The 144,179-nt window shown below is 42.3% G+C and overlaps 3 protein-coding genes across 9 annotated transcripts in view; 2 read left to right on the top strand and 1 right to left on the bottom strand.

The window, feature by feature from the left end:
- The window catches only part of LOC105434368 (uncharacterized), a 30,070-nt gene extending 22,320 nt beyond the window's left edge, over nucleotides 1-7,750 (top strand). For all 6 annotated transcript variants that reach the window (XM_089071422.1, XM_089071409.1, XM_089071413.1 and 3 more), the window contains 5 exons: nucleotides 369-555; nucleotides 1,129-1,394; nucleotides 1,822-2,320; nucleotides 3,057-3,191; nucleotides 3,311-7,750. In XM_089071422.1, coding sequence (XP_088927548.1) covers nucleotides 369-555; nucleotides 1,129-1,394; nucleotides 1,822-2,320; nucleotides 3,057-3,191; nucleotides 3,311-3,720 — 1,497 coding nt within the window. In that variant the 3' untranslated portion in view covers nucleotides 3,721-7,750. The remainder of the gene's footprint in view (nucleotides 1-368; nucleotides 556-1,128; nucleotides 1,395-1,821; nucleotides 2,321-3,056; nucleotides 3,192-3,310) is intronic.
- Nucleotides 7,751-11,298: 3,548 nt separating this feature from the next.
- Nucleotides 11,299-19,289, top strand: LOC105434367 (uncharacterized). The gene is made up of 7 exons (XM_011650078.2): nucleotides 11,299-11,563; nucleotides 12,366-14,734; nucleotides 14,813-14,899; nucleotides 14,982-15,063; nucleotides 15,164-17,529; nucleotides 18,257-18,316; nucleotides 19,023-19,289. The coding sequence occupies exons 1-5, from the start codon at nucleotides 11,509-11,511 to the stop codon at nucleotides 15,247-15,249; spliced, it is 2,679 nt and encodes an 892-aa protein (XP_011648380.2). The 5' UTR covers nucleotides 11,299-11,508; the 3' UTR covers nucleotides 15,250-17,529; nucleotides 18,257-18,316; nucleotides 19,023-19,289.
- Nucleotides 19,290-41,594: 22,305 nt separating this feature from the next.
- Nucleotides 41,595-117,458, bottom strand: LOC105434365 (LIM domain only protein 3). 2 transcript variants are annotated; one of them, XM_089071508.1, is made up of 6 exons: nucleotides 116,912-117,458; nucleotides 75,134-75,230; nucleotides 74,562-74,699; nucleotides 73,785-73,910; nucleotides 50,773-50,929; nucleotides 41,595-41,859 (listed from the first exon to the last, which is right to left on the bottom strand). In XM_089071508.1, the coding sequence occupies exons 2-6, from the start codon at nucleotides 75,220-75,222 to the stop codon at nucleotides 41,698-41,700; spliced, it is 672 nt and encodes a 223-aa protein (XP_088927634.1). In that variant the 5' UTR covers nucleotides 75,223-75,230; nucleotides 116,912-117,458; the 3' UTR covers nucleotides 41,595-41,697. The 2 variants fall into 2 exon arrangements, with proteins under 2 accessions (XP_088927634.1, XP_088927638.1); XM_089071512.1 differs by lacking the exon at nucleotides 116,912-117,458 and adding an exon at nucleotides 114,802-114,820.
- Nucleotides 117,459-144,179: the final 26,721 nt, after the last annotated feature.

Here is a 144,179-nt window from a genome sequence, read left to right as displayed (position 1 = left end):
TTGATTAAGTTTTTATGTTTGATTTCTTTTTCCTTCTCTCCTTTTCCTCCTTTCCTCTCCCTCCCTCCTCAGCATTGCTTACATACTGTGTGTCTCTAGGACACACACACACACACACACACACACACACACACACACACACACACACACACACACACACACACACACAAAATTTTATATATATATATATTATTAATTAATTGTATTAAATGAAAAAAAAATTTAAATATAACATACTATACATATATGTTGTATGTATGTATATTTTTTCTTTGCATTATTAAAATTATTCTTTCTTTAACATTGCCGCTTATATAATCAATAAGAGAAAGATTGTAATAATATAAAATATTCTTTGTATACCGCAGACACTAAGGAAAAAAGAACGAGAATACGAACATGAAATGGAGAGACTTGCGAGAGAAAAAATTGCAGCTCAACAAAGATTGCAAACATTGAAAAAAGAACTTAACGCAACTTGGGATCCTATTGACATCAATTCTCTTTTGCTGGAGCAAAACTCCGGAACGGATGCCATGACAACAATAAAAACTGGTGAAATATATTTATGATAATAAATAAAAATCTTGCAGAAATTTAGCAAGGTGCAGTTTTGAAAGATGATTTTACTTATATTTTTTTGCTATTTATTGTCCATTCCATTTAGAGAAATAATTTTATTATGTCGAGAAAACTATTTTTTAATCCCATAAATATGAAATAGAAGAATTTTGCGCTAGTAAAGCTCTTTTGTTTTACAAGAAAATGTATTATTATCTTTTGAAGTATAAGAAAATTTGTTTATTTTGCCAACTGCTTTATCTAATGTAAATCTTTTATTTTTCGCAATAAGAATTTTGTGGATGGAAGATTAATCGATTTGATATCAATTTGATTATTTATTTTAGAAGAAGATATCTCTTTAAGAAGAAGAATAGAATCTGAGTATAGCTTTGAATGGACTGTGTTACAAGTTCAGTAATTATAACGATAGACGGTTTGCGATATAAACATTTATCTTGAATTTATATTTATATTAAGAAACGAAGAAAAATTATTCGACGCTAAGACTCTGTCTACCGATTAATGCCATCTATGATCTTACATAAATTTTTTAATAAATTGCAGAAAATACAGAAGTTGACATTACTGGACTTCCGCGGGGTGGCACGAGGTATAGCAGCACGAGCAGTCTGAATAGTACGACGACAGCCAGTCCCCCGCAAATATTACAGTCCACTAGCACGACTTCCAATATTCATAATCAAGCCGCAACTGCGGGTGTTGTTTGTCAAACGCAAGATCTAAATCTTGCACGAAGTTCTAGGGAGAGTCCACCCGCCAATTCGATTGTTGGAACGGCATCTGCACCCAGCATTTCTACCCCAACGCAGGTAACGCTGCTCTCTCTCTCTCTCTCTCTCTCTCTCTAACTAAACGGAACGAACTAGACGGAAGTTACTTCCGCATCGTATCCAAGACAAGATCACAAGACAAGTATTGTGATTTTGCAATAAATCGATGCCAAAACAAACAACACATTTGCAGAGCTGTTTACTGATTACTTATTACTGGAAACAGCTTTGAAAATGTGTGATATGCTTTTACTAATATAGTTGCTTTGTTTCTTTTTTATAGAAAACATTGTTTATATTGAGATTTTAAATCGACATGAAATCTCATTGCAAATGTTTTTTTAAAATCTTTTTGAAACAATTTTTTAATTTATGTACAATCTGATACTATGCATTATATTTTACTATCTTCGAATTCTACGAATAGTACGCACATCTTTGAGATAGAGTGATGATTTCGTTTTAGGAGAAGGTTACTACATCACCCACCGCCAGTATAGTACAACAGCCGCATCAGTTGCACCTGCCGATCAGTGCCCAGATGCTGAATACGAGTCAAGGTCTCGCGACTATCGTACCAGCCTTGCAGCACATCGGGCCGAGTCTTAGAGTGATTCCGGGTGATACGCGACAGCTGTTAGTCGCCCACACTACCGGCAATAATGAATCTAGACCTTTGACACTGGCGGTACAAAATTCCTCGGATCAATCCAGAGCACCGTTGATTGCTGTACAATCAAACACTGGGAACGAGCCAAGGCCCGTGGCACTGGTCGTTCACTCGTCCACCGCCAACGACAACAGAGTTACATTTGTACACTCTAATCTGTCTAACAATGATAGGCCATTGGCTCTAGCTGTGCAATCATCTGCAAGTGATGTTAGACCCGTCACATTTGTGCATTCTGGAAATGAGGGTCGATCCTTGGTTCTTGCCACGCATTCACCTGCGCTAAATGTATCGAGTGAGTAATATCTGGACTTTTTATAAACAGATTCAATCTGGACAATCTGATCTTATAAACACACACACACACACACACACACACACACACACACACACACACACACACTTTTCTCAGGCGTATGACTCAAAGATCATAGAATAATTATTACTTTAAAACTTGTAAGACAGAACAAGTAAGCGAGATTTTATGATACTTTTCTGAAACATATGACTCAAAAATCTTACAAAATGACCTTTATTTTAAAAAAACCCGTAAAAAGTAGAATATAAAGAATTCATATACACTATGCTTTTGAATATATGCTTCAAATATTTCATTATATGTGATGATTTTTTTTATTTTAGAACATCTATCAGACACAGATAGGAGATGAATATGACGAATTCATATATATATATATATATATATACGATATTTTTCTCGGACTCAAATATTTCAGGATAATGTTTATAAATATATAAAATTTATATAAAATTTATGCGAAACACATATAGGATATAAGTAAAACACGTACAATATTCTTCTCTCTCTTGTATGATTTAAAAATTTCATAGTATAATTTTTATTTTAAAATATCTATGAAACATAGGATATGAACAAGAGTTTACACACTTTTTGGATTTAAAGAGTTCACTTTCTCGGATCTTGTAGAATGTTTGTATAAAAATTTCTACAATTTACAAATAAAAACAAGTTTTTAGATTTCCCAAATAAAAAAGCTTTATTATTGTAGATGCTCAGACAAGAATAAGAACAGGAGATGCGCAGAATACACATAAGATCAGTGGCGTAACGCTCGTCGGAGGTAATGGCTCGGAATTGGCAAGACTTCCTGGTGGAGCAGAACTGAATATACTTCCAGCAAATGGTGTGTACGACAACACAACATGTATTAAAATCTGTAGCTATTCGCATTTGAAATGTTTGGTTTCATTGCATGTTGCACAATATAGCCAAAAATTTAATACGTTCATTTTGTAATTACAGGATTAACCTTAAGTCATGGAGTCTCGCTTCAACCTGCCACGGGCAAACCAGCTCCGACAATGATGCAAAACTCTCCGTCCACAGAGGGTATAGCTCACATTGTCAGTCAACACGCGCCTCTTTCCGGTCTAACACCGATCGTCACGCCAATGACTGTTGTCTCTCAAGGTAACCAGGTGACTGCTCACATTCTAGCACCATCGAGCCTTGCAGGAAAAATGATCACCACTCCGATTCTCAAGTCCGTGGGACAAATGCCGCTTGTAAATGCTCAGTATCTTAACACTACAACTTTAGTGAAACCGGTCGTCGTAGTGAGCTCACCGTCGACGTCAACAGTATCTTCAACAACAGCCGCAACGGCGGTTTCTAGTACACAACCTTCATCCACTTCGAATTCAACCGTCTGACAAAATCAAGGAAAAGCAAAATTAATCTGATCGCACTGGAATATCATAATATGGATTGCCGACGTTTTGAGTAAATCTCTACATTTACCTAAAATAAATCTATCTTTTGTTATCTAGGTATTGTTGAGATTGCTTAGAAGATATGTTAGTGATGAACTAATAAGAATGAGCAATTTAAAACTTGAAACATTTTACGAGACAGTAAATATTATGAGAAAATTTATGCGAAAAAGGAATTTGGCTATTATGCTATTTCTAACATCTCATCAAAGTGATTTTGCATTTTGAAATATCATTTTATTGTATCCCGTAAGAACTGATATTCGACATATAAACTCTTTCGAAGAGTGAATCGACTGAAAAAGTGTGAGAAAAAGTCCTTGCTCAACACATGCGATATATTGTACACGGTACCTTGATTTTATTAAGAAAGATAGTTTATGACGTAAATTAAATATAAAGTTTAAACGGTTAATTTATGACAATAGTCCCGAGTGTCAAAAATGAGAAAGCTTTCATATATTAATATGCTGACAAATTAATGTTTTTAAAACTTTTAAGGCTTCAGTTCCTTATTTTGTAATTTTTAACGTATGTATGCGTTAAAAATTTTTGCGCAGACAAAATGTATCACAAAATAGCGTTATCATGTATTGATGATAACAAAATTATCGTTACAAGTTACAGAATAAGGGAACTGGTCTCGTATGCTTCTGTATTTGGATCATTGTTTCGTCATATTCCCAATCGAGAATTCTTTCGTTATGCTTATACTTTGACAAAATACTTTTTTTTTTAAGTGTTTTATGTTACTTTGTGAGTCCTAAATATCTATAAAATCTATGAAATGACAATCTTTGACTTGCAGTAGAACAAATTTTACTTTTTGCATAACTTTTAAATTGCTTGACTGTATTTTGTGAGATAGAGATTGAAAAATTTCATCGTACTTTATTGCAACTGAAAAAAGTATCACGAAGAAAAAAATGATAATGACGATATATTTAGAGTGATATTAAATTAAAATCTTATAAAGACTCATAAGTCTCGTAAAATAATACAAAAGGATTTGAATTTAATCATCTGGCGATCGAAAGTTGGAAGATTGAAAGTTATAATGAGTTTTGTGTCTTAATATTTACCTAACGGCTGTGGAGAACGGATATCGAGCTCTATATGGAGGTCTGTCTGTTTAATTTCGACAATTCAATCGCAAGATGTATTAAATTGATAACAAATATAATATAGATTTGTAATAATACATATTAAGTATTTATTCCTCTGTATTTATTATATGTTTACTTGCGAATATATTATATATATATATATATATATATATATATATACAAATCGCTATCGCGCTTTTTACGAACGCATAATTGTAATGCGCCACGAATGTTAATTTTCATCGGATTTCACTTTACTCGGATTTTGACATACGGAGGGATTTAAAATATTTGCATTTTAAGTCACCGTCATCATTGTGATCCGTCTTATAAATATGTGCGTTATAATGTTTCGAGCTTTTATACAAATATTCATTTCCGTAATGCAATTCTCGCATAATAACCGAAAATGATTCGGTAGAATAGAAGAGAATGATAATGCTCACAGCTGTCTAGGAAAATAGAATGATTGCACGCATTTGTCCAACTTTTTGCACTATCATTTTTTCATTATGTATGAGGATTATCTGATAAATAAGATATAGATTAAAATTACATCGAAATTGTTATCTTCATTGTATTTTTCTGATCTTTTTACATAAAAGTTTCAATGTAATTCTAATCTATACCTTGTTTATTAGATAATTCTTGCATATTTGTTTGCTCCTGTAAAAATTATATTGTATACTTCTGTTTGGTATTCTAACAGTGGAACTGTTAACAGTGGTATTTTAGCAGTGGTACTGTTAGCAGTATCTATGAAAATATTGACATTAGAAGTACATATTTCATCACTACATGAAACCACAATGGGACAATTGATGTTCTATTACATGTTTACAAACTTTTTAAAACATTTTTATATGACTCAAGGCGTAATGGTTTCCCTTTTTTTTTTCCTGCATGCATACTTATTGATGGTTTCTAATGAATAGTCGAGTCTTTGTAAATTTAACTACTATCTCTTACATATCTTTCATATTTCATACATAAGAACTTGTTTTATATTTAAATTATTTAATCATAAATTGATTTAATTCGAACTAAGATGTAAATGCGTGTCTTAGCGGGCTACAAAATTGCATAAATCTATGTTAATAGCATTGTTCGACAGCTAATGCGTATAGACATTTTACTAACAGAGAAACTCGCTATAAAAAAAATTCTTCAGTTCTAGATTATAGCTTAATTTGTTTGTATAATTAATTTGTTTATATTATGTAAAGAGATTTCTCTTTTTTTTTTTTCGAATTTTTTCGTTATTCTATGCACAGAATCTTCTGGATCTGTATTTAATCCCGATGCTGTTGACTGGCTTAATGAAAAGGGAGAATTTCATCAATTTAACATGTTTAATAAAATTAATCATCCATCGTCATGCTATGTGCTTCTTAGTATTCAGGTTACAACGAGAAAATTCAGTTTGCAATAAAATGATGAGAAGTCGAGCATATACTCGGATCGAGGTACTAGTTTTGTTGAATTTTTTTTCGATGCAGACGAAATCTCAAGTCGTGCAATGGATGTAAACGATTGCCACATACCCTGACATACACGAAAAGCGCATAACTGTGAGCAGGACTGGGATCGGGAAAAAGTAGACAAGGAAATGTGATCGAATATCGCCTCCGCGATATTTTGCATCAGTCTAATCGCGAATAAAATCTCTGTCGGTAATTATTTAAGCGATATAATAGCCTCATGTAAATAATCTCGTTAGCGAAAATGAATAACCAAACGGGTCGAAACGATTTCGCGACGGAAAGAAATTAAAGATAATATAGCACTGAGCACTAAGCGAAATGAATAATATGAACAATGTGATATAAATGATAAATAAAAGATTAATTAGCACAGTAGTGTTTAAGGAAAAAAAAAAAATCAACTATTAAATCGTTTACGGTGTAGATAGATGCTGGTAACTATTATTTACTAATATCCTAAAAAAAAAAAAAAGAGAGAGAGAATGTCAAAAAATTGAATTGTACATAGAAAATATAAGAAAGAGAGGAAAGGAGAAAGAGGCGGAAAGAAAGAAAGAGACAGAGAAATATGTGTGAAAGAGGAGGTGTATTGTAAGATATTGTATAAATATATATTGAATATACTGAGAAAGGTAGAAACGGATACAACGTGATGGACTGTGCCGGATGTAACATTTTGTCGGTGATAAAGATATTACCGACATTGCGTATATCCGTATGATAGACTCTATAAAAAAAAAAAAAACTGTATTTGAACGGCGACGAATGTGGAATAAGTATGTATGAGACCGCGTGTTGGGAATGCCTGAGAGAAGTATGTAGCAAAAATGTTATTATTGTTGTAGTCTATATCAAATTTTGTTATATGCCTCGACTAGCATGCGCAAAGCGATAATACATCTTACGGCGCGGTTTGTTGTGCGTAAGAAGTAGGTAACGAAAAGGAAATGCATGTGTGGTGTCCTGTGTGTGTGTGTGTGTGTGAAATATTGAGTATGTATTTGCATGCGCGTGCGTGTGCGAGGAAGAAAAGGAAGGAGAGAGAAACAAAAAGAAGAGAATGTGAAAGAGTGACGGCAAAGTGTCGCTGAAGAGATTCGATCTCTCTGCGCACACGATACTTCTTGTTAAAAAAAAAAAAAAAAAAAAAAAAAAAAGTCAAGTGCGATGAAATTCAGTACAGTCTATTATAATAAAGATTAAACTGTGAGTGTGACAGTTGCCCATTTCTCCTTGCAGTTGTCTAGTATATCCACGCCGATTCTCGGGATTCTCAGCTCGATATTCGCGCCAGAGAACGACTGCTGTTTGTTTTGCGCCTTGTGAATTCTTTTGAATGGACGACAGTTTTTTTTTTATTAAAAAAAGTTGATTCAAAAACGAACCTTTGTTCTTGAAGTACCACGCTGCTTTTATTTTGTATTAATTTTTTTCTTTTTCGAAACTTTTGTTTTTTCGAAGCTTAATTTTTGAATTATGAAATAAAAAAAGGAAATAGTTACTCGTTGTGAATTCTTTAGCAAAGCTAAAAATCGGAGCTGTAAGAAGAAAGTGATAGAAGCGTGAACGAAACTTCTAAGATTATTGCTATGTAGAAAAATGAAAGCAGGATCGATTAATTATAGAATTATTGAAAACTTATTGAAACGATTACTATTTAAAAATTTTTAATTATTGATATTTAATCGATTGACGATTAAAGTCGATTCCTTCACTGTTAAAGTCTCACTATTTGCGTTTTTTTGCGTGCCATCTGATTATGAATAAGCCTTGTTTCTTCTTATATCAAATGCGTAATGTGCAAACTATTTCCTTTTACAATTCAAAAATTACTCTTCGGACAAATTTGGAAAAAGAAATATCATTTCATCAAAATCAAATCAAAAATATATTTCAAAGATTTTATTTTACGTTTAGTCTGAATCATTCTGTATAATTCAAAAGTTATACGAGTTTATTTATACAAGCAAATCGTAAATGCACGTTAAAAAAAATTATGTTAAAAAAAATGTTATGAAAACTAAATATCTTAACATATGTAGATTCTGAGAATGTTTGCTGGATAGAAGTCATTTATTCCTATACACATTCGAGATATATAGGGTGATGCAAATTCACTGTCCGGCGCGAGAGATATCATTCGCTAACAGTGAGTTTGCCGCCCCCCTGCTTACCCTCTGTACTCATTTCATAATTAATTAAATAATCCATTTCTTCTTATAATTTAAAAACTAAGCTTTGGACAAAATTTTGGTAAAAAAAATCGTCTTAGAATTAAGTCAGGAATGTGTCATTTTACAAACAAATGGTTGTTCTAAATCACCCTATATATTATAAAAACTAATGAAAATGTAAATATTGAATACGGTTTCAATACATACATATTACAAAAAAATTAAATTAATATTTTTTTTGTAAGTAATACAGAAAAAATTAATACAGAATGTAACTCGAGATGAAAGGCATATACATAATTTATTTCTGCGATATACTCCGAATACATCTTCAGAATCTGATATGTTACGTCGGATATAGAAAATTTTTTTTTTTTTTAAATAATTGGAAACAAGCTTTTATCATTTTACGAGCTAAGTAGCCTGATAAATATACTCTTTGAAAACTATGGTATCACGACATAAAAGATGTACTTTTGAAATCGAGTCGAGAATAACGAGCCTGGCTACTGTGCGCTTTTACCACGCGTACGAGATAAATAGCTCGAAAGATTTCAGAGGGTGAAATTTTAGTAGTCGTAGCGATCTATTTCTCAAATCGGGGAAGAACAATCGCGTAAAATCTGTCGCGAAGAGCCAATTTTTCCACCCGATTTTGCGACCGCGACTGCACATATGTATGTGTGCGATCGCGTTTAAGCTGTTTGTCGCCAGTCGAGCAAACAAATCATCCACGAAAGCAGATCAGTGTTGAGTGTGAAAATCAAAATTAGATCTGCCTTTTCTAACTGCTAGTGTTTAGATTAAAAGCACGTTCAGATGCGACGTCAGATGCAAACGCTCGATCGCGTCGTCTCGTTTTCGATTCTTCGCGAAAATATTTTCTTTAACAAATTATAAAGTCACTCGAAATTGGATAATATATATAATTTCAGAATTTCAGAAAGTATTTTTAAATTTCTAAAGTCACTTTGCTGTAAGATGCAACGGAAACTTTTTTCGATTTTGTTTTTATTTATGACTTTATCTTCTGATTTTATTCGACGAGACTAACCTGACGAAACTATGTATTTTTTTTTTTTTGCATATTTTAAGATAATTTGCATATCGTGATTTTACATTTGTTATGTAAATTATTTTGGTTATATACTTCTTATTGGCTTATCAAATCATTCGGCACATTCGAGTAACGTGCGATAGTGCGTTTCGCCGTGCACTGCAGCTGGAACTGCGGATTTCTAGAATTAAAACTATTTAGCTCTTATCCGATTCGTACATATGTAAGATCGACTTTGAGATCTATCTCGTCATCATTGAAAATCATCTCGTGAAATTGATCGGCGCCTCTTTCCCTTGTTGTGGCTGACTTGACACACAAATAAATTGATGAATAGTTTAACTGTTGTTTCCTTATTCACAAATCCATAAATTGCGCTTAAAGGTGATCTCGTGAACACGTGACGTGTCAGCCGCGGTGCGTAAAAATACACGAGGCAACGCACATTCAAGGCTGCAACACACAATAGTTTAACTGCGAAATATTCCAACAATATTACATAGAAAAATTTAATTTTCGAAACGAAACGCTACAACACAAAATATTAAGTAATATCAGTCATTACATTTTAAGTATCTTCTACATGAGCTTTGCCGTTTCATTCAGAGTGGACGCTTACGCGCTGTAAATATTGTTCTATCTTCCTTTGACGTATGTTTTATAATAAAGATAGAATGATAAGCGTCCAAAGCCTTAATACGCCTTAATACATTCGTTACAATTTATTTAAAATAAATATATATCTTATAAATTTTATCTATTACAATAACAGATTGTTACGATAAACTAACTATACGTATTACAAAACGATACGTAAATTTAAAAAAGAATTTAAAATATGGCAAAAATGTTTAAGTGAAGAAAGGAATTTTAAGAGAACTCACGCTCAACGTCAAAAATGTTTGAATTAGATAATGGATTACATTCAATTGAAACACGTTGCCTTTAAATATATACGAATCCGACAAACTCATAATTTCGCGAGCTATCAACATTTCTTTCTTTTTCACGTTTTTTTTTTTTTTTTTTTTACAAAATGAACCTAAAGAAAATTTATTTCATGTATATATTTCAGGCGGCGAAAATGGCTCATATTTATTGATCAGCGCTTATCTTTTTGAAGCGTAATGATAATTTATGTCTTTTTGCAAATGATAATTTGTCCAACAGATATTGTCTTGATATATCGAAAAGCTGCGTGCCCTTTATTGTTATAATATATTTACATAAAATATATTTTATTTGGCATTTATGCACTTTCATATCTAATCTGTTATTATATTTCTTTATATATTAATATTATTTCAATATTAAATTATATTGGATAAAACGTGCAAAAGGAAAGAAAAAGTGCATTCCCATATAAAAAAACTTTCTCTTATTTTACATAAATTTAATTTACAAATAAATAAAATATTAAATTTATTTAATGATTCATATTGTAATTGTTTTGTTAATTTAAAATATTTTAATTTAAAAAAATGATAACATGATTCTAATTTGATATAAATAATTTTTAAGTTATATAAGCATATTCTTAATTCATTTATTGCAGCATCTGAATGCGATTTTATCGGCAGTGAAAAATGGATGTAGCTAAGCAGTTGCAAATTCAAAAATGATTGTACTGGCGGTAGTGTGCTGGAGCTGTGTCATGGGGGGGGGAGGGGGATTCTATGAAAAAAATCAAGATAACCGCTTTCAAGTTTCTCTCTAGTTTAGTATAGGTCTATAGATACACAATTATGTTATCACGTGATCGATTATGTTGGTACACCTGACTGTTCGAAAGGTTTAGCGTAAGTTTATGCGGTCCGTTGTGGGTGTTACGTTTCTGCATGGTTCTGTGAATTTCTGAAAGATTTTTCCTAAGAAATTCCTCCTATTATCACTATTGCGCGACAAAAATGAGTGCCCGACGAAGACATGCCAATGATTTCACAGATGCTCTGACAAGTTTTCGTAAGTATGGCGATGTTTTCCTAGTAAACATCAATTAACAACAAACATATCTAATATATTTCACTAATAACTGTTATATACAACATATATTACACTCATATTATTGAGTGGAAGATGATGTGATATCCCAATTAGTTCCTATTTATTGATCTCACCATCAGCATTTACGAGAGAAATATATTATTTTTTTTTTGTATACATATAATGTATATCTTATATTCAAATTCTAATTATATTGCCAATACTGAAAATATATAGTATTTATCACAAGTATTATAGATTTTCAGATAATTGGTCAAAATTGTCATAACATAATCATTATTATATTTATGTACATATATATATATATATATATATATATATATATATATATATACAAATATATACAAATGTATACACATGTGCTTATATTATTTCAAAGATTTGTTTTCTGTTGCTGAACTAGTGTACACTTTTAAAATAAAATAAATATATATTTGAAGTTTATAAAAAAAACAAAAGAAAACAAGAAAGAAAATTAAATTCTTCTTTTCATGGATATTTTCAAATTATATGGTATAGTTTATGAATTATTTTCATTTCATAAATCATCATTAATAACAATGTTTTGTTAACATCACAGACTTTATCGAAGTGAGAAAGAAAATTTTAGTATAGTCCAGTGCATTAATAAAAACAGGATAAAAGAAAAACTTATAATCTTGTTGCAAAAACTTAATTTTAATATGTAATAATGTATAATTCTTTAAATTTTATGCTTGGATTTGAATATATAATTTAAGTTAAATATATATGTTTATAGGTCAAATAAATGACGAAGAATCAAGTCAGACCACATCTCGGACAATTTCAGAAGATGATTTACTTTCTACAAGAAGTAAATTATATGAAAATGATAAAGATACAAAAAGTAAGAAAACTCGCGCTGGTTCTATTATCCTAGCAGGTAATCTGACCAATCAACAATGTATTTCATCATCTGATTCATACAACACTTCTGAAAAAGATACATGCAGTAACAGACAGCCTTTGCTAAAAGATATATCGGTTGTGTCAGAAGAATCATCATATCGGACAATAAAAGCTGACTTAAACAAACGTATAAATTTGTTTGATAATGAATATCTGGATAGAGAATGCAGCAGTATTGAAGAACAATCTAATCTTCATACAACAGTGCCTAAAACTACAGACAGTAAAAATATTAAATTCTGTCATTTAAATAAAAACAAGGCTGTGAGACAATGCGATTCAATTAATAATCGTCGGCGGTCTATGTCAGAGAGTTCATTGGAAAAAACTTCATGTGATAAAAAACTTGGAAAATCTAAGAGCTATGGTACACTTAACACGATGCTAAAGAGGGATACTAATTATAATATCAAAGCCAACCAGATTTTACCACATTCTACCAAGATGACACCTAAAGTAAGTCACCATGAAAAAGTTGAAATGATTGTTCTTTCATTTAATGCATTATCGTTGTCAAAACCTTCGATTTTACCAAATAAGAAGGATGATTGCCATTATATAAAAGATCAGAAGCATGATTCTACCAGTGAAGAAAGTTTAAAAGAAGACCTTGATCCTTCTGAATTGAAAACATTCCTACATTGGCTGGCAGATAAAAAACCATTAAAAGAAGCACATAAGCCACAAACGCCTTTTTTGAGACGTTTGTCTACAAATTATTACAATTCACCCAAAGCTTTTACAGAGGGATTGCTAACAATAATCGAAGAATCGGTTATAAATAATGATTCCCGTGCATCCTTGCAATGTTCTGAAATTAGTTCATATAAATTCAATGAGGAACTTAAAAAAATGTGCAAATTAATAGAGGATGAGACTATTCCTGAATGGCCACAGTCTCCTAATATATTGACACCAACGTGTACAAGAAGAAAAAGTCAGGAATCTAAATCTGATCCCTTATGTAAGTTTCATACTTTATCTCCTGGTCTATATTCAACGCCCACTTTTTCTAGACGAAATAGTAAAGACTCTAAGAAAATCTACCGACGAATGTCGAAGAATATAAAAAAATCATTGCATGATAGCACAAGTACATTTGAATCCTTGGAAGCATATTGCGAAAAATTATATCCTAATGAATACAAAGCTACTTTACAAGATAAATCTCAATCTCCTTTAAAGAAGAATATGGATAATATTTTGCGTGCATGTGACAATCAAATGGCCTCTTTGGATGATTCCGTTAACATTAATGAGCAAATTGAGAAAGCTCGGACATGTTTCTCAAATCCAGATGAATATAATAATACACCCGAAGCGCAACACGATTTATTTTCAGGCGAAAAATATGATAGAATAAATTCAAAAAGATTATCTGATGTATTTAAACAGCGAACAAAATATAGTAAGGATAAAATGTTTGAATTAGATGATCTTGAAAATACACTTATGTATGAAATTGCAAAGAAAAGACAAAGATGTCTTGATACAGCAAGAATAATGATGGATATTGATTCGGAATCGACAGAAACACAAGAAACACAAGAAACTTATCCGAACATTGAGTACACTAGTAAGTTACCGTTTACAAATGATGATAAATTCTTAAAAACTCTCATGTACTTAAAGAAGTATCAAAATTCTTTGGAAAAGTACAAACCTTTGCTCAATCAATTCCATCAAATAAAATCGTGCAGTCCTCGTATGCCTTATAATAAGAAAAATATTCGAACCACGTTGATATCCGACGAAAATTTAGGTGCACATGCACTATCAACTTTATCAGGTGATAAACGAATATTACGAACACCAAAGTTTTCGAGAAAGAAAATTGCAACTCCTTCGTCAACAAAACATTCTATTAATAAACCAGTTGTTTCAAAGCCACGGCTATTTGTAACTCCTGGAAAATCACCTGTTAACAAAGGTTGTAAGCCAAAGCGCACATACTTCCCTGACATGCCAGAAACGAAGCAAAACAAACCTGAAGTTAATTCGCACGCACAAAGCATTTATCGACAAATAGGAAATTATGATCACGTAATATCGCCAATTGCATTGTACATAAAGGGCATAGATTCTCCAATAAAAAATCTAAAGCCTAAAACAAATGAAATACCACTAACACCGAAGAAAAAGCGATTTTTGCGATCACCCAGTCCAAAGTTTCAATTATCTCCGAAACGTCCAAGAGATGTAAGCGGTATTAATAGAAATATATTTTATAAAATCTCGCAATACATTGGTAATCAATTTTGTTTTGTATTATTACAGAAGCTGATTGGAATGGCAGTAAAAAATAAAAATATTGCCGATAACAACTGTACACATTCAAAAGTGCATTATAAACTCCCATCACATGTATGCATCACAGTATATGTTTGAATTTTTGGTTTGATAATACTAAAACAACGTATTTGTAACAGTCTAACAATTTTTTCAGATAAAGAAAATAGGAAATCGAAAAGTAGGAAATCGCATAAACGGATGCTCTACGAAAGATAAGGTTGCGATACAACATGAAGGTAAAGATTGCATTTCAAAAAATAATTTTAGAAAACTCAGAGAACTCAGTATTCAAGGACAAATAATACACAATTTAAATTCTGTATTAAATTATTTCAGGTCTTACGAAATCAGTTCAAATGGATTACTTGAAACCAACTGAAACTTATTACGGTTCTGCAGAAGAATTTGTGTACACTGAATAGATAAGTCATAAAATAGTTATTCTCATGTACAAAAAAGTTATTAGTTAATATTTTTATGTTTAATGTGATATTTTAATTTGATAACTAGATAACAACGGTGCTGTATTACAAAGAAAGAAAAAGAGAATTAAATCTATAAACTATATTTTTATATATAAATTATATCTGTAGAATATAAATTTATAATCTGTAATATTGAATTTCTTACATAAAAAAATATAGATTATCATACAGGATAAAAGTTGTAAATAAATTAAGAATTAAATAACTCGTTTCGATCCATATTTTTTCACATGTTTCACAAAAACTTTCACATAAATTGACAATATAGTTTATGATTTTATCAGAAATAATACAAATTAATAATTCAAATTGTAATTGAATATATAATTTTGATAGATAATTCTGTCAGATGCTCGTATGTACCGATTATTTTCTTATTATTTTATCCTCATTACACAATATATCAAAACAGATACGAAAAAAATAATTCACATTCATATTTATATATAGAATGAGATTTATTTGGCGCTGATGATGAATTTTTTTCTAAATGAAATTCTGACTCGTATTAAAATTAATTAAAAATATTCGGATAACCATCGAATTAAGTAATCACACGCAATCTTTTTAAATACATTTTAAAAAATGTCTTCGAACTATAAACAATTTCAAAAGAATTGGTTAAGTAAATATTAATTATCGATTAACTTCATATGAGTAAAGCTCTGTCCATCAAATATTTTCAGATATCATTTAGCAAAATAAGTGTAAAAGTTCATCAGATACTCATTGATTATATCATTAATTAATTATAAAGTACAACTTTAATTATACATATATCTATAAATAAATATGAATTTAATTATAAAATTTAAATTCGATCATACATATGTATGTTTATGAATAAATGTGAATTATTTTTTTCGTATCTGTTTTGATATATCGTGTAATGATAGGATAAAATAATAAGAAAATAATCGGTATATACGAGCATCTGACAGAATTATTTCATGCTTACAGTGAAAAAACACAGAGCGCTTTTAATGAGCGCTTTTTAAGTAATGAGAGTTACTTTGAGCAAAAATAGTTTTACGAGGAACATCGTAAAATCTGTAAAAGAACGACGTAAATATGGCAAAAAGGTAGAAGTGTCTCGAAGAATGCGCAGCAATTTCAGTCTCTGCGTGGTTTTCAGAATCTAGAATATTGTGAGAAGGTTCTCTCTCCCTCTCTTGTTATCGATACAGTGCAGCAATACTGCGTCGTTTCTTGTAATTGGTCTCGTATGGGTAACCAGACAGAGCTGTCGATCTTGAGTCGATAACACCTTCGAGATCTGTGCCAATATCACGGGCAAATGAATTTTTAATTATGTTATTAGGAAGGAGGGCACTACGTTTTATGTGAGGCCACCACGTATTGTTAACGTGATTTGAGTGTCCTTGTTATGTCAGACTTGATCAAAATTTTTTTGGTCTTATATAACGTTTCGCTTCCTGATACATATACAATAGACACAGGTCAAGTACCGAGAAAGTGTATAATGTACTTGTAAATATCGTTCCTTAAACATTTAAGTGATCTCACATGAGTAATTTTTTTATTCGCGAATAATTTTTCTAATTCTAATATTATAAAATTTAATTTATCAATGAAAAGTAATATGCGACATTTCATAAATATGTTAGATCATTACATTCTTTAGAAATAATATGATAAGATGATCTATTTGATCTGTTGTCACGGTCTTTTTAAATCTATACGTGTAAAGCTACTATCGATCCGATATGGTTCCAACAATTTCCAAGTTTTTCTGATTAGCGATTTAACCGACGAAGACAAGAATGAATATTTGACATTGTGAAATTGTGAAATTTAAATTTGTTGTTTGAACTTTGATTATGCGCGCATTGATTCGAATCGCATGTCTACAGGAGAAATAGCAACCGCTGACCGAGCGAGAATGTGACACGCCGTCTTCTGCGTCAGCCTGACCGACAACCTGTTAAAACCTGAAAAACTCGTGCTGCTCACGGAGTGCTCACACGGCCCTGAGGAATTGCGCATGGCACGCAAGTTGACGATTGCACACGCCGCGCGTTGCGCCCGTCAAGTCCGCCCGGAACCAAACCCAGCCTTGGTGGGGAACGATCGATAAATTCGAAGTCACAACGTTCTACCGGCGAGTAAGCATTCCGCTGTGTTATCCGAGAGTTCGACCGTACGAGCGACAAGCCAAAGCCAAGATGCCGGGACCAGGATGCGACAAGTGCAAGGGTGAGCACGCTCATGAATGCCTAATGGACATTAATAGAGAATTTGATATGACGTTTCCTCAATTGTCACTGGTGATCCGTGGAGGAAACTATCACCGTACGGTGTAATATATAAATCAGAAAACAAGATCTGTAAGAAGATGTCACGCGATTGATTTTTAATTATCATTAATTATCATTAATTCGGCGGTGGTCAAAGTACGATTGATTAGTTATTAAAATACGTAAATACAATTCGTCAAATAAATTATTTAAGACTCTTGAGATTTAAATTCATAAGTAAAGGCCAATAAGAGCCAGAAGATTATTAGATGCGCAATATAATTTTTTTTGTGAATTTAAGATATTTCAACTCAAATTAGCTGCTGATTTGTCAGTCTTGAAACGTAGTTCTAAATTAAAGCTGAAATTTTACTATTTTACAGTTATTAATATATCAATTTAATTTATTACTAATGCTAAAATAAGTATCTTGAAAACCTTATAGAATTTATTACAAAAAATATCATCTAAACTAAAATGTATCAAATTCACAAGAAAAATATTACACTGTACATCGTTAACAATGCTGATTTTTATTTATGTCTTTCTTGGTTGATTTTTTTCCTGATATATATGCATAATTCTTAAGTAATTCATAGCTTGTAATATACATCAATAGTATTTTATTTTAATCTTTAAATTTTTAAATCCGTAATATATAACGTAAATCTTTAAATTTGTTATAGATAAATGCCAGGATTGCAAGTGTGGCGACAACTGCTCGTGTTGTGAGTCCGGATGCAAGGGTAATGTTTATATTAAAAATTAACAATGCATGTCCGCTTCTCCGATTGCACAATTCGCTGCTTGCTCGTTACGTCTCTAACGAGTTATTATTATTTTTAATTATAACCGGTTGCGAGGTGTCTAACTAGCTTTCACAATACCGTGTCGAAAATATTTCTCTCTCCAAACGGAAAGCATCGACGGACAAGAATGCGCTCCGACTAGTAACTGTATTATTTTTTGTTTTCCATCGCGGACAATGACCGAGTAATGCTGGCCAACACCAGCATTTGTTGTGTCGCTTAGCGTCGTGCATCGCAATTCCGCAAGGCTTACAGCGCGATTTCGTTGCATGATGCAATTGCGCGTAATACGTTATTCGAAGCCTCTACATCAGGCTCTCGATTATTTCAATCATGTAATGAAATGACTCATGCTTTTCCGAAACGCCACCGTTTCTTTCTCACCATTTATTTTCATAATTTTTTTAATATACAATGTGGTATAAAATTTAAAATTGTAAAACAATTCCTACTTTTACTATTGCAACATGCAAGTAGAATAATATTAAGAATAATATTAATATAAGTAGAATAATATCGTTTTTTTTTAAACAATTTATTTTGTAAACTTTATATGAACTTATTTGATTCCATTTTTTTAATAGAAAAATTGAAATTGATTATGATAATAAATATACTGATAAGTATATCTATTTTTTTACAGATCAGTGTAGCTGCAAGTCGGGTGGAAATTGCACATGCAAACCTTGCACCTGTTAATTCATAACCATGTCAAGGACAATCTACGTTGCAAGCTATAATACATTCCTAATATGCCAGAGTAAATCCAATATATAGGCAAAATTCGAAATATATGATTGACAATGTAAAACCCTACGCTTACAATTAGTAAAAGTTAGAGATGCAACGCGAAGCTTTCGTTTTTCTGTTAAATAATTAATAAATTAATAAAATTCATAAACTTTAAGTATATATTGATTTTTATTGGTATGTTAAAACATTTATACCCCATCCTTTTATACAACAATAATAAGATTAATTTTTTTAATATAGAAAGTAAGAATCAATTTTACACGAATATTTGTTCAAATTTTAATAGAAAATTTAATAACTTTTAATAAAATTTAATTAACCTTTTGATAATTTTAAATTGATTTTTAAAGAGATACTTAATGATTTTAAGTTTAAAATTGAAAAAATTGTCATAACTTTAATCTTGATGATCCTTTTTAGTGATAACTCTATTTAATGATAACGAGATAATGCTTATCACGCTATATTTTATTGATATTTACAGTTCGAAAAATTTAATCGAATATGATTCGCTTCGAAGATTACGGATATATTCCAACTGTGTTATTCTTGTAATCTTTAAATGATTCATAATAAAATAAAGCATATGAAAATCGATTTTGACATATGGATACATACAATATAATATTATTTATCTTTTCAATTCATGCGCATTTTATTTTTATGTTAAATAATTCCTACAAAATTCCCACTATTTCGATTCTTAAATAAATATTTGTAAATATTATTTGTATTATATAATCACTTGCAATCGGTGAATTATTACAATTAATTCGCTATTTCCATTACTTCTATCGAAACATTCTTGAATGCTATTTCTTTGTTAAAGGTACTATTTAAACTTCAAACGATTTTATATCTAATTTCTCTCGTCATATTCGCTTCACCCGCCTTTTTCGCCCGCCAAAAGTTGATTATGCACGCCACCTCGAAGTACACCTCGATAGAACAAAGACCCGATCGTCGCGACGTGATTGGTTCTCGCAATTTGAAATTTTAAGAATCGCAATGTCCCGCGCATTTAGTTCTAGAATTGCGTTGATTCGATGTAGACTCACATCCGAGTTACTCCAAAATTTCTCGCGATCATTATCGTTTAAGAGTGAATCTCGCGTGTGAATATCATGCGTACATGTGAAATGCAGTGCTTGTGAATGTGTGAAGTGCTAAGCTTGTGAAATATTCAGTGCTCCATCGACAATTTACCTCTGTGGCCGGCAAATTACCATTCTTCGCTTTGGATATTGTCTTGAATATTATATCTTCAATCTTGGATATTTTTCCCCCGAAACACAACCAGGAATGTGTGCAATGTGTGCGAAATCAACACCAGGTATTTGTTTATTTCGATACTTTGTAACTGAATCACGGATTAGTATCGGTGCGATTTCGCTGAATTTTCGAAAAAAATATCGTACATTATGTTGTTTCATTTATTTATAGGTAATTGTAATGATTTGATAAATGATTTTGAGTCTAAAATTTTCAAATGTTCGTTTTCGATGAAAATTCGCTGTGGAATACAGTTTTTTAACGATAAGGCGAGAGATTCATCGAGTGTACTCCGCACGACTGTAGCGTCATTTGCTATATATGCAGTGGCGTTACGATTCGTCGCATTGCGCATCGCGCGGCAGTTTCGTCGGGTGAACTTCGTGCGATCACGGATCTACACGAAGCGACAGTGCACCGATGCTAACCTGATTTGCACGATGGCAAATAACATCTTATGGTAACATCAGCCGACGGTTCACTATTTAATCGTGTCGGTAAGCTGCAAAGCAGCGTCCGCCTCGATGGTAAATTTTGTGATTCGGTTGGTATCCAATCAATCGCGATATTAACATACGCGAGGGCGTGTCGGTCTGCAAACGCGCATTTTGGATGCATCCATAGCATCGATTCGCGATCAAATATAAATCATTTAAAGAATTTTGTTCCACACTTCAGGAATATTTCGGATAAATAAAATAAACGAGAAGCGTTTATTTGTTTCATCGTATTTTTTACAACTTTTAAACGCGCAAGGTAGAACGACATAATAATAATAATAATAACAATGTAATAATAATAGTGTAATAATAATAATAATAATAATGTAATGATATTGATAATTAGAGAGAGATAGATAATTATTGATAATATTATAATTGATATGATGTGTCAGATTTTTTACTTTGCATTTTATTATTTTGCATTTTGATAATACACATTTAGTTTCTATTTTCCGTTTTTAATTCGGGCATGCAAAGCAAATATCGTAAGTCTGTCAAAGCGCAATTATTATAACGCAATGACGTATTCAATTCGTAGCGAATAAACTAAATGAGCAATTAGTCATACGTGTATAATGAGTCATGAATAAAGTGGGGTAGATATTTTCACTTCTATTTATCGAAGTGAATGCTTTATGCAATATGAATTATCATTATTAAATTGAACTTTTGCACTTAAAAAGATATAAAAATAATGATCATCTAACGAAAACCTTTAATTTTCTTTTCTCAGTGAAACGGTTGATAAATTAATAGAATTCCTGAATAATAATTTTATGATCGGGGTAAAACGTTCAATATTGAAATTTAGGAGCTTTACGGAAAGATATAGCATTTAATCAAATGTCGAGCGAGGAAAATGATTTTACAGGACAGGTTGTTTGACAGGAAATATAGCAGGAAATGTTCATCAAACGTCTCTATTTTTCTCTGAAAATCAAATCGCGCTGCAGCGAGATTATTTCAGATAATGCGATTTCTGTGTGTGATTCTTGTGAATTTTTAAAAGCACCGGAAAGTAATGCGATTATTTTTGAAGAATCAGAATTAATGCCAATTGCGAATTTATTTCGGATTTATATCAGTTGTTTGTTTTGCAATACCGTGATTATTATTACTCTTTATTACCTGTCAAATGTTATAACCGGCCATACGGAACACAACAGATCAATTAATAATTTAATCTTTACATATAAACTGTTGGGTTACGCGGCTGTTGTATATATTTTGGATTATTGCCCGATAACGGATCGAATAATTTTTGCTGCAATATAAATACGCATCGCATTACTTTATACACGGAATGTGTCCCGTATCATATATACTTTAACAATATTAGGAATCAAATCAGTAATAATGGTGATTGTATCGATATCGGAATATCAATACCTTTTGTGTAATAAACGATGGGAAATAAAATTTTTGCGAATATCAAGTTTCAAGGGTATTCAATACATCGAGACAATATTTAAACATATACTGACATACAGTATGTGACACAACATTTATTTTCAATTCAACTCCTCCAACGATTGTTAATTTAACAGAATTTTTACTTCGAGCTGAATTGTTGAAATACTCAGAGTTAAAAATTCAGGATATCGTGAAAACCGTCGGTTGGTGATTTTTAATTTCAAGCAAAGACAGTTCGTCTTCGAGTTTAATTTAATTATTTATCACTCGGTCAATATTTATAGTCAGCCCCCGATAAAGTGGGTCGGTTAGATAAAATGAGAAGTCGATAGTCATACGAGAGCGGCATACGAGTCACCGGTGCGCCTTTAATTGATAACCCGATTAATTATGCATTCGGACCTGGAGCGCAACACCACTTGGCCAGGTCAAACAAGGGTGGCAAGCCGTCCGGAATGCGGCATGCAAAGTGCAGCTTGCGTGTGAAACGGTTGTGACCTGACGTACCTTTCGCTAAAAGCGCTTAAATTTATAATCGTCCGTCCGTTATCGGTCGGCCGTTTCGTTTAAGCAACGAATTTAAGAGTACCATCCGAAAGAGGTTTCGTTTACGCGGTGTTACGTTAAAATATCGATTGCCTCGCGATAATTGCAAATTTTCGTTTTCGGGTCTTCTTTAGCAATAAGCTGCTATTCGTAAAGGGGCAGTTTTGAGGTATCTCAAAAATTTGGCCACATTTGAAAATAATTTTAACATCCAAATTGGTTTGCGCATATTTAAAAATTTTTGCAGTATTATTTTGTAGTATTAGAAAGGTATTTAGGATATTTAATTGAGATAGCTATACCTAATAGATTCTATATATAGTTCATTCGAAGTCACTTTACTCTCTATCTTCTTACGGCACTGGAAATATTATCAGAAAAAGGACGAACGACGATGATTAAAATGAAACTTGAAAAGCGAAGTCCATTCGGGTGTTGTGCGATACTACAATAGGAAGAGAAGTTATAACTGTTTATTTCGTTTGCGTGTGGAAAAGAGAAAGACAGAGAGAGACGAAAAGAGAAAGAGAGAGACATAATGTGCGGAAAATTTGTAAAGAAATTCGACGGGCATCGAGGGAGCGACAACTTCTCACAACATCGCTTCAAGAGAGTCGTTAACGACACCCCGTGCGGCTTTAAGAACTAATATTTTCATCATTGTTAGCTTTTATGACGTACCGGGGACGCGACTCGTACGACTTCATTTCGGGAGAAAACGATGTGACCGTCGGAATTCTTGCTGGAAGTTAGTTTTTAGTGCACACGTAAAATAAAAATCTAATAACTAAGAATCAATTTTGACAAAATAAGAATCGAAATCTTAGTTTAGGAAAGGATATAATATTGAAATATTCCATAATTAAATTCATAGTACTGGCTTTTATCTCTCTCACTTTATTAAGGCTGCTGAAATTTAAAATCTCCAGAGAGCCTTAATAATTTATTTTCCGTGCTTATAATAAATTCGCGTGTATCAGGGCGATTTACGTCACGTGGAGCTCAATGCAGGAAGCTCGTGGGCGAGATTGTTAGCGCCAAGGATGCGACTCGGCATTGTGTAGCCGAGTCTTAAGTGTTGGTTTATTGTTACTCGTACCCGGGTGGGCAGACTACCCTTACATATTTAAGACGGCCCATTAGCGTCTAGTGGCGCTTACGCTCGCGAAATGTCGCGGCGAGATTCGTCGCGTGTGCACGATTTTGCCTCCAGCCGCAGATTTCGACGCGCGGAATGGATTGCGGAATGTATTCGGCATAATCGCCGCGCCGCGCCGACGGCCAAGCAGCAAACGCGGATGATTGATGATTATCCTTCGATCTAATCAATCAATTCAACTTCGCCGGATGTGCGGACAATATGACGCTCGTTAATCGATCGAAGTGAAAGGGAGTAAAACTAATAATACGCTTTCTCTACCCGGCTAGCGCCGGTCTTTCTTTCTCTCGGCCACTACAAAATTTGGCGATCGAAGCGAGTAATTGGAGATCGGGATTTTAAACGAAAATTAAATCGAAAAAGGAACCTTAATCGCCCGGCCGGCCGGCTTTGTGTATGAGTAAATCTCACGTGTCTTACAAACCGAGATCGTAAGAGAGCAGCAAGGCAAATGGCAGCGGCCGCAATCTTAGCGGCCGAAAACGCGCAGTAGGCGGACTCATTAAACTTTTCGTCGTTTCGTCCTTCGGAGAATCGTGTCGGGAGCAATGGCTCCCACGGGAACAGCAGTGTGGCGCGATTATATCGACCGCTTCGCTTCGGAGGAGAGGGAAGGATTATACGGCGTAAAGAAGAAGGGTTAAAACGCATACCTCTCTCTCTCTCTCTCTCTCTCTCTCTCTCTCTCTCTCTCTCTCTCGTCGAAGAGAGAATTCGAATGCGAGGGAGGACTGGCGAGAGGAAGGATCCACCAAGGAGAAAACGAGAGAGGATCATCTCATCCAACTCCCTCGTCTTCTTCTCCTCCTCCTCCTCCTCCTCCTCCTCCTCCTCCTCCTCCTCCTCCTCCTCCTCCTCCTCCTCCTCGCCAAGCTCCATCCCGTTTGTTGCCTTTGTCGCGGCCGTCCGCCGGGCCCAATCGCACGAAATTAATGTCTCACCATTATTAGCAGAAGTTAGCCGACTGCGAAGAAGTTGCCACGCCACGGGTGTACTTTCGGACGATGGCGAGGGGGGCAGGGGGATAAAAATAGAGAGTCGAGTGGAGTTATAACTTTTGGCCTCAGATCGCGCGTTCGCTCCTGTCGCGCCATGTTTCTTCGTTAATGCAATTGCCTGTCGGCGAGAGGTCCTCGGATTAGATGACAGACGAGACTCGCATCTTTTCCTCGACGTGTTTTGCCCGATCCTCTTAAAGCCGTATCGTGCCGTGTCGTGAAAGAGAACGAAAAGAAAAATGCGGAAACGTTTTGAAATTATGTAGAGTATCCTTGAGCAATCCTCCTATGGAACTTCAAGAATATCGTAGAGCTACCGTTGTAGCCGAAATATTCTTTTTTGAGCTATCAACTTTTTGTGAAAAAAAAAAAAAAAAATCTTCGGTACGTGATAGAGCTTTAACGTTTCGTCGTGGTGGGAGATAAGCGACGATGTCATATATATATATATCAATTCCAAGACGAAAGTGCTTACACGACATAACGATGAACATCCCCTAACGCGATGTAATGTTCTCGTAGACGGAAAAATAACTGTGCGAGTGTCATAATTAAAGCGCGACGCTGGAAAACGTCTCGCTCACCCCTTCGCGCTGGATAATAGACCGAGAACCAGTCGTTATCATAAATTCTTAATCCGAATCGGCGGTAAAACTGAAAGTTAACCAAGTTCGGTACCATTAGCCGTAACAATGCCCGCAGTAAGTTCTTACGGTAACGATGCTGTAACGACGGTTTCCGGAGCGTGGCAATTTCTCGCGATAAAGTCACCGATGGGACCTACAAGAATTAAACTCGCCCGAAGGGGTAGATCGGGGTGACGGTGCAGCAAGCGTCAAATAGGCATTAAATTTTAAAGTCCGCCGTATCGCGGCAGTCTCTCGTTCAATTGCCTCCGATGGAGAACCAAGCTTATCAATAAATCGCGAAACATGCCATTTTTATTTTATATATTTTATTTATATTAAAAATTTTTAAGTCACGAACATTGTAGGACATTTTCAATTTACAATTTATCCACAAAGAAATAAAAAAATACTCATTCATTTTGATTAGATATATATATATATCAATTGGACATATAATTAAGAATCATTTTGTAATAACCAAGGAGATTTCTGTCATATGAACGTGAAATATATCGCTTCATGAAATAACCGTGGATCGCTCGCGAGAGTCCGAATTGAAGCGGATTACTCCCCCCCCTCCCCTCCCCCCTCGCGGTGGAAATTAGTCAAAACTAACAAAGGCCTCGGCGACCCGCGCGCGCGGCATTCGGCGTCCGCAATTGCGGCTGAATCGCGATCGCGCAATTCCGCAAACGGGGCGATTCGAGCCTTCGGACAAAAGATGTAATAATTCCGACCCTGTTTTCTACCGCGCTGCCTCCACCGCCGTCATCCACCCCGCGACGTTTCCCCGGCCCTCGCGAGAAACCCTTTGTTTGCAAGACAAACAAGAATCGTTTGCTCGCAAGAGTCAGCGGTGGTGAAGGACCGATTCTCTCCCTCCCTCCCTCCCTCCCTTCCTCTCTCTCTCTCTCTCTCCCTCTCTCTTTCTCTCGAAGAAGGACGGAATTTTAATTACGGAAATATTACCCGAGGCCGCGGATATAATTGCATTAACAGATTTCGGAGTAAGGAATCGACGGACGCAATGAAGAATTTCGACGGACGCGACGAAATGTTATTCCAAATTTCTATATTACACACTTGATCAAAATATTTTTTATGACAAAACAATATTTTTTTTACGGTCTGTGCAGGTCGAGTATGCAAGCGAAAAATATCGGCGCGCTCGTGACGAATGATTTCGCCGTCTGTTTTTAATACATGAACGATGCGAAATGTCGTCGATAAGCCAGTTGAACGATATCGTAAACATTTTAATTAAAGCTGGCGAAGGATATTTAATTTCGAATAATTAATGGTCGTCCGTCGAAATTCATGCGTCCCCGACAAAAGCCATCGCCCTCTCGATTACTCTTGATTTTCATTACACGAGTCAACAGCCACGAGGCTGACGGCTATTAAGCGCCCTTTTTTTCCATCCCCCGCTGCTCCGAAACGAACTTATGGATTCTCGGCGAGCGCCAGAGATTTAACCACGGCTCGCGACACATTTTGTCCTGTCGCTTTTGTGAAGATCTTATTTGAGTATTTCATTAAACCGCGAAACAATGTGCTTTGTAGTAAAAGAATCTTTGTGGTCGAATGTCGTTTCGATATATCACGCGTGAGCTATTATATTACATATAAGTACTATTGCTTAAGTTAATTTCATGAAGCATTCATAACCGATAAATGAAAAGGCAACGTATTTACGTATTTATTGAACTTGTCCTTTTGAAATTTACACATTTCGCAGTTTTCGCGATAAATATAAATTGTTTGGTCACACACGCGGCGCCGTTCGGTTTCGTATTGTAATTTATTTGATATTCGTAATTTTCCCTTTGAAAGGATTAATTAGAAAATTAACCTGTTATTTCTAAAAGATATTCGTGAAACGGCTCGTGCCCACCGGTGGCGCGGAGACTTATGTGAAAAGTCACGCAAGTATGTGCGATTCACGCACGACGGCTTGGCCGAAACGATTACGTACAACGATATTACGACATTACGTCCTCGATTCTTTTACCGTATTTATGCAGCCGTGAAACCCGATCTCGCGGACGGGTCGCGCGACTGGCTGAAAGATGAACAGAAGAGCGAGATGACGGAGGATGAGGAGGTGCGGGGGTGCGTTTTTCGAACCCGCGCGCCAATTTTCTTTGAACAACAGCCGCGTCTCTCGCTCGCGCGCAGACAATGCGCAAACGGATTCAATAAAACCGCAACAATAAGGGTGAAAACTGCGAGGCTGGGAACGCGAGGAAAAGGGACAGAAGGTCCGGAACGGCGGGAGGAGGGCGGGAGGGAAGGGAGGGCGGGAAGGGGCTACGGCAGCGAGAGTTGTACCGGCGCGAGAATGGGAAAGTCGAGGGTAATTTGAATGAAGAGACAAGAGACAATGCGTGGGCGAAGCGCCCAGAACAGAACGCCGGGGCGGAGAGGAAGTATTCTAGTGGTTAGGAGGCAGGAGGAGAAATTCAGGGCAGGGAGGGCAGGATGAGAGGAGAGGATGGGTGAAAACAACCGCGGAATCAAATTAGACACAGTGGCGGAGTAGGGCGGAAGGGAGAGAAGAGGAACGGCGGCAGGGCGCGGGATTGGCGAGCCAAAGGGAGAGAGAGCGGTACGGCGGGGTAATTATATTTACAAGTGGCAGTTCTCGAAAACAAAGGACCTCAAGATTGCTCGATTCATTCAAGAACTCCCGCGGAAGAATCGTTCTCCGTTACTCCCTTTCCTCCCCTCGGGAGGAAACTCATCGACTCGAGTAGCCTCGAGTCTGTCTAATGTCACACGAAGAGAGCGAGCGACGAACGATCCGATAAATTTCTCTAGGATGGCAAAAATCCGAGAATAAAAAAAGACATAAAATTGCGGAAGTTTTTCAGTCATATCTCGCATTCTGATGTTATTTCAAGCTATGCAATATGAGAGTAACGTTCTGTCGAGTATCTACTGTCATCATTTATGCGAATATTTAAGATAACTGTCATACAGACGTGTCAGATATCGAAAATTTCGGAATTAAGTTCGCGATTGGATTAGTAAATGAGATTTAGGCATGATTTCTTAACGCTATGTGAATTTCAACTTCAAATTTCTAAGCTAATTTGCGTGAAAGATTGGCATTATTGACTCGACTCCAAATCGAATAACAGAGCTAAGATTAATCTTCGTTACATCACGTTTCGACGAACTTCCACCCTAACGTTCGCATTATTACACTGGGTTGTTTCCCCGAGATTTACTCCTTTTCATCTCTTACTTTACTAAATATCTCGAAAGAAAAAATTATGTTAGGTATCTTACAATACATACTTATATATAAAAAAGTATTTCATTATTTTAACATTTTTAATATTTTTTTTAAAAAGCATACCTAAGTTTTGTGAAATGATACGCTAAATTAATATCTATTTTTAATATCGCTATCATTCAATATGCATAAAAAGTAGGCCGGGTTAACATTCTATTCGATTGTCTTTTTATATAAGTTCTCTTCATATCGTTAAATTGAACTTTTCACATAAAAGACATGTATAACAGTTCCATTGTTGTGCATAAAAGTGCTTCCTCTTGCGAATATAACAAGTTCGCCCTTTTTCTCTTATTCTTTCTTTCTCCAGCGTTGGTTAAATAATTTATTTCCGAATGTGTTCCGAGTTACGAACCGCGGTAGAAAAAGTTCTCATTTCTTAGGGCGACAGGAACGAGGACAGGTAACGAGTTCTTCTCACCCCGTGATTTTTCAAAGGCTTCCCCGTCTTTTTCGCGACGAAGCCTTTGAACTTACCCGAGCGCCTTTCGCGACGCGGTCGAGATTCTTTCCCTTACGGGAAAGACCATAAAGCAATTAAATGGTATTTGTTCGCCTAGTTCCGCCGAGATTACTTCAACCTCGCGAGTTAATCAAATTACCTTCTATAAAAACACCACGATCATTCAAAAACAGTTTTTTTTTCTCGATACTCGCACTTTTCTATGAAAATGTAGCTTTTAGCCCCGTCTTTTTTTTCGCACGAAAATCATAGCGATGAGTTTCCCGTGCTTTGCTTTGAGAAATTGTTGTAGTACTTTTAACTCCGAATCTTGAAAAATTCGAGGCTTAACTTTTGCTTTCATCGCGTGAAATTGAAATATTTCAAATATCGCCACGTGAAAGAAAAAACCTGGCTAATTTTCCAATCCAGTATCCAATTTTTCTTGGTATTTTTCTATTTACGTCACACACGAAAGTCTTTTTTATCTATTCTATTTCAGAATGCATCGATATTAATTTCGCGTATCATTATCGTCGTTCATCGCGGGACGCGGTCTCTAGTTGAAATTCCGTCGATTTTCTCGGCGTCCTTTTTAAATCCACCCCTTTCAGTTACGTACACGAGCACGAGGACAGTCGCAGGAAAATTGTTTGTCCGACTGACGACATTTCCCTCTCGCCCTCACCCACCCTCGCGCAAGATAGACGACCCTTTTCACATATTTTCATATGTGTATGTCCCGCGCCCCGCGCGGAACAAAGCAAAATGAAAAGATAGTTCGGATGCTTTGACTTCCGCTTACGTATGCATACTTTCGCTCACGTGTATCGTTGTTACGTTATTCGCCTCTCCATAGCCGGCGAACAATAAGTATCGACTGAGAGAGACGCACGAATGACCACCCCCCCCTTTTCTGCCCGGAAACTGTACAAAAGCAACGAGAATCCTTACTGAAATCTGATAAATAAATTCCTCGAACGTACGTCGCGTCAAGGCTATTTCTCATCGATACGTTTTCTTATGTGCGCACATAACGTTGACGTTTGCGTATAAATCCCGCCGCTGCGCGGGGTAAATTTTATTGGCATTTTTGCGGCAAAATTTATTTAACGGTTCCCATATCAATTACTAATGGCCGGGAAACGTGCGAATTAATTAACGACTGATGCCTAAGTCGTGGGCAGCCCGGTCGTTATCGGTCGTGCGACAAAACGGGGCGCGAACGAATAAAAGGGCTTTGCCGCGACGCGGAAACGCGGAAAAGCGACGAGAGCTCGGACATTTGACGCAAACGGGCGCCCCGTCACCCGCCCCCCACCGCCCCCGCTCCCGCCCCCGCCCTTCGCCGGCGACGCGACGCGACGCGACGCGACGCGGCGTTATGGAATTTTTGCGGAACGGCTTTTTTTAATTGATGCAATACAAACCAGCCGCCGGTGCCGCCTGGCGCGCTCGTAAAACTTTTCGTCGCCTTTCGCGTGCGTTACGCGCGATTTCGAAGCTCCGGTGCCTTTTCCCGGCCCCCGTCGCCCCCGCTCTTTCCTTCGCCATCATCGCGGAAAAACGCTCGGCGAGGGCACTCCTGGGACACATCAAGCTTCCTAGGAACTGTTCCGCCGAATTATGCCGGTCCTTAGGCGAGTAACCCTAAGCGCGCTCGTAATCTCGCTCGCGGGAAATCTCACGCGGAAACGGAAACGACGATATCGCTTTCTGCCGATGTATCTAGATTGCCGTGAAAATTGATCGGACATTCGATTTTCACTCGTTACATTTACTTTCGCTTTGTTTATTATCTATCTATTTATATATTTGCTTATTTGTTAACTCCAAAATCGAAATTTTCCTTCTATTTTTAGTTTCAATTAAGACCTTTACCTCGATTTCTTGATAGTGAGATTGATCTCTTTTAATATCAATTATTCTACAGTTCTTATTTAGAATCACAAAATTCTATTGAAAATAGCCGAGGCTTCCTTTTTTATATGTCACAGTAGTAGTAAATTGTTCGTTTAGATGCGAAGTAAAAATTTAATTTATGAAATGAACTTTTATCATAACTCTTTAACACTCATAAACTTTAAAATTAATTGTAAATCAAAATTGGGAATAAAATTTCGATTGCATTTGCATTATTCACGGGTTACGAAAAAAAAAATTGTCTATTTCTTTAAATGACGTTTAAATGACGTTTATCGTTCGCAAATAAAAAGTTTCTTACTACAGTAGATATAGATTTCGTATATTTCGGCTTTAAGAAATGTACGTATAAAAGTGCGTTTCCCGATTGCAAAAACGCGATAGCAATGCGGATTTTCCGGCATTAACGAAAAGCGGTGCCCCGCAACCGAGTTCCGTTCATCCCTTCCCCCTTCGCTCGCTCTTGGCATAATGAAAAGCTTAGCAGTTGGTTTAACTTGGCTGAGGATTAAGTTTACCTCGTTTCAAGGGTGCCAGAGCAGCATGGAATTTCTACCTCTTATTTTTCCACCTCCTCACCCCGGCGCTGGAAAAGAGCGCGCGGTAGGTATTTCTTAATTAGCAGCAAGTATCTCGTCCGACGGAAGTTGCCTTATTAATTAATATTACAGAAGAGAGACACGATGGGGGCAGAGAGGCAAAGAGAGAGAGAGAGAGAGAGAGAGAGAGAGAGAGAGAGAGAGAGAGAGAGAGAGAGAGAGAGAGAGAGAGAGAGAGAAAGAGAAGAAAGAAGAATGGGATGAGGGTGACGGATATGAGAGTAAGAATATTTTCTGTGAAACGCGACTTTCGCTTATATGATTACTCGGTCAAGATAACCACAGATTATTCGTTAAATTAAAAAAAAAAAGGAACTAACACTGAAGCGTGTATAATAGTGGAATGCTATGAATAATCATGGAATTCTCCATGCGACACACGGGCAGAGATTAAATCTTATACTATGTAAATCGTAACTGAGACTTAAATATAACTTGAAAAGTCGCGTGTCGTCGTTGACGAGTACGGGGAGATATGCTAATCCCCCGTTTAAATTTAAATCTGAAAAATGCTAAGAAAATTACAAAGTGATGTTAACCTAAATAAGTTGGTTTTACCTTTTCACTGCTTTAATTAATAATGGTGAATATTTCAAGACAAATTTACTTATTTGAAAAGACTCATTTCGTAACATTTTACGCATATTTTTCGATATTTTTATGTCTGATATTGCACACGTGGGGGATACTGTCTTGTCATTTACACATCGTTCGGAAGCAATCGAGTCTATCCACCGAGTCACTTTTGCCACATTGTTTCGGTTACTCGCTTAATACTCGGCCGTTAACGAGCTTGCAAAGATAAACTCGCGTCTCGAGAAGTGTCATTAAGGAAAGGGTCGAATATGCCCTGTAGTATCGCGGGGGCAGAACCCGCTCCGAAGGAGCAGTAAAACTCGACGGAGAAAAGGGCAGGCTGGCGGGGGAGAAGAGGGCAACTAAATAATACGGCCTCTCGGAGCGGACATTCGAGAAGTTAACGTCGCGTCGCGAAAACGAGAGCACGTGAAAAAAGTAAAGAGAGGAAAGAAAGAGCGGCCGGTGTCGCGCGAGACGTTTTAATAAACCGAGTTGGCCAATCAAAGTGGAAGTTAAGGAGCTTTCTTGTTTTTTAACGGCCGTTTTACGCCCGCTTAAATCACGTGCCGCTGCCGCTGCTCAACTCGCGAAACGATGGGGCGGAAAGCGCGAGGGATGCCTTGCACGGAGCAAGAAAGGAAACTCGGAATTCAGAAAGGCGTGGAGAGATTTTTACGAGTGAATGGCGATGAGAGGGAAGGAAAAATGTACGGAGTGAATGCACGGATGAAGATATATCGCTGAAGACTAGACTCGCTATTCTGGAATAAGCTATATAGATCATCTTATAGAGATCGTGTAGAGTTAACTTTTTCACATGTGTTGTCACATGTGAAAAAGAGCGTGTAAAAATAGGAAGAATATAAAAAACGATAAAAATTATAAAATGTGGGTGATATTTATATATTCGGAAATAATTAAGCATGGGAATGCGTAAAATTTTCATTATCGGTCTGAATTGTTGTTATCATTATTTTTTTTTTTTTTATATATGCGATAATTAAATCGTCATTAGGATATCGATATTTCATACGGCACTTGACTTGGTCTGATTCGCGAAATCGGAAATCGTGGGTTACTTTGTGGGGTTGCATCGACGGCGGACAGGTGGTTATTTTAACGCTCGATAAGCGCAAACGGATGCGCACATAGAGATGCAGTTATTGGCACTTTAAGCGTAGACTTTTCATTCACGGGTCTCTATAGGCTCGCGCGCGGCGCACCGCAAACTATACTATTTTTTCATTCAGTCAGTTAGATGAATGATCTCACGTTGCGAGAGTGCACAGAAGTTCGTGCCAGGGCGTATCTGCGCTTTGTTAACGTGGGAACAGAGCCAACAATACGTGTTACCGCGATCACATGCGAAATTGTAACAACGCATTGCTATCGCGTTACAAGCAGATGTAACGATTAGATGTTTCTATTAAGGAAAATGGAATAAAGTGTGGAAATTTCTAAGTTCCTGCACTATGTCATCTAACAGACAATCGCATTATTTAATTTACTTTGCGAATTAATTCGTAATTAAATGTATTATATGTTATTCTAGCTTGTACAACCAGTTGATGGTTTCTCGAATACTATTTAAGTAATAAAATTTTATTTTTTTTATGTTTAATAATATATCTGATATAATAAATCGTGCGCGCGCGCGCATAAATATTAGACAATATTTCAATATTCTGCTGTTATGAATTATTTCTTGAAGATGCTTATTCTCGATCGTATTTTATGGATATTTTTAAACGCGTTGAATAATTATTTAATTAAACTTTAGATTTCTTATTGATTTGATTAACATTTTCATAGAGGAAAGAAAAAAAATGACAGCATAGAGTAATTGAGTTTGATAGTGAGTTTCGTAATAGGAAAATATCGGGCATTTATTTTAATAGTATGTGTACTTCACAAATTTACTGTGAATGCAATTCTGAATCTTGATTATATATTCTTGGACAGAGACTCATTGCGTTTTAATTATCCGTTAATTTGATTTTATTGATCTCGATTCATGGTAAAATTGCCGATTCTATTCTCGAATTTTCATCAACGAACCGCCACAGATTGAATCAGATCGATTCGACTCGAATAGTATAGCGATTTATTCAACTGATAAATATGTAATTAATCTGATTGATTTAACAGTGTAGATTTAGTGTAGATTTAGTTTTAGCTCGCAATTATTTTTCAAAACGTGTATCGCGAATGAGTGCCACAATTTATGTGAGTGCCACAAAAAGCAGCGATAAAATCTAAGAGGAGGAGGAGGTCTAGGAGACATCAGATATCAGCGGAGAAACGCAGAAGTAAATATCTTATTACTTATTTGTTATTTTATTTTATTCAGCTTATTTATACAAAAGATAGATTTTTATTTAAAAAGTCCTATAGAGGATTATATTTGAAAAATATAATCTTGCTGTTGCGCATCGTATCGGTGAGTCTTGAATTTTTTTGAATTTTAAATTAAGGAAATGGATCTATGAAAATTGTTTAAATAAATAAGATGTGTAATGTTTATTTGGCTGATATTATATATATATATATATAAAATATCTCTTAAATCCATTACTTTAAAATAGATATAAATAAATTAGGCTAGAATAAATTAGGACCGTACTTTAATATTAAAGTACGGTCAATCATATTTATCAATTTATTACGTATATGAAAATATATATGCTCACACAGAATTTGCAAAAGACCTTATTATCGGTATATTAATTATTGACATATTTCAGTGTATTATTATACAACAGAATTCTAAGTTTAATTGCAAGGTGTCAATCGGTTCAAATTTATCTTAAATCCGATATGAAATACGTCGCAGACAAAAATGACAAAAAAAAGTGATAAAAATAAAAGTAGAATGAGAATTAGATATGTGGGAAAGTGTAAATGAACAGTGGAACAAATTTAATAGAGATCTTAACTCTGAGATTCTCAAGCTCGAACTGACTCCTACACACTCGTCACTCGCTCGCTTATCAAAAAAGAAAAAAAAAAAACAAAAGATGCACATCTATCGCCTTACAGCAACTAGTAATAATAAGTAGACGAAACAAATACACACACACAGAAATACTCATTCTCACAGATACGTTATATATTTTAATTAATTTATCTAATATAAAGATGCACTAATTATAATTAATTGTTTTTATTCTCGTGGTATGTCAGTTTAATCCTTAATTTTTGATAGTTCATCTATTCATATTTATTATATTCATTCGAAAATGAAAAGAAAAGTATTTGAAATTCATAAATCTTTATGGCGTCCTCAAATCGGATACTATCTTTAAACTAATTATATAAAATTAATTATCTCTCGGATATTCCTGTATTTCGACCTCTGTCTTTTAATAATTATCTCATAAGTGCAATGAAATCAATGAGATCAATAATGTTATCTCGTCTCTTCTTATCGCGCATGATTAGAGACCCAAAGAGACAAATTTTTATATTAGCGATTTCGACTTAGAGCTCGAGCCAAACAACACTCTTATTTACGTATGATTGCACATCGTATATTCCAGCTGCGGCAAAAAAATGCGAAAACTTCTGCATCTGTACGGCCTTCATTTTTATTCGCCTCGCTCTTTTTACTACACTCGAATGCGACGCGACGCGACGCGACAACGCACGGCTACCGCTTTCCGACCGTGCCGGAACGGGACACGCGCTTTCCCATCGGCGGCCGGATATTATTTCAGTCGGCGCATATTTCCGCAAATGAATTTTATGAAAACAGTTTTTGCTCTTTTAATTAATCGCTCCTCCGTCGCCGGACGGTCCGCGGCTCGCCATTTCTCTTCGCGCGGGCGACGGCGGCGGCGGGCGGACCTCGCGAGAAGCAGCCGGGGCGGCTTTTTTAGTAATAATATTGTTTCAGAGACCGCACACTCGCGGAAAAGTGCTACGCGAGTCTCGTCCCTCTCCGAGTTTCCCCGCGCGATACATGATCTGCGTGATTTACGCAAACCTACCCGCGACGTTACGCCGTCACGGCGTTTCCTTTCCTTTTTTTTTTTTTTTTTTTTCCGCGACGACGAAAGGGCGCCTGGAAAAATGGTTAGCGAGCAGATAATGACGCTCGTTTCCCCAAGTTGCACGTAGCTGCGGGAAGTTTTGCGATTCGACGGGTAATTTGCTCGTAGTTTAAACACGGAGGATAGTCCGAACGAAGGAAATAACGATTCCGCGTAACGAGAAGAAAGAACGCGATTCGATGCGCACTTCCGGCGAGTAAACAGATAATCAAGCGCTTGTCAAACGTTTCTTTCACGTGACGTAGGTGAGGATTTTAAAATAATATTATAATTTTTATATATCGATATAGAATTTTAAAAGTGTAATAATATACTGAAAAAAACTGAATCCAAATCCTTTTCTCCTGCTTTTAATATCAATTAGGATTTTTATATCTATTTGATATTTTTCTTTTTTTTTTTTTTTTTTTTTTTTTTTTTTTTTTTTTTTTTTGGCAAATCTGAATCATTTCTTTTGATATGTAAACTTAATACCTATAGTTTCCATTTAAAATTAAAATTCTATTAAAAAGCCTGTTTTTTTTTGAATCTCAAAATTGTTCGTTTATTATTTATTTCAAATGCAAATATAATTTATGAAATAAATATGTCACAATTTTCTAAAATCTATAAATTTTAAAACCAGGAACCAGGAAAAATAAGTGAGAAAAACTTTTGACTTGGAAATTTGATAATTCCTATCTATTTTCAATGTATAATTTTCATATACTATATGTACATTTTTCGAAAACTCTTTATATATTTATATGATAAATAAGATTATAAATATCTTATTTTTTTTTCCGGCAATCGTAGATCGCGAGCTTTGTTACACAAACTTCCGCGGTTATATTTCTTACCGCTTACCGTAAACACGTGTTCGTTTCTCGTGTGATGAGTGTGGCAGTTAAAAGGAATAATCCGACAAGGGAGCTCCTCGTTTGCCCTCGCAACGAAGTGCCGCATTTTGTACAAACAGGAATAATCGACAGCCAATTAGATAGTCGGGAGGTTGTAGTTGGGCGAACCTTCAGACGACTAGGTGCGCCCAGGATAATCGTGGTCATAAATAACATTTATCGGGAGGGGGGGAGGAGGGTGGGGAGAGAGGGCCGAGGGAATGCCCCGTGCTCTAATTGCCAATGATTACCGCGAGTCGTACGAGGAAAAATTGCCAATTTGCATCGAATGCCTCGGCCGTCTCTCTCTCTCTCTCTCTCTCTCTCTCTCTCTCTCTCTCTCTCTCTCGTTTCCCTCTTCGTTTACTTACCGCTCCGCTCGGCCGCTCGTCGGATTATAGATAAGCAGTTTCGCTCGTGACGTTAAATCACCTTCCGTTATCCGGCAACGGTTGTTCCGTCAAATTCCTCTCCTCCCTCCCTCCCCCCCCCCCGTCGAGATACGTCGATATTAAAAAGCATCGCGAGCGCGATTAATTCTCAGAGAACAAATTGCTTTGTGGATGGTGTACTTTATGGATTCCCGAGGAGTCTGCCGCGAGACTGGATTTCGATCATCCTCCATTACGCATTTATTCAAGCGGAATTCGCCCCCCCGCATACGTTAGTATAAAAAGCACGTATTAATTCATACGTGGGTATTAGGATGGCTTTCTTCTTTCCAATTTCCGATCTCGCGAGCCTCCGTTCGAAATATTCAGTACAAGGCCGCTGTAGGCCACATTAAATATTAAACTTAACCTGACGTTAGCAATACTTGTGAACCCGAGCGTTTCACGGAGGGATAGGGATATTGCGCTTCTTCGCGGCTTCATCGTCATAAATTCGCGATGTTCAACCGAAATTCGAGTCAATTCGTGCGAATCGTGCGCGCGATCGCCCCCCCCCCCTCCCTTCGCGATCTCTCCTCGGTCGCTTCCTCTTCCGTTTCTTCGCTTCGCTCTTTCTTTTTTCTCCTCGACGTCGGATACGCGGAGAGGGTTCGCATTCGCACCCGAATAGAGTTGGACGCAGCTCTCCTGAATACACAATGCGATTTATTCGAAACGCGGCGTATAAAACACAAAGGACCGCGTATGATTGGTAAATTATTGAGGCAGACCGGATTTGTCGGCCAATCACGTAGCGCCCTTAAATAATTCAAGGGAGGTACCAGCGCGGAGGAAATGCAAAAGGAGCAGACGGGAGGCTGCCGAGGCAGCGCAAGTCATTCCGCGCGTTGATTTCCGCATCGCGACGTCGCGAATCAATATCGCGGAAACAAGAACAATAATCTTTTAAGAGAGCCGAGGAGAACGGGGAACGAGGTGAGCTGATTTTTTTTTTTTTTTTTCTTTTGGTTGTCCCGGATAACCTCCATGCCATGCGATTCACAACCACAATTATTTTGCATAACATCGAAACAAATTTATTTAATACCTCTATAGATAGAATTATAATACAAAACGTATCTACATACTAGCGAACGTGCACACTTCCTTAATTAATGATCTCGGTCTTTCTTTCGTACATCGTGATCCAAGCGCGAGCAATAGCGGATGCGTTATTATTAAAGCTGTTCGTGATTTATGCGGGGGATTTCGAAAGCGATACCGTAGGATGTACAATGTACAAAAGGGATCCGATGCTCTCGCACAGGCTACGCTTTGTTAAACGTTTATTCGACAGTCGCATAGTACGGTACAAATGTTTCTTCAGCGATCGCGATCGCATCGTCGAAGACTTTTCGCGTTAGGAACTATGCTAGTTTTATTCCGAAATCCGTCACATATTTTTCGAAGGGATTATTTATTACGCTCGTCCAAGTAATTGTTTAAATGTCGTTTCGAGAGAAATCGTCCGATTGAGTCTGGCGACTTCAACGCGCTCGGTGAATTGTAGAGATTCGTGTTGTAGTATCAAAATATAAACTGCAAGTAATCGGTAATAGGTCTCTCCGCGTCGTCTTAATAATTCAAGACGACGATCAAATTAATTTTGGCAGAATTGAAATAAATGCATACTCGTGTGATGCTTTCATTCGCGAAGAAAAGTCGAAGAGGTGCGCTGACGAATTGGCACTCGTTATTAATACGTTATATATAATGTATGTTATTCATAGTAATTCAAAAGATCATTGCAGGCATTTAATATTTATGTACATACACAACTTACGAAATATATATCACGAAATAAAATATTATAAATTTATGTAGAAAGTAAAAATATTACGTATAAGAAATATTGATAAGTCATTTATGTACTGTGTTTGCATAAAGTTTGCATATTATTTTTATTATCTAACATAAGAAAATAGAGTAATGTAGAAAACATTTGTTAACGCAATTTATTAATAATAGATTTATATCGATTAGCCTCCAGGAAATATGATTTATTTTTTATTTCCATTATTTTTTATACCTTCTTGCCGTCAATAATCAACAATAATTATTGCCTCCCTTCGCTAATCGTAAGCGACAAAGATCTTCTTTCTTCCTCGCGGCCGGAGAGAAAATCGTGAAGATCGCGTTTCTTAAGGATTAGTTTTCAGCAGTTTTTCGGCGCACAGCTGCCAGCCTATTATCGTTCGACGTAGGTACTTTCGGCATCGACGACGAATCCCCGAAGAGGAAGGAAATAAAACATCCTTCTCAACAGCGGGTATTCCTCGTGATCTGATACGATCGGTACGGAGCCGGGCCGGAGGAAGAGAGAGGAGATCAAGAGAGAACTTTGGGCATAACTCAGTCTCGTTATCTGACTCGCAAATAAGGCAGCGGAAAAGTTCGCGACATCAATCTGGGCCTCTGCCGGGAGATTCGAAGTTGAAACAATGCTTAAGTCACCCCTAACGTATGAGCCCCATGGGGTGGCGTGCTGGCGAGCGGCTGCCGCTGCAATACTCGCTCGTTTTCTCGGAAGCCTCGAAGCTTCGATTCGATCTCGACATTCTCAATGTCCGTCCGGCAGGAGCAAGGCCCTCCGAGGGTCATCCTGTGTGTGGCTCTTCACCGGCACGCCACCCTCGGCGGGGCGAACGGTTGAGCGCGAGACACCAAACTTTATTTACCGCCCCGGAGTTTCGGGTTTCGATTCATGACACACGCGCGCCGGCTGTTAAAGATATCTTGCACCGGCCGGAAGTCGCGTCGATACACGCGTCTGCTGTATGTAGGATTTCATGAAAGCGGATAAATCCAGAGGAGGGAGAATCGGAGCGACGGAAATACTTCTCTAGCCCGTAAATTTTCACGCCGGTCTTGCTTCCTTTCCCTTTCTTACCTTTTCCCTTCAGCGATGCTTCGGCATGATCCGAATTGAATCATGCAATCTCGATCGCAGTTATAATCTAAACAGCACCAATAGTTCGCCATAGTTGGCCAATATACGTTCCGTTACCTATCTATCTATTTATCTATTTAACTATCTATCTATTTATTTATCGTCTAGCCAGTCGAGCGTGGGGAAGACGAGTTCGTTCGACGTCCCGGATACATGAGAATCTAATGAAATGCAAGAACGAAAGACGCATTTTTTTTTTTTTTTGGATTTATATTCATATTATATTATTCTTCCCTCACGTTCTGTCCTATATCGGAAAGAATCTATTCGGAGGTGGAATAATAATTCGTCCGGGAAATACGCATTCGCCAAACGACGCGTAAGATAGCGTAGGAGAGAACTAGTAACTTTTGCTTGTAATCTTATCGGGAAATGTCAATTTTAAAGACGGAATATCACGATATATATATATATATATATACGTATATTCTTATTAATTAATTATTTTATATCTCGTCACATATACATTTGAAATTTTTCCCACGCCTTCTTACTCGCGTTATCCGCGATGTACTATTATACTTTTCACGGTTTTACCCTTCTATTTACACAAACGAATTTTCGTCCAATCGATCTCCGATCGCGACACAAAGCAGACCGTTTAATGCGATTATATAATACATATCTATAACATTTTTTTTTGTTTCGCAGAGCTTGATATCTTTTTCTTTTTTTTTTTATTTTATTCTTTTTTTTTTTTTTTCAATAATTAAGAGACACTCGGTTATGCGCGATCTGCCGGCGAGTCGTGTTGGGCTAAAAAGTCAGGGAGGACGATAGTTTCAGGCGGACGAGCAGCGCGCCGGTCGAAGCCGACGAAGACAACGGGAACGACGGACGAGTCGCTCCCTCGCGCGACTCAATCGATATATCGGCGCTTACTTCGTTTGTCATTTGGCATCGTACGATGCTTGCGCATTGATACCGTTTAAATTATTCATGGGGTTCAGGACGTTATGGGCGCTCGTGCTGGCTGGCGGTGGATATCCGTTGTGGTTATGGGCCGCCGCTTCCCCGTTCGCTTGTCGCTGAGGCCCACCCGCGGCTACGTTCTGCAAGATAAAAGAAGACGCGTGAGGATTATGAGGGCCGTCGGACTGCGCTCGGGTATATTCGGTGGTTCAGCCTCCTCTTTCAATTTGGCTAGATCGACGATCTCGACTTAGCGGAAAATTTATGTGACGCCGGGACGGCACACACACACGTCCTTCATAAAAGAGGCAGGTAACCGCGGAGCAATACCACCGCGAAACAGCGGAAACGCGGAATCGAGGCAGCACATTCGTATTTCTCTATCAATCTCTATATGTATATGCGCACAGAAATATCCGTTATATATTTATTTACATGCGCGTTCGGTTTTTTATTATTAAGATCTCGCTCGACAACTAGACTGTAATTTGTGTGATTTATACCAATGCGAGTGATACCGTACCACTGAAGGTGAATCGCACTGACAGCCTTAGTTAACAAATTCTGGTTAGTGACTCGTGTCCTTGTCTAGATTATAACTCTAGCTGTAACATAGATTGAGAAAGAAGTTTTAATAAACCATTGAATTATCGCTTGAACGATATTGCTGCAAATAGTCGTAACGATTGTCTGTAAAGTGCAAGAAACCGCGTGGACGGCGACTTTCTCTTGTATTTTGTATTCAACAGACCCTATTTTCATTTTGCGGAAAATATATATTTTGATGATATATATTTTGATGAATATTTAAAATGTTTGGTAGGATTTAGAGAAAGTTCTTTTTATAGAAAAGACACATATAGCTTTTCTGGGGCAGTAAAGTAAAAAATTATAAATCAAGTTTGATAAATAATAAGTTTTGTACGCTTGCTCTTTTTGGAATTAATTATTAGGAATTAACTTGTTAATTTAATCGCGTCACTGATTCTGACATGTGACTGTAAATAAAACATGCTTTATATAATTTATCGAAATCGATTTTAATAATAATTTATGTATAACGTAATGGATATTTAACCAAAATTAGATAACATTAATGGATACGCCTAATTTCTCTTTGAATTGCATTTAACCAAACAAGAAGCATACCGATTAAGAATTAAATTCGATTTATTCTCGAGGTCCATTTATCCAAAACGCTTAAATGCATATCGGAATACATAAGACAGTGAATCTGTAATTCTGAAGAATTTAATCCGATTAGAAGGCAACTCACAAAATCCGGGAATAAATTCGGTCGATCAATCGACTCTAGCAGCCTCGTTATTTAATTTTAACAATTATTCACGGCGCGGCACGTAAAATCCAGCGCAGATTCCCGCCCTTGAGAAACGTTAACGAATTTGCGTCCCTCTCTCTTTTTCTTTCCTTATCATTCTCTCTCTCTCTCTCTCTCTCTCTCTCTCTCTCTAACGTGCTATCTAAGTCTCCGCTTCAAAAACAAAAGACCAGAGGAATGAATTTGTATCTCAGTGCCCGGGTGAAGAGGAGGGGCGGCGCGACTCAACTTGGGCGGTTCTCTCCTCTTCATTCTTACACAATCGATTCTTCATCTATCTCTGTCTTTATCTGGTGACTATATATTTGTGCACCGGTGGTACAGAGCACCCATGGGAGAGGCAGGGAGTGTACCAAGGTAGGTAAGTGCCGTTGAAAACTTTCAACTTCGCATTTCCTCTTCACCCTGTCTCCCTCTCGTCATCCTTCCTTCTTATCTTGTCGATCCTGTTTCCTCTCCCTCTTTCGATCTTCGTTGCCGTCGTCGCACGCGTGTGTCTCTCTCTCTCCCTCTCCCTCTCTCTCTCTCTCTCTCTCTCTCTCTGTCTGTCTTTCCCTTCAGTTTCTCTTAGTTTCTGCAGTAAAGGTGTTAAATTATACAGGCTTAAAATTCGGCAGATCGTGTAGCTCAACCCCTCGTGACGGAATTCCCCCTCCTTCATCACGATTTCGGCCCATAAGTTGATCATACTAACTTTCGCACGGCGCCGAATTAAGCCTCCATTTTCGGCAATTACTCTGTGCTGGTATGTCTCGAAATTCGTCGTGACGCGAACAAATCGATGTCGATCTTAATCACGATATGTTATTATCTTATGTGAATGTAAAAATATATATAAATTACAACCTATTTATATATAAAACTTTAGTTTATTAACTTTATACGATTCTTTTTGTTTAAAATATTTTGCTTTTGTTTCTATGCATCGGGCAAGATAAGAACGAAAGGGAGCATATCTATCATGGGCTTTTCATAAAAGGTATATTATCTCCGAAGTGTCTTAATAAAGCATTTTTCTCGTTCTAAAACGGAAGAAAGTGTAGCCGGTACAACCAGGCTGCGGAGTAATTAACTCGTAAATAATTATGATAAAAATGACAAAGCGCCGCTAGAGAAATGCTTTATCATCTGCGACGGAGAAGACTTTCTTTTTTCCTTAAGAAGCATCCTTAAATCTCGTCGCCGTGAAAACCCTTTCCCCTGTAACCACTAACAGGACTTCCGTCTCTCTCTCTCTCTCTCTATCCTCGTTCTCTTGTCTTAGAGGGTCCCGCTCGTAATTAAGAAATCTCCGTGGAAGGCTCCAGACCGTCGTTGAACGTTGCTATGGGTTAAATTAAGTCTATGACTTATTCAAGTTTTATCTACAATTGCCAGAGGAGGAATTACCGCGCCGTGGATTTACTGCCGACGTCGTAATCAAATGGCACGCGCTTTGCGAAAGCTTCGGTATGTATCATTTTGTGAAAAAACACATTAATTATTAAAAGTTTTAGTTTATTTTTCGATTGTTAAAATTCTATGAGAGATTAGACAAATAATTCTGGCCATTAAACTACAAAAATCCAACTCCAAGATTACGATTAGTTTATCGCCAGATAAACTTGTCATATTTAATCCAGAAATTTAATAATAAACAATATTCAAAAAATTCACATGAGAGAAAATGAGATGCAATTTTTGTGATTTAATAACTAGAATTACCTTAATCTAAATTATTAAAAGCCAGAATTCTAAATAATTAATAAGTCTCTACAAAATGATAAGTTAATTTTACACACGCGATACAAATTTCCTCTTCGAAGTTGAATTCATTTTCTCGGGCGTTCTTCTACTGTCAAAAATTTCACGCGGAAAGACAATTTTAGGAAACACAATATTACACAATATCTAGATAGCAGCTTTTCTCGCATTTGTTCTCGCCTCCCGCTGTAATCTCCTGGTTTTTCCTTGCTTTCTCTCTTTCTCTTTTTCTCAAGGAGAAAACCTCGCACGCGCGAATAAGACATTAATCGTGACTCGGGGGGAAGGAGGGGGGGGAGAGAGGGGGGCGAGGGTGGTGAAGCGGGGGCCGGGTAGTTTGTAACTGACGGTAAATGCGGAGCATCGCCATCGCGAGGGCTTGTAGGGAATCGCGTGTCATTTGTCCGTTGATCTCCCGCGGATGGGAAAACGGCCAGGTGCGCGGTTCCTCCGTTCTCCTCCGCGCGGCTTTTCTTACGCGCAAAAATTAGCGCCACCCACCGAGCACGCTCGGTGCCGAAGGCGGGTCGGACCTCTCGGCACGAGATGAGAATTAGGCAAGACGTCGTTAATCGCCCCGGGATCGTTTAGGAGCGGAATTTAACGGCGGGTCGTTCGCCCGGCCTCGCCCGGCCTCGCCCGGCTATTCTCGATCTGATTCTTACAGGGAGAGAGGAAATTTATTTAACTTCCTTTCTCTTGTAAGAAATGAATATGGAAGATTGCTAAAAAAAAAATTACTATGTGTCACGTCATTACATTTACGGGCTCTTTAAGTTTTCCATTTTGATACGCTCCTATCTAAATCGATTGGATTGGAACTTTTGAAACGAAACGATTTTTCTACGCGTTCATCTCTCTTGCCGTGCGTGTGGCAATAATATGTGTTACATTTAAATTTGTTCCGTATCTCGTTACTTCGACGTCGAGGTAAACTCGGGCCGCGTGGCCGCGAGCCCTCGCGACGGGGTTTGCATACCCCGTCGGTAATAATAATCGGTTATAAAAGTAAGCTCGGCCACGTAGCACATAGCTCTCGGAGTTGTTTCCTAACTAAACTCATAATCTCGCATAAGCTTGCAAGCCGGGCTTTCCCATGCGAGCTTTCTCGGCGCGCGTTGTGTAAGGGGCCGCGCGACGGCTTTACGTGAAATTCAGCCAAGCATGGTGCACCTAATAATGCGCTCGTTAACAAGAACGACGTGTACACGCGCGTGCGAGGGCTCGTATGTACATGCTTCTGTCTGTCCCCCCTCCTCTTCTTTGGCCTCCCCTCTCTCTCTCTCTCTCTCTCTCTCTCTCTCTCTTTCTCTCTTCCTGTCACGACACAGCTTATGCTACGTTGACCAAGAGGCAATCTAATCGGCAGATCGATCGACGATCGATTAGCTCGCCCCTGAAACTTGTTTCGTCTCGAAAACATATCTTGACATTTACTTAGATCGCGTGATATAAATCCCACTCGCGCTAATTCTCCGACTCTTTTTCTGTTACATTTAATTATAGATGGAGGATTCATTTTATCGGTAATTTTATGACATTCCCCAATGTAATTCTAAACAGATCGTATTCGCATGTACAACGAGTAGAGTATCTACAATGAAGGATTAATGATGGACTAATGGCTTTGTTCAGTGTGGGAATACGCCCGTGGCTGTGTATAGTACTGCATTACGATGATGCGCGTCCATTTCGCTAAACGCTACATTTCGAGGGATTAACCGTGCGCTACATTAATTATTATTAATGGTATCATATCCTATTCTGACACATTCTATTCGGCTATTCTAATGCATACATTATATCGGTTGCTAAGTGTTTCATTCATATCAGAGCAACTATTTTAAATCAATTCCGTAAATAATTAACGCAATATCAATAATGGAAACTGCATTGTTATATAGAAATGCACACTCTTCTTACGCTTTATATAACCTTTTGCAAATCTTTTAATAATAGATAACATCCATTCTCTCTTCTCTGTAGGCTTGCGATAACTCGATTTTATTTTATTTTATTTCATTAAGCTTTCAACATTTATCTATAATATAATCGTCCACGTATTACGTTAAAGAAGTAAACTGAGAAAGTAGAAAACGTGATATATGTTGCTTACGCGGTATAAAATCTTCCACTTCTTCGGCTCATTGTTCACGAATTCGATACGTCCGTCACTCCGTCATTTATTTCATCCCTGAGCAAATGGATATTGAATACTCAAATCTAATAAAAGCGCCGTTAAATCGAAACTTTAATTTCGTCGGAATTAGTCGCCTGCGTTCAACGAACTTTCAGGAATCTAATCGCCTGGAAGCAATATAGAGGACGTTGTAATGCCTCATTCCCCGTACGAATCTCGTACTGCGCACATTGATCCTCTTAAATTCTCATGTACCTTCCGTCTTGGCATTAGCATATTATCTCACCTCCGCAACCCCCTCTCCCCGTCCCCCATCTCCCTTCTGGCACCTCAGACCTCCTCCCCCTCTGATTCGCGAAGGACTTCGCAGACACTCGAGAGTTTGTTTTAAAACTCAGATAATCGTTCCAAACTCTCGTCGTGTCCTTCTCTTTCTCGTTCTTATTCCGTGTCTATATCCCCCCCCCTCCTCCCCCCGCTACGTTTCCCCTTTCAGCCCTCTCCCTTTCCCACTCGTTCTTCGCCTCGAGTCCCGAGGGGAAAATTAGACCGAAATAAAAGTTCTCGCCAATTTTTAAGCGCGTTACACTTGTCTCTAAGGAGGATGAGATTGCGCGGTTCGATCGAAGTTCCTCGCCGAGAAACGGAGCTAAAGCTTTTCACGAGTCTTCTCGCCGTCGTTACTATTTGCGGAGCAACGACATTTTCCTTTTAATCGACTTTCTTCTGAGAGATGCAATGTTTTCTCTCAACTTCTTTATCCCGGAATTATTTCCAGGAATATCAACACCAACTTTTTATTCGGTATATAAAAATTATTAACTATGAGGAGAGAGAGAGAGAGAGAGAGAGGGGGGGGGATAGAGGAGTAAAGAATCGCCGTGTAGCATAACAATAGGGAAACATAATCGATTTTGAAGCAATCTCCCCGCATAAACCTCGCGCCTTCCAACGTGCTGTAAAGTTTCAATAGGTCGAGCATAATATCTTAAACGATCCGTCATCCGTTTTCAGCGAGACAACTCAATTGTCGATGCTGACGGCTAAAGGCTGTCCGGTCTCGCCGCTTCCTTTCATTTCCTCATCGTTCTCACTCTCGATTTACCCCGGATCAGGCATACTCGAGTTATTCGTAAGCAACACTCCCCATTGGCATTATTCGCCAAAAGTGCGGTGGATCCTCCCTGAGGGCTGAGAAAGATTGGGACAGCTGTCTGTTCTCAGGCAATCAGAAAAACTACCTTTCTACCCTCCTTCCTTCCCCCCCCCTCCCTCTCCCACTATCCGTCGGCGGTACTTCACCGCCCCCGACGAGCCGTGGCTTAAGGAAAGTACAAGGGTGGCAGCTGCCTCCGGGACAAGCACCCTCTTCGCGGTTTTTAAGAATCTTAACGCCTTTCTCTCCTCTTTTCTTCTCCTCAATATCTTCTTCTTCTCTCTCTCTTGTTCTCTACGCTTTATAGATACTCTCAATTTCGTTCTCGCACTTTATCGGGGTGCCAAATCTAATGAGACGGTTTCTTCCTTCGGGGAATATATTTTGCACTAAAAAAATATCACGATTTATTTCAACCTACGTATTGCCGCATAACGAATTCCATCGTTTCGACTCAGTTATTTTTTTTTGATTCATTTGCAATGTTATTTCTGTCTGTGAGAGAAAAGTATGCGACGCACGTGTTAATTCCTCTTATTTGGATGCAAAATGTGAAACGACCCTCCGACTAGCTAGCAGAACGATAGATATCTTGAGTGTTCGTCGCGATCGAAGGTATTCACGCTCCAGGAACGAGATGTCAAGAGGGATCCATCAGGCTTAGCGTAATAGATGCGCAGACGACATTAGCATGCCACGCCGATTATTGGCATTAGTCTGCCATCCCGTTATTTCGCACACCGGTCATTTATAACCCGTAAACCCTCCGAGCGAATCGATATTGCGTGTGAAAGCTGCTGGATCGCGCAATATCGCGAAATACACCGCGGACGTGCCAATTTTTCCCGATTGACGGTACTGGAAATTTACAGGGAGAAAAAAAAAACAGCATCGATTTTCCCCGCGTCGGGCAAAAATAAAAAATATCTCGTATTAATTAAAGCGACACGTCGCTTGTCACTCGAGAGTCACGGCGAGAGTCACGAATTTTAAGGCACGAGACACTCCGCTCCGATCTCGTCGAGGTAGATTTACGCGTCCCTGAAAAATGTTTACACGGTATACACCCTTACGTTTCACGCGGGCCGATATTTCTTTAAACATTATAACCGACGTGCTTACACGCACGCACGCACCCACGCACGCACGCACGCACGCACGCACGCACGCACGCACCCAAGCACGCACGCACAGCCCAGGAATAGAGTCGCAAGGGTTACCAACCCCTGAATTACACGCAGCTCGCTAGCGAGGGCGGTTAAGGGTAGCGAATTTGCATATTATAAGTAGTACACGTTACCGAGCTTGATATCATCGAGCCGAGGACCTCGTTATTCTGTGCATACGATTTGAGCGTGCGGCGAGCATCTATACCGCTTTCTTAGACCGCTTTCCCGAGATGTTTCGAAGGCTTAAACTCTCACGACGAACACTTTACCGCGATCCTTTAACGAATCTTTTAATAATGAAGATAGGGTCGAATGGTATTGTTAGTAGGTCGATTGTCGGCGGTGGAGTTTGATAACTTAATTTTCGTATTTCAAGAGAAATTCTTTCAGATAGAAAATTTTTGTATACTTAGATTTGTATTTAGTTGAATATAAGTAAAACATAGCAAATTTAATACTGTTATAATGTAATGGAGAATTTTTTAAATATATTGATATTATTATTTTAATTATTATTTTTAAATAAATATTGCGAATTAAAATGATAAGTTATCGTGCAAGGAAGACGTGAAATCCTTGCAAGACGGTACCCGGATTAAATGGATAGGCTCCTAAGGTCGAGTAGAACGTGGTCCTTCGCGCGGCAGAAGCTTAAGATATTGTTTCGAAGCAACGCTGTTGCCTTAGGATAATCAAGAAGACTTAATCCCAACAAGCTTAACGCCGATGAGTTCATAATTCTGGACGTTCCTCTTCGTGAAAATCGCCCCTTTTCGTTGCTTGTTATTCGTTCCTTATTGCTGCAGTTTTAAGTCTATTTTTGCTTTAAGTTTTAATTTAAAAGAAAAATTAAATTTACAACATCTTCTTGTTACATTTAACTTCTTAGATTCAAGATTGGGAGGATTCAAGATTTTTATATTTTCGCGTGATAAGAGTTGTTGAAATTATTTTATTATTGTTTGATAAAGACTTCGCGACTATAAAAAAAAAAAAAAAAAAGAATATATGATAATCTCCCGGCATCGTAGTTTCGCGAAATAGCTCTTGGAACTCTAACGATCTTTGTGAAGAGTAAATTCTTTCGCACGTTCCGCTTTCGACGGAGAAGGAGCAAATCGTTAAGGCATGCGACGAGGCTTGCTTAACGGGCAGAGCTTAATTAATAAGGACACGCGATATCCTAACTCGTAAGACGATGGTAGGATGGTAAAGCATAGCTGAAGCCCCGGGGGAGTCCTTTGTTGTCGAGAGGGTCAGGACGGGCGACCTGCCACTTTAACCCGCCTTAAGGGGTTGCGCCTTGAGGAGTTTGAAACCTTGCGAGTTTGAAACCCGATGGCCAGGGTCCAGAAAGGAGATTCCGTGATGCATTTTACTATATTTTACATGGATTGTAACGACGAAAACATGTCTGTTGATGGATAGACGTGCGCTCTCTATAAACGTATCATTCTATCGTCGCGCGATTGAGCTTCGTAATAATAAAAGCACAAATTTTTTTACCGGTGGCTGAAGATGGGTCACTTGTCTCTTGATGTGCGCCAAAGTCGCGCTTGGCGGAGGATGTAGCGCCATATTGGCGAAAACCAGCCTCTCCTCGTAGTCGTACTCGCAGAGGATTTTGTTATCACAGAGATAAAATCTGTCGCCCACGCAAAATCTGCAATCAAAAATAAATTTTATGTATATTAAAATTTTATAATATGTTAAAGAATATATTAGGATAACGTGAGGCTTAATAACGAATAAATAAAGATATTCGTTATCACGTCGATCCACACCGTTGAAAAGTGACGGAGGAACGGAAACAAATTCTGTTTACGAATTGCGCGAAATCGGCAGAGCGGTAAAACGTGCTAATTCCCCCTTAAGGTCACTTTCCGTTCTGCTCCACCGAGGAAATTGCTAGAAAATAAAAAACAAGCGGCGAAACGCCACCCCTTATCCACGCCACTTCCTTCAGCGTCTTCCAACTCGACTCCTAAATGTAAATTTTCAGTCGATTCGCAGACATCGTACTCAGATTACCGCTATTGGAAATCTCTGCGATCTCTTCGTTCCTTCTTACTTTCTTTTTTCTCTCTCTCTCTCTCTCTCTCTCTCTCTCTCGCTGTCTCTCTGCGATCGCATCCCTCACTTTTCTCCTTATTAATAACAGATCTTTAAATAACGTCTAATCTAATTTGTGGCAGTCAAAAAATGGTTAACAAGTCGACACGTGCGCAAGATTGACCGTTCTCGGATGTCGGCGAATAAAATCAGAGACGGCACCGAGGAGTGTATTTTAAAATTCAGCGTATAAAAATCCGGAGGCTTTTGGAGTAATCCGACACGATATACATACCGTTGCACGCGGATTTCGGGATGGCGGCGAGGTACCGAACGTGCTTGGTTTGCGATATCAGAGAAATAAGATTACCACCGTGGGGTTATACGCATCGACCAACTGTCGTCTTCGCGAAGAGGGCGGGCGGGCTGGCGGGGCCTTTAAAATCAAAGATTTCACATTTTTCGTTTTTATTGCCGGTTTAAAAGTCAATTTTTTCTCTACCGCGCCCTTTCGGACGAGGGGGAAGGCGTCCGCATAAGGGACGTTACGCCGGAAATGCTAAAGAGCCATGAAAGCGGGCTCGTAAGGGCGGCCGGCGTCTCCACCGTGCCACAATGGATCGAAGATCCACGAGGGACACGAAAATCGTTTTGCCGGGATCCACCGTGGCTTGAAAATTCCCGTCAGGCGCCGGGAACATCACTCTCCGGACGTTATACATACCGCGTATATCGATCGCGATGTGACGGGCGTGTTCGCGCGATTTGTCTTACGGAGGAGCTTGCGAAACTTGAAGTTGTCTTTGGGACACGTCGAGTCCCTCGGATATCATTAATGTAGATCCTTTGGCGAGAATCGACCCTCGTCTCTTTATTTCCTATAGGATGCCTCGGGTCGGGATGCGCGTCACCGTATTACCTTTAATTTCGCCTCATTTTTAATCTCTTGATGATCCCATGAAATGATAAATGAAACTAAATATATCCTACGTTTGTCTCATATTATTTTGTCAAGACGATGTTCTATAATTTAACATTATCAGATATGATAATGCGTACAAAAATTCTGTATTAAAAGAAATTTCGAATATTATACCAATAAAATCTGTAGAAGTTATGAAAAAAAAAAAAAAAAAAAAAAAAAAAAAAAAAAAAAAAAAAAAAGGAACACACTTTAATCGGTGATTTATTAAGGCGACGAAATGAGGGTCTCTCTCTCTCTCTCTCTCTCTCTCTCTCTTTCTCTCTTGCTCTCTCGAAGACGTCGTCGATGAGCCGTGTAAACTCCAGTAGACGCCGGGGCAAAACGCATATACTGTCGCGTTCGTAATTTTCACCGGTGAATAATAAAAGCATTTTTCGGCAACGGGGTGGTAGACGGGTATGTACATCGGCTACATACGGCCATTGCGTATTCAACGGATGTGCTGTCCCGCGCATCCGAGATCCTGTTTAGGTTTTATGTCGGGCTTTCTCTGTCGAGTGGTTTATACCGGCGCTTATGTAAATGCAGACGTGATTTTTTTCAGCACCTACTCGAGCCACCTGAACGAGCGCGCGCGGCACATTTGTAGCATTCGAAACGAGCCGGTCGGCCGACGTCGTCTCTTTCTGAGAGGATCATGAAATCGCAATTGAGATTTCTGCGTATCGTATCCGGCCGTATCCGGCGGAATCTGCGTTTTTTTTTTTTTTTTTTTTTTTTTTTTTCCGGCGAATTCGGCGACGCGTCTTTGCGGATATCGAACATATTTACCGCGTCGACGAAATCAATGTTCGCCGATACGTAAAGTCACTTACTCGAACAAATAAAATATGCAACGACTAAAGTCAGATTGGAGTCAAAATTACAACAGGGTCAGAGTTGCAGCGAGCAGAATCAGAATAGTTTCTTTTGTAGTGACAGTCTTGATTTATGATTTAAGTGTTATTTCTAAACGCGACCGTCTATTAGTAACCAAAAGTACTTATGATATAGATGAGCAAAAATCAATTAAGATTCCCGATATAGCGATACAGATTCATTACAAATATAGATCCCTCGTTGTTCAAACAAATGTTTGAAGCTGTTGATCGCGTGTATCATATCAAGTTAATCAGTTTCGCGTAATATCGATTTTGTTCATCGCGGTTACAAATTTTCTGTTTGATTCGAAAATATAAATACGAAGAATTGCGAATGCATCAGAGTCCGCGTTAGAGAGACTGAAATAGCGAGCAATGATTCTATATTCAACCTTATTGGCGACGATATAATTGAACTTAAAATATCTTTCCGATCGGCACGTGTGAGTTCGCGATGTCTCGATCGATAGCCGGGGGTTAATTGTAATATATAAATATCCTCTTCTCTGTTTCGGTGAAATCGTCGGAATACCATCGAGAACTCGAGATACATTAATGATTTCATACAATGTACAAGTTTAGCATCCGTTCTCGAATGCATCTATTCAATTAAGTTACTGAATTAATTATACTGAATGATCCTATGTCTCCTGTGAATTTAACTCAATCATTGCATTTCTAGAATATGAAGCATGGAACCCTTGATTTTCTCTTACAAATAATCTATTTGTAAAATACCACATTTGAGTGATGCGATTTTTTGACACGGCGTAGAAATCTCATTTCGCGAATAAAAAGAACGAAGGGGGGACGAAGAAGGAAGAGTGCGGGGGTACGCCGTGCGCGATCGGAACATGTAACCACCATAAAAAGCAATGTGCCCTCGTAACGGGGTACGATAAGTACTGTGCTACGGGACAAAATCGATCCCGGGGGCAGCTTCGAATCATGCACCATAAAAAGGGACATTACGGAGTGTAGGTGCGACAAAAGGAGGAGGGGAGTTTCAGCGGAGCGACAGGAAAGAACGATCCTTTATAATAGTATTGTGATTTCGCGTCTAGATACGCGCTATATTTTCTCGATAAACGATTATTTCTGTAATCTGCGAACGCTAAACGTTCGAGACATTAGTATCACCGACCGTTTCAGGAGTTTCGTATCGTTGCCTGCCGAAAATCAAATATATATATCTTCGATTAAGAAAAATTGACATGTCTTATAATTTGCAATAATTATTATATAAATTTATAAATGAATTTATCAAATGAATGATGGCATCAATAACAATTTCAACACGATTTGATATTTGATTGAATTAAAGTACGAAGAGTACCTCTTCTGTTGAAATTTATGGAAGAGATACAACTTTTTGGAGATAGAACCGTTTTACATGCATTCATATATATATATATATATATAAAAATTCGGTCTCGATAGAAATTTCGGAAGTTAAAACAACAAATTGGTGACGAAAGATCGGCCAAACCGTTAAATGTTCTCCGCGTTTCTCTCGTTGCTGCTAAGTCGAGAGAAAGCTTCCGAGATTCGTCGGCAAACAGTGCGAGCTCCGCAACGTGGGACGGGAAACCCCAAACGGCAACACTTCAGCGGTAGTCAAGACCAGAGAGAGAGAGAGAGAGAAAGAGAGAGAGAGAGAGGGAGAGAGAGGGGTGGAGGTTTGCTTGAAGCCGAAGAGGGTCGCGTGGAATGAATTTCGTACTCGATCGTGGAGTCTTCTTCGAGAACAAAGAAGGAGAGAGTGACAGACAGAGAGGGAGGGAGAGAGAAAGAGAGAGAGAGAGAGAGGGGAGAGAGAGAGAGAGAGAGAGAGAGAGAGAGAGAGAGAGAGAGAGAGAGAGAGAGAGAGAGAGAGAGAGAGAGAGAGAGAGAGAGAGAGAGAGAGAGGGAAAGATCGAGGTGTAGATCTAGATAGATAGTATGGGTGTTATGGGATGTATATGTGGGTGTGTGTCTCTTGTATATAGATAGACCGGAGGGAGAGAAAGCCAGGAAAACGTCTATACTGCCGGTAGTTGGTGGCGCTCGTACTCAATTTGCATCAAACTATGAAGAGACAGACACCAACGAGCGCCCTTTCGCCCCTCCCCCCCCTTCCCGTGCCGCCACTCTCTAACACCTGATGATGCCGCGCCTCCGTCCTCTCGCGCGACGCCCTGCAGCCGAGACTAACGCGTTTAGCAGAGACTCGAACCCCTAATCAGATCTCCCGACGGCAACGGGCTTTCTAAGGTGCCGCTAAGTGTGAAGTTAATGGAGTCAAGACGTCGCGTCGAGACGCAAAACTCTTCGCGCACGACTCTTCGGGCTATCGTTATCTAATACAGAGCAGAACTGAGAATATCCAGCCCGATGTCAAGGCTCGGTTTGGCGAGGGGCAACGTTGGGAAAAAAATTATTGGAGGCTCTCATAATTAACTTATCAATCACTCTTTCGCAAATAAGATTTATAAACAGTTGTGTGTCTTCGTATATTTATATATCGTTAATTATGGTACTTTTACTATCAAAGAATTAGATTATATACTTATCTCGGATAAATCGGATTTAAAATACTCGTGCCGTCTACTCAGTCCACATTTACGGTATTACACATATCGAACAATCATTTCTCGCCCGTTCTGTCGCGCGACACGCACTTTGTTGCGATAATGGCTGCTTACCTAGCGCGTTCTCCTGTTAATTAATTCAGACTGTCAGGGTATCGGGGAACCGTGGCGCGCTAATTCGATCAGAGCAGTGAATTCGCTCGCTCCGCTGGCGAGGGCTCTCTCGCCGTCAGGCTTCCGGGGAAGTACGAGGAGGAGAGCCTTCGCTTCCACGACGGATTTGCTCCGCAGACAGTTGACGTCGCTATCTAAATGTCACTCCAGAAGCGTGTCGGAATGCCACTCGATAACACAAAGCGGCAGGGCGCGCCGTCTCGAATCACGTCTCATTGTCCGACGTTGTGCGATCCGCGATCGCATGCGCGAACGATGGACGGATGCCGAGGACTTCCGCGTCGCTATCGCGCGCGAGGCGACGTTTAAACAAGATGCGCCGGGGAGGATACCTTGCGCGTGTCACCTCCTCCAACAAGGCGACGTACCGATGAATCACGATCTCGACGTTGCACGTACCAAGCAGCGCGACACTTGGAATGGAAAGCGCGAGAGGAGCACCGTAATTTCATTCGTTTGAATTATTTAAAATTGGATTGAAATCTCAAAAAAAAAGAAACAAAGGATTCGAAATTGAATGAATGTATTGTAGGTATATATAAATGTTCGGCAGCATTTTTAATTTTTCGATTTTTTGATTATAAGAGATATAACTATTTTCTGTTTAATGATTAATAATTTAATCAAGATCGAGTATTAATTTAGCCTTGATTATTTCCATTATTTATTAACCACAATATATTACTGATTATTCAATAACCACAATTACTAATCACTTGATTGCTTAGTAAACATACTCGATATCCATTAATTTGATTACATATTTAGTTAGCAATTTTGTATTATATTAATTTGTAAAACAAAGATCATATTTTTTTTATTTTCAGATTGAAATTTATTTCAAACTTAAGAAAAGTGCTAGTAAATCTTCATGTTCCAAGTTTTTGCAACTGAAATATATATTTTTTTAGCAACATTCTACTAAATGGAACGAATAAAACATTTAAAACAGATTGTAAATAGAATATATATTTGTTGTATCAAACGATAGTCAGCTAATTGTATCATCAGAAGCACAAATGTATTTATTAACTCATTACAAGTGAGAATCTTTAAATTAATTGTCTGAACGGAATTACTCCCAACAGAAATATTATCTGAATCTATTTTGTCATATAACTCGCGTAGTTTCAGTTAGAAAGACCGAAGAAAGCACATATTTTTTAAACTTACACAATTATGAAAATTATTATAGAGATTAATTTTAAATTAGTTTGTTAGTAGATAAATTATTAGCTCGTGATTAATAATTGATCTCACTAATAATTATATATTATATTATTGAATAATGCTTATTCAAAAAATGAGTATACATCGCGTACAATCAATTTCAGTCCAACATTAATATGCATACAATATGCGAAGTAGTATAAACTAACGAGCTGAAACACTTTGTCCCTAAGGTATTCATTTGCGCGCTGGTCGCAGGGCATGTTTTCGCAAAGCGAGCGCGGAAACGCGCAGAAATCGTCGCCATTAACCATTCCGGTCGAGCGTTCAACCGTAAAGCACGCGGAGGGAAACATTCGTCTTTCTATTAATTTCTGCGCGGTGCGAAATTACGCGCGTCGGCCGACCCTAAGCCATATTAATATCGTAGATTACGAAGGAAATTAAGACAGCGATGGGTCGCAGATACCGCGGTTGGGACTCGGCGTTTGTTCCTTTGTTACTTACGACGAAAGGGTTGAGTCGAGGAGAGCCGCTGGAATCGTGCACACTCCGTATCTCTCGCGCGGTTGAGAATTTGGCATTCAGCTCTATTGCCGGCTGATTGAAAAAAAAACGCAGCAGGACTCTAATTACAGTGTCGTCGCGAAAACTTCAATTATTAAGATAGAATAGGAAAAATATATATGCGATTTCCTGGAGAGCTCATTTTGCAATAATTGCGAAAAATACATGTTGAATAGTAAAACCGAAAAAGAAATTTATTTTAGAAACTAAGCACAGCTAAGTTATAAAATTGAGAAAAGTTTGCCTTGAATACTTAAGTCTTTATGATTCACCGATGATACGTATCGTACATCGCAGAGCTCTAACAAGAAACAATTGTACAATCTCGAAACTACATCGTGTTCATCGACGTTAGTTTACGTTTCTCGGTTTAAATTACATCGCTTTTAGAGACTCGAAGCTGACGCAGCCATTAACCTATACTTCGTTCGAAGGACTGTCTTCATTGGTGCCATCGACGGGATGTTTGCGACAGCACGCATTGATACGATGGAATGCCGAATAAGAACATCGAGCGGTTAAGCATTATGCCGATCGCCCGGGTCTATCTCGCGTATACCGAATGACGTCTTCCTCTTCTTCTTCGCCCGAGAATCGATTACCGTCGCCCTCGTAACGGCAGAAAAACTTTCAAGACGCGGCGGAATCACATCAAAGATTATTTCCGCCAATAAAACGGAAGTCGTGTCTCGGTCGGGGAGGCACTTCGCGAATCGCCCTACGCGGCATAACAAGACGGGGACGAGGGCAAAAGTCAGGGAGCGAGGTTGACGTCGGGCGGTTAAGGGGTATCTAAGGGATAGCTCATAGCGAGAAGAAGATCGGCAAGCCCGGCAATAAATCTACGGTCGCCCGGAGCGAGTACTTATCGGTTTGCCAGGATCGCCGGCGACGTCACGAGTCGCGGCGAAATCCCCGGCGGGCTCTCGTCTTCTTCAAATTGACGTCGAGTTCGAAACGAGATCGAGATCTGACGTAATGAGTAGCAATGGCGACGTTCCGCCGGGTACTTCTACAGGCATACGTATCAGCGCGGAATCGAGCAAGGGTGAAATGAAATTTCGGATAAGTTAGTCTTCGACGAACGTCATTGTCGATGACGTTGGTTTCATGTGATAAAATTTTTTACTGATTGTGAGAGACAGAAGAATACACCATAACGACGCGAAAAATCGTATTTATTAATATCAACCGTATTAAATAAATTTTTAAAAAATTGTAAAGCAAGCTTTTTAAGATACTTTATATGTGAAAAATTATTATCTTAAATTTAACATGTGACTCGTGTGAATTTTTTAATTTATCTCATTTAATAAGCGTTTTTTTTAATTAATCAATGAAACTATCTATTATCGAGATGTACGTGGCAATGGGCTGAGTTGGAGAAAGCCAAGCCCTGAATAGCAGCCAAACTGAGTGAGTCGGATTAAATATGACTTACGGGTAGTACTTAAGTTCTCTTAGCGTTACGTAGCTTCTCGTGTAACGTAACCGCTCCAACTTCAGCCAGGGCGAGGCTCTGGCGCGTGTAGTCTGATCGGAGGGCAAAGTTACCATCGCGCGCGTCCATGTAGTCGTGACCGGCGGGCATTGTCAAGATTTCGTTCGGGCAAGTTTACCGGCCCCGTGATTTCACTCCAGGCGGATTCGCCCAGATTATCGTGTACTCGAGAGAAAGAGAGAGCGAGAGCGAGAGAGAGAGAGAGAGAGAGAGAGAGAGAGAGAGAGAGAGAGAGAGAGAGAGAGAGAGAGGTATATAGGAATATTCATCGATCGATGTACTCCTCTTTGAATATTTTTCTTCCTATCAGAATAGATCTTACTCTGACATCATTGCTTTCAAGATACAGATGGAAACTTGGGCTGCAGAGATTTCTTGAAACGTAACGGTATCGATTAAGTTAGTTAATTATTAATTGTGTGTCGATTATCGCCACAAATATTTTCGCTTTGTTAGATTATGTTTAATGTCTGGTCGCGTTGGATGATGGCCGAGCGTGCCACGAATTTTGCAACAATTCGGTACCGTGTTGTCAACGATCTTCGTTCCGCATCAAACGCAAGGGAACACTGAGCGAAATGTATACAGCGAAGTGTACGGGACGTTTAAAAAGCGTTGATTCAATTTTACGCTCAAAAGCGAGACTCGCTGCCCTCGATCCATAGCCAAGCGCTGTGGATGACAGGGATACCGGTAGTGATGTTGACGTTCCTATAATTCGACTGGAAAATATCAGAAGAAGTTGCGTAATCCTGCGAGAAATATTCGATCGTCTCAATCTTGGTTGGATTGCGCTCATATTTTCGTATAACTTACGCAAATCGACTTTCCTTAATATCCCCCACCCAAGCTTTATAAAGTTTCGTTAAAACGTATAAATAAATATCGATGTAATCAAATAAAAGTATATAATAGTTTGAAATAGAAAAAAATTCAAAATTTTCAAAGGTATGTTTTTAGGAAAATCCAACGTTAAATTTCTTGTTAGATTTCAAGTTACTATTTCTACGTTTGATTATGTTGCATTCTGTCAAATGTTAGATAAAAAAATATCTGATGTATCGCTGCAGAATTGTGTCGCAAGCTATTGTCTAGAAAATATTTTTAGAATGCAAGAAACTGAATATATTCGGGTGGTACTTAATCAACAAATTGGTCCCTCAAGGGTTCTCAGTCTTCCGGCGCAATGCCGTGAACACGCATAATTCAAAGTTGTATGGACCGCAGTCTAATTATCCAATCTTGTCGAGAGTTAGGTTGCTAGAAATCCGCTAAAACTTCAAATTCCGTTGGTATTCATGAGATCGTATCTCGCGCGAGTGTAAGAGGAATCATCTTAAATTAAAATATCGATGCATCATTAATTTTGCTTTAATTGACGACGTATGCATTATTTCACGTATTTCTTAATTTAAAATTTATTAGCAAGTTATCCAGAAGAACGACAAATTCTAAGTGCGACATAACATTTAACCTACTTACGACTTTCTTTTATTAAACAGATATTTATTTATAGATAATAATTATAAATCATTATTTAATGATAGTATTTAACGCGGATTATTAATTTTTTATAAACGTATTAATCAGATTAAATTTTATTTCGCGTTAAAAATTTTTCACACTTGTCTGTAATGTAATTTACTAATCAATTTCATATTGGAGGAGCGATGTAACATACATATCGGAGGCCTTCTTATCCTTTAGCCTCTACCTCCGGTTGACAGCCTTATCTTCCACAGGGCAGCTTGTTTGACTTCCGGCGATGTCTCCTCCTGAACGGACGCACTTGATAACTTGAATACGGGTCTATCTCGGAAAGGGGCACCGGAGAGACGGTGATAGAGAGAACAAGTATTATAGAGTAAGCAAGCAAGAGGTCGAAAGACAGGCTTGCTACCAGGCTTAGTCAGCTTAATCCTTTCCGTAGGTTGATTCTGTATTAAGTAAAGTCCATCAACTTGGCCGGAAGCCGCCTGCCAAGGGCTCTCGCTACTCTTGTTCCTTCGATAAAAAATTTTTTTAAAACCTTAGGATAATTTTCACGATGCGCGAAGATGCTGCATCTTTCGAACGCCATAACTTTTGTTAGTGTTGAAAGATAATCCAAAGTTTTTGGAACCGGACGGCCTTCTTTACGGCCCGATGTCCGAGTCCATCGAACATTAAGAACGAGAGAAAGAAGGAGGTTAATCCACGGGAGCGAGGTAACGGCCATATTTCTCAATAAACGATAAATCAGCGGGGTCACCTAGGTATAACGCCCCTCTTATGGATCTATCCTCTCTTTCGTTCTCGACTCCGTCGTCGTTTTCTCCGAAATAAACCCTCTCTCGCTCCATCGCGCATTCTCTTATTCCCTCCCGTTCGGTTATGTTTCCCCGTCTTTCTCACGCATCTCTTTCTATCGTTCAGCGAGTCTCCAGGCCCCATTAATCTATGGTTATCTACGGCCCGCGCTGGATAAGTGCGTCGGAATGAGCCATTTCACCCTTGGGAGTTCGAATCCATCCTCCACCCTCGTAAGGGAAGGCCATCGAGAGACTGGCCCTTGGGCATCCTCTTTTGCCCTGACGATGAACTGTGCAAAACTCGTTCGTTAACGAGATCGTAACGACGACGGATGTTTACGCCGGGCAAAAAAAATACACGAAATGCGAGACGCCGCAAATTGTCGCAAATCATTCATTAATAAATTTTTAAAATTTTTTTGTATAATGATCGAATTGCAAACATTATTGCTGTAGTATAAGCCGTCAAAATTACGCGAGGGTACAATGTTAAAACTTACTCTCCTTTCTTTCCCGCGTCGCGCGAATAAATTTGGAAACTTCGAAGTTGTATTAAAACGGCGTAAAAAGGCACGAGAAACGCCAAGTACTCACGATAAAACTGCGAGAACGCGTAAGTTGGTACGCGAACGATATCACTCCCCCCCCCTCCTCTCCCGGCTTTCTCGGCTTTCAGGCAGCATCCGGTCGTAGCCCGTAGCCACTTCGTCTCCTCCGCGGTGAATAATGCTCGTAGGTTATCTTTTCACCTTCGAGTCCCGTAAGTAAGGCGAAAAGCCACCCCTGTCTCTCTGCCGTTCTTCTCGGCCCGACCTAACGAACTAAAGAACAAGTTTACTTTGCACGCGTCCCGGCCGAACCTCCTGTCGTCGTCGTCGTCGACGACGACGATGGGCCGCGCCCTTATCGCCGGAAAAGTTAAGTGGAAGAAAATGCGTCGACTAAGAATGCGGGAGGGATGGCTCGGCTCGAGATGGCGAGCAAAGTTGAAATTGATGCACTGAACGGGTGCTAGAATATACGGAGCTTACGTTCACTGAAAGCTCTACCTCCCCAAGAGAAAGAGAGAGAGAGAGAGAGAGAGAGAGAGAGAGAGAGAGAGAGAGAGAGAGAGAGAGAGAGAGAGAGAGAGAGAAGACGGAAGAAGCATGAAAATTCGAAAGTTTTTCTTGGTCTCGATGGAATCGATTACAGAGATGCGTGCGATAGATCGTTATCGATATTTTATAACTTATTCATACTCGAGCGATACGCTCATTGGCATAAGTTTATTATAGTTCTGGTTTTGTGTGAATTAATGAAAATAATTATGGTCAAAGGAATTTTATTCGTTTCGACAAGTCGCGTATACGTATTTTTCGATCCTCGCGTGATCGGGAGACCTTTAGATATACATCGCGTAATTTCACCGCGCACATCGCAAACTATACGCTCAGTTCGGTGAAATGCCGTCGGACGTGACAAGTGATATTATAACGCGCCAGTGTCTACTCCCGCTGCATACCGGTAGATACCAGGATGTCTACGGCAGACTTTGCGTAACTCAGAAGCCAAATGCGTCAGAAGGGGAGGAGGACGACGTGCTTTAGTTCGACTATCTGCCAGAGGCAGACTCGCGAGCGCCACTGTTCGCGAGAGGACTCTTGCCGAGTCACGAAAGATTCTTTCAATTGTGTCGACACTGATAATCACAATTATCGAATAAAAATGTGGAGCGTATCTCAGCCAATATTTTTTTTTTGCGATTTTTATTGCGATTTTCAAGATAGAAATGGTAGAGGCGGAATATATCGAAATTCGGGGGGGGGGGGGGATGGAGCAACGAGAAAACTCGTCTAAGCGCGTGAGAAAAACGACGCTGACCGCGACGAGGATAAATTTCCTTCCCATTGTCGATAAACATCGGCGCATTGTTTCGTTGCAGTGCGCGATCGTGACGAAGCACTGGGTGGGCAGATTATAAATCGCGAAGGCCACGCGGGGGCGACGGGGGCGGCTGCCCCGTTCGATAAATTGGGATTTTATTATCGCTAATAACCATCCAAAATTATTATGCGTTGATATTTATGCGGAGGCTAACCGTCCCTTCCTCCACGCTCTTCTCCCGCTGGCATACACACGCGACACGCACCAGCGAACGCAAACCGCGCCCTTCCGCGGGGGGGAGGGGGGGCGGGGGGGTTGGGGTTGCGATTTTGGTGATCGCATTTTGGCTATTATTTACGCGTCGCGTGCATACGGTTTTCGCCTCTACGGGGCTTACGAATGTTTATCGGCAAAAATTAACGGGCAATTTGTTCGGGCGCATTGTCGACGGTAATTATTATTTTATCGACGGTCACGCGCGCACGACCGATCTCTTGTGCCCCCTTATTATTTATTGGCCGGCGTTCCGTTTTGCAAACGCACTGAACGCTATTATCGAAAGAGCTCCGGCAGCGTTATGCAGTTTTGTGCATTAAAATCGATCGCGATATCGCCGATGCGTTTAATTTCGCGTCATATATTATGGCGTGTCAGATACGCTCGCGGAATAAGAAATTCATATTGCATTAACAACAACAACAACAACAACGCGATGTCAAAGTCGATTTATCCTCGCGGCAAAAATATATCGTCCTCTTTAAAAGCGAGGCAAGAAAAAAGGGTAAATATGAAATCTTTCTACTTTCGTGCGTACTTTCATCGATAGAACGTTCGCCGTCACGAGGGTAAACCGCACCCCCGGCGTTTCTCACTCGCCGAATTGGCATAAGGAAGGGAAACGCGCGGGATCAATTTACGACGCTCGTTACAATGGATTCCCCGGATTTGATCGGCGATTCGCGTTCGCCTCGATTCGTGCAAATCGCGCAATTTCTCCGGGCGGAGGGATCGGCCCGTCGCGTGACGGAGGCGCGAGGAATATCCTCGACCACGCAGTTTACCGCGAGCCGGGCGAGCCGAGCTGCGCTTTTTCGTAATTGGCTCGCTTTATGCCGAGCCATGCGCGGAACGAAAAATGTACTCGTATATTGTTTTCACGGCACGGCGCGGCCGTTGCGCACAAACACGCCGCGGATTATATCGAATGCGGGACGATCGGGAGCGGCGCGGGCAGCACGCGTGTCGTTGCCGCGATTACACATCGCGTCGCGACGGCCAATGCGAAACACTCTCGCGATCCCCGGAAAGGACAATTTTTTTCGTCAGGCCCGCGCCGCTCATGACTCGCGCTAATAAATAAGCACTGCCTGCCTGTGTCGCTCGGCGCGCGATCATGCGTTTCATTTTATTTAAACGTAAAACCGCATCACGCCACACGCGAGACATTCACACGCGAGGGCGGATTTCGAATTCGACTCGCGCGAAATATTTGCGATGAATATTTATTTATTTATTTATTTATTTATTTATGAAATTTGTCTCGGAATATCTGGTATCTGAAACTCTACACATACGAAACGAATTTCAAAATGCAATTGTTAGTACGACACATTTTCGACCGTTCGGACAATAATCGGATTTTTATAAATCGCGTTTACGAACACAATTAAGCCGGTCGTATGGGAGTGTTTACGATCGCATTTCAAGCATAATTATAGTAAATCTAGACACGGTTGGCCAGCCCGAGGCGAATCGCGTTAGTTTCTATAACGATATTTGCTGTGGTGCGGCAATTTTGGTATCGTTTTATCGGCAATGTAATATACAATTCGTATATATATATGTATGTGTGTGTGTGTGTGGGGGGGGGTGTATGTGTATATATTTTATAGAGAGGGAAATAGGAATACGAGTGAAAGAGGAACGGAGAGAGAAGAGAAGGAGAAAGAGGGGGAGGGGGGAGAGAGAGAGGGGGGGTATACGTTCATGTATTATATACACTTACACCTGCGCGTCCCACATCGGCTAATCTCGTATTTGCGCGATTAATTCTACGCGTTTAACGGAATCCCATGTCTCGCTAATTACTCTGTCGCGAGCATTTCGCGCGCGCACTGACGATGCTATTTTCGCGTTAATTATGGAATCCGCTGGCTAATGGGTCGTACAAATAAAAGTGAGGTAAATTTGGGTCTTGAAACTAAAAGCGGAATTATTTCGAGCAGCACAGTATATATCGTCCTATCCCCGTTTGCAAATAATCTTTGACGAATCGTCATTTGGTTTAGTAAATTTAGGTTCGTTTGGTTTTAAAGCGTTCGTCGTCTCGATTATTTTGATCGCAAATAACAAATTGCATGCCGGAAGCTTTACGAGCGAGTCAGCTGCGCTCCAATATATCGCGCGTCATGCGTAAGAGTGACGCGGATCGTTCGCGTGTATATCGCGTACGACGAGTTTAAAGCCACGTTTAAGCCGTATGGGGCTTAGGTGCGTCTATTTTCTAGCAAGGTCCCTAAACCGGAGATTAAAGCCATCGCTCTGCGCGAGGGCGTCCCAAAAATCCAGGGATTACGTCTAGGCAGCGACGGCGACGGCGGATATGAATTAATTTCGACGTTAAGAGCTATCGCGTCTCTCATTTATAACAATGGCCCCTTTTTGCGCGTTTGCCCGTCACTCTCCGGAGATCCATGGATATGTCCCACTTTAAATCCTAAAATAATTTTAAGTTTATCATAAAATAAGTTTAAGAATGCGAAAGAATTCCAAAGAGAAGTGTACATGAAATCGTTATAATTCTTATAGGCGAAATATAACTTTTTGATCTAATGCGCATCTTTGTGTAAACAATCTTGAGAGTTTTCTAAGCTAAAGCCTTTCAACGACGTAATATATTCTCATTTCTCTGTTGAGAAAGTGAAAGAAAAAAAAGATCCTAAAATTAAATTAATCGAGGGAACATGTTCAGATTTGCAGAGCATGCGAAACACCTCGTAAAATGGTTTCGCTCCCGAAAAGTGTCCGCGCCCGGAGCGTTACAAACGCAGGGTGAGCGGTGCATTTCGTTGCTGCCGGTACGGGGGTTGTTCGGCGTGTCGGGGTGCTTTTGGCGCTGACAATACCGCAATGCACAGGTTGGCCTAATAAAACTATGATCGCCGGATAAAACAGTGCAGTGCACGCTGGTAATTAGCGGTATACATAAATCATTGGCAGCGCGCCGCGTAAATGCACACGCACACACACACACACACACACACACACACACACACACACACACACACACACACACACACACACACACACACACACACACACACACACACACACACACACACACACACGTCTACACGCGCCCCGTGTGTATGTACGCGTGTGTACGCCTATTACAAACCCCTTCAAACGCGATACCGCCTCCGGCAAATTCCTCCTCCCTCTCCGCCGCCGCCGCCGCCGCCGCCGCCGCCGCCGCCGCCGGCCACAGTCCGCCGAGTAAACGAATACACGTGTAACGGCCAACGCAAACGTTGTGACACTCGCCTCTTCTCTTCGTTCGCACAAGTGATCTTTGATTTTCATCCACTGCAGAATCTGAATCTGCGCAGAAAGAACGCGATATTAAAACCGAAAAACTCCGAAGGTTTCGATCGATATATCGGGTACCAGACAATAAGAGCTTAGACGGCAGGTCTAAAGCCGGTGCTAAAAAATGTCTTTTATATAATAGTTACTGAATTACCGTTGCGGTCGTATGCGGGTTAATTCGCAATTCCTCATCGCTACGTTCGAATTTCGAGACCGTCACCGTCGAATCTTCCGCACGAGATCCGAGTCAGTGCCACACGCGTAGGTCAGCCACTCGGTTCGTTAATCACCCTCAACCGTAATGCCTTCCTGTCCGTGCCTGCTCCGTCGCACCTGAGAATTGGCTCATCGCCGTCCGTTCGTCCGAGTAATTCGATTCCATGCGCCCCGTCCCCTGCGGCGCATTTCATTTATAATCGCACAGCGATGTACACCTATTACCGCGCGCGTCAGTCGTGTATCGTTTTGAAGTGCACACGAATACGCTCGCCGCGTCGATGACGCTCTCGCTCCTCATCCTTCTCCATCCCTGTCTCTCTCTCTCTCTCTCTCTCTCTCGAGGGTGCGCGCGTTTGTCGCGGGGTTGATATCGGGTGCAGGATGGGCCCCATCGGCGAGAGGGAACGACCGATGCCAGGGGCGGCAGCCAGGGGTGTCAAGGGGGGAGGAGGGCGGGAGGGGGCGGGGGACGGGAAGTGGCAGGTCTATCGCCATCGGAGCCGGGAATACGAGTCTAGGTTATCCGGTGACAAAGCAGGTTCGACTCGCGCGCAACGAGGCCCTCTCGGCACGTCGGATTATCACCATTGAAAATGGTGCAACCGAAACCCCACTGTTCGGATGCAGCCGCGCTTGAACGCGATACGTGCGCGCGGCGCGACGCAACCAAAACCGGAAGCGAATTCCTTGTCGCGCCGCCCGGGGAATTTATTGTCGATCTCGCGGCGTGAACGATTACGGTTTTGTACTCTGGTCGCGATCTCCCTTTGTCGTTTGTCGCCGGAGTTTAACGCAATTTGTTCTTCCTTTTGTAATGTAGCGGGCGCGACGTGAGCGCGACGTGAGCGCGACACGAATTCCCATGTAAAATGCTAATCCCGCGAATAAGAATTTTACACCCATGAGCATCGACGAGACGTTCCACAAAATACAAAATGATCGACGAGAATGCAGCACTCATTTGCAGAACTGGTCATGAATTTTTTGTTTCCTATACGTTTCTATCTATTCGGTTGTCTATCGTGAAATTCCGGAAACGATCCTCTCGCTAGAGTGATGTCGCGTCGATTGGTTAGGTCGATTGGTTCACCGCGATCACTATGCTCGCGTGCACGATGGGCGCTCTTTATCGAAAAAATCCGGCGTCGAAACCGCAGGTTGAAAATCATCGACACCGCGGTGGCACGCGCAAAATCTCCCCCCCAGCAAAACGAGACAATTCGCATGGTTCTTGCGCCTCCGATGCGCGAAACGACCGGCGAAACGGAGGGAGGTAAGGCGAAGGCATTCCCCGGGGGGTTGTAGCTAAATTGGCGGCAGTATATTACCGGTCGGGCCGGCGCATTTAATTTGAATATAATCGCGGAAGGAGATCTCTCAGGAGCTCGGGGGCACTCCGTGGCGCGGGACTGCGTGACGGTGACCGGAAGTGCTCCCGGGACACCGGAAACAAAATGGCCGCTTTCTCTCTTTCCTCAACCCTCTCTCGACCACACCACCACCACCACCACCACCACCACCACCTCCGCCTTGGCGCCGTCACCTCGTCCTATCACACACCCACCTATACCGCTTACTTTACCCGGCCGCGAGAGCGTCCGCCCTCTTTCTCATCCCTCGCCTTCACCCTTGAGAATCGTAGGGCGAAATTAACTTTGCATTGTCCTTATTCCGCGAGGATCGCACGGGGGTAGGTAGCTCCCGAATATAATAGCAGGACCGTGCTGAGATACAAGTTTGGCAAGACGAGTAATAATTGTGGTACAGCGATAGCGTATTATCCAGTCGGAAGTATAGAAGATATAATCCTTGGAGCAAAGTCTTAAAGGAAAGATTGTTTGAAGTTAAATTAAATAATACGATTTAATTATTGTATAATTATTATTTTCGCCTCCCGCAATTATTTTTGAATTGCTAATCACTGGAAAATTAGAGACGCGTAACTTTATTTTTAGACGTTGAATTCAAACGAGTCGAAGAATACATCAGAGAATAATGCTAGCTATCTCAGGTACAGGTTTCATGATTTGTAGCGCTTATTATTATTATTAAATCGTTGCTGGATATTCGACGTACGTAGAAGAGATGATGTACGGTCGGGCGTGGTTTTGCGACGCTTATAACGCGGAGGGAGGGGGGGGGGGCTTAGGCCGCTATCGGAAAGTCGATAAACGGTGTCAATGTCGTAAGTTACGTGTAACTGCTCGCTCGCAGGTAAGGGAGTTTAGTGATTCAGGAGTAATTGCGATGCCGGGCGATGATTCGCGTGGGAATGCAACAGGGCACCGTGTTCGATAAGCTCCGCGGAACAATAACAATTAAACCGGCTAACTCGTAATGCCAAAATACAATATAAGCACGAACAATACTGCGCCCACTCCGACGAAGGGAGGGACGAGCAGTCGCCCGACAATGCCCGTCGTGCTTTCGTTAGACAAAGGCGAGACTCGAGGCGAAGCTTTCCTCCTCGGGCAGAGATCGTAAGTCGAGGAAGAGCTTAAGCCGGTCGCGTCTTACTACGCCGCGGTCGTTTCGTAGAGCGCGCGAGGAGAGATCGTAGAATTTAATTAAAATCCACCCGACCGCTCTCTCTCTCTCTCTCTCTCTCTCTCTCTCTCTCTCTCTCTCTCTCTCTCTCTCTCTCTCTCTTCCGAAACTTTACATTTCAGAAAATGTAAGGCGAGGCCGACGACTCACTGTGATTTACGAGCGCATTCGCTTTTTCATTATACAATAATTATCAATGCGTGATTATTGATACAATTATTTGACAAGCTAATAACGTGGCGTGCGTACATGTATCTCTCCCGCGTTGGTTATTAATTAATTATTGCGATGCATTAACTGTATTATGTTGATGACAATCGGCGTTGCCAAAGCCGATTTTCGCCGCCCGGAACTTTTACCGCAAAATATGGCAAATTACCGGCTTATTTTCATCCGTGCGTGCTACGCGCGAGCGCGACGTATGGACGACGGTAATTCCTTCATCCGCGTAGTTCGCGTATGTCGTCTCGACTCATCTGGCGTCTCGCGCACAAGCGACACTTTAAATTAATTCGCAGCAGCACCCGCGCCTCGGACGAATTGGCGATCGAAACGCAGCCGCGATAAATCTCGAAACAGCGCGACGCACAAAGTGCGTCATCGGCTTTAAACATCGGCGTGCACGCGCGGGAGAGATATCCGCCACCGATGGGACGGTATAAATTTCATGTTTTTTATCTACCGTGTGTTTCGATCGCCATGAGATATTAGCCGAGAATCACGTTGGGAAAACAGGCGGAGGAGTTCGCCCCGCCGTTTGCGGACGGACGGACTTTTATAATTTCGTTCGGCGCGTTTCGATTCCCTTCGCGCTTCTCCTATTATTGCTTGAGAAAACACCGCTGATAATGATTACGTCCTCGCGGACGTAAACGTGATTACATTAGCAGGAATAACTCTGCGCCACCGTAGAAAAATACTCGAGAACCGAGCTCAGTAGCCTCAAGTTTTCCGTCTACAGGCTACTTATGAATTTACATCGCGTCACGCGAGCGTTAAATGCGATGTAGGAATATGAATTTTCCTACTTAATCCTCTTAGATCAAAACTAGTTTGATCACGTGGCCTCACGTGATGAATGCAAATGCCAGGTATCGGCAATTTTCTAAGTGTCGTTTACCTTCTGATTTTTTTTTTTTTTTCATTTAATGATAAATAAACCGAAACAATCGCCTGTAAGATGGCAATATCAAGGAAATTAGCATATAAATTGAAATTTTCACGTAATTATCATAGAATTATCGTACAAGTTTATCGGATAGTAGGATATCAACGGGGAACGCGCTACGCCATACGTTAGGGTAAGTTGGAGAAATTTTTATACTCGAACTCGTGACGCTCACGAATGATTCGTCCAATCCCGTTCAAGGCCTTCATTATCGTCGCGTTTGCACGGTCCGCTCGTCAATGAGTAATCCGCACTTCCGTATCGCGATACAAATTTAAGAGACCGGCGGAAGAGAAAAAGAGAGAAAGAAATCGGACGGTCTCACCCCTCTCAACCCTTACCGGAGTTCTCGAGACACGGCTTCCACCTCGGGAGCGTATGATTAAACAACTCAAGTGTTTTATGCTCGGCTCGTGGTGATCGCGTGACCCAACGGCCACATCCGTTTCCGCCTTTGCGTACGGTCAACCTCTTCGACCCCTAACCAATGGTTCGCCTTAAGGGTGCGCGTTACCATCGACCGCGAAAGAAAGTATACTTTTCGCCGACGTATCTTTAAGCTGTAATCCGGCTTTGCTCGATAGTTACGCGTCGACGACGAGCTCTCCGTTGTTAAATTTTACGTCACGATGACTGCCACTTTCCCGATGATTTTATTTTCATTTTTAATTTGTCACGACATCGAGACTTTAATTTGTAAAGGAAATATTTTTTCCAACAGAAAATATTATTTAGTCTCATAGTTCAATATAATTTTTTTTTTATAATTGTCGTTATATATTTTATCAATGGTCTGTTAATCTATAGAAATACGAACGTGTATGAGATTCGTACGTTTCTTCGAGTATTCTGACGTGCGCTCTCGATGTTTCGGTCTCGTGGCCTGAATCAATTCAGACAGCCATAGGGTGCAAGAAAGGTCGGGCAAATGTCGGGGAATGACATTAAGTACCGAAATGCCATCGACCCTCGTGAAGTAGCGATAAAGAAGCGATCCCGTTTCATATTCTTTTATAACCTGATGTAATTTGTTTGACATCGAAAAATGTGTAAAGTAGATTAGTGATTTCATTAAATCTTGAAATGCAATTTTTTTATACATAATGAATACAAGTCTGGAAAAATCATACAATGGAAAGTTAAATTTAAAATAAAAAAAGGAACATACATATATAATAAAAAAAGAGAAAATGTAGCATGTACAACCAAAGTAATTTATACCTAAGATAATGAAATATTTATTAAAAGATACGATATATGTGAACAAAGAAAGAGAGGGAGAAGAGGGGAGAAGAAAAAGGGTAATTATAATCGTTTAAATAAAATTTAATTATTTTGATTATGTTGAAAGCCAGTACCGGTAGCCAGTACCGATAGTAGCTATCATTGAATTAAATAATTGCGTTGCGTTTTAAAAGGAGAGTGCGTAATACAAAAATAAAAATTGTACACACACACACATACACACACACACACACATTTTATTTCTCCTGGATGGCTTTTTATGTATTTAATTTGGATAAATAAAATATTAATATATATATCGGTATTTAAAAAGATTAACCTGGCCCCGAAGGGTTAATCAACACGTATATAAAACGGACGCTTTTGGTAACTAACCGGGCCAAAGGGTTGTTAGCACCGAATGGTTCAACTGTTTTGGACAACCAAAGACACAGGGCTATAATTAATTCGGCCATTCGGCTTTATCGCTACGCTATTATGCTCGGACGTATCTCTCGTCGCGGATATTCAGTCTGTTCTCTCTCCCTCCGGATTCGCGAGTTTTCCGAGAAATTAGTCGGTATGATTTGCATCTGACGTGCACCTCGAGGCACCCACACGTCGCTCGCATAGTTGGCAACTCTGACTATCCTGGCATCTCCCTTTCCCCTTCTCCCCGCTTTGCCCTCCTCCTCCCCTCCCCCTCTCTCTCTCTCTCTCTCTCTCTCTCTCTCACGTTTCTCTTCTCTCTCTTTGCAAATGTCTCCGAATGCCTTCGCATTCACATCGGAAGCTTCTGCGTCAATTATGCTCGTCAAGAGAGGAAACGTCAGGCGGATTCTTCTCGCTCTGCACGGCATTGATCCTCCTCGAAAGTCTCGACTTAGGGGAGCGAATCAACGTTTACACCGACCGTAATGTAGACCGAGGGATGAAAGTCGCGAGAATAGTGACGTCTAATTTCATCAAGAGCAAATAACTCATTCGTGTATTTGTACGTTTCTCGAAGTTTTCCAAAGCTCTCGAGTTCTAAAATTTTGCAAAGGAGTCTCGCTAATTTTGACAGAGCCACGATGGAAATTATTTTAAGAAGAGAACTTGAAAAATGTAACAAAAATTACCACCTATCGTCTCGTGCGAAAACATGGAGATGGAGAAAATGTTCTCTTCGTGGCATTTCGCGTGACGTGCGCGCTCTTGAGCCTTCGCACACCGATTATCTCCATTTGGCAGATCCGCCGAGGCGTTTCGACTTTCGAGTCCCGGCTTTCGAACGAGCCTCGGCTTAACTCGGTTGTTGTGAATAAGTAAGCGAAGTGTTGCGAAGTGCTGCAGAAGTTAGGCAAACCCCCCCCGGGCGCGCGCGGCTGGGGTAGCTCGAATTAAATTGTTATACGGATGAGCTGCCACGAGGAATACTCGAGCAAGCGACTTTGCCGTCGCCGCCGACGTCGGCGCCGCCGCCGGGTGTGAATGTTTAATTACCGGCTTTCATTATTGTTAATAAAATAATAGCGCCGCCGGAGGGGGCCTCGCGGAAGCGAGATCACACTTTGGCGCGATGTGAATCGGAACTCGGCTTTCTCATCGGCGTGTTTTCTTGGAGCCCCGCCGATTATCGAATGCGATTAATATGGTTTAATCATATCCTTTATCCCTTTCAAGTTTAAACAAATTAATATCTCCCTTTTGTGAAGGAAAAAAATTATCAAATCGTATCGTTATTTTTTACCTACCTATGATTGCACTGTTGACAAGCGAAACACTCCAAGTGGTAAACGTTGGTCCTCGCGCGCATCACCATCTCGAACGCCGGGATAACTTTGCTGCATGCCGCACAGTGACCGGTATTTCCGAAGAGTCTGTTAAAAAGAATAATAATCTATCATTTACATATTCTAAAGACTTACATACTCTAGAGAGTAATATTTTTTTTATATCGATATCTCAAATTAAGATTTGCGATAAAATTCTTGTATGAAATATTACATTAAAATATTATTGAGAAGTCTTGGGAAGTCTGGTTTTTATCATAACGCGGGAAAGGTCGTTTGTTCGACGATAAGAAACGCGAGGGAAAGTTTCGCCCCCGCGCGTAACGGAAACCAATAATCTTACAGGCACCGCGAATATGCCGTCTTCAAATATTGGGCCATTAATAAAGGCCACAATGTTTCGACGATGCGTGCTCCTCTTGCGGACGCGCCACCTGCGCGCATTCCCTCGGGACTCCGTAATCTCAACACGGTTTATTTGCTCTCGCTCGTGTTTATATGGGATGCGGGTGTATTCAATAAGGGAAACTCATCTGTAAAATTCGATTTGTTGCCGCCGCTCGTCTCGATTTCCCCTCTCCCCTCTCCCCGCAGCAGTGTCTTTTGTCAATCGCTTTTGTCAATCTGTCTGTCTGTTTGCTGACTCGTCGACAGAAGATGAGCAACACCGTCGAATTCGCCGAAAAAGAATCTTTCGAGGAACCGATCGATCGACTGAACTATTTGTTTGTTATTTACCGTAAATAATCCCTTTTGCAAAGGATGAGATTAGCCTTGGTGTAGAGCGTCGAGCCGACCTCACCGAGTCTGCAGTCGCAACATCCGCATTTCAAGCAGTCCTCGTGCCAATACATGTCCAATGCTTTTAGAAGATACCTAATTAACAAAGATTATTATCTGTTTATATTTGAATAAAAAATGCTGGCGTTTGAATCTACATAATATAACATGATAATCTAAAAACTAATTATCGCTCCATTATATTCCGCAATTGCTAACGTCGAGCGCATGTTATTACACACAATTTCACATTTTTTTTTTTATAAATTATTATAATTGCTTTATTTTTATTTTGTTGAGATATCTTTCCTTTTTTTTTTTCATTTTAAAGTGGCGAATTTCAGCCGACATGGGTTTACCGCAATTTCGTTAAGAAAAATTAACCCAATTCGTGCGGCCGACAACTTTCAGAGATAGACAGACGTTAAGATCGACCGTTAAACGAACCGTCGTTACGAGAAGCGTTCTTTCAGGGTGAGGTATAAAACATACAGGTAGCGTTACGTCACGCGACGAAACGGAGCACTTACCTCTCCGTAATCGCCTTTCCGCAACCCGCGCATTCCTGTTGAGTGGCCCCATTCTTGCCCGGTTCGCTCTTGCTCCCATCCATAGTCATTTTATCGCCTGCAACACGGCAGAGAAATGTTGGCTTAATCGCCACCGTAGAAATCATGCGTCGAACATTTACCATGCCTCATAAAAATTTACGCCGGACATATATGGCAATTTTATTCAAAGTACATTAAAAGCGCAATATTTATTATTCTGATTTTTTTCTATATGCTACATTTATTTCATTAAACGCGTGTTTGATAAAAATGAACTTAATATCATTTATCTAGTGTAAAAGCTTTTTTTTATTGATATTGTTATTTCGATCCGAAAGCCGCAGCCGCGGCTTTTCGGAAAGTATCGTTGAATCGACTTTCCGGCTGCAGTCGCCGGTGTTCAGGATCGAATGAGTAATCGCGTTCGCGTGCTTTTAACAAGTTTCACCGGCATCTGGCACTAGAATGTCGGCTTGTCTATGAGTAATTAGAGTTACGGCTTGAGAATTTAACGGCGCGGTTAGTGCCATCTGTGTCCACCCCGTTCGGCCCGTTCGGGCGTGTTAGCCTCTCTCATCCCCCGCGGATCCCTCCCGCATCGGGAGCGTCTCGTCCCATGGTCTCTTTCTCGCGATGTGGTCAGAGTTTAGAATCGAATTAGTTTGACCCTCCCACGCCTCTCTCTTCCTCCAGTTATTGCGCGTTTAAGCACCGCCGGCTTCGAAACAACCCAACGACTCGGGTAGCCGACCACTGCCCGTGCTCTGGATAAACATTAGGTATCCCTCCAGAAGAGCCACGATGCCCTTTTAAGTATAAGAATAGCATAACGCTTGTACGGACCGTACGGACAGAAAAAGAATAGCTTAAACCTTTCGTCGGAAAGGTAGTATGTAATTTTTTTTTTAAATATCATTTATTCATCGGTCTTTTTTTGGCTATAAAGATGTGTAGTTTTTCTGGCTGTCAACTGGCTGTAAATGTCATGTTAAATAAATAGCAAGACTGTTCTTGATGTGGTTTACGTCGCGTATATTGACAGATTGGCCTTTTTCCTCGGGCAATGTCCACCGAGCGTGCTATACCTTCGATCTCAGCCACCCGGTATATTTACGAGCTCATAGCCGAGCGGATGCTATGAGCGAAGTTTGTGCGGTTTCAATATGTCCTTCCCTCCTCTTCCCCTTAGCATGGACACAATATTACGCGGGTTAATATCTTCCGTGCGGTCGGGGACTTCGGGGCAAATATTAATACGATGCCTTTGATCCGTTAATTATTAACGGCGACGGGGATGAAAAATCCGTATCGCCTTGGCGGAACGCGAAAATTGCCGGGGACAAAAACCAGATGCCGGATGATGCCCCGGTTTTCCGATGCGCTTCTAATTAAACGCCTTTGTGTCGGCGGATAAGCGGACGGGACCCGCATACATTGGATGCGTGTGAGGGCGTTTTTTGCGCGACGCGGGCAAACGCGCGCTCGGCAACGGAGGCAACGCGCGCCGGGAAGTTTTCGTCCACGGTAACGAGAGACGCCTCCGTGCACATCGAGGCACCTCGGCTACAATCGCATACGTGGGGGGCGAGTTAATTAATCGAGTTGAATCGATTACACGCTTTACCTCCGCCCGCGGGTTACCGATAAATTGAATACGTTATAAATAATAGTACGATTGTTATTCGCGGGCGTGCACACACCTACCCGGGGTAATGATTAATGGAATAACTAACTAGCGGGGTAAATTATGCAAACTATTAAATCCGCCCGCATATAAACTTTCCCACATAATAATCGCTAGGCGGTATCGATTGGCGCGATATGTTAAATTTATGTTGCTCTTTCGCGGACCCCGTCGATGTAATTAGATCAGACGGAAAATAGTTCGGGGGTTCTTTTTTTTTCCGTTTTTTTTTCGTTCCTTTTTTCTTTTTTTTATACTCATAAATGTGCATGAGGACGCGCGTGTGCTTTACCTTCGCGTTTACGTCTGCGAATTTCGAAGTTATCAACGCAATTTCCATAACGGCTGCATGTCTGTTTGGCGGTCGCGCGTTTTACCCTCGTGCGACGAAACGTCGCCGCTTCGCGAACGGAAGTGGCGAGAGTGTTTCCTTTGAAACTCGAAATCCACCCCTCTCCCCCTCCCCCCCCCCCTCTCTCGTACGAACTACGATACTACAGAAATATTTGGAGTTACGTGCATTGGAATTTCACCACAGAAATTCCTGCGGACGCCGACCTGGATTCCGCCGACGACCTCGAAAACCTTCGACCGCCAAGCCAGGTTGGCGCTCAATTTCCACTTTGTATTTAACCGCGATTTTCATCGGTGCGGTGGGTGTGGTTTCTCCCTCGGGCTCGGGGAAGAACGTTCTTCCGTTCTTTTATTCGCTCGTTTCGGCTGATCTCATAATCGACTTGGTTAACTTTGATCGACGATTCGACGTCGTTTCTTCCGTCTCTTTACGAATCGTACAAATCGCTGGAAATCGCGGAACGCGACGAAACAGGGGGGGGGAAGGGGGGTTTCACGCCTGTGAAAACAACCGCCCTCGCGCGAAATTCGCGCGGTCAATCGTCGGCTTTTCAAGCGCCGGCTTTTTACGACTAATTACACGGCGGAGGTTACTGTCGTCGAGAAGCCAGCGGAGCACGTCGGAAACACAGTTCGCTCAAACGTTACCATGGAGGGTCCATAACGAGAGAGGTCGCTCTCCCTTCGGAAAGCGGCTCGCATCGCTGACCGTCGGAACTGTTCATCAGCTACGTGATCGAATCATCCACGGATGCTGATCCTCAAAGCATCGATAATTCGATTAGCCGTTACACGTTCGAGAACCGCTAACCTGTCCACGAGTCAGTGTACATATCCTCCTTGACCAAACCGTTGCCCGCCGTTACGCTCTCGGTGGTCATTATCATCGCGATGGTATTGCGAAAGCGTCATGGGAATTGCCAGACCCCTCAAATCGATCGAGAGGATATTACGACTGGTAAGAAGAATGTTATTTAAAAAACTATAGCTTTGTAACCATTTGTTTCGATTCGAATCTAGACGATTTGTCTCGTGACGCGAGCACAGGCTCACTTAACGACCGACAAAGTAAACTGAGAATTTTAATAAAAATCTTTTGGAATATCGTAAGGGACATGTCTGCAAAATCAAGAGGACGTAGTAGTAAGGCGGGGGCGATCTGCTTATCGACGCAGTCGAGCAGTCCCGATGCAACTCTCTCTCAAGGCTCCGCCCCTGTAGCATCCACGACACTCCCAGCGTGCCACCCCCCCCGGATCTCTTAAAGAAAAGAAAAAAAAGTACGGCGTCTTGATGTCTCGGAAACTTTATTCACCGATACCCCTCCCCCCTCCTTTTCGCTCAATTCCAATTCGCTCTGCAATTGAGAGATACCATCGACATATATTCGATATTCTCATTAAAGAAAAATCTCCAAGATTCCAATTTTTTATTGGAAAAAAATGTTGAAGTGAATAGGAATAGTTATGGAATACTCTAGGTGTTATTTTCTCTTAATTTTATCAATTTCTCTTGAAATAACGCGGTTTAGTTATAATGGACACATCACCGCCGCTCGCATCTGTCCTCTTATTTTCTTCTCCCCTCTCGACCTTCCGCGGGGGTGGGGAAAATCCCTTACGTCAGGAAGCGCTTACCAAAATTTCCACTCGTCCGAAGGGGCACGAGGGAGGGAGGGGGGGGGGAGGGGGGGAGGCGCGGTCGCGCTTTTGTCTTTAATAATGCTTCTGCAACGGCGTTATCTCTTACTTTTAGAACGAGCGAGCGGCCGGGCGCGGGCGTCCGGAGAGTCGGTCCATTAATTAGGCGGGCCGCATTAAGCCAGAGCATTAATATACTCCGCTGGCTGTTTTGTTTTATCCCGCAGGAAGGACGTAACCTACCCCGGAGGCTGACGGCGGGGGTGGCCGTGCCGGGAGTCGGGTGGCGAGAGACGGGGGCAGGGCAGAGGACGAGGGGAATTATCCCGATGCGGGGGCAACTTGCTAATCCGACCTGCCACGCAACGCCAAGCCGCCGCCGCCGCCGCCTTATCCCGGGGGGCTGTTTAAATTCCGTAAATCGCCCGCGAGAGCGTCTCTCGGTCCCGGGTGCCGACGGTGCGCGTTGCCGACGGTGAATGGTCGCTCTCGAGAAATTAGGGAGATAAGATTCGAGCCGCGTGCCGTTAGTCACGTGCGAAAAACGGGGTGCCATCAGCAGAAATTCTTCTCTGGACGGGAGGAACCGTCGCGGATAAAGTCTGACGGCGAGCGTATCAAAATTAAAATAATTAAGCATGTAACTGGCACTTGTAACTGAATTAGTATACACAGTTTTACTTTACTTCCTTAATCCTTATATAAATTTATTTCAAAGTAATAATAATCGTAGAGATATAATATTTGCATTTGCCTCGCTTTATAAATTTATGCAAGGATAAATCTCGGATTATTTGTTAAAAATTCGATAACTTCTGAATGTCTTTTGTATTCTCGTCATTGTTTTCTGTTTGAATATATTTGATTCAGTTTTTTTGCGTGGAGGACTACTGTCGTATTTTTTCAGACGATTATCAAAGAGCATTTCCACGCGCGTGTGTCTGTGTGTCTGTAACTACTTTAGCGAGAGAGAAGGAGTTTTCAGTTATCGTCGCCCACTCGAAATCGTCGCTTTCATTGCGCCGCGATAACTTCCGCTGCCGCTGCCGTCGGCTCGTTACTTCACATTTAATACGTTGGCGAAAACGCGCGATAGCGATACAATACGTTGCGAAATCGGCTTAAGTTTATACTTGGATCGACTCGTTGGGCGCGAGGAGTAAGAGCCCCCGGTATAACGACGTAATTTAACGTCCGAAAGGAATATTTCCCACGGAATAAATCTCGCGTAACAGCGCCAGTGAAATCCTCGTTTACCCGGCGTTCAACCCTTGCTAATGGGGGTAATTTAAGGGATGTTTTAAGCGCCCCCGGGTCACACGTGAGCCGCACAAAAAGTTCGCGTATTACGACCGTGGCCGCCGTAATCACGCATTAGCATTCCGAACGGCTGGAACCGCCGTGATATTCCGGATACGTTGAGAACGGCGTACTTAAACTTCCGTTTCAAAAAGGGAAGACGACTTGTGGTATTTAAATTTTCTCCTACATGCGACACGACGAAATAATGCACGAAATATCTTGTCTTCCGTACAATAGAATACGATATTTATCTCGTCTGAAACAATTATTATGTTTTATTTTATTTATTTTTTTTATTTTTTTACATTTCTGTAAAACAATCTCTGATAAAGATACTAATTTTCTTAATTATTATTTAATTAAATTAAATCAATTTTACATTTCTTATATTTTGCGTAAAAGAGGTACAACTTACGATTTGAAAAACTGACTTGAAAAATTCATGTAATTTATCTTACTAATTTACTGTTTACTTTATCGCTCCGAATTTTTCGTTCGCCGTTTACGCAAATCGTACTATTACATTATACTTGGCATTTATTTCGAACGGTGAATACCGGTTGAAACAATGTAATACCACTTGAACGAAAATTGTTTTCGTTCTTGCCGTAACGACGCGCTTCCCTTAAGCCGTCATCGCGCACGAAATCTCCGTTCTCCCGTTTCAGCTCCCCCCCCCTGACACCCCTCCCCCAACCGTCGAGAAGAAAAGGCAGTACCGTGAAACGGGCCGTTTAACAAGCTCTTTCGCGCCGATAAACGCGCCCGACGCGTCTCCATTCTCTCCCCCATTTTCCGCCTTTGCCCCCTCGCCACTCTCTTTCCCATTCGCCGCGCTCTCTCGCCAGACCGCGGCTAATGAAATTCTGGTCAGGTCGCGGAATTCTTTCGTCAGGTGGTGATGCCACCTAACTCCCCGCTGCGTTGTCGGCTCTTGTATTTATCTTTTTTTTTCCCCTGTTCCCCATCTCTCTTGTTCCCACCCCCTCGCTGGGGGTTTCTGTCTCTACGGCATGGGCGTTTGCAGTCTCCTGACAGCGGTACGGCGAGGACGGCGGGCGAAAAGGGGGATTAGGGGACGAAGGGGGCGACGGGGGTTGCGTGCGTCCCGGCGCGGAGGGTCGGTGGCTGAAATGGGGTGGTGTGCAGTCAGATTACGCTAAGCTATGCCCGTACGTGCTCGCATGGAAGTTCCACCCCTCACCGGGTTTGCCACCCGGCCTGGGAAAATGTATTTATTGTTGTTTGTCCAGCGTTCTGTATATAGCCGTCGGTAGCGCGAGCGAGACGGGACGAAGGCCAGGATGGGCAGGGGTTGGAGGACTGCGGGGTTTTGCTCGAGGTTGAGGTTGAAAAAAAATTGCCCGGGGACGGCCACGACGACGTGGAGTATAAATTCCAGCGACGCTCGCACCTCCGCTCGCGCCGCTCCGGTCCATCCGCTCTCACGGAGCCGCTTTACTCCTTTTTGGGTTTTTCGATCCGCAAAGCGGACGCGTAAATAAACTGGATGACCACCCCGAAGAGATACCGACGCCCCGACGCGAAAACGTTCTCGATGGAAAAACCGCGTCGCGCAGTATGAGATCTGTCCAATCTAGCATAAAGGAGACGTTTTCGATTTAATTGCACGGAAAGATTCTGATTCTCCACTCACTTTAACGTTACTTTGTGATTCGAAATCGGTAATTAAAGCGCTCCGAGAAAGGGTACACATTTGCTGAAACATGAAAGATGTTTCAGAAATGGAATTAAATAAGTGAGCATTTCTTGAGAATTGATTTGAAACGACTCCTGTTTTGAAGGAAGGTTTTGTCTCAAGATTGAAGGAAAGATTAATTATAAATCTTTGAATATAACACGTAGATGAAAAGATATTTCAGCATTTCCTTTTCTTAATATTTGAAATTAAAAGAGTCTGACTGTAATCCACAAGTCTCGCTTCTTTATCTCTCTTTACGATACGCGAGAACTACTCATAATGATCACTTATTTCACCAATAACGGGAATCGAGTGCGAGTATTGTTGTCGTTCGCCATTCGATCCGATCCTCTCGAATACGATACGGCTGACCGTGGCGACGACAAAGGGGCCGTAACTAACTCCGGAAACTTTTATCTTGCAGGATTAATGGACGGATTAAAGTATTTGCGGCGAGATGCGGGCTGATTGGGGTAAATCGTAGAGGGATTAGAACTTGATTGGCTAATTTGTAAGTGTCCCCGGCAGCCAGCGCCAACTTAGCGATCGATTCGGCTTCCGCCTGCCACATACGTGCTCGTCGGTGCTCGTCTAACGACAGACGACGCGAGTGGATTCGCCCTCTTAGGCGTCAACAATCGCGAAATAAATGGATCGCGTCGCATACGATATTAACTCGGGACTATTAGCGAGCGTTTGTTAACCGGTGACGGAAATCGCGCGTAGCTTCTGTGGCATGCGATTTTGGTCGGAGGCTTGGCACTCGGATCATCCCCCCCACCCCCTCTCGGAGCGAGAAGCGCCTCGAGACAACTTAATGTGCGGCCAGTACAGGCGGCTGGCCGCTAGACTGATTTACATCGCGTCCCTTTACCGGACGCAATAAGCACGGTCGGCGGGAAACTGCGGTCAGCTGAGAAACGTAGCCTGTGATCAGTCTCGTGCCGTTTCCGCATCGAGCTAAACCGACGGTAACTAATCTCGTCTCTCATTTGCACACGCTCGATGTATGCCGGTACACCTGCCGGTATGCCTATTACGACCGGTCGCACAACGGATGGAGGAACCGATCGGTGACGTTAATTAGAGGAAGCTAGAGGACGGAAAAAAATAAGATTCTATTCGCGGAGAGGAGAGGACGCGGCGTGGAGAGGAGGAGAAAATCGGTAAATTTAGTTTTGGCCACGGTAAAATGTTTCTGGGGGGGAAAAAAAAAAAAAGAGAGAGCGTAACGTTTGAAAATATACGACACGATTTGCCGCGCAACTTAGGAGGGCAATCGGGGGAGGGACAAAATCCCTCGGTGAGGAGGAAGCGGAGAGAGGATGTATCGACGCATTAGTTTAACAACCAGACTCCCGTGTCGTTTGTGCCCGGCTGCTCACGACCCTCGTTTCGCTGATCGACGTTTCGAAATATTTTCCGACTGGTGGACGTCCAGACGCTGCGCTTCCTGTCTCCTTACAATTCCGCAGACAGGTTCCTACGGCGGAACACGCCCGGGGACAAAACCGTCCCGCGATGATGGACTCGCTCGAAGATAAGGGGGCATTCATGACGAAGACAAAACGTGGCGCAACCGCGTAGTTGTGCAGCGTCGCCAGAGCTTGTGTGTCCCTCCACCCCTAACGGCGGCCGGTTTGCCGTTCGCGAGACAATAAACGAAAACTTTTATTATTAATGTTTCGCGGCAAGATAACGCCGCGCGCGGTCCCGTTTCGCCGCAATGCCGGGAACAACGCGGGCGTATCGCTCGCGTTGTTTGCCACCGACGATTCTTCATCCGCACGCTGCTCTCCTCTTCCGTTCTTAACCTTCGGACGGATGCTGAAATCATTTGAATTCGCAGGTAGCCACTATACTGAAAGCGAATAACTGCGCGTAGGAATGCTAATTAAATCATTATTAAATTTATTCCCGCAGAGAGAGAGAGAGAGAGAGAGAGAGAGAGAGAGAGAGAGAGAGAGAGAGAGAGAGAGAGAGGGAACATTCCTGGAATTGTTTGGCATTGCGGGGATAAATTCCGCGCTTTGTTTAAATTTCGGCGAAGGCGGCCGGCCGGCCGGCCGGATGCGGCGCGCGAGATTAACTCAGGTTCTCCATTCCAGTTGAGGCTCGGTCGCAAGTAACTCATCCGAGTTGCGGCCTGTCCGCAGTAAGACGAAGGTCCGGACACTCGGGACATATTCTTGGTCGTTGCGCGTGAGTTAGGACCGCTCCAGGAATCGTAGCCGTTAACGGCTAACGTAAATAACGTAGAAGACGGTTTACGCCATGGCCAGAGAGTCTCACGTTTCTCGAACAATCTTCCTCCTCGTCTTAGACGCCTAATCGGAAATTTGCAAAATTATTCTACGAAATTATTTACAATCAATTGCTTATATGCGTGCACAATTGTAAATTTAAAATCCCAGCGGGCAACATTTGGAGGGTAAAAAGTAATATTATATCTAATTAATGATAACAGAATGAAAGAAGACGGATATAAAATATAAATATTTATATTTTTACGAGTCTCGTTAAGCGAAATTGTGACTTCTAATATCACAAATTTCAATTGATATCTCTACTGCGGATTAATAATTCTATCTAATATTGAAAGAAAATGTTTGATCGATAGTGAGTTACCTTTATTGTGCCATCGATCTTAGTCTTCATCGAATTATTCCGCAAAATTCCGAGTTCCGAATAAGTTAGCGGTAAGCGATCGACGTAAAAGGCGAAGATTATGGCGGAAAGAGGGAGGGGAAGATAGACAGCAGGGTGTTGGTTATTCTTTGCTGTCTATGTGTTTCGACAGCGGCCAGTCCGGACGTGGTCGTACGCGAACGAGAACACTTAATTCGAGTGGTGCTCGGTTAAACCGGTGACAGGGAACGTCAGGCCGCTGCCGTGCACCGTGATATATCGCTGCTCGGGAGAAGAGTCCGTAAAAGCACGAAGGACGAAGGGAGGAATTTATGTGCATCCACGGTCTTACCGAGACGGGAGGGATGGAAAGCGACGGTATTACAACGCCCGGATTCGACTTGTTGATTCCGGAAAGAATGGCCCAAGGTAACATTAGAAGTACTTCAATTAAGGGAGAGAAGATTGTCTTAAATTCGAGCAAGTCTTCTTGAGATTCCCCAAAATTAAAGTTCGTTGCGGAAAAAAAACTTTGTCTCGGTAAAGCGCCAGAGTTCCGAGAATGATGACATGCACATTCGGAAAATATTTTTATTAAACTTAATCTAGAAATTTCGAGTGAACTCAGTGACGATATTAATTAGTCGTATAGTCGACGCGGTTACTTCGATTAATCGGTCGGTCTCTGTCCCGCACGAGACAAAATACATTGCGGAGCACACAGGACAGGAGGGACAGGCGGGGATAGAATAACTAGGAGATGGTCTGCGAGCCAGCCGATAGCGGCAAATGACCATTGCTGACATCACATCGTCCTGGTATACTCCCCGATAATTATGTACACGTTTACACGTGGCAACCCAGCAGGCCGCGCTGCTTGGTCAGCCTTTGCTTAGGATCTTGATGACCTGCCCTTTTGTTAGTCTCGATAGGGGCCAAGTAAATGCAAGATGTACAGCGAGAGAAAGGGGAGAATGCGACATAAGATAAAATTTCGTATGGCCACATCTCGATCGCCGAGAAGATTCTTAAGTTTCTTCAAAAACAAATAACGCGATTACGAGCGACTACGAGTTTAGTAGCTCATTTATTCGAGTCTAAATTACTTGCTGGAAAGGACCTTTTATTATAAAAAGATATTTTTAGAAGGTGAAAGATATAGACCAAGAAGCAGGTTAATATAAAGAGGCAGCGGGCAAAGGGAATTTGCGTTTATTAACATTTTTTATTTTTTTCGATAATTAAATCAAAGCTATTTCTATACAAAGAGAAAGATATACGGTAGAACGGCATTCCCGTTTTTGATATTCCTGAAATAAAATGCTCTTTGAGACAAACGATTCCTATGTTATACGCGAGATTTTCTCGCGAGTGCTTTAACATCGCGAATTTTCTAAATGATACTCGTAAAGATTTTCTTTCTCGTGTTACTGTTCTCGATATATACGCCGCCGCGAAAAACCGACGATGATCAACGTGGAACGAATCTCTGCCGAACGAGCGAGCCGTTATTCGAGAAAGTCAGGTCAGCGGAATTATTGTTTTCGCGACGAATGCACATAAAATAATGGAACCTTGAAAGTGCGGCAGCGTACGGGAGGGGGAAAAAAAAGTATATCGCGCGTAATACGAGCGACAGCGCCATAGGGGTTCCGCACACTTCACGTATGGCGGCCGAGGAATTATTGTCGACGGCGGCCGCACGTCGGAACGCGGCTCGCTTTGGCGGCGACGGGCAAAAGTTACGCCCGTTCCCGGGGCACTTCGGATTTATCGCAAGTTTAACATTACACAGAAGTTGGAAACGGCGCGAGGGATTCTGCCGGATATTTATACGGTTTGAATGCACGCACGAGGATCACTCTAATGGTTTTATTATACTGATACCCGCGGGATTTCTTGGCGGACGCATTCGCACCCGCATGATTTCCGCGGCTCGTCGTTTCGTGGTAGCGCCAGGTCTCCGCCATCAGGAGCGGCGTGAGAGAAAGCTCGGAGATAAAAATTCCGCGACGGTTATACACGACAGTGGTGGCGAAGAGAGACGCCTTTGTCCTGACAAAAATTTAATTCGGATCGTCGAAGTGTATCTTCATGAAAAGCAACAGCCTCCAAATGCCACCTTTTCTTTAAAGACGCATCAGTCGAGGAGTCGTAGGAGTCGTATTTCTATCGCTGAAGAAATATCGATACCTTCATTTCGCGTCGACCCCGATAGTACTATTATTCTCGCGCACTTCGGCGGACACCCTGTATAAGCCACGAAGCGAACCGTGGCGGAGCGGGGATGACGCTTCCGAAATGTGGCTTCGACGCATCTTTTCTATCGGCGAGGACGATTTATCATCCCGAACGTTCCATAGGAATATTGAATACGACAAGATAATCTCTCGACACCCTTCCCTCCCTCCGCCGCCGCCCCTCGCCCATCGCCATCAGAACGATCCCCGTTTTGCGGTGGCGTCGGTAACGGCCGTGCTTAATGTACCGCACCGGGCCGATAAGCTGTTATACCATCGTGACGTGGCCTCCAGTTTTTGCCCCGCGGAGCGCAAACATCCCTTTCTTCGTCGTGACGCACGTGACAGTGACAGCATTCACTGTCAGGGCGTTATCTGCCTTGTGATAGCCACGCGTTAAAAGGGTTAAACAACCACTTGAAACGACGCCGCGTGATAAACAATGCGGCATTGTAATCTAATATATTTATGAATACGAATCGGTGTGTAAGCATAAGAATTTATACGATCTGCTCTCTCGGGGGCTAGACTTCCCATCGTTTCACGGTGTTTATTGAACGGTTTACGCCGCAGGATCGTGACAAACAAATTTACATTAGTTCCTTCCGAATGATAAGCCCGTCTATATTAAGGCAACATCGTCGGCAGCTTTGTCTGCAAGGTAGCTTTATCGTGCAACGCTTTATCGACAACGTTAGCAAGAACACGAATCTTCCTACAGGAATCTTCCGACAGGAAGATAATCATAAGCAACTCATAAATTAATTTTTCTCATAATACTTTCGTTGACACAAATATCAGTTTTGATTTTTCGCTCGACAAGATTATCAAATTTTAGAGATTTGAAAATAATTGTACTCTCCCGTGGCTTGAAAATATTCATTGAGGTCTGCAGAGATGTTTGATTTCCTTTATTCAAAAGTGATACAAAATGTCAAAAAATTACGCTGCACAAATATTTGAAGAGCCGACAACATTGAGTATTTTTCGATGTGTTACATCTCTCTCGGCGCGTTACACGGGAAATATTTTCATAACATCCGTTTAATCTCCCATCAGAGCGTATTTTTCAAGTATCGCGCGTTTGACAGAGATATTTTTAATTGATATCCCACACACCATCGTATCGTCAAATTTATGAGTTATCAATCACTGTAACCGGATTTGGTATTTTCTACTAGTATATACGAGCATTTCTCGTGCGAGCGAAAGCACACTGATAAAAATTTCAAAGATAAGAAGTAGCCGAGTAATATTATTCGGTGAAGATTTCCTCGAGGGGAAGAATGAGCTCTCGGGTATTACGAAACACAGCACGAACTTTCATCGCTATCAGTTCCCATCTATAACCTTGCCGAATTCCATGTTCAAAACTAAAAATGAAGAGGAAGAAAGAGAAGGGGATGGAAAGGGTTGGCGGCTTATCTCCCCGAATCACGCGGTCTCCCGATACGCTTTGGATGCTCTCGCCCGGTCAAGATGGTAATCGAGATCTCGCGGCTTAATTATGCGAAGTTCAGTCGACGGATCCGAGCAGTTATGCTAATCCGACCTTATTAATAAGGACTCGAGTCGGAGAGCGCAGAACGGTAGTCCTAACCCTTCGTTAAGACCTTCGATCCCCCTCCACCTCTTCCCCTCCCGTCATCCTCGCGGCTCGAAATCGCACCCTTTGAACACCCTCCTCCCCCGCCAGCGCGGGGTAAGCGAGATTTCTCATATAATCGTTTTATCCCCTGGTTACTTTCGGGGACGTACCTTCCGCGACGTGCTTGGGAAAATCAGCACGCCCTGTAACGCTTTTTGGATTAGCGGCGGTACGCCGGTTATTTATTTAAAAACGCTGGCCTTTTCCGAGTCGACACGCTTTTACGCAAAAGTCTAATATTACGCGTTAAAATTACATAAATAATCAATCAAAATTTTTACAGACAATTTAACAATAATATAAGCTTAACGTTTCAACTTGAAATCCATGACCAACAATTAATTGCGTAACGATTCATTAATTTTGTTATAATTATAGCTGCATTCCGATGCTTTGACATTGGTCCCTCCCCTTAAGAAAGAAGTCTCAGTTTTACGATGTTTAACGCGTTGCAACAACGCTTTCGGTTAGCTAGCGTCCCGACACGCTACCATTGCCGCGAGTTAAACGACAGTACGCCAGTCCTGAACAGCAAGATCAATGACCACGCCTACCGCGACCGCACGGCGGCACAATGGGAAATCTAACGAGTCCAGTTAGGGAAAATAATAGTTGTCGTCGGCTGCGCGCTCGCTTTGTCACTGGACCCGGGCGGACAAAGGCGCCGTCATCGTTTTTGATGGTGCGCCGTCGGCTTTGAATAACCAGGAGCGACACAGGTGTCAGGACAAGTGGTTCGTTTTGACAGCTGGTTATCGGTTATCGGTTATCGGCTATCGAGAACTTTCGAACTTACTAACCCTTGACAAGACGGCGCGTCGAATTTTACCGTTGACGTGCTCGCGAATCGCAATGTCGTTCTCATTCGCGAGACCCGCGAGGGTTAATCACGATCCTCCGCGACGTGACAAGGTCTAAAAAGGGTCGCTAATCACGTATCATCTTTATCAATCATCATGGCTCGACAGTCAGATCGACACTCAGACGACTGTATTGTGACGTGACGTTTCGAGCGACGAACAAAATTATCTAATTGGAAACGAAAGGTATGCACCGGAAATTAATAGCTCTGAAATTATTGTTTAAGTTGCAGTGTCTTACTTACCTTCCTAAATTTCTTTTGCAAGCAATTTGGAAATTCGACGTGAGTTTACAAAAAAAAAACCAACATTTAGATATTATATTCTCAGGAAAGTTGATTCCTGTTGATTAGCCGTGACAATTTATCGTGCATGATAATATCACGAAGATACGGTAATCGAATGACCGTAAGATGCTTCTGTAGTCAACGAGAATCTGGTTTCACGGCTGCCATCCGAGGAGGAGTGGATAGAAGGGATGGTTCTGGTCGCTACACCGAGGGATAGAGACGTTAGAGAGACCAAGGGGTTGGGACGGAGTTAGTTTCCGTGGCATTGACGTTCCACAATATAGCTCCGATGCCGTTGACACCCCTATTTGCAACGACCCCGACGCAATCTCTGCCGTTGCGCAAAACCGCGTCCTGAAAATGCGCCAAGGCGAATCTTATTCAGTCTCTTCCGCCCTCTCGGCGCGCTTCCGGACGAGCCCGGAAAGTCTCTGAAAGGTACCCCGCCGTGATCTGGCGGAGCACGAATTTTTTAAAAGAGAGAGAGAGAGAGAGAGAAAAATCTCCACCTCTTTGATGACATTAGTTTTGTATTTTATTCCCTTTCCCTTTTTTACGGCGATAGAAAAATTAGGTGCTAAAAAATTTATATAGAAATCGCAAAAGAAAAAACACTTCTTTATTTTTTAAATTTAATATATGAACAAAAATTACGACGACGTATTTCTTGCCGATTATTTAGGTTTTTTTTTTTTTTAATTTTACGTCTAAAGGGAGAGAACTTGCACAGTCATGGTAACAATAGTGACGATCGATAAGACGTGAGTGTAACAAGTATTTGTGACGTAACCCGACGTATCTTGAAGCTCCCTCTCGATCCATGATCGATCGTGTCTCTCCTTTGGAGCCGCTAATGGCTTCGACAAGCGTTATGGTTGTAACTCCAATATCCTACCGTCAGCGAGAACGGAGCGCGAATTCGTCGCGTAAATTCTATTATCGCGCGGCTTATCGCGAGTATTCGTAGTACAATGGATAATATCGGCGCTTACCGTCCTCGAACGACCGTAAGCGTCGATCGGTGACGTCACTATCAGTTGTTTCCGCCTCACCAGGCACTACTCCATGCCATCCCGACAAGATGGCGTCGGTTCACCAGTGCGATTCGCTCGCATATGCACCCGGAGATTTAATGTTGCAAAAAAACGGGGTGGAAATGGTAAAGATCTGTCTGTGCAAGCGCGTCCAACGTTAATCTCCAAAGCAAAACACGCCGTTTGAGCCACCGATGAGTTTTCAATAACTATTCAAAAAATTATACTTTTAACAAAAAAATATATTACTTTTACACACTATCGCAAAATGATTCGTATTACACAACTTAAAAACGTGATGACGATTATACGATAACGAAATTTCACGAGAAACGAAATCAAAGAAAAATCGACAAGGTACGTTATACATATTTAGAATTCCATATTTTTTCAAAAGAGTAATGTTCGACTTTTTCTCTATAGGCAAATCTCGTAGCCTCGTGGTATCGAGCGAATCCTATTAGCTCGCGTGCGCCCGTTGGGAGATCATTAGTCTCACAGAGCTGCTAAAAGACCATTAGCTCGCGTCCATCTCCCAACGGTGCAAAGTTCGATCCGCGATCTTGCTTATCTCGGGGCGGCCAGCGGACGCGCGGGGCATCCAGCGCGGGGATATTTTTGCCGGTGGCCTATCCGGGCGTTATCTTTCGCGCCAGTACGTACCGATAATGGTGGCAGTCATTCGCGGATGATACGCCGAGATAGCCCGTACGATAGGCGAGGACGGAAAACGCGGCGGCGGCGGCGGCGGCGGCGGCGGCAGCAGCAGCGGCGGCGGTTGGCGGTGGTCGAAATCCGGCTAATGGTTTCACTGAATCAAACCGGGCGGCCGGCGTTTAACGGGGCAAACAGACAGAAAATGGAGCGCGACCGCATATAAAGAGTCGATGATAACGAAATGATATATGGCGACCGCGCTCTTGCTCGCTCGTTCGTGCGAATGTATTTACGGGGAGGCGAGAACCAAGCCAAACCCGGACGCTGCCTTGCCCTACCCTCGCTACCACGGCCCGGAGGCCCTTTCGCCTCGGCTTTGCGATACACCCTCTATATAATGCAACTTCCACCCCCTTCCTGGCTGGCGGTGATTGATCGGCGTGGAGATACCAGGCGATATTCACCGCGGGATTAAGTGAATGCGCGGCCACTTAATAACCCTTATATTATATAGCCCTCTATCTCTCGAATCGAGTAAATGCGCGTTTTCGTTGTGTTGTCTGTTGCCTGGATGTCGTTAGGCGTCGAAGAACAGCCGCTTTATACCGTGATGGTGATTCCGATGGTTGCTGATTATTTCGCGATAAGAGAAACTCTCAGAGTCTACTCTTTAAAGTGCGTTTGAGCATAATTTTAAACAGAATGACATAGAATATATTTTGTAATTTAACCGTCGAATCTCAATTAGCTCGCACTCGTGAGAACCTTTAATAAAGCTAATGTGACGATTGAAGCGGAAGTTACGTCGGTCCCGTGAGAAAAGGAAGTTCAGAGAGCAGCTTAAGAATATATGTTTCCACTGTCGTGCTGCTTACCGAAGCGTTGCTTAATTATCTCCCCCGAGTAATGGCAAGATAATTCAATAGCACCGTTTGATAATTATCGATTCCATTAGCTAAATGTGCTATAAAAATCGTTCCTTCTGGCCGGGTTTAATCCACGACGGGTGCAAACCGGGCATGCTAATTAGATATAAAGTTTTCTCGGTAATATGCATGTAACGGTATTGACATTAATGTTTCAATGAAAAAGAGTTTTGCAGTTTTTCATTTATCCCTCCAAAAAATAGGTACTCACGAAATATTTATTGCGTTTCTTAAAAATTTTCCTTTCTATTTTTAAAATATTTCTGTTCGGAATATGTTATAATAAAAATACAAAAAAATTGCATCTACAAAAATGTTCCATTCGGTAATCAGGAATCTAAAATTAAAAGACTAAAGGAAATTTTTTTATTTTATGGGAACTAAAATTATCGATCTATCGAGTTTGATAATATGTTTTCGACCTTTTATTTCGTTACTTCGAGCATTCCCGCGAGATGTTCATGAAAGTAATTGAACGTAAGAAGTACGGTTTCCTAACTTCGTTTACTTCGAGGCTTTACTCCGCGTAGGAGTAAAGGACCCCAGGTATCTTTTATTTCTCGAGAATCGGAATCGCCGGCGGCGAGCTTTAGCGCAACGGGAACGATTGCTTTAATATTCAACGTCCGTAATAGCCGGACATGAGGTTTAGGATTCGTTCAATTATTCAAATCACCGCCTCGTTAGGTCGGTCTAAATCGAGATCTCGGTTATGTCCGGAGGTTGCCTGGGAGGAAATCTAAATTTGCTCGTCGTGCATTTAAATGTTGCATCGGCTACATACGAAAGCATAATTTATGTATGTACCAACGAGGCGCGGCCACCGATACCTAATCGATAGCGAGCGCCACATTCGTAATCGATCGAAACAACATTAAAGACGCAACGCTGACGGCTCGATTTTCTCTCCCTCTCACCACCCTTCCCCTTCTATCGAAAATATCGAGTTTTTTTTTTCTTTTTTCCAAAGGGAAGGGAAATTTTTAAGGAATTAAGAGAGAAGCCGGGAGATTCGTTCACGCCGGCGGCGCAAAGCTTTCCTAGAGACTTTAACGCTCGTTGCCGAGCTTTAAATAATGCATGAGCAACCAGTCAAAAAATAAGCGGCCAAGAGAGCCGGAAGGGAGTTTTTTCCTTTCTCCCGTCGGTCGGCACGCCGGAAATGAGAACGTAGACAAGCAGACGCATTCATTTCTGATTCAGGCGGAACATTTGCCGAGATACGAAGGCCGGCTCGACGAACGTGGGGTGTAATCGCGCGTAATGTCATAAATGGGGCTCTTGACTTGCGTGCTTTTTTAAAGAGTGAACGTTCAGGTAAATTGATTATTTCAATATATCTCTGATATATCTCTAATTGTTGAATTAAAATGGTTTCCAAGTGCAATAAAATCGAAGTCATCGATACGTGCCGGACGTCGGGCAATACTCGGCGACGAATCTGAGGGGTCTTGGTCATTTTCACGTGGGATTGCCTATTAGTGCTTAATCGGTACTTGATTAAAAATTACAGATTAAAGCTGCCCCGCGGGAATTTTCGACCCGGCTCAACTGACCAAACCATAACTGAGTTTTGTACACGTCCTCAGGCTACGTCGGCTAAATTTCTCGAGCAGATAATCACGAGGATGGTATATTATATTTCTATCTTTGGAAGCAGGAGGCGACCTTCTAATCTCAATCCGTTTTGACTGAAAATTGTATTTTCGTAATGGGACGTAAATAAACCATATATCGACGCATAAAATCCTTGTGGAATATTAATTCCACTTCGTAGTGTAAATAATAAAAAGACATGACAAATTTGCATATACAATTAGGAAAAAACGATGAAAGTCACTTTCTGATAAATCTTTCAAGTCTCAAATTTTTATTCGCGCAAAATATTTGAATTACATAACTGTCAATTTACAATTATTAGCGGACGATTAGATTTGGTATATAAAACATTTGTGGAAACAGAGAAAAAAATTTAGATTATTTAAAGATGACATTTTTCTCCATCAAAAGTTCGCGTGACGTGCACGTCAAGAGATGCATCTGGCCGGATTACATTGTTCATTTTCTCACACGCGCGCCCATACGATTAATTGTCGGCGAAACTCCGAACCGTGGGCGCGTAGCCGGCGAGTATTTAGCATAAAATGTAAAATAAGCCGCGGCTCGGGCATAAATTGTATTCCCATTAGGAGGGTAGCGGGGGCGCGGGTCGGGTGCATTTGAATACGAGCGGATTAAAAATTAAATATTACCGCGGAAAGGGCCGGCGATTAGAGCGCGCACGGCAGGAATGAAAAACCGTCCGTACTCGAAGGGCGGAGTGGAAAGGCAAAGGGAGTATGGAACACCGAAAGTTGCGCAAAATAAAGCGGACGGCGCCGTGACTCTTTGTAAAAAAAAAAGAGAGAGAGAGAGAGAGAGAGAGAGAGAGAGAGAGGGAGGGAGGGAAGGAGAAAGAGGAAGAGAAAAAAATTAAACGCACTTTTAATAATTCGTCGCGGAGGCAACGAAGCGTCGTCCGGATTCGACGGCGAATTTTTTAGTATCTCGTCGACGTGTATTCTCGAGGTATGTAAGAAGATACGAGACGTGTCTTTACGCTTATGTGATATCAGCATTTATTAAAGATAAAGTTTGCTCTCAGAAGATATAGCGGTAGGACTAATTTTTTATAGTTACATAAATCTTTCAGGATCTTCCAATGTGAATCTCTCTCTCTCTCTCTCTCTCTCTCTCTCTCTCTCTCTCTCTCTCTCTCTCTCTCGAAGCACGGCTAATAAATCCGCGAACGTAGATAATCGCAGCTGCAAATCGCCATACGCTTTCTCCTCCGGCCGTGGTATCGCCGCAACTGCCACGCCATAACCATTTTTCACAATTTCTGACGCGGCGGCGGCGGCGGCAACGCGAACCCGGGCACAAGTGGCCGTATCTCGCGAGCTCTCTTTCTTCTGCGGGACATTAAGGCCCGGAGCGGCGCGGGCGAAACGGTTAACTAAGACATCAGTCATAATACGCGAGACAACCGGATGCCGAGGCAGACGGGGGGGGGGGGGCGTAAAGGGTCCTCGTAACTTCTCGTTTGCCCAGCTTTTGTTTGCGACGGCCCCGGCAGTCGCGCGAGCGCGCGAGACGTATCTCTTCGTGCGCCAGAAACTACCTTTACGTCTCGACGGGATCCGTACATCAAAGTTTATAGGATAAGAACGAACCTACTGAAACGAGCGAGGAGATTGCGGCCGTTAAACGCGACGAACTCGAGCAGCGAAATGCGACTCGTGAAACACTCGCACGAGCGATGCTGAATCATAGGACGATCGTGATAGCATAACGCGGAATAGAATGTGCTTTACTTTAAGAAACTTCTCATATTTTAAGTTAAATATTAAAAGAAAGTATAATACATGAATTTTTATGGTGAAATTATTTTAAAGTAATTAAAAAATTATTTTACTAAGCAGCGAAAAAACTGTGATATATATATATATATATATATAATGATTTTTAATTGTATTATCTTAAAAAATAAATCTAAGGTACAAAAAGAAAATGAAATTAATAAATACGATTGAAATAAATATTTAAAGAATTTATGAATTTATGATTATCGCATCAATAATCACATCAGACGAATTACGACGAATTATGACAAAAAAACATTTTTCAATTCAAATTAGATTTAAGCAACTTGTACGTTCGTAATTCGATAATTCTTATTATTTTATGTGTCTCAATTTAAGAGTGTTTTCTGTAATATATTCTTGTTACTATTCAGAGACGTGAGCAAAACGAGATACAAGATACATTTTATGTGCCATATTGTCCGTCGGGTGTACTTGAAATTCGAATCAGCGCAATCGGATGCGTGCTGGTCTAATTTCCTGGCGCTGGCGCTTACCGCCGCGTAAGATAGACAAATGCGTTCTGGTCAGTTGGGAAAGCCCGGGCACGGTACGGGACGGGAGATTTACAAGTTTAGTTACCAGCGATCACACCCCTGGGATTCGGGTTGATGGGACGGCGCCGGCTATCGGTATGAAGTTCCGCGGAGGCTCTTCGTGCCAGAATTCGCCGGAGTAACTCTTTCCGAGTACAGTCGCACGAGTACTCGATGACGTGTTATCGGGATCGATCCCCGTAAGGAACGGTCTGGAGTAGACTGTTCCTTACGAGGGTAACCGTCAAAATATTAGCGCCGAGAAACGAGATACACCCCCTCCCCTCCCCCTCCTTCCTCTCGATACCGACGTTTCGCGATCAATTCGTGCGACCGCCGGAGATATTTTCGGACGTCGTCGAAGGAGCCAGGAAAGCCAGGGAATCCTCCCGATGTCCGTTGCGGACCAAATCTCTCCTACCTCCTAACCGTTACGGATAGCTGGCCATTAGGGTGTCATTTTTTCCCCACATTTATGAATGACCGGTCGTGGATAAGCCTGCCGTGGATATATCGCCGCGGGAGCGGCGGCGTGTCCGCCTGCGCGCCGGCGCATTTGTTTGAATTACTTTATATCCCACGATTTTTTATTATCAGTATCTCCTTCGGCCACACGTGCACGCGTGTTTTTTTTTCGCGCGGGAGCCGCAACGTCTTCTGCCGGAGAGAAATATACCGCGTTCTCGTCTTATCTTCTCTCGCGAAAGAAAACTCTCTCGCGCGTATCGGTATTCAACCCTCAAACCTCGAGCAGCATCCAATTTCCATGAAGGAGAGACCGAGAAGTACGGGGAGATCTTCAAACACACATTTATCTCTTATCACGTCTCGCAGTATTGACAGAACTAAAGCAAATTATATTTTATAGAGAAATGCAAAGAAATCTAGCCGTGCCGCCACGAATGCTGAAAACTATTCTCGAATAATTCTTATCAAACGGTATAAATACGTTAGATATTATTTTAATGTAATCGCCGCGTATTTAAACGCGAAAGAATTTAATCATGTCAATCGACACCGTCGTCCCCTTCGGTCCCCTCCGCTGCGCCACCGCAGAATACGACGTCAGTTTTCGTCCCGACGAGTCCTGAGTGTCCCGTTCGGCGGTCCAAAACCGCGTCGCATAATGGGAAAATTTGCGTAAACGACGGGGTCATTAAGCGCCCCTCTTGCGCGCGAATGTGCGTGGCGGTCGCCAATGCGGAGACGGGGCTATAACTCGCGGTAATACCAACCTAACCGTGTACCCATGATTATAACGCTGCCAATTAGTCAAGCCGGCTTAGGATGGCAACCCTATCCCAGGACAAACGTCTATGTATATACGTACATATGTATATACGCTCGCCGCGCGGCATCAGTGCTCGCGTCAGGGCGGGAGGCAATTTCGCGCACATAAGAATGGGCACTCGGTGCTTTTCCCCTCACTCGGGCAATGCTTTGTTCTCGATTTCCAATTCTGGTCTTCAAAATTAAACAACGTCTTTTTACTTAATTCAAAAATGTTTGTAACATTGCTCGCCACGTTCTATAATTTCTTTTCGTTAATTTTGTTAATCTGAAACTAAATTAGGAAGCTGGAGCAGCTAGAATTTAGTCGTTAAAGGAAAAAAAATTTGGATGTCTCAAATTGCGCGTGTCCTCTTTGTAATGGAGGATCAAGATCCGAGGATTTATGACGAGTGACGTTATTCCGCGCTGATCACATAGGCGGTTCGCGATACGTCGTCGCGGCGCGTCGTGTTGGGGGAGCAGCGGCGGGACAAGTTTAGTAATTATTTAGCTAAATTGCGGAACACTTGGTACCGGCGCGGCGCGGCATGTGTTTGCAACCGGCGAAAAATCTCTGAATTAATGCTCCGCCATTAATTACGTTTATGAGTCCAAATTGTCTCGGTGTAGCCCGGAATTTATGCAAATGTAGTTTGCGAATTCGACGATCACGTCGGCGGAGCGCGCACGCCGCCAGAAAGCGCGTTGTGTGCGCGTTTTGGCCTAAAGCGTGTCTGTAATTTGCTGCGTAACGAGAGAGAGATACCTACGTGACGCAGCTGCAAACATATCAAGTACAACGGTCGTGTACTTTGGGGTAGAGTTTTATCGCTCTGCGGGCTCTACGAGTTTCCTTCGAAATGTAATCCCATGCGCGGAAGATAGAATTAACGTAGGTCAGGAGAATGTCACCGTAATCGAAAAATCGTTAAAAGTTAACATTAAATTGTTTCTATTTGAAAAATTTAAAATAGTCGCTTTTAATTAATTTATAAACGTGTGATATACACATTTTTTTCTCAATTTTATTAATATGATATTTTTACTTAATTCTCGATGTGTCGATGTAAATTTAATGTGTCCTCTCATCCCGCGATGAATGATCTTCTTCACGGACCACTGAGCCGAGGCCAGCGGGTTTTCCGCGATATCAAATTTTGCAAAAATCCACGCTTCTGAAGCCCTCGTTTTACGCGGCTGTCCGAAGGCAGCGTTGCGATAAAAATTATTCAGCATTCACTCGCGCCCGATCTCCGACCCACCGAGTGATAGCCGGGAATCGGAGAAATCAGATTTCCGATCAATCCGGACGGATCCGACTGGCCGGTTAATTTTACTTTGTATACCTCTACGCGGGCTTTTTTTTTCTTATCGCGAGAGCGCGGCCGCTGACAGGTATGCGCACCGACGTATTCCGCACGACGGAGCGGAACGGCGGCGCCAGGAGTAAACGTTTTACCGCGCGCGCCCTTAACGAATCCGCAAATTGAAAATCTCCGGAGCGACCGCGCTGATTTCCAAGAGAGGCGGTCGAACACGCGGCGCCACGTTTGTTTTTCCGCTTGTACCCTCCGCCGCCAATCTGGCCCCCCCTCCCCCCCCTCGGAACGCTAGCACCCTGCCCCGAGGCAGCCGGTGCATACGCGCTCTCTCTTTCTCTCTTCCCCTTTCTCTTTTTCTCTTCTAACGCGCCATAGGTATCAGCTGTTTAATTAATTTCGCCTTGTCCCGCGCAAATGAAACGGAGAAACATAATGCGCGATCTGACGCGTGGGTTTTAAAAAGCGTGAGGTCGGCGGGGAGGGCGGCGTTACGTCGCTTGTTTCTGCGATTTTGGGACGCACACGTCCGCACGTGTGCACGTGGGACGATATTCCTCTCGTTGATCCTTCGGGAGAATTCGAGATTGCTATACGGAGAACCTGATATTTTTTTCAGGTCTAGCAATTAGTGCGCGACGTACTCTATTTTTTTTTTTTTCTCAAACGATCTCGTTCGGCCCGCGAATGATCGGCTCTCTCGGAATGATAAAATGAAAATTTACGTCTCGCGGTGCGACTTCTCGCCTCGCAAATTTTCGAGATTAAATTGAATTAACGGGACGCATGTGGAATATGTACGTACGTACGTATGCGTGACGTTTGTATTAGAACTGCTTTAATTTCGTCAAGCGATATCGAAAATTTGTCCGCCTTTCGATTTGGCGTACGTTAATCGAGTACGGGCGGGCGACAGCGGGCGTTTTCACGGCTGTCCATCACGTGCGGCCGCTATTAGGGTAGCGCTCTTGTAAAGTATGGATTTGGACCAGTCGTATAGATGCCGCGGGATAGGCACCTATCGCGCGTTTCGAGGATGCCGCGGGCCACGCTCGATACCGGCTTTATTAGTTCGCGGTAATAAATCAGGAGACAGATCAATTTTGCAGCGCCCCCTGATTTCCGTCCTGGGGACATCAGATACAAAATTTGCAACCCGCCCGTGCAAATTGCGCCGACGTTCCTTCCGGTTTTCAGCTCTGTTATCCAATATCCACGCGACCGATATTTCATAAATATTCGACGATATTAAGTATCGAATTCACGCTATTTGGATTTTTCGGTCCGCACCAAAAAAAAAAAAAGTATCTCTTTCTTTCGAAATTAAAATAGTTCTCTCTGTTTAATAATGGCGAAATTAAATACTCGCCTCGTTACGTTTCTCGTGTTAAGTTCGCGTGCTGTGACGTCACGTTTATGCTCGAATTCCCCTCATGATTTCGGGATCATACGCCACACGACCCTTCCAGTAGTTTTGAAAAATTAGCTCCTGCCTCCATGCCCGATGCAAAACTATGGCACAAACGTGTAACGCTATGCTCTGCCCATCGTTATTGCTTTTTACGTTTACTTTTCATCGCAACTATAACAGAGCGCGGCAATTGAATTTTGCCAAAGCCAGACGTTGCTCGCTCGCGCTCTCGCGAGCGAGCAAGCGACGTCCGTCAACAGTAAAATTCAAAGCGGCAACTTTTGGAAAATATCGTCGCCCCCGGACGCGCTCGAAAGCGCGCGGCACAAACGAGAAGGTAAGCTCGCCGTTTGACGTTTTTCGACGGGTTAGTACGACGACACGTCCGGCACAGAAATTAGCGTTACCGTGCGCGGCGCCGTTGGTTAACGATAGGCAGGGAGGGATGGCGGTGAGAGCGGACAGACGAGGGGAGAAGAGGGGAGGGAAAGCTGCGTTCGCGAGGGTGACCAGGCGGATGGCTTCCATATACATACATAGACAGGCGCACATCGATTATATGCTCGATTAATTCGCGACCGTGCCGAACCCTTGGTCCGCACGTCCGTCCATCCATTCGCTAACCCGCTCGCTCGCTCGCTCGCTCGCTCGCTCGCGCGCGCGGACGCAACGCGCGCGAGGATCGATCGCGCGCACGTGGACGTGTGCACTTAGCGTTTTAAACTTTGCGGCTTTTATTGACAAGAGGCTTCGAAAACAGCACTGAACTAATTTCAATTATCGGCAATTAGAATTTCTAAATGAGACATGATCAAAATGTTTTGATCCCACCCTTCATCGAGAGAATTACGCTGACGTTCCCGAATCCCTGTCGGATCTTTATTAATCTTTTTTACACGTCGTCGATGAAAAATAAAAATTTGAATTTGCTAATAATGCTGCCACTTGGCGAAATTACAGCTTTTGATTCCGATCGACTCGTTGATCGAAATGTAAAATTCTTATTTACGACATTTTCAATTTCCGGTTTAAATTTCAATTTTCCTTGATATATATTCCGATGATTCCGATACATGTAAAAATGTGCTGTGTCCGACCGGCAGCTGTTTAACTCGCTTCGAAATGCGCGTTCTTAACAGTTCACCGAAACGTTTCATAAATTAAATGATCACGCAACATGTATATTCCGACGAGGGATAAATCGTCGACGAAAAGTATGTACACGGACGAGTAGTAAATATAGCGGATAATTCACTGCGGCGTGAAGGCACGCACGTTGCCGGTCGCGTCAATAATTCGATTAAACTTGCGTAGATGCACAATACCGATGAAGAATCCGTCGGTGTGGCGGCCACTTTGGTCGTCGACCCAGAAATTTCGCGTTCGCAGGATAGTCGATCTATGTTCGCAATTCCGACGGGCGGAGGAAAGGGGGAGGGGGCGAGGTGCAACGGCGGCATAGACGGAGAGACAGAGAAAGACAGAGAGAGAGAGAGAGAGAGAGAGAGAGAGAGAGAGAGAGAGAGAGAGGAGGGAGAGAGCGCGCTGAGGAGGAGACGGGAGGAAGTGAAGGGAAGAGGAGGAGACGAGAAACGGCCGTGCCGACCAGGCGTTACGAAGGGATGGATTTGGATTTGAAGGGTGGCACAACGTGGAAGGAGGGGGTGGAAGGATCGGAGGTTGGTTGAGCAATTAGCGAGCCGTCAGTGGCACAGTGGCTGACAGGAGCCATACAACCTACTGCCTCCCCCTGCCCCTCCCCCCTCCCCCCCTCTGCCCTCTTCTCCTTCCCCGATATCCTCTCCATCCACCTACGGTTCCTATGTGTGTATACTCGTATGCCTTACTCAGCTGGCAAGAGAAACCGACACGCGTTACCCCTAATTAGAATATCCGCTAGCCGATTACACTGCTCGCCCGTATCCCGTTGCGTTCGTCGAAATTTTTCATCTCGCCGAAACTCCCCTACCCCTTTTCAGAGGCGGATAATTACTTCTCGATTCGTAGCGTGGAGCAAAAAAGTATTTTCTACTTCTTTGCGCACTTTCGAACGATCATTCGAACGATTATCTAGATTATTGTTAACGTCCGTGCATTTTTTTTTTCTTTTTTTAGTATAAGTTGATAAGTTTACGAAATATTATAAGTTTACGAAATATTAATACGTTGATAAGTTTACGAAATATTAATCGTTACATTTAAGTGCTGGATATCGCGTAATTATCATTGAGAGATTGACCGAAAATGCTCGCGTTTTCACAACCGCGTCGGATTTCAACCGCAGGCCCCCCTCGAGATCGATAATTAGAAATTGCGCCATCGCGCTGGGATATTTTCCCGAAATCTTCACCGGGACGCGTTAGCATTTTTTAAGCGCGAATTCCAATCAAAACCCTCGACCCGCGATATTAGGGAAGGGGAGGGGAGTAATTTCTCGCAGAGAGAGAGAGAGAGAGAGAGAGAGAGAGAGAGAGAGAGAGAGAGAGAGAGAGAACTATCGCGCGGGCGCGCGCTCTCAGCGCGAACGAGGGGCACTGCGAGCGAACGCAATTATAATTTTAATTTCGATGGTATTTAATAAAGGGGTGCATCCTGCTACTCGCTTCGCTGGCGGCCGACCCTCCACAGCCTGCCTGCCATACGGCTCTGCATGGACTAATTAGCAGTTATGGCCTGCGGACCGCACGAATGCATTCTGCTGCCGCTGCTGATGCTGTTGGGTTGCTCTTTTGCCTCTCGAACATCTCGGTCGTGCATTCATTCGTCAGACGCGAATGCTGTTTACCGTTTCGCTCGGCTCTTAAGCCTTCGAGAGTTTCCTTCGAATTCTGGAAATTTCATTATCAACTCGCTTACTCGATTTCGAACATCTATACGCTTTTCTCTTTCGTCTTTCTTTTATCTCATAAAATCGAGTTAAGTTGCTTTAGGAATTTCACGAGAAAGAGAACTCGAGTTCACGTGTGGAACGGTCGTTTCGCGTGACTGCTTTTGACGAGACCGATCGTGAAGCTTTCAAAGATTTTCATGCATGTCACTCGATTACATTTATACGTGATTCATACGAAACTGTGCGTTTAATTCGATGACCGTTCTCGGAGGTATCGTCGAATTAGTTTAGTGCCGCGCGACCAATCGTGCCTCTGCTATATCTGCTCCTTCCTTTTTTCCCCGACCCTCCTGAAAGAGAGACTTCGGAATAGAGAAAGAGAAAGGGATGGTGAGCATATTCGGTGCCGCACTGCGCACGTTGAATCGAATTACAATGTAGACGTGACGCGGCAATCGAATCGAGGCGGCGATGGGCGCGCAACGAATCCATCAGGTCCGCTAATTGTCAAAGTATCGACGACGCGGCCACGTCGGTAGAGGAACGTTGACATCGGCCGGCAAACAACGAGCGTGAGTAATTAAGTTACCGTTTTATTTCCCTTCCACATCCCGAGAGATCCGCGCGCGGCGCGACGTCACGCGCGTCCTCCTTCCCTCCCCTCTGGTCTTCTCAATTCTTTTTTCTCAATTTCATCGATTCCATCCACCCTCGATGCGACCTTTTTTTCTCTTTCCCTCTCTCTCTCTCTCTCTCTCTCTCTCTCTTTCCCTCTCTTTCTCTCCCTTCAACCCCGCTGATCGCGGCAGTCATCAACTCGTCCGCGTTGCGCCGCGCGCGGCCGGCAGCGCGTTTCGGTCAATTTGCGGCCGAGTCGGGCGAACATTCGCGATTCAATTATACCGACAACGAAGTTTGCTCGGATCAAATGCCGAAAGGCTGAAAATCAATCCGGGGTGCGATCGGTTTAATGGGGGCACGCACCACGTGCCGCGGCCATTATAGAGCATGCCCCTCACCCCGTCACCGTCACCGCCGCTACTGCCACCGCGCTGCTCGCCTCCATCATCAATCCCCCTCCCCCTCCCCCCGGTCACTCTCGACACCACCGAACAGCTCGTCTCACTCGTTCTATTCCAACCCCTGCTGTCCCCCGCGTGTATTCTCTTATCTACTCACACGCATACCGCGGCTTATTAGTTATCTCGCAAGAATAAGTTGCATAGAGAGATTCTTGGCTCGGTAATTCTGTTCGACAAAAATTTATCATTTTTTAATTGACGTATGTATACATCGTTAATAGAAAGTTGCTAGCCGCCATTAATTTCTATTGCTTTTAAATTAAATTTTGCGGATAAGGACTATCGAGATGTAAATTCAGAAATCTAAATTATGCTTGAAATCACGATTATAAAAATCTATTCTCTAGGTTGCTCAAAAAAATTGCAGATGAAAGAAAATGCGAGCTGATATGTTTTATTGTGAGGAAAATAGAATGTGTACACTTCAAGATAGTTGTATCTTAAATTAATGAAATCATATTTCTCTTTAGAATACATTTCGCAACAGATAGCTGTAAAGACCCTCCTACGATGGTGAACCGCCATCGGAAGTTCTGCCGTATCGAGTCCGCACGGCAAATCGAGAAGTGCGCGAGCAGGGTGATGTCGACCGAATATATTAGCCCGAGCCATTATCTCTCCCTGGGGAAAAGGAACAGCTCGAATTCCACCGAAGATATTACACGCCGATTATTTATCCGTCGCCGCGAGGTGCGTTTCGACGATTCGCGCGATCAATTGCGCTTATAAATCGAACCGGCCGACCGATTCGAGGCCCCCATCAATCGCCCCGCAATCGAGATCCTTAACCCCTTTTCCAAGATATTTAATAACCCCTCCAGCTGGCCGTTCGGGACGTGATAGCGGGATAAGCTTTGGAGTGAGGCGCGGCACCGCGGGTCAGCTAAAGGGTGTCGGGGGTGGCTAGGGGAATAGGAGAACGGGCAACGGGTGGTTGGAAAGGGAGAAAAGGAAGGGGGCAGGTTGAGTTGCATATGAGCGATTGCCACACACGGCGTGTAGCGCCGGCCGTGGCGGCGGCATTTACGTTAATTAAATTTCCCCAGGCCGTAGGACCGATCCTCTGGTCCTCCTCACTTTCAGCACCGCTTTCTCTCTCTCTCTCTGTCTCTCTCTCTCTCTCCCCCTTATCCCCTTCCTCGTTGGCCATCAGCACCCGGTCCCCATCCCTCCGACCCCCATCCCTTCTTCCCGCGCGACCGCTGGCCCTAGCATCAATCATTGCACGCTCAGGCTCACTAACCGGACTTTTAGCCACGTCGGAGGATCGAGTCGCGAGAGACTGTTTGAAATTGCGAGAGCGCGCACGCACACCACTCCCCAGCATTAAATCCCCCCCCCCCCTGTTTCTCTCTTTCTCGCTCTTTCTCGCCCACCTTTAATCCACGAGCCGTGGGATAAGCGCCGGTTGATCCAACCATCCCGATGCCTTTCGCAGGAACGTTGGCGAGCGAGCGAGCGCGCCTGTCCGTGACGTGTGTCGCTCAAAAGCTATGATTTCACGCTAACTAGCGGCCGGTACCAATTAAAGGCCACTGGGGACGGCTTCCTTGTCGCGCGCTCTTAAATGCCGCGCGAGTGATTCCAATTTCGACGAGAGAGAGAGAGAGAGAGAGAGAGAGAGAGAGAGGGGGGGGGGAACGCAGCGAGTCGAGGGGAGTCGGATAATCGATCGCGTTACAGGATAAATCCTTTGGGAAAGGTTGGAAATATACGAGAATATGATCGATTCAGCTCGTTTCAAGAGAGAGAGAGAAGCTTCAGTCATTATTTTATTAGTTCCAGTAGATACACGTGCTTTTTCAACCAACGATCGAATCGGATACTTGAAAAATTCAATCCCGAATGTGCTCACGCACAGCAACAATTCACCGTCGTTTCCTCGCCGGACTTATAATCTACTTTGCGAAAACAATTCTATGATCCCCTAAACTTAATTAAGGACGAATGAACTCTGGTTCGCGAGACTCGAGTTAACTTCGCTATAAACAAGAACGATATCTTCGTCCTTGCGGCACTGGGAAATTTCGTTATGCTTTCGGGGATGGGCACCGCGCCGGCAAGACGGGGCGGTATCCGAAGACAGTCGTAAGGAGCGGAAATAAGGTCGCCCTGGAGGCTCGCCGGCGGCTGGCCAACGTAATCGCTTGTAAAAATGTAATAAAGGATCAAAGAACGCCGGCGAGAAGAATATTGCGCTCTGAGACGGATCAACCGTATAAAATGAATTCTTCTCTCGAGTGACCGATCTTTCTCTATCTTTTATTTTCTCATCTCTTCAAAAATGTTAAATATAAGTTAATTAAATAAATGCAATTTATACGTGTTCGCGTTATAATCGGGGCTCACAAACTCCAAACTCTAAATACTATTTTTACAAAACATCTTAGACGTACAAATCTTAGATTAGTACAAAAAAAATTTTACTTATCTATTTACGTTGGTCAACTATCGCTTCGAATTCTTACGAGTTGTACGCCGTGCAATCGTAGTCACAGCGCATTCTTGCCGTCATCATCATTTTCTCTCGGTCAGTTGTCCGACTGAACGCAGGCAATCTCGCGGATCTCGTTCCGGCAGATATGCACACGCGAAAAGAATTCAAATACGATACGCTCGGCGAAGGAAAATGGCATACGACAAAGTCTTCGAAGTTCTCAAAGCACGGAGCATCCGCGCTCTTTACTAGAGAGCATTTTCCCGAGTCGAACGGACGAGAGGGTGGTGACGCGGCGGGGGGAAGGGGGGGGGGGGGCACGTGGTATGTCTATATGTCATGCATCCTGTCGGAAAGCGAGATCGAACGCACCCTCGAGCGCGAGCCTGTGCCCGAAAGGGCACTCGTCCGCGGCCGGAGTATTTCATATTTACCTATCAAAGGTGGGCGCTTTGTGCAGTTTATATTAAATCACGGTACAGTTACGGGATGTCAATAAGACGGTTCTTTACCCTTCGCGACATTCCCTCGTTCTTCGCCGATGCTGGCGTGTACGGGACGTCTCTCGAGTCGTTTTCTTCACGAGGGACCGATATTTTATAATAAATCATATGGAAATAAAAAGAGAAAATTTCTTTTCAGAAAAACTGATCTGTAAGGATAGGCAAGTTAGCTGTATTTTTTAATTAACTGAATTGATTTTAATTATTTGCTTGAAAAGCAAATAAAATTTACTTCAATATTTTTCCAACTTGAAGATTACTTGATGAAAAATTTAATTGCTTAATATCGCAACTAATAATAAACGATTACTTTAAGGAAATTGACATTTCTGTTAAATATGTTTCAATCGTGAAAAATTTTATAATTTAAAGATGATTAGTTAGATTTGAGACGCACCGTATTTCTCTCTCTCTCTCTCTCTCTCTCTCTCTCTCTCTCTCTCTCTCTCTCTCTCTGCCCTCGCATTCAATAAGCACACATTGATATTAAAATGAAGAAAGGTTCAACACGTGCCACCGGATACATCGTGATGCTGTATGACATGTTTTCGAGTGCCTTGATAAGCAAATAAATCAATATGTAAGATAAAGTAAGAGTACATCGGTGAAGCTAATAAATAAATCAGGATATATTCATATGTTTGCACATATTATGCCGTTATGACTGTTAAACAATAAAAGCGAGATTGTAAATCCAGATTCTGTTAGGGGCTGTTCTCTCATCCGACGAGTTCGCGCTCGCACATGCCCGCGCATCTTTTATCCTAATAACCGCTTATATTGGATACCGATAACAATAACCATACCGGAGCGCGGGCAGTTATCATTTCCGGCTCCTATTTGCCTCCTCGCCCGATGAATTCACGTCCTACAATCGGGAAACTCGAACTGCCAACGAGCCGGACTTTTATGTTTGTATTGGGTTGCCATGTTTTTACAGGTCGCGCGTCGAAATTTCACAGATGTGTCGGAAACATCGAGGTAAATTGCATGTCGTGTGACGATGAAAAAAAAAAAAAAAGCGTTAACAAGGAAACGGAGAATCGTCGTTAATTTAATTATCGTCGTGATTTACGTCGGTGATACATCTAATACCCTGTTCCATGTTATTTAGTTCCTCGGTTTATCGGAAAAGTGCACTCTCTTCGCTGTTTCCACGCTCCTCTTGTCTCGCTCGTTTACGCTCTCGATCGATTGTTATTCAACTGTCTTCCTCTCTCTCCCTCTTTCCCTCTCGCTCTCTTAGCCTGCACACAATCGACTAGAAAATATAACGGAAATCAACCCGAGCGAAGTCGCTCGGAATTAATGAATGAAATCAAACCCGTCCCGTTTGTTGATTCGTCATTGACGGGTGGGAGGCAAATCGTGAGAGAACGGTCGACGGTATAAGGGGGGCTCGAGAAGCGAGAGGGGTCCGTTGCAAATTCCGATCGATATGATGCATACACACCCGGATCCCGACTGCGTTATTACCGTCGAGTGCCATTAAGACTTCCAATTAGTCCGACGTTCTCCGGGCGTTTTGCGCGCGTGCGTGTTCCTCGTTTCGAAAAAAAAAAAAAAAATTGCGAATTAAAACTCGGATGTGGACGGATGTAGTTTCACCCGGAGACATCCGGACGAATATATGTATATAAAAAAAAAAAAAAAAAAAAAAAAAAAAAAAAAAACGCGATGCGAAGTGCAGCCGATAAAATAATCGCTCTAACGTTACGCGCCTCGCGCGATTACACCCGCAAACAAGCGCACTCTCTGCCCGCCGATATCAGTCACCATTTTTGATTCGATAAACACTTACATAGACTCGGGGAGTGCGCTATTTCATCCGTGCCGCATTTCGTGTTCTAATTTTACGTGAATCCGTACTGCATTCCGCGTTCTAGTTCTATCCGTCACTCCGAGTTCCCCTTCGGTCGCCAATTTACGAGGGACAACGCGCGAGTCCCTTTATCCTTTTAATTGTTCCCATTTCCCTCGATTCGTATTGGATTTATCGCGTCGTCGCTTCGGGTCGGTCCGTTCGCCACGAGCAATTTTTTTTTTTCCTCGATGCGTTTAGATAAGGTTCGACGTTGATCGCGTTACGAAGAAACGCATCGATAATGCCCTCCGCATCCCGCAGGAATCTATCCGTAGCTTATCTCATTTATTACACCCCTGTTTCGTCGTCGTTCGACGGTTACTTTACAACCCTCAGATAGGGGCGAGTAACGTCTTTGTTTTCACCGCAACATCCTGCGATCGCAGCGGAACCCTCCCGTCGTTCGGGAACCATCTCAGCTCGCGAAACAGAACGAGACAGGAGTATCGGAGTGCCGTGAGATAAGAAACATCGAGATCTTTTGTCGATTGTCTTTTGTTTTCTCTCCGTACCGCAGACGGAAATCTTTCAATAAGCGAGTTAACTTCATGAGTTAAATTACGCTAATTTAATATTTAATAAATTTCTTTCATTAATATTCTAACTTTTTTCTCAACAAATATATTTATTGATTTATATTATTTTATTGTTTTAGTCACTAGAAGTTGTTTTAATTTGTCTTAATCTCACTAGAAGTTAATTGAATGAAATTGTTCAAAATGAAACCTAATCATTTTAAATAATGGAATATTTATTATTTTTACGAAGAATAATAAAGGAAATAATAAAAATATCTTAATAATGAATCCTAATTAATAGATATATTAAATCTAAAATTTATTATTGGCAAATGTACAAATTAAACAACAATAGAGAAAATAGAAAGCAGGGTGAGAAGAGAGGAAGAGAACTCGCGGTCGTTCGAGAAAGGAGATTGGCTTGGAAGAGAGAATACCTAGTTGTTAGCGAGCGCGAGGCAGTCGGGAGCTACCAGATAAGGCGTGGGCATAAACGTCCGCAGATAAGGGTAGTTTGCACCCCCGTTGTGGACAGTTAGCCTTAAATGAGTTGGGGGTGAGACGTGTAAAAGCCTTTGTTGCGTTGGCCTCGTCTTCTCTTGGCTTGCTTTCGAAATCAGTTTCGTCGCCGGTGATACTGTTCCATCGGAACATCGGAAATTTAACGATAAGAATCGAATTGTCGGACACAACTACTACTATCTTCATGATAAATGTGTCCCTATTATGTTTTGCTCAACGATTACAGTATTACTTACATTATCAATCAAAAATTCTTAATCTTTGCGCATAAATAATTTAATCGCCTTTCCTCTTTTCTCCCTCCCTTTTTTTTTCTTTATACAACAATGGCCCATACGGCGATCTTTCAAATGTCTGTTCAAACGAACGTAAGTCTTTTTCGACAGAATTTGAGACGCGAATTTGCTTGGATAAGACGAGATTAAAGAATACCACGAGCACAAATCCGACGATCTGGAGATTCGGCGATTCTTCACAAATGTCGCACGTACAAAAATCCTGTCTCGCCGTTCTAAATTCCGTTCTTATCTAACGGCGCTTCGACAGTAATGTGCCAACGTATTATGTAGAACCGAGTGCTGTCGGGGCCATCCCTTTTACCGTGGAAGGCCACCGAGCGGCGTTGCCGTTTAGCGTCAGATAGCGGAAACGTATGAGGGACGGGGTGAATCCACCCTTATCTTAAGGGAGGTAGCTACTCAATAGCTAGCCGCGCCGAAATTTCTCTCGTTCTCTCACATTTCTCGCGATCCCGCTATCTATGCTTGCCACACGCATCTCGATATTTCTCACACATTTAAATTATTTTGTGTTTTCGTTAGTCAGCGATACTTATATCTCTAAAATGTGACTTTTTATTAAATTTCTCTTTTAGTAATGTCATCAAGATAGTTGACGTACTTCTAAAAAATAATGGATGACTCGTTTGAGTTACGTAAGAATAAATGCTTCGATTACAGTACATTTTACGATTGCCGACCTCGTTTTCGCTTAAAGAATTTTATGAATATTCGTATTCGGGATTAATATGAAAAATAAACGCAGTAGCTTGCAGCTACAGGGCGCACGCGCATAATTTAATGCTCGCGGCGGAGGAGCCACGAGGTGAGCTCTATGGGACGCTTAGGGTTACTTATACTTTGGTAGGGGTATGTGGGTAATGTGCAGGAGTGCCTCCGGGTAGGTGCTTGCGGTAAATCTAATAACGTTGTAATGCCGTTATACCCCCCTCAAAGTTGGCCCGTAAGTTTCTACGGAGCCTGTTGGCTCCGACTGCCGTGCCGAGAATTCCTAACGCGTGTACCATTTTAGCTGCCAACGCGCGTATGTGCTAGTTAGGATCTACAGACTCGAGAGAGAAAAAAAAAAAGAAAGAAATTTGAGACAGATCGTCGCTGAGTTCATATATCCTGATGCGATTTATCACAAAGAAACTCGATCTCTCAGCGCGAATACACGCGAAAATATCTTTAGCTATTAGCAGACCGCATGCATTTGACTTATAATTCAATGAAACACTTTTTTTCAAAATCATAACGAATGAGTCATCGAGCTGAATCCATACAATTCGCCGATTAAAGTCTTATAACAGCGGGCAACAGGTAGCTGTTAATGCCGATCTAGCGAGCCTTCGAGAAAAATTCGCTCGAGTTTCGAGCGACGACGAAAGAGCCGCCGACGCCTCTTTTCCACCCCCGAAATCCATCCTCGACTCCACCTTTCGTTTCTCTTGCTTTCCCGCTTTCCGTTGTCAGTCGCCCTCCCTGTAGATATATGTCACGAACGAAGGTAAGCGCTCGCAGTCACCCGAGGGTGTTCTGCAAACTATGCTCGCGAAAAGTTCAACACAACTTCATAGCATCGGTGTTTCGAGGGCGAATTACGAGGGGTGAGAAGGGACTCGAAGCGCTCGGCGAAGGCGCGGCGGGGCACGAGGAGGAGGCACGGGGGAGTAGCTTGGTGGTAAATTTGTTCTAGCGTGAGCTTACATGGGTTACGTTAAGTACATAGGCGTCTGGGGCTGGTTAGCTACTATCTACTGAAGCGGAGGAACGCCGGGCGCCTGAAACTTGAAGCAGCCTGTAGGTGCGAAGAACTCGCGAATTTCCGTCCGCAAGTTGTCGACGAATTGTGACAAACGAAGACGGTGTGCCGGATGTCGATTTTACTGTTGTAACGTTGTTACAACTCGTCGGTGCCGCCGAAAGAAACTTTCTCGCAGCGATGCGAGACTGTCCGCGCCGACGCGTATAATTAGACGTTATTATTACATATCTGTAATGTAAAAGTCGAGAATTTGGTGTATACTCTCAGCCGCGAATCGCTTTTTACCTCTCGCATTTTATCGCCGCGATATCCCTTTCTCTTTTTTTACACCTCTCGGTCACACCGACGCGCACCGACGCGCACTCACACGCGCGCGGAAGCAACTCGCAGAGATAAAAATCAGTAATTAGCCCGGACCATTATGGCGGCTGTGTGAAAAATTAGCGAGTCGTGGGGTAACCGCCCCTCTGGGCATAATCCTGCATCGGTAACGCCGCGTACCAGCGTGCATCCAACCTGTCTCTGATTTATACGGGTTTGCTATTAATTACACCCACCCACTAGTGGCACCCTCGATCCTCCACTTTCCCCGCATCGTCTCGTCTCATCTTTGTCTTTTTCTCTGTGTCCATCCACTTTATCAATTCTCTTTCTTTTTTAATCCTCGTACGAGAGTTTTATTAAGGGTTATGGCCTTACATTTGTATTTATTTAAAGGAAAAGGAAACGTGTAGAAAAAAATCTTTGTTATTACTAACTTTTTAAAATTCCACGTTTGCACGTGGAATTTTAACTTAAGATATGCAAATAAAACATGTAATATTAAAAATCGTAAGAAAAAAATGTATTATCAGAAAAGATATAAATGATATACGTACAGAGGAGAATTAAATTGGGATTTATGACAAAACAGATTTGGAGAAAGAAAGTATGTCTATTAAAATGTTTGATGAGGTATTTTTATCGAACAGAGATCGTATCGAATTTCAAAACGTCGATTTTACAACAAGCGCGCTTCCTCAGCTTTCGAATGCTGTCAAATGTTTTTATTTTGTTTTACACGCGCCAAAGAATTCGAGTCATCGCGTCGAGCCGAAAATTCCGTCCCGGGTTTTGCGCCAGTCGTTGTTTCGACTGCCGCTGGCCGGACTCGACGGGCTGCGGCGCAATTAAATTAAATGCTTCGGATTAATTGTTCGAAAGCAGTTAAATTAGTTGCGTTTGTTTCGCCCGATTTTTGCGCAATCTCGCTGCGGAATGCGTGAGATGCACGCATCGGGGGAATTTCGTTACCCGCGGCCCCTCGCACGTTATATAGCTCGGTGCCCTGCGAAATCACCGCGATGCAAACGTATCAACGCGGAACGATGGCGTGCCCCGAAAAATTCATTTGCAAAAGCCGCATTCGACGCACCTCTGTCACACCGAGCGAAAGGAAATGCCGCGCGATCGACGCAACGCGCGCACATTTTGCCAGTACTCGATTAAAAGCTTAAACAGAGTCGACCCAATTATTAATGTAATACACAGCGGGTAATGCAAATTTCACAATTATAACAACGAATTTGATGTATAACATTGAATTTTAAAGTATCGTTGCCCAGAATTTAGACCGCTAAATGGGAAATTCATAAATCAATCTATATAAAATCTATATTTCTCCCTAGTTTCATATTTATTTTAAATACAATTTAGTATGTAAAATATATTTTTCTTGTATCGAATATTGCTGAGAACTGGACGAAAAAGAAAAGTAAAAGAAAAAAAAAAAAAAGAGAAAGAGAGAATATGAAGGCGCTCTCGCATTATCATTCCTATCTACGATACGGCTCGCAATTTTCCTCCGATATCGCGGCGAAGATTCCCATATTACCACGCATACCGGTAGCCACTGAAGACCACCCCAATGCCCCGTCTCGATGATATTTGGCCGGCCAATCCCCGTCGAGGATCGCTGCCCGGTATAGCCGCCGAACGGCCGAGAGCTGCATCCTAGAGTGCAGCTGCAGCGCCGGCGCGGACTCTTGAGCCGCATTGCTCGGATTCTGGCGAGGATGCGTCCAGGAGCGAGAGGCTGACGAGCTCGCAAGTAACGCGCCGGTAGAGACATGGTCAGACTGGCATCCGGCCGCAAGCTCTCGACCTCATCGCAACCATACACACACGCTGGCCCTCCCCTCGAAGCTGGTCCTCCACCCACGGCTTTCAAGCTAGTCCGCCCACCCACCTAGACGACGATCCTATACCTTCCTCCCTCGCGCCTACATCTCACCCCCACACACGTCATCCCCCCTCGTTCTCCCCTCGTTCCTGCGAGCGGGAACGTGCAACATGTCGAGACATTCGGGACACGATGGACCGAGGAGAGATATGCATCATTTGGTTACCCGACTAGGCCGACTGCGCGTCTCCGATCGGCGTGCCTACGGATGCATCCTCGATCGGATTGGCCCGGGCGATCGGTATGCGAAAGGGTCCTCCAGTCAAGATTTTCAGCATAACTGCGCGAGTATGCCGCCCGGATTCGGACTCCACGAGTCTGCGTTCCGATATGTCCGCCTATATCGGTGTGCGCCCGTATGCGCTCGTGTTCGTATGCACTTCGTTGCCGGAGAACGTTACGTCGCCTGGTAACCGTAATAGCTGAAGAGTAATGAGGGCGTTAATACGAAATACCGTATCGATGCACTCGTATCGAACGATCGCATATCTCGTCTCTAGAGAATTGTCGTATTTATTTTTAGCTTCTGTATTTATCGTAAATTCCAAGATTTTAACGCGAGACTAACCATCAAAAATCAATTCTCACACAATTTAACTTTCATCGATTAGACTTTTACGAGATAGACTTTTCGGTGGAATATTTATTATACATTCACATTTTCATTGGACATTTGCCGTGCGAGATGTATATGTAAAATCGTCATTAATGTGAACTCACGTTTTTAGAAATGTCTGATGAGGCATTCCCCCGTCCGATGACTCTTGCCGAAGGAGCAACGATCTTTTCTTTTCTTTTTTTTTTTTTTTTTTTTTGTAAGAGCTCTAACGCCGAAATGCGATACTCGGACTGGTCGTTCGTCCGGTAGCGCATTCCTGACACCGAAATTGCATACCTCCGTGTACGCGCACATACGGGTTGGAAACAAACGAATAGGGTTGTTCGGGCGCCGTAAAGGGTCCGGTGGGACGAGGCGCGCGAGGAGACGCGGGAGCGGCCGTAGCTGGGGACTCGCGCAGGGGGTTGTAGGGAGCAAAACGGTGGTGGATGGTGGTGCCGGTGACTCGGTCGCACGAGAGAGCGAGGGGTTTGGGAAACGTAATCGCTCTGGCCCCGCGCGCCTCGACGAACTGCCCCCCATATGCGTTTCATCTCTCTCTCTCTCTCTCTCTTTCCACCCTTCCCACGCCTCCGCTATTTATTGCTCGCACTCGGCCGGTTCACAACATAAATATGTTACACCTATGGCCGCACCTATTGCACCGAGTCCGCGAATTCCTTCGCTGCCGGCCGTGCGAAGAAAGAACGTCCATGAACGTCGGGGATGGTGCGGCGCTTTTGGAAATAAATTGGCTCGTTCGCCATGCGCGTTATAGCGTTTGTGTGCACTTTGAAACAGAATAATGAATTTCAATTTTTCATTAATGGAATGGTTATTAGGTAATTTCATAAAAAAATATATAAAACATAAAAAATTGTTCAGTCCATAGAATGTCATATGCAGAACGTTAAATATATATATATATATATTGATTTATCCACAGACTTTTTAACATATCTAGAAATATTTTTCGTTTAACAAATTTCGAGAGAAATTTTGATAGTTTAAATTATAAAATGAAAATTGAATGATTTTTTGCGGAGAATAAACTTTAAAATATTACTCTTTGGTTACAAAATCTAATTTGATAATTACAAATCAATTTCGTTTTAACAGATTTGTACTCTAAGCATTAATTGCAAAAATGTTTAATTAAGAATTGTGAACATTTTTGGCAATTAAGGAGTTTTTCAACATCTTTTGCAGAAAAAATACGATTCTAATGTTATGTTTACTAGTCATAAAATAATTTCTCAAATATTTCTTTACTATATTTTATTTATTTTTTAGTTAATTAAAAATTTTAAATTATTCCAAGTATAAAGAAACAGATTCAAATATTATTTATTTGTTCTGCTTCATTACTCGAAAAATATTTTCCCCTTGTTTTACGCAGAAAATTCCCTCAACTTTTTTAAATACTTTCGTTATGTTTTCAAGAAGTACTTCTCTCAGGACGTACGAACAGAGGGTGCCTGTTTGAAGAGCGGTAACATCGAGGGTTAAGTTTCAAAGATAAAAGAAGGACCAACTGTTGAATATCGGCTCTCTTTCAACCAACACTGACGCCTATTATATGTCAAACTTTCTTATATATATATCATAGCTTATTCTCAAATCTTATTCGTGCATTATATTTTTATGTAAACGTGCCATGAAAAATTAATTCTTATTAAAACTAAAGCATTGTGTTGTATTTGATTAACTTACATTTATATCTGACGTAACCTATTTATATCATATACAGATCAAATTTCTTTAAAAAATTTCATTTAATTTCTTATAATTATTTCTTTAAGTTTAGCGAAATAATTAATATAGTAGATCATAATATAATATAAAAATTTATATTTTATATTGAAATTGTATAATTATTATAATATTATTACGAAAGTTATAAAAAATTCCGGTATTAAATATATTTCTCGTCTTACTTTAAATCTTTCTTTATCACATATGGAATTTTTACATTCAAGAGAAAAATATTAAATTTTCAAGCAAATACATTTAGTTCACATGCACGTGCTTATTTTTACAAATATATTATCTTAACTTTATGAATATTAATTATCAGGAATTGTTATATAACATTATGTTCAGTATGTATATTTTAAATTATTTATAATATGACGATATAAATTGAAAAATGAAAATATTGTTATTCAATTCTCTGTATATGAAAGCCAAATATTTTAACAAAAAACTATATCAAGTATATAATTTCCTTACCTTGTCCGTAACTTGTCGAGATCTTTATCGTTGTCGATAGATCTTGATCTTTACCGAAGTCGAAAGACGTCGATCTCAGCGGATTTTTCGAAGCACAGCAAAATCTTTCACGTCACAGTATGACAAATGTATAATATGACAGTGACTCGATCAATCATTTATATAAAAGACGTCGACAAGAATAAGGAGGGATTGTGGGGGAAACGTAAGAGGAAAAGAGAAGGAAAGAGAAGGTTTAAAAAAGGAGGGTAAAAGAGCAAGGAGGACTGACTGTAGGATCGAGGGGATATATTACAGAAAGAAGTTGTTTAAGGAGTCCGCGCAGGAAAGAAAATCTCTCACGGCAAAAAGAGAGAGAGAGAGACGCGCTCTCCGCTATCCCCGGCGGCGAGAACACCCCTCGCAAGCTCTCTCGCAAGCTCTCTCGCAAGCGCCCGTTCTCGCGCGCGCACAGGGCTCTCGCAGCTCCGCGAATGCACGTGCAACTCGGACGCGTGCCACGTGGTGTTTGGTCGGAGTGGCTCGGCCACGGAAGCCGGAGCCGGAGCGGCGAGCTTGCAAGCTACCGGGCGCTTTCATTGGCCGATGGGTGGAAACTGCGCATGATTGCGGGTGTGGCCCGAGCTTGAGGGGCGGAATAAGCTCGAGTCGGCGATAGGACACCCCGAAAGGGGGCACGTCTCCATGGGTGGGCCCCGGGTGCCCTAGTCGCCACCCCGCCGCCCCCTCGTTGCTCGAAGCTTTTTCCTTAATCTCGTAACGAGCGCGAGAACTGTTCTCCCGTCCGAGCCTCGAACTTGCAAACTGGCTTCTTCCGCGCGAACGGGCGTGCTCTTTCGAGGCGATGGAATGGCGGCACTCGAGTGTTCGTTACCGCGAAGGAAATCATGCGGTGAACGCGGGAATTAAACCTCAAGTAGTAACGGCAATATCAAGTCAGACACCACGGCGGCATAGCTGTGAAGCGCCTCGTCAGAGGCGTTCTTCGAGTGAAAAGTTTCATAGGTTGATATTTACGATACACATTGAAAATCTATTATATAGTAATTTTTTCGTATCTAAGATATTTACTGTGATTACTATATTCATTGAAAAATTAATCTATATATTTTTTGTAACTTATTAGTTGTATGAATTTTAAGGAGTTTAGCTGTTTTAGTTTCTTAAGTAGAAGAATAAAGAGAGCGAAGAGTGAAAATGTTTAATAGAAATTTTTTCCTTTTTATTTTCTTTTTCTCTCTCGCCCCTTCCTCTCTCTCTCTCTCTCTCTCTATGAAATAGGCAAAATATTTTTTTATATACTATCAAAAAGAGGCTATATGAATCTAAGAAGAAATATAAATATTGATTACAACAGCGACACAAAATATTTTCTTTTTTAGCAACAGGTGGAAGGCTCTCGAAGCGTGTATCATCAAAAAAAGAAAAAAAAACAGAAAAAGAGAGAGACAGAGAAGGCGAGAGGGACTCGAAAGAAAACAGAAACGGAAAAACAGAAAGTGTGAACAGCCGATTTATCGAAGCGAAATTCTCGACGGCGCGTTCGAAAGGGTTCGGATACTTGCACGATTGTTCACTGGATCGTTAACAAAGTGGATATCTGACGAGGCCGCGAATCCGCGATAAAGCGAAAGTCTAATCACAGCTGGCTGATAAATAAATCGAACTGACTAAACAGCTTGGCGAATCGGTCGGGATTGGGGAATTTGGTTCGGGGGACAAGGGTGATCTCCATCACGTATTTACATGGTATGCCTACCGATCGGCGTATTCGCCAATTTTACTCATTCACTCTCGGCGAGGTGGTATTTGCATTGAAACTGTCTGACGCGATGTATTATCGATTATGGTTTGAATTTTCGAGGTTGACGTTCCGTCGATTCAAAGATGCTCTCATCGCGGATTTCAGTTGTTTGATGATTCGTGCCAGAAATCTATCGGTATAGAGTTTGTGGCTCTACTAATTAATTATTGATAATAACGATACAACTCACAATGTTATAATTATACGTGACAGTATTATGACAATTGCATTTATTGCATTGGCGTCCGCCAAATTATATTTGAAGGTAAATATTATTATATCAAAGATTATATCTTACGATCGTGCAGCCATCAAGTAAATACTATATCTTTATAATAAATAAAAAATAATTTTTCGTGACACGATCGATATCAAATAACGAAGTAATAACTTCAGACTTTAATAAAAAGTTAACTATCTCATAATGACTTTTTATTTTTATCACATTATAATTGGCTTTTCGTTCTCAAATCTGAAAAAGACGTGCGCATCAAAATAGATACGAAAAATATATATTTATTATATAAATACAATTACTCTTTCTTTTAAATTTAGAATGCCACGTTCGTGAGCGATCGAGCGTCTTGTGCAAAATTGAGATGCCAGGAAACTCATTTCGATACGCCATCCACTAGACGCTCGGACGTGAATGTTTAACGGTCTGTCGTCTCGGCGGCCGCCCAATTATATGACGTCAATTATTGATTAATTGCAATTATAACGCGAACGGTTTCGAGAGGGCCCGATACGGATATAACGATCGTCATTTCATAAATTCGCAATGACGCGAGAGAGAGCGGGCAAACGCGGGCGCCGCTCCGCGCCGGCCTCTGAGTGACGTGTCATTTATCGCATAACGCGAACGTTTATGCGCATTCGTGTCGCATAATTGCAATTAGAGCGGAATTCATTTACATCGACCGACATTCGATTTGTTCCGAGAGAAAGCCCGGGATTTACACGCGCCCTCGACGCGGCGCGACGCGGCGCGGTGGACGCGCGCGAGCGTTCGTGTTAGTCGTGTCGGGATTTATTTCCGCGTGCGTCAATGCCGCCGCGACAGTTCCGCGATGTAAATAGGATTGGATTAGCCGTTACCACCCGCTTTTGCGAACGAGAGGCAGAGAGAGAGAGAGAGAGAGAGAGAGAGAGAGAGAGAGAGAGAGAGAGAGGGGGGAGAGAAGGACAAAATGGGAGATAACGATAAAAGATAAACTGCTGAAAGTCAGGATGAGAAATATCCGGAAAAAGATGCACGGTTCGATATTTCGTGTGTAAAGAACACAAAAGAAAGCGTTTGTATTGAAAGAATTATGTTTCAGTCTGATTTGCCAATCTTATTTTTGAATAAATTATTTTTTATTTTACCTCTCGATATCTCGGTTGCATTCGCCGTAGATATATCGATATTTTTAAGGAAAGCTGAATTTCGAGGAAAACGGCCTAGGAATCTCGTAAAAGAGGCTGTTCAACAATTTCCACGCACTCTATATGTCCAAGGAAGATGATTGATGACGAGTACAAAATGGAAATTGGAGTTTACAGCGTGAAATAAAGCACTGCGTGTCGCGTTTTCAAATTGTTTCAGGTCTCCGGTTGCGAGACTATAACCCGACGGCCAGCAGTGCAATGCGAAATTTTATACCGATTTTTCGAAAGCCGCACCATTCTACTGGCGCGTCGGGATTAAAAGATAATACCGGCGATCCAATTTAATCGCACGATTGACGGGTAAACAGACACCGCGCGGCGCCGTTTCTCCCCCGTCCCTCGTCCCTTCTCCACCCTTTTAGGACAAATCGTCCGTGGCGCGATGCCCTCGGACCTGGTAGAAAATATAATTCAGAGATATTTATAGCTGGATTACCGCCGGAATTGGGTATCTAATATACACGACCGAACTACCGGAGTCGCACGAGTTTTAATTGTCCTACCGAAAAACGAACCTGTCGCGAATATCGATCCGCGACGATCGTCGCACGTGCGTGGATTCCCGTGAACGGCGGGCTATAAATGACGATGACGAGTCTGACACTTCTGCGGATGAATGTCGGATACGATTTTACATCGCGAGCTCGCAGTCAGGACCGGGAGCGCGCTGGACAAGAGTTTCTCGGCGGCTTTGGGGAAGGGATTAGCCGCAATTGATAGCCACGAGAATGGAGGGACATCCCCGAATTTGTCGTGCAGTTTACCGTTCAAAGAGCGACCGTTGGTGAATCCGAGGTTGCACTCTTACTCGAGCTTATATTAATATTTCCAAACAAATTACAAGCGAGTACAATTATTTATTTATTCATTTGTCAAACCGTAATCTTAATAAAAAAAAATATTCTTCCCAAAAATTTAGAGCAATGCCGCGACAATTAAAACACTTGTGTACCTCGTAAGACACGTAATTTAAATCAGTTTGTTGATCAAATGAACAAGGAGAGGACAGAGTTTTTTTATTCTTAAATTTTTAATTTTTTAACATTTCCTTGATGACTTAAATGGGAGATTCTCTCTTATTCAAAACTCGGGGGGGTTTATCGCGAAGTGGCCGTCATGTCGCGATCGGTCCGCGCGACCGGCGGGAGAGCCAAAACGCAGAACGTGCCGAATGCGAAATTAATTGAAGCCAGCCGGCGTGCGGCCTCACCGCGGCGGACGCGCAGGGTAATTTTGATCCGGATCCGGGAGTTAGTGCCGGGACAGTGTTCGGTGTCCAATGTCCACCACGCCGGACGGACAACGCCGCTCGGCGCGGTTAGTGCCGGTCCAGATGTCGCCACGGGCGTGACGTCACCGGTTAACTACCCTCTCGTGGCGAGCATCACCACCACCACCACCACCACCACCATCACCATCGCCGCCGCCACCACCTCGCACCACCACGCCGGAGCGCCTTCGCCCGTTCTCATCCGACGGACACGATATGCGGGGATGATTCTGATTAATTACCGATAGTTACACAAGCTGACGCCGCTCTCCCGTTGACAACCCTCTACGGTATCGCCGGAGTACTCCCTTTTCACTCTCCTCTCAACTCGATCGTTATCCGAGAGTCGCTTTTTTTTCTTTTTTTTTTAAATCGACTTTAATATCTCGCCTTAAGTTTTCCGATTTTGTATATTCGACATTTTTTACGAATAACTTGATTCTAAGCGTGTATAATAATAATATCATAAATTAAGAAGACATGAATTTTTTTAAACCTCGATAAAAATGATACACTATTTTTGTTATACATCGTCGTTTTATTATATGAGTTGTACATATTAAGCTTCTTCGAGCGAAATGCGTACAAGCGAGATAACGCATCTAGCCACACGAGACTGCTATAATATATCACCTCATGATATTCTGATTCTCTCCGCTGTACATCGTATGTGCAATAACGCGGCGATTTATTAGAAGCGTCATATATCGAATGGATCAAACAATCCGTTTACGTCTGATGTAGATTTTTCGGGTGTGTGTCGCGCGTACCCCTGCAACGTTCATTTATCGATTCGCCGAGGCTTAATTCATTTCGAGGGTCGCGGAGAGGGGAGGGAGGGGGAGAAGGATTGTTATTCGAGAAGGGATGAAACGCGGTGCGAGCAACAGTGCCCCTCTCGCCCGGCCCTGGTTTCCCCCCCCCCTCTGCTTTCCACCCTCTCGCCGACGCCTCTTGCAACTAGCCCCGTGTGAGGCGCATCGGGCCGCGGCCGAACGATCGGACCGCCAATATTTGGCAATTACGAAATATGAGTTTACATTTAATAATTGTGGTAAACACCGGCGGACGCGTCGAGTGGCCACAGGGGGTGAGTCCGACGAGATACGGTCGCGGCCGCGCGCGCCCGCATTCGGGATAAATTCCGATTTACTCCCCCTCTTCGCCTGCTCTCGCGTTCCGAACGATATACATTATTGTTACAGACGATGCTGTTGCACCTTACCGGCTACTCCGGCTGACGCGAACCCTCCCGCTTTCCCTTCAACCCCTATGCATTTTTGTCACACCTCGTGGGACAAATCCGATTTTCCCGTTTTACAATATTTTACTTTGCAGGAAAAGCGAAAAGTGTTAATTGACGATTAGCAAGGTTTAACGATATAGGGAAATATTTATTTATATTATTATAATACTTAGCTCGCACCAAATGTACCCAATAAATAATGCATTGTTCGTTGCGTGATTGATCAGCTAAAATATTTCCTACTGAATATACAATACATTATAAAACATGACGCGTGTACTAATTCGCAATTAAGTATCATCCATTCAGTTTATTGTCTTCTAGTAAAATTTCTGAATTTCGGATTTCTCAGTCCCGCTAACTTTCCTAATTGAAAACTGTCAATTCGATAGCACGGAAATGTGATGACGGAATGTTTTTTTTTATTACATTAAAAAAAATTTTATGTTTACATATATTTAACTATATATAATTTCGTGTTGAATTATTAACAAAGCCAAGGGAAGATCAATGCCTGCAAGTACATGATCGCGAATAAAGGCGAGAAGAGCAGCTCGTTTATGGGACAATTGAATCAATGCGAACTATCGCGAATTCGCGGGGTGTCTAGCTGAATAAAGACGATAGATATCGGGGTGACGCGAATCGGGGCGACGCGGGGAACCACCGTGTGACAAGCCATTAATGACAATATGATCGATATTAGCAAATATTTCCCACGGGGCGTTACGCCACGCGACAGGCCTGCCTAGGTATTTCGCGATCGTATTTGCGATCAGCATCGGTTATCGGCGGCGACATTTATTCAAATGTAATATCTTGCTCTCGAACGAAGATTACCTGCTCGGAAAATGTGTCCCACAGGTATACGCATCCTTCTTTCTTCGAACCATCACTTCGTTTCGATCTCTCGCCTTGATCTTATTGTCACTCCAACGACGAGCCCTTCGTCCACAGCATGCGTATGTAAAAAGATATTAATCAAAAGTTCTTCGCGAAATTTGATCTTCTAAGAGTTAAAAGTAGAATCGTCATTTAAGATGTGGTTGGAGAAAATTAAATGCAAATGATATAAACATACTAAACTCTTGTTTACAAAATCGATATATCTTTATGTTTGTATTGTTTTATAAATTACAATATGATATTATATGAAATATACTTAATATTGACAGATTTTGCAAAAATATAATCTATTCAATCGCAGTTGTTACAATTTGTTTAACTTTTGATATTTTCTAGAATGTAGAACGCAACTCGTCGGGCACCTCGTGAAACAAAAAAACCATTGAAATTATTTCAAAACTCATATTCTTAAATTCATATTATCATTAAAAATAAAAATGTTATAAAGAGGAGTAAGGATAAAATCTTATTAGAGAAGAAGAAAAGCTCTTCACTTGTTTCTTCCGATTATCTATTTCTTTCCATTCAATCCTACGCACGCACGCACGCACGCACAGTGTTCGCCTGCTCGTTTATTCGTCTCGCGATATTCCCTTCTAGTTAGTGTCCGACGATAGTTGAGAAAGTTCTCAGCCCGCTTTCTCAGCGCAAGCTGTTCCACGCAAGGCACTCGCGCCTTTTTCCAATTTCTTAAAGAGCCGCGACAATTTATGTGAAGCCTGTTCATAAAGTACGGCAACTCTCCTGTTCGTCGCCCTTGCGAGCCGCGGCGAACCCAGGGGGGAGGGGGAGGGAGAGAAGCCACCCCCGGTCTCTCGGCAGAGTTCTTAAAAGTTACTTCGACTCGTGTTTCTCGATCCTTATTAGCTTTCTTCGGCACAAAGTCGTCGACAAAAGGCGCAATCACGCGAATCACGCGAGTACACGTGTACGGCGCGTGCGAGAGGAACTTTAGTAATATATTAGCGTCTAAGACATATGTGTTTCTAACATTTCTATTCCCGAGAGGTGGTGCGGATGGTAGGGAGAAAAAAAACGGGAGGGGTATTAAATATTACTTCACGTTTCAAAACGCGAGAGGGAATGTTGGAGACGCGTGCCATTTGGAGCATTATTTTTACGATGCGATCAATAATGCGCGTAATTATTTTTTATTTACTGCTTTCCATTCTGGTATCAGATAAACGAGGAACGTATCCAATCTTGGGAACGATATCGTGATCGTATGTGGATACTTTAGGAAATTGATTAGAGGGGTTGCGGGAGGGTGGTAAGAGGGAGGCTAGCTAGTTTATTACGCCTCCGCGACATGGCAGCACCCGTGCCACAGAGGAAAAGGAATTCGTCTTCGAATATTTCTTAAAATTCACCCCTTGTTAGATTCTGTAATAATGCTGCATAATGCTTAATAATACTTAAAAGATTGTCCAAGATTTAGTACGTCAATTATTATTACAATTCATCCCCCGCTTTACTTTTTATTTAAGATATTTATGTTATTATAGTCTTTCTCAAATTAATTTTATTTATCTTATTTAACTTTATTTATTAGCGTTGCAAATTTAATATAAGTTGCAAATTCAAAAGAGACATGAGTGCATGTCAGATAATTTGGGCGCATAGCTTGCTCGCTAATAAAGTCGAATGAAATCCTCAGGTTTCCCATGACTCACATCAATTACAGAATGACGCATCGAATCTTCAACCACTCAGTTGCGAAGCGGAAGAGTTTCTTTCGCGTTTTCCGCCCGCGGACGTGCCGCGAACATTGAACGTCGACGACGATCGAAATCGCGCCGCCACAAAGTACGCGCGTGTATTGTGAACATGCACGCACGTCACGGGTTTCTCCACGTTAAGCACTCTCCGCGAAATCGGGCGGGGGGAGGGGGGACCGGGGACGTGTAAAGAGCCGGCAAGGAGGATCTCTATTTTCTTTTATTTCGATTAAAATTCAACGCCCGTCGGACAGCCCGTGTAATTGGCCGAGATCTCTTTAAGCGGGAAAATTACCCAGAAGGGGTTGTAGAGCATCGAAGATTTAACAGCCGACTGTATGGCGAGGGAAGAGGAGAGGTGGCAGAGGGAGGGAAAACCTCGAAAGGGGTGAGAGCTCGGTCCAGCTTTCCGCCCACCGTCACCCTCGAGAGCAAAAATCCTGCCAATAAATAAATTTAAATACATGAATATCTAACCCCCCCCTGCCACACCAACGTTAACCGCTCCATGATAGAGGCTTTGCGGTCTCTAACGGATATCTCCGTTGAAAATAAAACGAATAGGACACCTTCGTCGATTGTTGCTTCAATTATTTGCAATGATGTATAGTGAACGACAATTAAATTTTTCAACTGTTGCCAGAAGGATTTTACTTCTGGAAAAATTTTTTTACTAAATCTTGGTTTATGGTAAAAGCATATAATATTAAAAGTCGTAAATTTACAATAAATGATTTTGCGATGATTTTAACGCAGAAGTCAATTGCACATTTAAAAAAAAAAAAATCTGTTAAATTTAAGTCACTCTTTATTATTTTTGTATATAAGTCAATTTATAAGTCTAGGATAAAAGTCGATATTACGATCGCGACGCATATGTATCGACGTAGTTTGCAACCGGCGTAGTTTGCTGCCGCGCGGATATTCCGCGTGGCTAATTACCCCCGCGCTTTTGACGTACTCGGGCGGATGAAAGCGCTAAAAAGGATAATAACTAAATCTTCGATCCTGCCACGCGGCGCATAACGACGGCGCTCCCTCTTGTACTCCCGTCCACGCTTCTCTCGCTGACGTCACAAGTTTCTCGGGGTGTTTCTATACCAACCCGATGACATAAAACCGTGTAATTAGCTATGTATGCCTCTTGTTCGTATTGGCCCGCCGGTGGCGCGGTGGTGCACTTTAGAGTGGGCACGGTAGAAAGAGAGACGCGCTCGTCGGCGCGAATGAGAAGGACGGAGGGAGGCGAAGAGGGCGAGGGAGGAGGCTGGCTGGTTCGGGGATGAGAACGGGGAGAGCGGTGGGGCGGTGAGAGGTGGGCGAAGCGGAAAGGGGGCGGTATGAAGTACCCGCTAATTAATACCCCTAATTGCACCGACCCCAGCCTACAGCCAGGGCTGCACGTACACCCGGGTATACCCGTTTTCAACGTTGAACGTACGGCTCATCTTCCGGCGGAAAGAATTATGCGGCATTCGTTCGCTTAGCTCTCGCGAGCGAATAATCGAAGAGGGATGAAAGAGCGTCTCGAAAACGGAACACTTTTTTTTAATTGTTTGACACGTGATGTGGATTTGCAGCAATTGCTTATCCTCGATGTATATATAATATTTTTATGACTGCTGGCATCTCTGGCGAACGATGATGCCAGAAATGTCAGAAAGAAACCCCGGAAAAAACATGGAATATCGCTCTAGATTTGTATTTTCATTGCTTTACTTTAGAAAAATTACGTTTTAAAGTTTCATAGATCCATTAGGAAATGAGGAATAAATTTAGAAGTTTTTCTCTTTGTTTCCCCGAAATCCGAAGGTTCATAAAAAATGTTTACGTCTCTGTTTTGCATGTGCATCTATAGAGAACATGATGTAAGAGTTAGCGATAAAGATAGCAGTAAAGAAGCAGTACGATTCCCATTTTCCATTTATATCGGAAACATTTTTTTTTTTATTTGATGTCTAGAAGAAATTCTTAGAAACGTTGCAAATTTTTTTCTAAAATATAATATATACGTTGTAAATTATATAGAGCGCGGGCAACAAATTTAGGGAAAAGAGCGATATTGAGAAAACGATGGTGAAGCGACGTCACGAGACCGTAGGGTCGCAAATGCGTTTGCGAAAATCGGCCCTTTCGAGGACCCTGCGTTTAGGCGAAGCCGTAAATCGCACTGCCATATTTTCGCCGTTTCTGTTTGCAAGTGCTAAGCGACCTAAAGTTTCGTAGGCGCGTCGTACAAAGGGACATACGGGGTGGAGGAGAGGAAGCGAAGGAAGCGAAAGAGCGAGAGCTGGATGGAAAGCCTGGATGTCATAGGATAAGGATAAGGAGAAGGGACCGCCGTCGGTGCCGGTAAGTCCTTTCCCATATCGACGGCGTTAAGTTATAGCGCTATCCTGGCAACATGTCGCCGGGCTTGTTCGACAAACTTTTCAATGTCGACATATATTTCCCGCGCGCGCCCTTTTATGAGCTGTTGAGCCAGTCTTTCGGCTCAGCCGAAACAGTAAACCGATTCGACGATATCGACCTTTGTTTCACTTCCCTTTTCTTAGTGCCTAGTAAAAACGTTTAAATTAAAATAAATTTCTTTCTTCTCCTTCCCCTAAGCTTACCGATCTGTAGAATAATAATAATCATAATAATAATTGAAATGTAATTCGGACAAGCCACGAAAGATTCCTACGTTCTACGTTATTAAATTTGTTCTTTCTCAGAGGTTATCGTATTATTCTTTTCGCCCTTTCCTTTATTTCGTTTACGATGGCCGATTTGCGATAGCCGGCGAAACGCACGCGATCCCCTCGAGCGATGAATGCGTGTGGGATTTTGGATTATGGAGTAAACGCGTTATGGAACGAACTGGTTAACGAGTGCGGTTAACCAGCTCGCCGGAACAGCTCGTGGGTGTCGTCCTCTGATATATATATATATGGCCGGCACATTCACGCGGCCCTGTCTGAACATATGTTGCCAGTTTCTACCAGTTTCGGGGTCGTTTTCATCCGCCCTTTCATCCGCGAGAGAAGCCGACGATTCTCGCCGCCGCTCATCACTCGCGTCGTCGCGTCGCGTCGCGTCGCGCGTTCGATCGTTCAACACGGCGACAGAAGTCGAGTCGTCTAACTGCGAAAGTTCGCGCCTCGTTAACGTTATAGTGATTACGCACGTGCATCCAACGATTTCGGAGCCGTCGCCGCTCGCGGGAGCAGCGGTTCTAATGGAGCTCCGACCCGCTCCGATCCGCCGGCGATAACGGCGTTACTTTCGTTACGTCACGCGACGCTCGAACAATAAAACATTAACAAGATAGTATCGCGGGCGGTTATTAGAAATAAGAGTCCGCGATCGCGGTTCCGCAATATCGCCGTCCCCCCCGAACGCGACGAAGATTAATCCTATAATCGCGCATTAAACTCGCATTCCACCTTCTTCTCCTTCCACGTTCTTTCCATTCCCGTTCATATCGAATGTGCAATCGCGAGCGCCGTATATCCGCCGTACAAACGCTCGCGCGCACGCGTATCGGAACACTTCCGTTTTTCACGGCACGCATCACAAGCGCGCAATTATAGTCGCGAGCGCGCAATGTCAGCCGCGTATGTGCTAATCACTCCGGTGCGCGCCGGTCACCGCTAATTAATTGCACGCGGCCGTCGCGAATCAATTCCATTGTCGCTCGATAAAGAAGCATTCACCGTGCGAATATGTAATTACCGATCGATCTGCGCATGCACGACCGGACCGACCGGGTGCTCGCCGGCTTCGAGATTACCTCGAGCTCGATTTTACGTGAAAGTGGATTCGATTCGGTGAGTTTCCGGCGTGGAAGCGAGCCAATGTAACTCCGCGCAGTGTATATTATTAACATGTAATTGAATGGCGCAAGCTTGAGACGCGTACGTGTGTAGGTGTATGTGCGCGCGCGCGCGCGTATGTAAAACGTAACGCGCACATACGCACACGCACACGCACACGTGTGCCCGAATACAGGTGCACGCGATCACACGGACGCACACGCACGTGCGCGCGATCCATTGTGCGAAGTCGCGTGAGCGCCGCAAGTTAATTAAGAGCCTCTAATGAACCAGCCGCGCCGCAAACGACGGCACTCGCACAACGCCCGCGTCTCGATCGATTAATTAAAAATCTTGCACGACATCTCGCCGTCGCGAGACGCCGCGACACGGCCGGGATGGCGGGCGGGGGGGAGGGGGGAGGGGGGAGGGCGGGAAGGAGGAAAGAGGGACGACCGCGCGCCACGAGCGTCGTCGAAAATGCGACGGCGTCGCTCCCGATATTTGCACGGCCCTCGTATCTTCGAGACCTCATCAGTAAACAGGAACGCTCTCATATCCTTGGGAAAACAATAATTACAAAGACAAAATCTTCGAGAGAATGAGATACCGGAATAAGCCCCGTGGAAAAAAGAACAGTCGCGAAAATGATCTTTTCGTGCAGTTTATTAATATACGAGAGCGCGACACAACTGCCTTCTGATGTCCGATTTCCACGACGCTTGAACCATCAGATTCACCACGAATGTTTTATTCGCTCGGGAAGATCCATTCGGCCCGGGGAGAGTTGTATCCCCTACAGCTAAAAAAATTAAACTTTTATTATATTAATTAATTTTTTTACCAAACTGCCCCTCGCCTCGTGGCCATGTATATCCATATCCCATTAGGCAATTATATTATTTCGCAAGTAATCGATGATGGGGCGAGGGTTCACCTCGATTAATCCTGACCTCCCTCCGATTCTAATTTAAGGGCGGGTATATTTTGCCTTCTTACGCGAAGCGTATAAGCGACGTGCCGCGCTCTCGCGCGCATAACCCGCGATATTGATACGCAAAAGGATGCGGGAGACGTAATATATACCGTACGCGAGAGGTGCGATCGGGTGACTCGTCGCGTCATTTGGAAATTTGACGACGCGAGCAAACGAGGACAATTAAAATTTGAGCGCGTCGCCGGCGGCTACGGTGTTCGGTGATCGTTTAGGATATTGTAAACTGCTGTAGAACCCGACGGGATGGAGGGATGTTGAAGCCGAGGCGGGAGAGAGGGGAGGGGGGGGAGGGGGAGTACCGTGCGACGTGTGGAGAGGAGGGTGTGCTGCGGGGTGCGCTGTCGTTGGATGGAGTTAAGCCGAGCCAAATGAAGTAAATAATCTGAATACCGCCCGTGCTAATTAGTTATATAAAGGGCCTCCTGGCAAGCCCGTGGCTAGGGAAGCTTATGCCGTTAATTAACATACCGAGCAAGAGTGCCAGGCGTGGCACTAGAGAGCCGGAACTTCACTCCGTGAAAGGGGAGGGCGGGGTGGAAGCTCGAGAAACATTATCGGGACAACTTTGTCACCGCTTTCCTGCCGAGATCAAGCACGGCAGGCAAGAACCGAGGGGAATTTTGCATTTTGCGCTACCCTGTGCTCTACCCCCGAGGGGGAAACGCCGTGAGTACCCTTCGCGGGAAGGATCGTGGATCGCGACGAGCGTTCTTCCCATTCTAATTTCTGCATGCTCTCATTGAGCTTGCAAAGCAGCCCGTATGTTCAAGAGGGAAAGAAGAATAATCCCGCGCGGGGAAGGAGAATAATCCCACGCGATTGAGCAAAGCCGGATCTTCGAGAGCGAACCGAATTAATACACGCGAGAGAAAACAACGTGTAGGTCATATTTTTATACATAGGTATCATATAATTAAGACTTTCGCAAATTTACAGCTTGAAATCGGAAACTTTTTAAAATAATCAACAATTTTAGCATACAATTTTAAGTATATAACGTGACATATTTGGAAAATGTTATACGTTAAATTATTAAATTAACAATACAAATTATTCATTACATTAATTCGGGGGTATATTAATATATACATACAATTTTAATATAAATATTTAGTATCTGCTGTCCGATATTATTTATAATTATATCTAGATACAATACGATATTATTAGGTCCAGCGTAGAATTTCGCGTATGGTTTTCTAAAAATCTGTTGAATAATTCTAAAAGTCCCATAAAAACGTGCGACGATCTTCAAACACGTTTTTCCAGGGACTGGTACACTATTCAGGATATATCTCGTAAAATGCGATTTATGCAATGTTCCAGACTGCAAGACGAGTGTGCGCTCGTTCGTGCCTTTTTTCTTCCGCCGCGGACAATTCGCAATGGCACCTAGGAGTAGTATTTATGAATTTTTTAACGTTCGCGTTACGCGACAGCTCTCCAGCACCAGACCAGACGTTGTTTTTTTCTCTCTTACCCGCCCACCTGCAAATCTGCTTAAAGCTGCCATGGCCACCCTTTATCCGAAATGTAAGGCTGTAAATTTCGACGTTTCGCTTGTTTGAGCAACGGATTTTTTTCTACCCGTGCTTCACGCTCGCTGTCGCGCCGGAAATGAACGGCACTTTTTTACGACGGCTGTTAAACGATTATTGTCTCTAATTTTCGATCCGAAACATTGTGAAAATTGGAATCATTGAATCTCGATACTTTCATCGAGATTCATGCTCAAAGAGACCTCGATGATTTTTATCGTCGGCGTGAAAATCTACTTTCCGTTCAAATTTCGCTACGAAAAATCGTTCCTCTTTCGGAGAGCCGAGCCATGAGAAATTAATTACATCTTAATTCGCAGTCGTGTCATAACACGACTGCGAAAATGCAGAACGTCTTTATATCTTCTTAGGAAAATAATTTGTTTGCATTGTTGTGTTCACAGTGTAAGTTCTATTATATCAGAAGATTTCGTAATTATACTTCTTGTATTTGTACTTGCGACTCTTTTCCCCTTTTCCCATCAAGAGATAGACATAAAATTTTGGAGGAGATTTCAAATATTTTTCATATATTAGCTCTGTCCATCCATTGAATAACTACGCTAATCGAAGGTTTAACGGACATTAACTGTCTCGAGAGAGATCGGTGGAATCACCGGGTTTGAATGAAACCTGTAAATGCAATTTTTTTTTATTCAGCGACGTCCGTTAGCGCTAACGATTGTTAAATCACTTCTACTTTTAACGAACCATTAAAAATTGGCGGATCGTCAATTTCGCATTCGTTAACGAGAATTTCGGGAAGGTCGGTGAAATAGCCATTAGTAACAAAAGTCTACATATGCCTCGCGGAGAAATAAAAAAAAAAAAAAAATGCGTTAAAATCGGTGAAAAAAATTTTTTTTCAAATCTCACGACTTCACCTCATCCAGGTCGTACTAATGTGATAATGCGATGAGTATGCCATTTGGGAAACTTTCAGTTTATTGCGTGAAGCGCGGTTCTCCCGCGCGGCAAGTGGTACAGGTCAGCCTCGAGCGCTCCGCCGCTCGCACAGCCGATTGGTGTGTGGAACCACCAGCGATGTGTGCAAGTCGCGAACCGCGTTCCTTCTCCCGCCTTCTCCGCGCGAAGCTCTACGCCCGGGCCTCCTCGGTAATCCTGAGTTATGGAGGATTATATCATCAATTTCGCCGACCAGGATCAGGTGCAGCGAGCACCATCGGCACAGCCAGGATATATCCGCGTATCTACACGAGACCTACAATCCCCTCGTTCTCCCGTCTCTGTTCTCGCGCACTCATCGAGCACGTTAGCCGTGACACACCATCCCCCCCCCCCCCGAATAGAGTATTCCGCCAACCCTTTTCCGTAACGCGTCTCGTAATGTCAGCGCATAACGCGAGACGACTTCCGCGCGCGCGCGCGCTAACGTAAAAGTCGCGTCATATCCGGCTTCGTGCTCGTCACAGCGAATACGCCGAATTGAATCGTTGATCGAACACGCGGGCGATAATTTAGCCGGAACGTAGCGATTACCGATATTTGCAGCTGATAAAATGTGATATAATGTCGGCCGGCTGATAACGTAAATGGTTAATAAAGCATAACGAGGCGACGGGCGCTGCTTATTAAAGCTCGACGCCGAATGCCGCCAATGGAACGCGCGTTACTGATTAACGGATTCAAATGTAGTTAATTGCATGGAAAAATTGTGGGACGTAATTAGTATAACAAAATGTTAATATATCAATAAGATACGCGACGCTAAAACGTCAAAAGTGATCGAGCGATTATTTGGAGTTCTTTCATCGTTCGCTAACATTGTCGAACCTCCGTTAATTTTTTGAAATTATAAAAAAGCTGAATGTTGGTAAAAAAAAAAAAAAAATAAACGACAATACGACAAAGAGAATTGACAGGGTCAGGGAGAGGTACGAAACGTCCGTCGCGCATTTCTATGTAAATATCTCGAGAGGGAACTGCCAATACTGAAAATATAAATCCGCTAATATATCGAGAGATTAGCGTTCGGACATGTAGCCGTGGATCAAGCCCAATGCCGACACAACTCGTCCTCTTTTCATCCCTTTTGAAAAATATTTTCTCTGACTGTTTCTTTTATTTTGCATCAAGTTGTATTTTATTTATTTCTGAAATCTATCTAATTTATTTCTAGAAATTTCTCAAATTACTAACATTTAAAAAAAGATCTGTTATTATACTGCAATATTTTTCTTGAACAAGATTTATAATATTAACCGCGTATAATAGTGTCTCTTGCAAACAACAAGATTAATTTTTCCTTTATTTGAGGTTAATTGTTTACGCGCGTTATCATGTCCGTGTCTACCAATATACGAGCGACCTCCCCTTCACGCTTCGAGTCGATTCATACAGGGCGGAGGGTGGACGTGTGTAGGGTGGCGGTGAGTTAAGGGGTGTGCAGCGGCGTCCATTTTTTCTCGTAACAATAATTTGTCGTTATCAAATAACGACGCGCGCGTACGTTGGGCTCGCCATGCTAGCCGGCTTTGCCAAATGCCGCCGATAAATGCCGACGAAATAAAATTTTACTGCCGAATAATATTCGCGCGCGAGAGAGAAGGAGTTTGTCGCTATTGAATTCCCGGACCGTTTCGTAACGCGCTCCTGCGATGCCATGCGGAGCCGCCTATTCCACTTTTTTCGCGCCATTTTATCGCGCGTATACGCGAATTTCTACCGCCGATGCGACTCTTCGTTTTTACCGGTTATTTCCCCTTCACTCCCAAAGTAACGTCTCGTTTTCCTGATTCTATTTTATTACATTGCTCGAAAAATTGTAATGATGATGAAGAGCTATCGTTGTATTCGATGCTATTAAATTTGTTCCGCAGATTGGAACAAACTCAAGTAAATAACAAAACTAAATAAAACAATGAACCAATAAGAGAATGGAAAGTAGAATCTTTTGTGTAAATTAATATAAAAAATAAAATCTTAGTTTAAAATTGAAAAATGTATGCCGAAGTCAAAAATATATTTACAAAAATCTTATCGTGCGTTTGTAATTTTTTCGAAATTTACAAATTTTTCTAAATCTACATTTCGCCTAATACGCTTTTAAAATTCCGTCTTCTTTTTCTCGCCTAATTCCTCGAGCTACGCGCATCCCCGCGCATTTGTTCCGTCAAGTTCGATCATCCCCGTCTTCATAGATATTGTGGCGCGGAATGAAGCAGCACTGCGCGCGGAGAATAATGTTAATGAAATACAGATACGATCTCCACGCGGGGAGCGTTCGCCGTCAATGACGAACTATTGTCGTGGAGCACAGTCCCGAGACCTCCGCCGATCTCGAACGTCGGCGCGGCTAAAACGCACGTGCTTGCCGGCACGATTTTAAGAACCGCATCGTCGTTCCCTTTCGATCGTTCGCGCCAGCGAATGCGATGCGCTCGCCGAGTCGTGAGGGTGGGAAATAACAGCGGGGAAATAGCGGAAATGGAAGACCAAAGTCACGCGTGCACCACGACGACGACGACGACGACGATGACGGGGTCAATAGTTTCGCCGACGCCAATTTACACCGGGGAGAGCGTCTGCTAAATAACGTGTAAACCACCGACTCCGCAGGCTCGATACGAGAAGGTTACGAACCTACCGCTCGCGCGATAAGGGACGCGATATTCGCGAACTATGAAGATCGCATTTAATGGTGTGCGAGTGTCAACGAGGGAGAAAAGCGCGCTCGCGAAAGTAAGCGATTTTAGCAGCTAAATCGTGCATATTTTTACGATCAGTGGCCCGCATCTTTTAGCAGAAAGTTTATTTACAAATAAAAAGTATCGTAATATTTGTTGGTCTTTAAAATCTGTCTAAAGTGAGGCGTTTCGAAATCGTTACAGTGATCGAGATTGAATAATTGCGTCACTCGTATGATATCAAAGTTCCATTTTTGTAGAGGAAGGGAAATGAAAAGGGAATTTCCCGTTTCTTTTCGCGAAGAGAATCTCGATTCGATAGTCGTGTAAATTATTAATAATGCAAAATTAGCATTCGCCGTTACGCTCTGCCTGGATAATAAACATGAAATCGCGAAGCATTAACTCTCGGTAGGAGAAAGTCGCTTTCCTCCCATCTCGAGTACGCACTGACTCACTAACTGATTTTTTTCAAAAGCAGTCTAATTAAAGGGTGGCTGACACAAAACGTTAATTAATGCACTTGAAAACCAAGTGCCATTAAAGGAAGAAAGTGAGATGGGGAAGTGGTGACGGTGGGGGTGGCCGAAGACTAGCAAGAGAGAAATTACGCGGCTGCCGCTCGTAAAGCACGAGCGAGACGTCGCGACTTTCCAAAGAGAGATGCCAACATTGTTTCAGGGTACCGGAAATAGGGATAGAAATTATACAGGGTGTCTCTCAATCCTCATGCCAGTGAAATGACAAAAAGATGATGCCGGCAATTCAGTATTAAAGATTTTAAGTCTATTCAATCTGTATGCACATATCCTACATTTACGGCTTAAAGAGTTAATATGAATTTGGTCAAAATTTTAATACAAGATTCGGTGCATTATAGAAATGTAAAATATTAGAGACAGAGTTATGAGAATAGTTTTTGATCAAACTTTCAAGAAAAGTCCCATTCGAAAATTCGTCAAAGAATTCGCGTTTAAGGGAGCGCAATTTTGTGGAACACCCCGTGAATAAAGAAGAGAGAAAGTGAGGCAAGAAGAGAGAGAGAGAGAGAGAGAGAGAGAGAGAGAGAGAGAGAGAGAGAGAAGAAGGAGACTTAAAAGTTGAAGCGAAAGCGCCGGTAGACGCAACCCGCTGAAGGCGGACGAAAGCAAGCAGAGGGCAATTCCTAACGGGTGGAAAGATATGCAAATGCGCGCGAGGGAGACCACCGCCAGGGTAATGCCTGCCTACCTGGGCCATGGGTTGGGCGCAATAATCATTAAAAACTAAAACGCGTGTTCCTATCCCTCCGCTCCATGCGACGAGAGTGAGAAGAGCCTAGCGGAACGGGGGGGGGGGAGGGAAGGGGAGGGGGAGCGGGAAGAGGAGCCGGCACGGCGCGTCGACCGAGGGACCAAACTTGGGTCGAGCTTAGGAAGTTGGAGCTCTCTCTCTCCGAGGAAAGCTCCCGTGCACAGGGGCTTGACGCTAATTTCGCAGTCGTGCGGCGAGGGTAGGTTCCGCGCCGTATCGGGATAGGGTACCTTTGGGAGTGTCGGTAGGTACGTACGTACGCATATACGTACCGATAAGAGCGAGAGATCGATTATGAATGTACGTCGTTAGGCGGTTTCTTCGGCGTCTCGTGCGTGCGACGTAATATAATATATGCTGAGATAAGAAATATAGGAAAAAATAAATAGACCTCACGATGCAACTAGAAAAGTTGGAAAGAGATTGGGAAAGATCGAGAAAGTAAATTGCACTTTTCAGGGCCATTATTTCTACAGGACGTGTTCGAAATTATTTATTTAAGAGGAGAGACACGATTGTGTGCGAATAGGGTGGCGAGATAACAAAGTTAGAGATGTTTCAGATAGTAGAGTCGACGCAATTGCTTAATAATAAAAAAATTAGTTTCTCAATGCTACATCCTTTCTTAGGAAGGCTGAAGGAAAATCTATAACATTGTAAATTGTATGTCTAAGTGTAAGCGTATATAAGACAAAGTTGATTTCCACTACAATCGCAACTGCATGATTCGAAATAGACGGATGAGGTGAAGCTGAGTTAGCTCAATGCCAGAATTAATAGAAAGAGAGAAACAAGAGTATGCTCTCTCTTAACGCTGCAGAAGAACCATTAGCTCGATTAAACGATTAAGCAGCAATTGTTAACGATTTGCCACTAATTAGATCGACGAAAAACGGGCGAAAAATAGCCACGAAAACAATTATTCGGCTAATGATTTTTAGATATTTCAAGAAAATATAAATAAATATTTCCTTTTTTTTTCGCGCGCCATTCGAAATTGCAAAGCTACTCCCTTCTAATCTTATTTTCTTCCGGATGTTCCTTTGAAAGAAAAATGGGTCTCTATTAGCATACCGTTAGCCGTATGAAAGGGTTAAAAATTCGGTGAAACTCGCGCGAGCGATCGAGCGATCGAGCGAGCGGAAGATACCGGCGCGAGCCCAGAGAATTTCAGGATCGAAACACAGGGAACGCATCGGTCGGGACATTAAAACGGCCAGCTCCTGGGGAACTTCATTTAAGAGTCCTTGTTTATAAACTGAAACAGGACGCGGCGGAATATAATTCCGCTTCTAATTACCCGGAGTGCTTTGCTTCTTTCACGGAAACCGGGCCGTCCTGCTCGCCGCCAGCCGTGCGACCGAGCGACCGACCGGCAAAAGTTTCGTCCGAGCGTGGTGGCCGACGATAATGGGAAAATTCGATCGCACCCCGGTCCAGATCGGACGATTGCACTGCGACCGGCATAAGTAAAAACCTAATAAATAGCCGGAAGGAGAACGGGGGCACGGGCGCGGGAAGAGAGTCGGAAGAGGGGAACAAGGAGAGAGAGAGAGAGAGAGAGAGAGAGAGAGAGAGAGAGAGAGAGAAGATGGAAAGAAAAAGAGAAAGGGAGATGGAGAATCCCTGATAATTAAGACCGTTAAAGAGAAAACGAGCAAGCGAGAGGCAGAGCTGCTGCTTTCTCGGTAGGCACGGTACATCCTTGCATCCTCGAGATAGCTAATTAATTTAATTACCGCCTTCGCCAGATTTACCTCCCAGTTTGCTGCCGCTCGCCGTCGCACCGCGTCCGCGCCTCGCCTCGCCGACACTCGCCGTCGTTCTCTGGCCAACGAGAGCGATTCACGTTTCACGGTTGCGGGATAACAATTCGCCCGAAACTCTTGCGTCGCCAACCATTCGCGATGATTCGACTTGGTTATGTGGGCCTCAGTGTTCTCGGTAAGTCGTACGTAAAATAAAATTACAAAGAACGATATATTTTTAATTTTGATTTTTTCACTCTGAACGCATTAGAGTACTCTTTACATATTTTATATTTGTATCAATAATCTATATAAAATATACGAATCGCGGCGCTATCAAATAGGAGACGATTCCTTCTCACACAGAATTTTTCATCAATTGTAATAAATTCTATCGCATAAATATCTCGAAAAGAACAATTTTGAACACGAAAGCTATTTAATTCGATTTCGAATTACACGGGAAGACATGTATTTTTATGAAAATCTCGAGATCGATTTTTCAATGCGTTACCGCGTTACCTGACAAAGTAAAAATGCAACCGAAGCATCCGAGGGCGAGCGATTGGTATTTCGAGTGAACGTCCATGACGCGTACGGGATCGTATAACGAGCCGTAACGGCCTGGCAGGACCGGCCCGTTAAATTTAATGTTTATCGACGATAGCGGCCGTAAAATTTAATTAATCTAAAACTGATTATGAGCAGCCAGGATGGAGGCAGAACGCTGATTCCATCGGCGGCGATCGGCCCATAAGCCCCGCGGATGGCTAACCATAACCCTTCGAGTACATTTTACTTCACTCCGCGGACCTGACATGGCAGACCGGGATAACGATTTGATCGGTTCACTGCCATCGAGAGGTCTATATCGACGATGTGATCTTTGATCGTGATAATAATTTACGAGAAAGTCTTACGTATTTACGTTTCAAGATTCGTCAATATCTATTACAAAAATTACCGTCACTCACCGATTCCGAAATCCAGAAAATCCAAAATGGCTTGCACGGCGATGATAGATCGAATCGAGTCGCCATCGTCTCGCCTCTTACTAATTCCGGTGGCCCACCAGCCATAATGTCCCCAACGTGCTCCCCGGGGTGACATGAAAGCGTTCCCTTTAACGACGACAAATCGGGCCGCAAGATAGGCGATAATCTTACCGCGATTACGCTAAGGAGACCGAATAATTACGTGCGGGCAATTCGATTTTAGGCCTCGTCCCCTCGGTCGCAGCAAATATCATCGATGTCTGGTTGTCGATTTACAAGCGGAACTCTGACATACACGTATCATTTTAATCAATTCGCGCAATCGTCCGGAGGACGATTCAAATGGAATTATAATTAAAGTTTCATAATTTCAATAATACCTGTAGCTGGACCTTATCAAAACAGTTTGTTATAACGTGATAGTTTCAAAGCTGAAAGCCACTACTATAAATTTGATCATTTTCTCGCGAACTGACGAGGCGCGTTTCTCGCGACTAACTTTTGCCGGCCAGGTATGAAAAACTTGGCGAAAGCGCCGGCACGTAGCGGGCGTTAAAATTAACGACGTAGTAACAAAGTATATCGTAAGGCTCGAGCCACGTGCTCGTGCCGCACACGCAGTTTCAACCGGACCGACGAGGTCCGACGTTAAAGGACGACGTTACTGCCAAGTCGCTTCGCGGTGATCAAAGTCAAATGTTTCAAGCCAGAGCCGCGAACGCAGGCGGAAAATCTATCCCGGAGGGGGTGAGGGTGGAGGGGGTGAGGGTGGAGGGGACTCGAAGTGAATAGACGCGGCCGGATCGCGGTGCTTCGAATCTGACGGGCCTCGTAAGCCGTTCACCCTTATCGCCCATCGTCCGTTAAGAGCCCTTGGGTACACCGAAGGGATACGCACGCCTCGTAGAAGACGGAGGAAACGACGTATTCCTGGATCGTTAATGGCACGAACTGCAAGAAACAGCGAAACGTGCGCCCGCACGCGGTGGCTGTGGTTCGAGGAGGGTTCCAGTTCGTTTCCGAGAATTGTCTACGGTAGTAGCGCAAACGGTGAGCTTATTTCCATAACGAATTCGAAATCAATTTCGCCGTCCTAGTTAAAAAAGCGCTTTGTCGTGCATCTTTGCGGACAATATGGACTATTTCTCTGTAACCGAATAAAGACGATCGTCGATTAACTCGCTAATACGCGACGCATTAAATCTGAAAAAGTGCGATATACATTTGCGATAAAATGCGGGCAATGAGAAAACGAGGGAGGTAAAGAGCGAGAGGGAAAGAGTCGTCGTTCGAGGAGGCGGCGATATGGGAGGAAGTGGGAGAAAAAATGCGACGAAAATCTCGAAGCAGGTGACAGTGAAAAAGTTCGAGCGACCATTTGGATCGTAATACGCGGTAATGCCGGTACTTAGCGGAGTATAAATAAGCGTTAAATCCGTGCTTAGGAGCCTTAATCTGTATTTTTTCCCGAGATGCCTGCCGGAATATATTATCACCCGAGGGACCTTATCGCGGATGGCGATAATGGCGCTAACGCGCGTACATATATATATATATATATATATATATGTACTCGAGTATATATAGCAGCGGGAACTTCTTAAAGGAGTAGGCAAGGAACAAAGTCCTCCTCTTATGGGAAATCCCCCTTTTCCGGCGTATGCATTCTATCGAGCCTAATACGAGAGCCTTCGTAAACAGTATTAATGTTCCACCCCAGTATTATTCTTATTCGCCAATAGAGACCCATAATTTTATCCAAAACAGAAAAAATAGTAATAGCTTAGGGAAATTAAGATAAAAAAAAGAGAAGATAAAAAAGTCGAAATTATAGGCACGAATATGGTGAAGAAGTGATATATATTTCTTTCTTTAAAAAATTGATTTATACATAAAATTTGGAATGTAGAAATAATACGAGCGTTTAAAGAGACAATTTTTGAAACATTGGAAAATTCTTGAAATTTTAGATAGTGCAATCTCCTTGTCGACTTTATCTCTCTTTATCTCTCGACTCTTTATCAATTTTTTTCGCTTGTTATATACATGTTTTCTTAATATTTTATTGATTTTCGTGAATATAGAAAGTTTTTGCTTGAAAATAAAACATTATTTATATCTCAGCCGGATTGTTAAAGGTTTCTATGAAAAGGGGAAATATATTTTCAAATACGTCTATAAGATTTTGATTGACGAGACACGTTTTACGTACAAATTTAAATTTAGCTAACGTAATGCTGGTGTGGAGACCCGCGCGTTGGTTGCTAACGATCGTCGTCAGACCGGGGGTTGTTAACTGCTCCTGGGCTCGGTCGTCCCGGTGGATGTGGTGGCTCTTCCACGTGGTAGCGAGGTTCCTCGAGAGTGGGTGAGAGGGTGGAAAAGAGCCACCGCGTCAGAGACGGCGGAGAGGGGAATGGCTAAGCTATTCGGAACAATGTCTTGTTAGGCGGTTTGCTTTGAGGTAATCGCCGGGAAGACCCCGGCAGTCGTTAGACTTTCCCTCGCGGACCTGTTTGTTTCGCGGATAATTGCCCACCGATACTCGACTCTAGTCCCTCGTAAAATCCGTGAACGGTCTTTCCCCCTCCGCCGTCTTCGGAGTTGTAGGAACAGTGAACGAATGGACGAACGGATAAGCGGAGAACGAAGGACGCGAACTACCGCTCATTTATAGACAATAAAATCTGCAACAGAAAGTTAGAATGATTTTCGTGCTGTGATGCAATTATCTGGTGAATGGAATAGAAATGTATAATTCAAAGATATCTCGAAAATTTTTAAAAAAATTTTTTTAAAAATTTTCGAGATATCAATCACTCAAATATTGTTATTTACTACTTTATTGTTACATCACTTAATGCTTGCTAATAAGAATATCGAAGAATTTTCACAAAGGAAGGAAGACAAATACTTTTGATCTTCGCGAAACGTTGTTATCGAGAGCAGGAAATTTCTAAATGGTTTTAAAGCTTGAAAACGATCATTTATTAATATCGCATGTATAATAGCGCTTCGGTTTTCGAGAGAACTCAATGGGTCTCGAGAACTTCCGTCGAGAGACCATTACGAGGCGGCATAAATACTCGGTCGCCAGACTTCGGCGCTTAAGTGGCGAGACAGTTAACACCGTCGAGACTATTAATACGCATCGGTAGATCGTTAGTCCGTATATTCTCGAAGGTAATATTCTTAGTTTGTCTCGCCGGTCCATATCCCCGCGCGTGAGATCCTCCGCAGCAGCCACCGAAGGGTTATCCTTGCTTCAGTAAAGCTCGTTCTTACCCCGCGAATGGTACTTGGTAATACGATAAACGAGACTTTGGAGGTTTCGAGTAAGGAAGTTGGCCTTAACGGCCTTTCTTCCTGCTTACGCATGATTATTCGGCCAACGCGATAATTCTATTCGGAGCCACATAAACGAACGATAAAATTTTAATTCTCGATCAATTCTCTATTGTCCCATTTGCATTTCCTGCGTTACGTCAAAATTTAAAAGACACAGACACATTTGCACACGATTTCAATCGACATATTTTCCAATAGCCATGAGATTTAAAAATGTTAGATTTAATTCGATAGAAATTATTTTACTCTAGAAATAAATATAGGTCAGAGCGTAATCTGATAGAGCGGAACGGCTTAATTTTAAATTTATTTCATTTTAACAATTATATTTATATAGGTTATTTATACGCAAGAGCTTATTTGATGCTGAATTTCCCAAATCGAATCTGCATGGGTTGGGTTTACCACCGGAATATTTGACGATAGATCTGAGACGACTCGTATATAATATAACTGTTATATAATATGACGAAAATGTTGAACAATTATGATATGCATTTATAGGCTTACACGGCCTCGAAGCTCGTATAATTATAATTTTCTACAAGCGCGCGCTCGCGGAAATCCGGCAAACGGAATATTACAAGCATCGAGCATGTAGCTCGGACTTCATCACTGATTTATGTAACCGCGATATAACGATGCTATTATATCGGACATAGAAACGCATCGTTGCTGCATTGATTATCAGGAAATAGTATGCAACGATTTAATATGTACATCGTTCAATCAGTCTCTCTCTCGCGTGCGCAGCAATTATTTCCACATTATTCTACATCGTATACCCCGTTGTGCTCTAAGTCTACACGCATACACGGACATATGCCGATGGATATTAACCATAGCGGCGCTGCCATGATCGACATAAACATATATAATAAACATGCTTATTAACCCTTTGATGTATTATCAATTTTCACCTTATACGCCGCACAAATGCAATTGAATAATTATTAAACATTTATGTCATTCCGGTGAATTTCGGTAGGCTAATATTTGCACAAAAATGTAGGCCGACATTTGCCGAACGGCGGTTACGAAATTTCTTACTTATTATTTTCCCCGGCTTTCCTCGCCGGAGAAGATTGAGAACAAGCGGTTAAATAGCGCGGTTATCGGAGCCGTGTGGTCGCGATCGATTTTCGCGATGAAATAAAATGCTCCCGAAATAAAATCTCACTCGCGATTCGCGTCACGGGCCGAGATGAGCCCGAAATCAGGACGCGAGAAACGAGATTCCGTAAATAATTTGACGGTGCAGGCGTTGGACGTCGCGACGCGGAAACGCGGACAACCGATACCGAAAGGGCACGAGAGGGGGAGGAGGAGGGGGGGGTGAAAACCCAGATCGGAGATCACGCGCCTCCGGATAAGGGAGCGCGAGGGAGAAGGACGACGACGGACGGCCATTAATAAAGCGCGAAATCCAACGGTCATGCGCCAATCAGCGGCTGTGACAGTAGTCACGACATAACAAGTATTTCCCATCAGCGCATTCCGCATGCAAGGATCGCTATCCCGAATCGCAAA

The sequence above is a fragment of the Pogonomyrmex barbatus genome, unplaced genomic scaffold (assembly GCF_055798465.1).
Source record: "Pogonomyrmex barbatus isolate J1 unplaced genomic scaffold, ASM5579846v1 scaffold1, whole genome shotgun sequence".
Classification (NCBI taxonomy): Eukaryota; Metazoa; Arthropoda; class Insecta; order Hymenoptera; family Formicidae; genus Pogonomyrmex; species Pogonomyrmex barbatus.
This window is presented reverse-complemented; position numbering and strand designations above follow the sequence as displayed.

Bases quoted from the DNA above. Each gene is read 5' to 3' on its own strand.
- LOC105434367 (XM_011650078.2), top strand. From the start codon at position 11,509: ATGAGTGCCCGACGAAGACATGCCAATGATTTCACAGATGCTCTGACA. The intron at 14,735-14,812 runs GTAAGCGGTATT...GTATTATTACAG, and splicing joins CTCCGAAACGTCCAAGAGAT to AAGCTGATTGGAATGGCAGT. The intron at 15,064-15,163 runs GTAAAGATTGCA...AAATTATTTCAG, and splicing joins GGTTGCGATACAACATGAAG to GTCTTACGAAATCAGTTCAA.
- LOC105434365 (XM_089071508.1), bottom strand. From the start codon at position 75,222: ATGACTATGGATGGGAGCAAGAGCGAACCGGGCAAGAATGGGGCCACT. The intron at 73,911-74,561 runs GTAAATAACAAA...TCTTTTTAACAG, and splicing joins TGCAAAAGGGATTATTTACG to ACTCTTCGGAAATACCGGTC. The intron at 41,860-50,772 runs GTAAAAAAATTT...TTTATCTTGCAG, and splicing joins TGACCCATCTTCAGCCACCG to AACGTAGCCGCGGGTGGGCC.